Consider the following 144,179-nt stretch of genomic DNA (forward strand, 5'->3'; position numbering starts at 1 on the left):
CATAAACTCCAAAAACGTAACGTTGTTGAAGTTTGCTGAATACTCTGTGGGCACATAGGGGCAGTGTTTGGCCACATAGGGCCAGTGTTTGTAAATGTGTAACAGGTCCATATCATAAGTGACAAGCCCATAATAATGAAGTAAAATTGCTGTAAAGTGATATTTAGCTATTGTTAGATAACAAATGTCTGCCATGCAGAGATGAGCATGCAACCATGTACAGAGCACATCTTGCATGTTTTCACTGTTTGCATGCTATGTAACCAGGGAACAAACTGGGGCAAAAAATCACCCCAGCATTCATTCTATGCATGTGTACATGCATTAAAATAGTGGCATGGCCATGTGTCACAAAGGTGTGAATCACAGGGGCATGGCCATGTGTTATACTCAGTCTAATCTTGCCAGCAAAGCAGAACATCGAGGGCACAGCTGCTCTGCAGGTCTCCAGAAGGCCAGGCCTGCCCATCAGACCATTGGACCAGAAGGCCAGGCCTGCCCATCAGACCAGGGCCTTCTGGTATCTGCCAGAATTGGCAGATGGTCAGTCTGGTCATGTCTGGAACCAAGCATTTGCAAATATGGGTGATACTTATTTCAGTTATATCTCCACTAGTGACTGGCATGTACCGGGCATTCTTATGTTGGCACAGTTCAAAGAGGGTGTGATGACTGAATTGTAGGCAATGCAGGGTTGGGCTTAAGTGTAACTGTTCCTGTGTTTAGACAGATCATTTGTGCTAGTATGCTCCGATGAAGTTAATGATGGCCACTATCAAACCCAGCATATGGATATGTGGCAGGTGTATCCAAAAGAGGCATTCCATTCCACATATGGGCAAATATACACATTATTTCCATGCACACAATGCAGAATTATAAGCAGTCAATCTGTTACATCAGGCCATACATGTTTAATATATTGTTATTTAAAAAAAAGATGTGATTTTTAAGTTTAATAAATGCAATAAATAAATTGGTGAAAATTGCATTTGTTCATGTCTCCTGCTGAAAAATATTACAGAACTTTAGTAGTGTAGATATTGATACAGAAAAGGTGACGAACAATAACAAACCCGACAGAACATAGGGACAAAAACCAGCAAATTTATTGCTTTAATAGCAGAAAACAATGTGACTTTTCATATTTTATGTTTTTACATATAGTGTATGCAATGTAGATTGCTCTATAAAACATTAAAATTTATGTAGCAATATACAAAGTCAATATACTGCATGTGGCTGGTTTATGTCATCAGCATGTATTTCATCCTGCCCTTTAGCAGGTACAAAAGACGTGCCTCTTAACAGGCAATTATGAATATTTCTGCAGGTCTGCATAAGTCACATATGTGTTTAACGTACCCTTACCTCACTTAGCCTACATTAAAGAAAAAAGCACTGGAACATACTACTACAGGATCCAGATCTGAACAAGATCTTGGATGAAACACCTAATGTAGTGTTTAGGAAAGCTCTGGACATCAAGAGAAAAGTAGTTAAGAATCACATCAAGTCTACATGCATCCAAACCACGTTACTAGCTGACAAACATACCAAGGAATTCCACTATTGTGGAAATTGTGCAGGATGCAAGAATACGCATACTAATACTACAAAGAAAACAGATGAATTAGGCTCACCCACAACTGGCAAAACATACAAAAGTAGATAAAGCATGTGAGACCAAAGGGGATATTTACCTGGTGAGATGCAAATGTGTCTTGGAATACATAGGCAGAACAATTAGGCCCCTTAAAGTCAGAATATCTGAGCATCTAAGAAACATAAGAACTGGATACAAGAATCAAAGCATCTCTAGACACTACAAATAGGTACCGTATTTGCCGGCGTATAAGACGACTTTTTAGCCCTGCAAAACATGCCACCAAGTGGGGGGTCGTCTTATACGCCGGGGGTCGTCTTATACGCCGCAGTGCCTCCCGATGCACTGCGGCCGCGGCGGGTCATCAGCGTGGCTGCGGCGATACAGGGGTGCCAGCCTTTTCGGCGTGACCGGCCCGTTCTGCTCGGGAAGCAGCGTCGCTCCGGCCCGCCCCTTGCGGTCATAATATAGTAATGTCACTTGGTATTAATAGACTGCTGCTAGTGACAGGGAGACAGGGAGGGCAGACAGGGAGCAGGGACCAATCCAGTCAGGCTTTGTATACAGCCAACCACAGTACTGCACCATTGTACAGTACAATACAGTACAATACAGTACAATACAGCATAGAAAATGTCCAGCAGTCAAACCCCTATCAACCCTATCATGGCAACAGCAAAAAGAAAGAAATATGATGCAAGTTTTAAACTTAAAGTTGTAGTCTGATGTTCTTTTACGTTTTATTTGGTGTGTGGAAGGTGTGCGGAAGAGGGGGTAGTCTTATACGGTGAGTATATAACAAACTCTATATTTTGAGTGGAAATGTTGGGGGTCGTCTTATACGCCCAGTCGTCTTATACGCCGGCAAATACGGTACATAGATCAGATCCCACTGGACTATATTTTATTCCAATAGAACAACCTCAAAGAAATTGGAGAGGAGGTAACCACAGTTATGTGCTAGACAAAAAAGGGGGCTGATGTCTCACTGTGTTTCCGCAGTAATTTTTCTAAGCATTCTTATCACAATATATATTTTTTTGGTCCTACTGTATGTAACAAGCTGTTAATCAGATTTTTATCTAATTTTTTTGGGGAGACAAAAATCTGGTTTTCTCTTATTGCAAAAAGCATTCTAGACCAATTGGAGTCTGTTGAATGTGATATAAACTAAATGTATCAAATAATGCAGGTATATTTTTATTGGAAAAGTTGAAATATATTTAGCAGTAGTTGTAGAAGGCGTTAAATGCATTTGATGTAGTTAAATTTAATTATTCTTTAATTTTTGTAATCAATTGTCTATTGTATATGGCCCTTTTTTTAGCTGTGTTAAAAAAATGATATTTTTAAATTTTTGTTTATTTATTTTTCACACCCCTGCAGTGTCTTTCTCTTCTATAGTCACGACAAGAGCCAGGGCCGCACCTATGTCTACCACCCACCACACCAGCACTGCTTGTAGGCTGTAAATGAGTTGAGTGCGCATGCGCAGTACAAAAATGTGACAAAAAATTTCAAAAATTATTGCATTTTAAAATAAAAAATGCCTAACATCACATACACTATAAATATCGCATTTGATACATTTCATGCTAAAAATATGCCAAATGCGATATAAGATGGAAATTTTTTTGATGTGAATTGCGATGAATGATACATCAGTCCCAAGAAATGAAATGGATATTGAACCTAAAAACAATGACACCAAAGGGTCTAAACATAGACTTCAACAACAGTATAATGATCAGTTAGAGAGAAAAATATCCCAGAGTAAACAATATAGCAACATCGGCCCTCATTCCGAGTTGTTCGCTCGCTAGCTGCTTTTAGCAGCATTGCAAACGCTAGGCCGCCGCCCTCTGGGAGTGTATCTTAGCTTAGCAGAATAGCGAACGAAAGAGTAGCAAAACTGCTACTAAATATTTTCTTGCAGTTTCTGAGTAGCTCCAGACCTACTCCTAGATTGCGATCAGCGCGGTCTGTTTAGTTCCTGGTTTGACGTCACAAACACGCCCTGCGTTCGGCCAGCCACTACCTCGTTTCTCCAGACACTCCTGCGTTTTTCCCTGACACGCCTGTGTTTTTTAGCACACTCCCGGAAAACGCTCAGTTACCACCCAGAAACTCCCCTTTCCTGTCAATCACTCACCGATCAGCAGTGCGACTGAAAAGCGCCGCACAAACAGCAAAACAGCAAATCGCAGCATAGCGAAAATCGGCAACGAGCGAACAATTCGGAATGACCACCATCATAACTATAAATCAAACTTGACACACTAATATACACATAAGCAAATATAATCAGTGACAGTACTAGTTATACTGGAGACCTCTATACATGAACAATAAGAGAGATAGACAAAGCAGACCTGGTTACCAGACATCCCATTGGACACACTGGATTATGCATATCGGATACCTAATCACAGAGCACGGTATGGTGCAACAATATCATGATGACAAACAATGGCAACACGTGAAAGACATACATTATTGGGCAACCAGTGTAGCTTAAAAACAATTTTACAGTATGTACAGGATTATTGTCACACTGCAAAATGTATACTTTCATTACACACACATTACACACACAATATGCACACACATATTGTGCCATCATTCATCTATTCACTGTAATCCACATATGCACATCCATTTCCACAGTCAATATATAGGTACATTCAGTGCCAGATTAATGTGCACATGGGCCTGGAGCTGAAATATAGGAAAGGCCTATTGTGTACCGCTGCAGCAGATTGGATTAAGGAGAGGGGAGCAGGGGATATGCCTCAGCGTCCGTTAGTTACATTACACCGCACAGTAGTGTCCGAGACACGTTACACCGCATAGCAGTGTCCGATAGTTATATTACACCGCACAGTAGTGTCCGAGTCACATGACACCGCACAGCAGCATCTGATAGTTACATTACACCGCACGGTAGCGTCTGCTAGTTACATTACACCGCACGGTAGTGTCCGAGACACATTACACCGCACAGTAGTGTCCGAATCACATTACACGGCATAGTAGTGTCCAAGTTACAATACACCGCACAGCACCGTCCGATAGTTACATTACACCGCACAGCACCGTCCGATAGTTACAATACACCGCACGGCAGCGTCCAATAGTTACAATACACCGCACAGTAGTGTCCGAGTCACGTTACACCGCACGGCAGCATCCAATAATTACATTACACCGAACTGCAGCATCCGACAGTTACTGTACATTACACTGCTCAGTAGTGACCTAGTCACATTACACCGCATGGCAGCGTCCGATATTTACATTACACCGTACACTAGTGTCCGAGTCAGATTACACTGCACAGTAGTGTCCAAGTCACATTACACCGCAAGGCAGCGCTGATAGTTACATTACACTGCTCAGCAGCGTCTGATAGTTACATTACACCGCACGGCAGCATCCGATAGTTACAATACACTGACAGTAGTGTCCAAATCACATTACACCGCAAGTCAGCGTCCAATAGTTACATTACACCGCACAGCAGCGTCCGATAGTTACAATACACCACACGGCAGCGTCCGATAGTTACATTACACCACACGGCAGCGTCCTATAGTCACATTACACCGCACAGGAGCGTCCGATAGTCACATTACACCGCACGGCAGCGTCCGATAGTTACATTTACCACACAGCAGCGTCCAATAGTTAAATTACACCGCACGGCAGCGTCCGATAGTTACATTACACCGCACGGCAGCGTCCGATAGTCACATTACACCGCACAGGAGCGTCCGATAGTCACATTACACCGCACGGCAGCGTCCGATAGTTACATTTACCACACGGCAGCGTCCAATAGTTACAATACACCGCACGGCAGGGTCCGATAGTCACATTACACCTCACGGCAGCGTCCGATAGTTACATTACACCACACGGCAGCGTCCTATAGTCACATTACACCGCACAGGAGCGTCCGATAGTCGCATTACACCGCATGGCAGCGTCCGATAGTTACATTTACCACACGGCAGGGTCCAATAGTTACAATACACCGCACGGCAGCGTCCGATAGTCACATTACACCGCATGGCAGCGTCCGATAGTCACATTACACCGCACGGCAGCGTCCGATAGTCACATTACACCGCACGACAGCGTCCGATAGTCACATTACACCGCACGGCACCGTCTGATAGTTACATTACACCGCACGGCAGCGTCCGATAGTAACATTACACCGCACGGCAGCGTACAATAGTTGTATTACACCGCACGGCAGCGTCCGATAGTCACATTACACCGCACAGTAGCGTCCGATAGTCACATTACACCGCACGGCAGCGTCCGATAGTTACATTTAGCACACGGCAGCGTCCGATAGTCACATTACACCGCACAGTAGCGTCCGATAGTCACATTACACCGCACGGCAGCGTCCGATAGTTACATTTACCACACGGCAGCGTCCGATAGTCACATTACACCGCACGGCAGCGTCCGATAGTCACATTACACCGTATGGCAGCGTCTGATAGTCACATTACACTGCATGGTAGCGTCCGATAGTTACATTACACCACACGGCAGCGTCCGATAGTTACATTACACCACACGGCAGCGTCCGATAGTTACATTACACCGTACGGCAGTGTCTGATAGTTACATTACACTGCATGGCAGCGTCCGATAGTTACATTACACCACACGGCAGCGTCCGATAGTTACATTACACCACACGGCAGCGTACAATAGTTGCATTACACCGCACGGCAGCGTCCGATAGTCACATTACACCGCACGGCAGCGTCCGATAGTCACATTACACCGCACGGCAGCATCTGATAGTTACATTACACCGCACGGCAGCGTCCGATAGTCACATTACACTACACGGCAGCGTCCGATAGTTTCATTACACCGCACGGCAGCATCCGATAGTTACATTACACAGAGCGGCAGCGTCCATTAGTTACATTACACAGAGCGGCAGCGTCTGATAGTCACATTACACCGCAAGGTAGTGTCCTAGTCACATTACACTACACGGCAGCGTTCGATAGTTACATTACACCGCATGGCAGAGTCCGATAGTTACATTACACCGCACGGCAGCGTCCGATAGTTACATTACACCGAGCGGCAGCGTCTGATAGTCACATTACACCGCAAGGTAGTGTCCTAGTCACATTACACTACACGGCAGCGTCCGATAGTTACATTACACCACACGGTAGTGTCCGATAGTTACATTACACCGCACGGCAGCGTCCGATAGTTACATTACACCGAGCGGCAGCGTCTGATAGTCACAATACACCGCAAGGTAGTGTCCGTATACACACTGGCCGGAATTCAATTGATTATCATGCATGATGAATTAAAACAGTATGCCATTAAGGTCACAGAATATGCACACATAACTTTCAGTGTGAGAAAGTCCTGGACATAGGGCTACACAGCAAATACTCCTTTGTACCTCAAACCGCAGCTGCAGAACACCTCACAGATCACACAGGCGGGGAGCACTGCACTGCAGTGTACTGTCCAGTGGGCGGGGCTTAGAACGGCCTGGGAGTGTGGCTTCAGGCAACAGGGGCCAGGGGGCTCAGCAGTGGAAGAACCAGGGGGCTGAGTAAGTTTATAAAGGTCCCACAGAGACACAGCTTCAGATGGCATGTAAGAAGAACTTTGAGCAATCGTGGGCACAGCTGTAGATGCACCAGGAGGTGGAGCTTATCGCGATCTGGGGAGGAGCTTATTTCGATCATGGGTATGCACTTCATTGTGCAGTGACAGCTGTTGGCAGCTTCAGAGGGGAGAGGCAGAGCCTTGGCTCTCCGTGACAGGAGTCAAGTGAGGGAATGCTATTGGTGATGACAGGAGAAAAGTTTTTTTTTCCTGTCAACACTATCTGAACTACAGGGGATCTGTGGGCCTATTTCCAGTGGGGGGCCTGGAGCTGCAGCTCCATCCGCCCCATTGTTAATCCGGCCCTGGGTACATTTACCACCACTCTTCCCCAAGCCCTCCATTTACTTCTTCCTTCACCTACGAAACTTATCATGGCACACACAAGTGGACTAGCTTCCCATTCCTTTTTCTCATTCGCACATATAACAGCAATGGCTTATTTACTACATTGTACACACGGCGCAACACATAAATGAAACATTATATTTTCAAAACTTGTCAATTGTTTATCAGAAAGAAATCACTACAATTCAGATATAACCCACCACAGGTCAAAACCTACTAGAGTCACAGTCACCACACCTGCTAACTCTGCATTGGACAGTGATGACAGCTGCTCTTAAAGGAAAATGTATAGGGGCAGTGAAGCTGCATAGATGTGACCGACTCTGAATACATGCGCAACATCACAGCTATTTTTCTGCACACAATATGGCTAAATATGCGGTTAATCTGCACGCATGTCTGAATCAGGCTTTGTATTTATACATTTGCATTTTAGCGGAAAGAATAGAGTTTGGGCAACTGTCCACTGTGTTTTGGTTGGGATATTAGTGGGAACTCTTTAGGCCAAAATGTACTGGTGAAAAAATGTCATGGCCAAATGAGGCGAACAGTTTTGGAAATGTCTCCTACTGTAATATTTTTAAGACTGACAGGTTGAACTCGATGGACAATTTGTCTTTTTTTAACCTCAAAAACTATGTTACTATGTTACCCTCTCTACCGCCATCCATCTGCCTATACTACCTGCTCCTTTGCATGGGGAAATGCATTCTAATTACTATCGTCAAATTATATGCACACATCATTTGTTTGATATCGTTTTAGTGATATGTTTCTGAAATGTTGGGAAAGATTCCAGCAATCACAAAACCAATGTTCTCCCTAAGAGAAGCCACTGAAAGTTAAAAACTTATTCTAACTCCATTCAAAGGGATGCTTTGAGAATCTGTTCAGTGCAACCTTGTACAATGTATTTAAAATAATATTACTGGAGATTAACATTTTCTAGTAACTTCCTTTTTATCATGCTTTGTTAACTGATGGAGAAATGCTGTGTTAATACCACTAAAGTCTTGTGTCAGGAGAAATTAGGTTTCTACGAAACCCCAGTCTTACAGTTGCTATAATCATCTACTTGGAGACACATAATCTCTTGCAATCCTTAAGGGAAGAGCAGTGTCATAATGGCTTAACCTGCAGGGCATGACTTATAGCATGTGTTGTTTGTTAGTTGGACTGTGACAGATGATTTCGGATCTACCTTTACAAAAAGATTACTGCCAGGTTTCAGCCATGCAATTTCTCTATTTTCTGAAAGCTTGGAGATTTCACAGAGCAAAAAAGCAATTATGGTAATGAATATAAATCTGAAAAAAGAAACAGCTATTCTACCAAAGACATGAATTGAAACAGAAAAGTGATATCTTGCATCAAAGGTGATTAAAGTGGGAATATTGATGAAAATTAAAATTGCCAAAGTTTCAGTCTATATGTTTTGTGCTTTCACAATTTTCCAGTCAGGTAAAATATGTACATGAAGTTTGAAGTGTGATTCTAGACTCATTATGGACAGTTTACAGTCATGTGTAATTCAACTGAAAATGTTACTATATGTGCATTTGCTGGACCAACCATGACCCAGTAGCATATCCAGACATAATTCATAGCAGTGAACAGATAAGGCCAAGGAACAGAATTAAACAGAAGTTTAGTACTTTGCCTATTGTTTGTTGAACTAAATAGTAGTGATGAGCGGATTCGGTTTTACTCGGTTTTACTCGGTTCTCAAAACCGAATCTTATTGGCTATCCAAAACACGTGACATCAGTGAGCCAATAAGATTCGGTTTTGAGAACCGAGTAAAACCGAGTAAAACCGAATCCGCTCATCACTACTAAATAGGTTACAATGAATGGGGAACCTGATGCACCAATGTCTGAAAATCCACTAAATTTCTCAGTTTTTATGTGGAACAAACTGGTGTTTGGCAGCTTCATATTGCAAACTGTTATAGATACGCATTGTCACTTTGTGCTACATGCTCAGTATCCGTACTTCTTCCACCAATAATGCAATCCACTTCTCACACTATGTACTCTAACTACCAAGCATAGATCTAGTGCAATGCTCTGCACCTGAGCTCCCCTTTATCTGCACCTATCTAGCATGTTGGTGGGTCACAGTCAGAGGCAGTTGCAGTTTGGTTCTTGAGTCACTATGTTTTGAGAAGAAAGATACATGGTGCAGAAGTATTAAGCCTGGAGACGGCATAAGGAAGTGATAAACAAGTACTAAGTGCAATGTGATAAACGCTCAAGCCAGTCATCTCCTTACTGTCAATTTGCATATTGGAGTTGATTGGCTGGTGCGTTTATCACCTTGCACTTATCACTGGTTTATCACTTCCTTATGCCTTCTCCAGGTTAATACATATACCCCATATATGCTCTATAACCAAATTCGTAGCAGAACTCTACACCTCAGATGTCTCAGTTCACTCCCAAACCTGCTCCCTAAGAAGCTTGTTGTTTCCTAGCTGCCTATGTCACTCTCCTATCATGCCTGAGTTGGTAAAGGCATCCACATGCCACAAGTTGTGAATCCGTTTCCTCTATTATTCCCTGACAACAGTAATATTGACCTAATTTGGTGCATCTTCCTAAAAGAAGAGCAGTGACATATATCCATCTCTAGACATCAAGTGTTGATGTGCAGTGCTCAAAATGGTTTGCTTTGTCTCCTTTAGCATACAGTATTTCCAATGGATCAGGCAAATAGGCTGAACAAGTAGGATAGGTCTCAAATCCAATCCATATTAAATTCTGTCATTCCTATTCTTATATTTAACATTCTCTGTTAGAATATTGTTTATTTTTTTTAGCTTTCTTTTCAGAAACACCAGAGATAACTCCTATAGCCAGGGAAACTAAAAGCTATTTTTTTGCCCTTTTTTATTTCATGTTGTAAATAGCTATAAGGTGAGAATATATCTCTCTGGGATGGGAGCTGACAGCTCAGCCTTAAATCACACTCTCATATTTTCCCTATTTTGAAACTAAGTACATATGTCCCTTGATCCTGATGGGATGTGTCACATGTGACTACAAGGGCAGGACATATCCTTGGGAGCTCAGCTCCATGACTGTCAGTTTACAAACCGAGAGATGTAATTTTATATGACACAAGCTCAGCTCTGACTGTGAAGAAGATGAATGTGCATTTTTTTTTCTTATTTTATTTTGGGCACGGCATCCTCCATGTATCTTTAACTTTGTTATTCTGAAACAGATTATATACTTACCCCTAGCACCATGGAAATCTGCAGAGCTGGTCACTGTTAGTGCTACTTGTACTGTAGTTTGTCTCTGGAAGCAGAAGGCACCAAAGGCTGCAATTCAGTATCTTCATTCAAGCTTTATAATTACTACATAGTTCTGATGTTATATTTCCACATCCACTTACAGTATGCATTATTATTATTATCTTTATGTTTGATTCACCAATTACTGTACATTACAGTTTTAAAATGTGGGTAAAGAAGGAAAATAAATTATTATCATGACCAGTGGCAAATTTCCCATTAGGCACGCTCCTAGGGGCAACACTTGTTTGGTGGCGGCACTTGGATGCTTGTATTGATACAGTCAGCCCAAAAAGTATCTGTAACGGCTAAATATTTCCACTGTACTGTACCATATGCCAGCCTGAATGGAGTGTAAAAGGGTAGGGCATGCACATACTGCCCCTGTAAGCTGTCCTACAGTACTTAGTAAATATGTATACATAATTAAAAAAAAAATGTCATACAGTAGTTAGAGGATTTCTTTATTCTATTAAATTGGCTGTCATCAAATGAGTGCTTATAACCAAACAATAAAAATGATAAAATTATGCAGGCGGGGGTGGCTGTTACAGTTGTGCCTAAGGGCACCCTTACCTCTAAATCTGCCCCTGATCATGACTTAAACACTGATCTAGAAGAATTTAGCAGATTATTTTGGTGTGGTAATAGAGAAAACGAAATCCAAGTATTTATGGAGTCTATGTACAAAAAATCCACTTATTGTGGAGATAATGCCGCACTGGGTGTAGATTATTAGATCTACAGTCAATAGGTCTACCGCTAATGGTAGACATACATTAGGTCGACAGAATCAAAAGGTCGACAGGGTCAAAAGGTCAACATAGCATAGCTAGACAGTAGGAATGGGCGACAGGTCAAAAAGGTCGACATAGAAATAGTCGGCACAAAAAATGTAGACACACTTTTTTGTTTTTTTGGGCTGTTTTGTCGCTTTTCTGCCACAAAGAAGCCACATTAGAGTAATGTGCCCCCTCGTAAGGCTTGCTTCACTCGCCATGCTTCAGGCAGGTTACTATTCCCAATCGCAGTCCACGAGGATAGTAAAGTATGAAAAAGTTGAAAAAAAACAAAAAACTTGTGTCTACCATATGTGTGTTGACCATTGTCATGTCGACCTTTTGACCCTGTCGACCTGTTGAACTGTCTGCCTTTTCCATGTCTACCTTTTGACCCTGTCGACCTAATGCATGTCTACCATTAGTGGTAGACCTATTGACTGTAGACCTTTTTAGTGCAGATTTATAGTCTGGACACCTGCCAGTCCTGCTTCACCTGTTATAGTTGCAAAGCAGCAGGCAGCTAATGTGATAATGTATGTAATAACATTATCTCTGCCATGGAGACTGTACGTTATCAAAAGAGATGCCTTGTGTGCCCTGACTGCACTGTAGATTCTCACCTTTCATCTATGGTCTCCTCTTCCGTCCCAAGGGACATCATGCCACTATAACACCTCCTGCTTCACCTCACTACAGAGGCAAATCAGGAAGGGACATCGACAAGATGTAAAAACATATTGTCTGCCGAAGCGGGCTAGCGAAAGCTCCCCCCTCCGGCGATGTCCCCTTGAGCACACAGCACATCAGCTTAGTGCTGATGCGCTGTCTCCCTGCACGGCCGACACCTCTGAGCATGCGTGGGATCTTGCTACACATGCAAGAACCCCTGCGCACTCCGGAGCCAGCACTAGCCACAGAGAGGGACAGCTCTGTCCCTGCTGTGGTCTATGGGCATCGCCACCTGCAGCTGTCAAAAGGTGTTCATACATTGCCCCCTCATTATCAGTGTGCAATCTGTTAGATAGCAGCGGCAATATGGACAAGGGCGCATTGCGCCCCTGTCAGTGTGCACACTCCGCCAGTGTCTTACATGGGGGAGAAGCGGTATTGATACTGCTTCTCCCCCATATGAGTGGGGTATTACATTTACACCCAAGTACCTTGCAGCTTCAGCAGTGAGCTTCTTCTTTTTCAACAAACTTTATAAACAAATGGACAAATGTTACATAACAATAAGGAATAAACAAAACAGCTGACTTTCACAACAGATAAAATTAGTCCTAAAAATAATACAGCATAGGAGACCACAAATATGTTGAACTCGATGGACAAACTTTCTTTTTCAAACTCAGAAACTATGTAACTACATAGTTTCTGAGTTTGAAAAAGAAAGTTTGTCCATCGAGTTCAACATATTTGTGGTCTCCTATGCTGTATTATTTTTAGGACTAATTTTATCTGTTGTGAAAGTCGGCTGTTTTGTTTATTCCTTTTTTTTTTTTTTTTTACTATAGTGCATGATCTACCCACCATAACCCTGTATATCTTTATCCATTAGGAATTCATCTAGCCCATTCTTAAAAGTATTGACCAAGTCCACCATTACTAGTCTATCTGGCAAGGAATTCCAAACACGTATTGTCCTTACTGTGAAGAAACCTTTTCGCCTCTGTGTGCAAAATCTCCTCTCTTCTAACCTAAGTGGATGACCACATGTCCTCTGAGTTGATCTTACCAAAAACAGATCCCCCACAAGCTCTATGTATTGTCCCCTTATATATGTGATTCACTTCAGTTCCTGCTGCTTGTTTCTCATGGTTGTGACTATCTCCCCTTCAGTGAATGTTACCTTAGACCAGGCCTGGCCAACCTGTGGCTCTCCGGCTGTTGTGAAACTACACATCCAGGCATTCCCTAATAGCAAAACTGTGGCAGGTCATGCTGGGACTTGTAGTTTCACAACAGCTGGAGAACCACAGATTGGCCAGGCCTGCCTTAAATGGAATCAGACCATGTGGACCAGGAGACATACCATGTAAACCACATAGGCAGGGGAAAGAGAAAGCTTCAGAACATGAGACCCAAAGTGTAACATGGTGACCCAAAGTATACCCTTGTGGGCTTGCATCGTTCGGCACACTTCGGGCTCGTTGACTCGCTTTGCTCACCATAGGATACTAAAGAGAATAGTTTTGAACATGGATAGTGGAACTGGTAGCACACTGACCTTGCATTTCCCCTACCATCATGGTTCACATGGTATGTTCACGTGGTCTCATGACGTCAGAGGCTAAACTGTTCAAAGGACGTCTAGCTGCTATCGTTTCTCATTGGTCTTCATGTAAGGAGAGGCAGATAACAGCAGCTAAAGGTGATGAATCCAGAGCTGGAGAAGACAGCTGATTGTAAGTGACCTCTCTCATTAGTAATACAGTTGCTGGGTCACTGAGTGCTGCCATAGGTGCCTTTGGCGGTGTGATATTTTAGCCTGCTATTAGCACTAGCAGGAGAAGACAAAGAAACCCCTTTAGTACATTTGGAGAAGCGGTATGTATAAAGATTTTCTCTGTCTTTTTTGTTTGTCCCCCTTATATATTATCATTATCTATATGTATGACACCATAATACATTACACCATTGGTACACAAACTTTCTAGTATCGTGGTGCCCTAGTGTATAAGCATTTTTTTCACAGCACCCCTAGGATAAAAAATTTCTATTGATACATTTGCAAAACATCATTAAATTAGGCAAACTGTGCTTACCTGTCACCCTTAGGCTTAGTTATGTTGTGGTGTTCCATTGTGCTTCTGGTTGTACACATTGGCAGCCACTAGCAATGGTTTTGACTATCACTTTGACCATAATTTTTTTTATTTGGTCCTGAACCACCCAAGACACCCATACAAGTGTCACAGAGGCACCCCAGGGTGCCTAGGCACACAGTTTGGGAACCAATGTACTACACTGTACTGAGAAAATGTGTCATTCACTTCAGTCTCTGCCTCATTGTTTTGGACTATCAAGAAAATACAGTATAACTACAAAACACTTTTCTCAGGTACATTATAGCTCTTTGCCTATATTGTAGCAAAGCAGTAAGCTATAGAGCTGGATTGTATTAATATGTCAATCACTGTAGTGCGGGAGAAAAATCTTACCCCTCTGGAGATCATAGCACATACTGTATAGCATTAGCATACTGTTGATTCGATATATCATGGCTCCTGGTGGATCTCTTGTGCATGTGAGCAATTAGAGATAACACTTGAGATGTCAATTGGCATGTGCAAGGACATCTTATGGCGGTGGGACATGCAAGTAACTATAGTACCCATATATTCTTGTTACTGTATGTGTCATTTGACAAGTGATGAAAATATTATTTGTTCGGCACTTGGTAAGATTCAGGAATGCTTTGCAGCCATAGTCATCTATGGAGGTGGCGTTATTGTACAATCAAATAGGTGCACTGAGAGATTGGTTATTTCTCCATAGAATGCTTTTTCTTACATATCAAGAAGTGAAAACAATATTTTTTCATCAAAAATGCTGAAAACATGGGATAGATAGATTATTAATTATGATGTCGCAACTCAAGGATTTTAACATTTTATGTAGTAAATTTATATGTATATGTGTATATATATATATATATATATATATATATATTGTCTTATTTGTATTATTAAAATATAAATGATGTGCCAGCCATTCCCAAACTAACACTTACACTGTTAACTCTGTCCAATTAGATTGATTGTAGTTGTGATAATGCAATACTTATTTTACCTGTAGATAATTAAATCAAAATATATTGCCTAGGGGGAAATTATATTATCATTGCATTAACAAATCCAGCCATGACTTGTATTATCTGACAAAGGTTGTATAAATTCATCCCATGTGAGACCAGTGAGAGGAAATTGAATTGTTCCCTATGGATTGTTAACAGAAATGAGCAATGGAGGCAGAAGTTCACAGCTGACCCTGAGTAATTCATTCTTGTACTAGTCAACAATAGACTTTTCATTTGACAGGATTTTGAATGAAGAAGTGCATTTCATGCCTAAGTCTTTTGCCATGGCTTCCTGCTGTCTCCAACCCACCCACATTATCATACTCTCCCTGTCACATTCAGCTCTGACCTAACATATAATTTATCTTCTTATATACTCTGTGCTGCTGATAGACTCTACTCCTTCTAATATAGGTGGTTACCTACTGATAGTCTCCTTCCTCACATCATGGGGTCTATTCATAAAGCAGTGAAAAGAGTGAAGACGTGAGCCAGAGGAAAAGTTGCCCATAATATTAAATACTGCACCAAATTTGTTTTGGATTTTTAATTATTGTCACTTAAAGTCCTGCAGAGAGATCCAACAAATGGCAGCATTGAAAAGCTGCCGCTTAGTAAATTTAGACCTTGGGTATCTTCACTTTGCTTTTTACAATACAAAGAATACATCCTATGGTCCTTATGTACTGTACCGTTGTCATGTTTAGTTTTGTACAAAGAGCTAGACCAGCAGATAAATGCAGGGAATGGTAATGTTTTTAGTGCATACCCTCAAGAGTGGTATATTCTTATCTTCCTGCCATTTAAAGGCTATGGGTCCAAATTCAGGTCGCATTGCAAACACATGTGCAGGTCCTGCCTGCGCATTCACCTGCAGTTAATGCGGTCGGGCCACATTAACTGTGAATGCCTCTGCCTAATTAACAGACAGAGACATCCACAGGGCGAGCAGGGGGCGGCAACCAAGTGTTTTTGGGGCATCGTGGAGGAAATGGGGGCATGCTGGCGGCATTTTTGGGTGGCTGTGTGTCGTCACACGCCGGCACACCGATGGAAAAAATGGCGGTGGGACTCGTGTCATCACAGTCAGGCTGCATCAGCAGGAGGCTTCATTAGTTTCTGTGACCACACTCTAATTGCATTTTGATCGCAATTAGAGTGTGATCGCAGTACATGGGTGGTGGGTAGTATGCTGGAGATGCGGGATGCCGACCGTTCTTGGATTTTATATTAAAGAGGCAAACACTTATAAGGTAAAACTATGTCTTGTAAATGATTACCCCCTTTAAAAAACATCCGCAATCCACCAGCATCTCCGGCGATCTCTGACTGCATTTACATCCCCCCGTATGCGTAATGCTAACATGAGTCCTCCTGTAGAAAATGTTCATAAAGAAATATTGACTCTCCCTATTGCACCATTCTCTGATCTCAGATCTGCTGAATGGGAAGATTCAACACTTTGTAGAGCTTTTGAAAATATTGTAGCTGTGGGTAGTCAAACTTTGGAAAATATGATGGAATTATTTTAAATAGTTCCCATCTCTTTCCACAAGCATGTGTTGTCATTAGACCATGCCATTAATTTAGGTATATATTTGGGGTGAGATAGAACAATAGAGAGAATTACATTTTTGGGGGTCAGATTGTATATACTGAGGTAGTTACATATTGTGCTGCTGGTCCACAGTGTCACCTTTTCTACTGAAAGGTAACTTACAGTACTGTAGTTCCTTTGCCAATTGTAAAAAATGTGCCCTTTGAGAAGATTGGGGTTGATTTGGCAGGTCCCCTCAAATCACCTTTAGAGGGTGCTAGTTTACATTGGTGGTAGTTGATTATGCTATCCATTATACAAAGACTTTTCTCTTACGTACTGTGTCAGCTAATCTATGAAGTTAGCAATAAAGTTAATAGAGTTACTCTCTACAGTTAGTCGTCAAAAGGTTATCCTTTCAGATCAAGTAACCAATATCATGTCCCATTCAATTAAGGGAGTGTTAAAACTTCTAAAGTTTACATTTGTCAGGACACCAGTTTATCGAGATGATATATCAAATCCAAGAGACACCGGTAAAAACTTTTTCCCTACTTTCTATTTGCTGTATGAGAGTTACTCCAAGCTTCTATGAGGTTTTCACTTTTTGAGCTTCTTTATGGGAGAAAACCTTAGGTGTTCTCAATTTGTGGTGAGAATCTTTAGATGCGCAACCAGTAGAAGAACAAAATGTCCTACTACAGGTATATGTAATGCACATGCCAAATCATTTAGATTTGGTTGGTCAATTAGCTAAACTCCCAACAAGCACAATAACGGTTATATAATCAGAATTCAATTTGTTAAAGAAGTACAAGAAATGTTAAAATTAGGAGTACAAGAAAAGTCTAATAGTGAGAGTAGAAGCCACATTGTGTTAGTTCCTAGGGTTTTTGAAATCAGAGAGAAGGTTGTGCTGACTACTACAGGCAGAAAATTACTAGCAAAATAGCAAAGTCCTTTTCTAGTAAATAGTAGAGTAGGAAATTATTAAATTTCCCAGCCAGGTACTCAAAAGGGAAAACAGAATTAAGATGTGAATCTATTGAAAGAACAGACTCTGGGTCCTCAAATATCCATGAATGCTTTGGAAAAGGCTCAGGTTGTGAGTGATTCTTCATTAACTTAGAACAGAAATATTTTCTAAAATTCCTGGTGGCAGACTTTCAGACGTATTTTTGGATACCCTAAAGAGAACAAATTTAATATAAAATAGCATAATTTCCTGGAGTAGTTATTCACCAAAGGCCTTATAGGTTACCAATTGGTCAGTGTAAGCAAGTTGTTAAAGAAGTACAATAAATGTGTAAAATAAAAGTCTAATACTAAGTAGTGTTAGTCCCTAAAGCTGAATACAGTATTCATTTCTGCATATATTATAAAAGGTGAATGAAGTCTGAAAGTTTGATGCATATACTATGTCCAGAGAGGAGAATCTCATCAGTCAGTTAGGTCAACAAAGTACTATATTTCAACCCTTAATCTCACAAATGGTTATTGACAGCTCAAACTGACTGAGGAGTGTAGGATAAAATCAGCCTTTTTTAGTACCTTGGGTTTGAACTAATTGGTTATTATGCCTTTTGGAACCCCTGTCTCCTTTTAGTGACTAATGGATGGACGAGGTTCTACACCCCCATGAAAATTAAAGTGCCACCTAATTTAGTAATTCACAGTACTCATTAGAGGCATAGTTAAACCATATTTGGGTTGTTTTTCCACTATTATGGAATTCAGGCCCAAGAGCTAACTTTAAAAAGTAAAACACAGACCAAATACTCGGGTTACATGGTACTGTAGGCAATGGATGTCTTAAACCACTGATAAATAAAGTGTAGGCTTTAAGGAATATTGTAGTACTACCCACCACACAGAAGTAGTTGCATTGTTTTCTGGGATTGGCAGTATTTTACATAAGATATTTTCCTTAATTTTACATTTTGACAGCACCCTTGACAGATTTATTACAGAAATCTGCTGCAAATAATCTGAGTGGTCTCTTAAATGTGACTTAGCTCTTGATTCTGTCAAACAGATATTGTAGAATGTCTTTCTATAAAATTGGCATTGGAGACACTTTGGTATTATTTTTTAGAAGGGTCTTTTGTAGCGGTCTCGGATCATGCTCTATGGAAATGGTTAAATTTTATGAAAAATGGGAATCTTAGGCTCATGAGATGGTACCTGCCTCTCCATCTATTTATTTTTTGTAAGTTTGTCATTGGGTGGGACATTTTCATTTAAATTAAGATTTCTTATTATCCTGATTTAAACTGGATTGCTAGGCTTCCACATCAGGTAGTCAGCATATATTGTAAGGTAAGGGAGATGGGGGTGTGTGTCAGAATGATAGAATGTATTTATGTTAGGAATAGTTTAACCTCTTAAGATTCAAAGGGCGGTATTCAAATGATCAATCTCCTTTCTAAAGTGATCCCCATTATCGTGCATATCGTGCCCATAGTAATCAGGTTTATCTGCGTAAAGATACAAAATTATTAGCACCCCCAGAAATTGAGCCCAAAGGCAGCAGAAAAAAGGACACCCCAGAGGGTGTTATCCTCACCTAACACAGAAGATGAAAGAAAAATAACAGATTGATTGTCCCTCTTTCTGCGCATTCTAGTATAATAAGTTATAACCATATAGAAGCATGTCTCACCTAACTTTTAGATGATGAAACTCTCCAATTGTGAATGAGTCTTCACAATTACTTGAAAAAAAAAATTTCACCATCTAAAAGTTAAGTGATACTTGTTTCCTTATGGTTAATATACTAGAAGGTGCAGAAAGAGGGACAGTCAATCCACAATTTTTCTTTTATTGGCTGCATAAAGGGTTGGGCATCTCGCTAGCCTGGGGGTAGCAAGCTGAAATGATGGCACCAAACCTGTCAGCAGAAACAGAACTGGTGTTGACAGCGGTGGCAATAGAAATGTTGGGGCCCGATACACTGACATCTCTGCCTCCCCAAACACACACAACCCCAACTATATATATATAAATATATATATATATATGAGATACAGTCAATTTACCTACAATCAAAATCCCGACGGTCAAAATTCCCACAACCATTGACCAACGGTCAAAATACTGACAAGATCAAAATCCCGACATTGTCAAAATACCGACATTTACATCACCGAAATCGGTCAAAATACAGACATTTAAAATAATGACAGGTCGAAAAGTCAACATGAGTTTTTCATGATTTTTTTATCATTAAAACTGACTTGTTCATACTTTCCCATCCCAGTGGACCTGGAGGGGGAATATAATAGTGTGCTGACCGCAGCAAGGCACTGTGCCAAAAGCATGGAGTGCGCAGCGCACCATGCGAGAGGACGCGGTACATTTATACGGTGTCCATGTCAACCTATGTACAAACAATGAAAAACTTCTGTCGACTTTTTGACCTGTCAACATTTTAAATGTCGGTATTTTGACCTTGTGAGTATTTTAAATGTTGGTATTTTGACTTTGTCAGTATTTTAACCTTGTCAGGATTTTGACCGTCAGTCAATTGTTATAGGTATTTCATACTGATCCCATATATATAACTATATATACTGTATATATATGTATATATATATTGTAACACTGTAGGGGAACAGGGTGCTATCTCCTGGGGTAGATGGCGGCAAACAGCAGCTGAGAAATCATACAAGTCCAGTTTTGTGGTGCAACTGGCCGCAACCAGTTTTATTAAGCAGAAAATAAAATAAACATCAAAAGAAAATACCTTGCATGTCCGGCGCTAACTATACACAAGACATTCCTGACTGTCTCTAAACAAAAGACAGAGTTTTCCAGTAAATACTGTATGGCTCACTTGTATAAGGAGGCATGTTTCTCCCACAAAGGTTCTGCAGTTTCTCCCCAGGCAGTCTGCAGACACTGATCAGGCTAGCACCCCTATAACACTCTTACACAGCTGAAATCCCTGATTAGCCCTCTGTGAGGCCAAAGACCCAAACTGGACCCAATGTCTGGAACTTGCCCTCTCTCTCTCAGGGCCCTTATCCAGCTTTTCCAACAGACTGAAAAGGTTCTAACAAAACAAAACATTTAAACATTTTCCTGGAAGTTTTCCTTTTTCTACAACATGTATGACAAGAACCTGGGATAAACACACCTGCCCTCAAACACTATTCCAGTGTTCTTGTCACAATATATATATATATATATATATATATATATATATAGTGAGTGCAGCGGCACTCTCAGAGCAGGAACAAATGAGGCAGACACAAGGTCTGTGTGAACAACTTTTCAATGTTCTTTAAAACATTTTCGTCAGGATAAACAAAAGCAATAATCTACTCACTGAAATACCTCCGTCCTGTGGTCCATGGCGCTGGAGCCCATCGCATTCCGTTCAGTGCTGAATGATGTAATTGTGGTGCTCCGGCTGCGGCATCATGGAATACAAGGACCGGAGCACCTACAAATTACAAAAAAAAAGTGAAATAAACCATAAAAGTGCATGTGCATAAAAGCTGCTGCTATAGTGATGTATATAACTTGTCAATAGACATATAGTAAATGTAGCACAAAAATATTTGATGGAGGGCGCTGTCAATAGCCGCTGGTGCTGGAGGTGGTATAACCCCAAAGAAGTATGAATACAAAGAAAAACAAGAATCACCTGCGCTCTGTTGCTAATAAGGGTATATCACCCAACTTAATTAAATAAATATACTGTAATTAATAATATAAAATATAAAAAGGACGGTAGGTTTAAGTTGAATTAATGTATATAATCTATTTAATCAAAACAATATCTAAAAACATAGATGTCTTTCAAACATATAAAAACATATCTATAAAATAAATTCATGGGTCATGACACATTCACAAGTCCCCTCAGGAGAAGTATATCATACCCCAGGCTAGGACTCTCTCCAGAATTAAGTCCACACTGACAAGTAAAGGAATTGTTGGATGATGAAGTTCGGTAAGTCCCTTTTAAGCACAGCAGTGCAAGCTTTTTCATGCACGTAGGGATATCTCCAATTTCACCGCAGGTGGTAATGTCCAAGGGAAAAGGTCCAATTGATGCCATCTCTGCTTAGTTCATACTTTGATTGTGGACATTACCTTTAGACTAATATTACAGACAGGATATAGGAGTGCCATAGACTGCTTGCTGTATATATATATATATATATATATATATATATATATATATATACATATTACTTGGCACTCCTTAAAAACCATCACAACTTGCTCCAGTGCCCGTCCAATAAATGTAATATGGTCGCAAAATCAGGCGTCACTCAGAGTCTCACAGATCAAAAATGAAATGCAGACACGCTGTCCATTAGCAGGCAACGTCTCTGGGACTAAGGGGTCTACAGTATTTACTTAGCCTTTGATGGAGATAAAGTGCACAGAGATAAAGTACCAGCCAATCAACTCCTGTCATTTTTCAAACCCAGCTTGTGACATGGCAGTTAGGAGGTGATTGGTTGGTACTTTATCTCTGTCCACTTTATCCCCATCCAAGGCTTAGGAAATAGACCCCCTAGTCTCTTTTATCAATACACACATATACATAGTTCAAGTTATTTACATATTTAAATAAAAACATCACAGACTGTTAGAACGTGGTCAGAGTGAAAGGACCCAGGAGGGACTTAATTCCGCCCAGGTGTCCCTCCTGTCTGTATGGGTAGTGGTAGACTTGTAGGTGGCTGCTGCTGTCTGCGCATGAAATACCCCATCTGAACGACAAGTCTCTGTGATCTGCAGGAGACTGGGCAGTGGGCACACTCAGAGGCTGTGCTGCTCCTAGGCGGCGGCGCCATGATGTAATTAATAGGTGCTGCTGCCCCTTTTTTTGTGTGTCCCGGATCCTTGGGGCCCCTCTAACTCTTGGGGCCTGTTACAGATGTCCCCTTTGTCCACCCCTGTCACCGGACCTGGGTGTGAAAGGAGGGCGGAAAGAATTGAATACCGCCCAAAGTGTTTATTTATGACTGTGTCAAGACTCTACTTGAAAATACCCTGCTTCACTATATTTAAATTAATTGGTCAACTATAATCAGGTGTTTCCCTAGATAAACTTCACTGGTGCCCAAAAACTTAGATTTTAAAGTCTAATCTGTAATCTTGAGAGAGAGCAAGACAGCAGTCCATTATTTGTAAAATGTATGTTTCAAGCTGTTCTCGTCATAGCAATATGTCAGTTGTCCTATTACACAAGTCAATAAACAATCAGCAGCATATAATACAAATTAGTCCTGCTCAGATATATATATATATATATATATATATATATATCAAGATTCTTTATTTAAATAAATTGTGTGCAATTTAGTATTAATACACAGAGCAAAAAAAAAAAAAGATTGGTAGGTATCTGCTGCCTCAAATTCTCAGATAAATATCAGGGCTGCTATTCTCTGTGGAGATCACTCCAACTGTAATTAAAACCCTTGGGGGATACTTGGCCTCCTCCCCCAATTTTGCACCACTAGTACAATGCAGTGCTTCCTTCTGCTAATACACATGTTCTTTGTGTCTGTGTCTTTTTTTATTTGACACAGTAAATTCAGATAATAGCAGATTATAGAGCAATCTGTACTGAAACAAGTATCTAATGCTTTTGAAAAAAATTAATAGATTTTAGAGATGCAACATCGATGATGTAGCAATAGTGAAATGATGGGCACATGACCATTTACTGTATGTCATAAAACCAGCAGCTGCTAAACATAAATGTAGATTAAAACATCAATGTTTTTGGATGAAAACTTTGGCTTCTGTTATGTTATTTGTTGTTTTGGGACAGTATCGGGTCTGTCTTGGAGTTGGAATTTTGGGGTGAGAGAGCATCAATGGAAAACATTGATGGCAGAATCTTACTATTTATAAAAGAAACATACAGTATGTATTGATTTCAGATCATTAATTTTTGTATAACATTGATTATTTTATGCCCATCCATTAATTAGCTTTCTTTGATGCATTCCTCCAAAATGGGTTCACTACGATCTGCCAGCGGCCGGCCTCCCGGCGACCAGCATACCGGCGCCGGGAGGCCGGCCGCCGGCTTACCAACAGTGTGGCGAGCGCAAATGAGCCCCTTGCGGGCTCGCTGCGCTCGCCACGCTACGGGCGCGGTGGCGCGCTACGCGCGCCACACTATTTTATTCTCCCTCCAGGGGGGTCGTGGACCCCCACGAGGGAGAATAAGTGTCGGTATGCCGGCAGTCGGGCTCCCGGCGCCGGTATGCTGGTCGCCGGGAGCCCGACCGCCGGCATACTGAAGACCACCCCTCCAAAATATAGGTTGGTTTCTTCAGAAGTATTTTCTTCATGTTTAATGCAGGTATACAAAGTGTATATTTGACCAACAATTTCTATGTAACATACATATTAAACAACTTTTTAACTTTAAAATATCTTTTAAAAACCTTTTTAAGTTTAAACCATGAATAAAAAAATTTTAATAAATTAGCAAATCTATAAATCAAGTATACTGTTGGTAAATTCACCTCTAGCTATGCTTCCCTGAGTGAGCAGAGGCCATATTAACTTCATCAACACAACTGTTACAAAACATGTAATCGCCCTAATGGTTAATGATTCCTGCTGACCCATTTTTTAAAGCCTTGACTTAATTAACTTTAACATTTTAAACCATTAACAACAACAGACAACAGAGGTTAGTGTGAAAAAAGAGTTACATTTATTGACAAATTAAATTAAGTGTGGTGGCATTGTAAACAACTGTCCTTTAAAACTTGAAATAATTTTCAAACCCTGTCAGGTGGTGTCTCCAGTTCCTGGTAGGGTAATATTAGCATCAACAAAACTTTTATTAGCATTAACAAAACTATGAAAAACATTAAAACAGCAAAACTGCCAACAAACTAGATATCAGAGTAAATAAGTCCTCAACAAACAGAAGCATTCACTCTGAATTCTGATGGACCCTGTCTGGTCTGTCCAACTGGGCATCCCAGGTACAAATCTAGCCATGATCTACAATAACACCACTACTGGCTAACTCAAAACATTCCACTGTACAATATACTGTACTTTCATCATAATCCTTCTCTTTCTATATTGCTAGAAATGCCTATGGTACAATAACATACCAAATCAGTCTGCCGAAAGGCTAAACTCCAAGACTGTGCAAGATGTCCATTTCTTGAGGCCATTATCTACAGTGTGAATAAGGAGAACTGTAGAGACCACAAACAATCACAGGCTCAGCAGTGTGTAAGGTGAAGTGGACAAAATTGTCCAATGTCAGTGCCAGGGTCAGAACACACGCTGCGCTGGAAGGACAGGATGGGAACACAAGGTATTTATAGGCCATGGGGCACATATTGTATAGATGGGTTTGCATTATTTCCACTCTGATTGTGCTGTCTTGACAAAAGGCCCTGTGACTCCACTGGTTGCCATGTCATTGTAAGTAATAAAGAGAGTTATACTGACCACATTATGAAGACACCTGGCGAGTGCCCTATATATATATATATATATATATATATATATATATATAAAATGTCCAAAGCGGCACTACCAACATACAAGACATACAAACACTCACCTTTTGTCATGCATGTAACCCGTTGTCGTCTCCTGACTTTTTCCCCAGAATATGGATGGGAAAAAAAAATTCGGGTAGCATAAAACTGCATGTTGTACAGTTTATACTGTACATCTGAAACACCCTGGCTGGAGATGAAGAAGTATGAGCCACTTTACTCAATATAGAAACATCATGTTTAACAAGATAGTCCTTTAAATTCCTTCCTCTTTGATATGCTAACATTGTTTGCTTTTAAAGGAATGAATTAATTATCAGATTTAATTATTGACAATTGTTTTTTAGAAATTTTATTAATTTCTGTGCTTAGATCATTGTAAGAGTTTACCCAAACAAATAGCTTTTCTGCAATTTTCCCTTATTCAACTTGGAAAGGGAATCGCGTTGCAAAGACTGTAATGCTTCTGTTTTTTTGCTGATAAAAATAATGGTTTTTGATAGCCTCTCTCCAGGAAATTTTCCATCATCTTAGTGAGTGCTTTTTCCAACGCTTGGGTATTGCTGGTTATTCTGCATACCCTAAGCATCTGGGAATATGGAAGTCCTCTTTTAAGGGGTACCGGATGATGACTTGCGCAAACAATAAATTGTTGCGATCTGTTGGTTTCACAAAAGTTAGGTGACAATCTTCCCATCATTTATTCCAATGGATACATCCAAATAGTTAGTTGTTTTGACATCCATGGCAATGGTCAGTTTCAAAGGTGAAGCAGATTGATTTTGTTCTTCTATCAAAGAGACTAAGGAATTGGTCTCACCTCTCCATACCAATAAAAGGATGTCTATACTGTATATCTTCTATAGATTTTCAAATTGGTGTTATCTGTTAGGTGATGACGAAGAAATTCCTTCTCAGCTATAAACATGAAACTATTCACAAACAATGGGGCCACACAGGACCCCATTGCACACCCACATAGTTGCAAGAAAAACTTATTGTTAAACCTGAAGTCATTTCTCTTCAATGTAAGCTCAAGGAGGGTGAGAAAAAATTCAATGTCTGGGCCATAGTAAAGCTGATTTTAATCAGATCCTGTGCGTGTGGTATACATGTGTATACATTTTTTACATCTATAGTACATAAAGTACAATCAGCAGGTAAAGTACCAAGGTGACTCAATTTTTCTTACAACATGTTAGTGTCCCTCAAATAGGATTGTTTAGCCTGTACACAAGGTTGCAAAATGTTATCAAGAAATATGGCTACTGCTTTGTATAGGGATCCCCTGGCTGAGATAATCAGCCTACCTGGTGGATTTATAGTGTCTTTGTGAATTTTAGGGATACTGTATATGATGGGTTTGATAGGAAATGTCATTGTTAATGCTTCTTTGACTTGAGGACTTATTGTCCCATACTTGACTGCCTCACAAAGCGAATTCTCCAATTCTTTTTTATACATATCCGTGGGGTCCCTGTAAAAACATTGATATGTAGCACTGTCACTGAGTTGGTTTTCTATTTCAGCAATGTATTTGTCTGCATCTTAAACCACCAATTCCCCGCCCTTGTCCGCAGGTCGAATGGTGATGTCAGTATAAGAACTCAAAGATTTAAGAGCCTGACACTCTTTGTGTGATAAATTAGAGTGTGAGATGTTTTTCTTTAGAACAACCTCCAGAGATAGTTTATCAATCAACCTAGTAAAGGTCTTGATTGACGGATTCAGGGATGGCGGGTCGAATGAAGACTTTTTCCGAAGTGCTTGTGTAAAAGCAACCGTGTCCATAGTAGAAGCTGGATGGTCATCTGCTGTTGGCCTATTTTGATAGGCTATTTTTTTGGCCTATTAACTCCTTTAATCATAATTGTCGGTTCAATTTGAACTGTTCTACCCTCCATTTAAAAGCATCAAAATGTGCCATGGGTACAAAATTGAGACCTTTAAATAGAACTTGTATTTCCGATGTGAGAATGTCCTTGAAGATAAATTGAAGCTTATTATTATTACATTTTATTTATAATGTGCTAAAAGTGTTTTGCAGTGCCGTACAAAGGCCAGTACAGGGAGACAAAACTTAACATTACAGTAAATAATTAATAAAAATAGAGTACAGGTAACAAAGAGCACCACAATTGTCAAAACATAATACAGCTTAAATGTAAGTAGCGAGTGAGTGATCAGCGCACTACTAGGAGCCGGTGGCCATAGCTAGAGATGAGCCTTTGCCAGCAGGAGAAAAAGCGGTTAAAGATGGTTGCTGAGTAGGAGAGGGCTGTTAGTGAAATGTGTCATGAAGAAGGTTTTGACAACAAGAGGAAAGAGGGCACTGCTCTGGGGATCTAACAATCTAGTAGGAAGGGGCGACAGACAGATGACATGAGGTGCAAGCAGGTGGGAGGTAGCCTGATGGCAGGGTATAAGCAAAGCAGAGTTGGTCAAGGCATGAGGCAGGGGGATGCAGGAGCAGCCTCAAGACTAGGTTATGCATCGGAAGGGTAATCTTTGATGAATAGGTGGGATTTCAGTGCCCATTTGAAGCTTTTCAAGGTCAGGAAGAGTCTAATGGAGCGGGGGAGCGCATTCCTCTGAAGAGGTTCAGCACGGGCAAAATCTTTAACTCGAGCATGGGAAGCAGTGAACAGGGTATAGGAGAGGCACCAGTCATTAGCCAACCTTAGGGGTTGGGAATGAGTATGAAAGGAGAGGAGGTTGGAGATGTAGGGAGCAGTGGAATTAAAGATGGCCCTGTATGTGAGGTTGTGGAGTTTGAAGAGGATTCTGTCGGGGAATTGGAGCCAGTGCAGATTTTGTCAAATGGGAGTGGCAGATGTGGAGCAGTGGGTGAAGAAAGATAAGTCTAGCTGCAGAGTTCAGGACAGATTGGAGGGGTCAAGATGGGAGCAAGTGAGGCTAGTGAGAACATTGCAGTAGTTGAGCCGTGAGATGACCAGTGAGTGGGTGATAAGTTTAGTTGCACTCTGTGAGAGAAATGGCCTGATGCAAGCAATGTTGCATAGCTGGAACTGACAGGATTGTGCCAGAGCTTGAAGGTGGGGTGCAAAGGAGAGGGAGGATTCAAGAGTGATGTCCAAGCAGTGGAGTTGGGGAACAGTGGAGATGATGGTGTTGTCAACAGTGATAGAGATATTGGTAGGGGGTGTTACTCTGGTTGGAGGAAAGATAATGAGTTCAGTTTTGTCCATGTTGAGCTTTAGAGAGCGCTCAGCCATCCAGGAGGAGATGGCAGAGAGGCAGCCGGAAACCTGGGAGAGGACAGAGGGGAACAGATCAGGAGAGGAGAGATAGAGTTGTGTGTCATCAGCATAGAGGTGGTATTGAAAGCCAAAGGAGTTAATGAGCACACCCAGGAAAGAGGTGTACAGGGAGAACAGAAGGGGACAGAGGACAGAACCCTGAGGGACACCAACAGGAAGGATGGAAGGGTGTGAGGTGGCGCCAGAGGCAGACACAGAAAAGGAGCGGTTAGTGAGGCAAGAGGTAAACCAGTCATGGACAGTGCTAGTTAGGCCAATGTTTTGGAGTGTGCAGAGGAGGAGAGGATGATCCACAGTGTCAAAGGCAGCAGAGAGGTCCAGAAGGATTAGCAGAGAGAAGTGGCCCGTGGATTTGTCCGAAAGCAGGTAATAGGTGACTTTCACAAGGGCAGTCTCAGTGTAGTTGAGTGGGCAAAAGCCAGATTGTAGTGGATCAAGAATGGAGTTGTCAGAGAGGTATCTTGTGAGATGGCTGTTGACAGTTCAAGTAGTTTGGAGGCAAATGGGAGAAGAGAGATGGGGCGGTAGCTAGTGGGTGATGAAAGATCGAGGTTGGGTTTTTTGAGAAGATGGTATTATCAAGTGATGTATTGGCATCAGTTATTTCCGTGGAGGTAGCGGAGGTCATTTGCCACCCGACCTCTTATTTTGGACGACCCTCCTCCTGTATCTCCTTCAGTGTAAGCCAATTGAGCTGTGGTGCATACCCCTAAAGGGACTTGACCGTGGGGGTGATGTATGTTATCAAGGTCACTGGCTGAAGAGGAATCTTCCCCGGATGTCTCAGTGCCCAAGCCTTGCCTATTGAAGCGTGAAAACGGGAAATTTCTAAACCCTTGTTGGAAAGTATCACCTCCTGTCAACCAAGGGTAAACATGATGACATTCATAGTCCTGATTGACTTTGCCCATATTTTTCCTTTTGTAAATAATTAGTTCTTTCTTATATTTATCTATCTGTAATGATAAGTTTTCATTCCAATTGATAGTAGTATCAGTTGTCAATTTCACTTGATGGCTTTGTTCAAAAGTGGCAATTTTAGTACGAATAGATGTCAATTCCCTGGTTACGTCCTCGATTACTGCTAACATCAAATCGAAACAGTATTTGTTCAAAATTGATGTCCAGAATTTGCAGAATGGTGTATTGTAGGTATGTTCTTTACACGGAATCCGCTAGGGATTTTTTACTCCCAGATGTAATCTGAAAGGGTGACACCGTGGTAATAGTAATTGACTTCTCATCATTTAAGTTTTAAAATCTCATGATACAGATGCAGATTATCCGGGACGCCTCCAGTAGCCATTACATTTTATTTCAATAGAATATTTGCATAATCAAAATCAGAGAAGCTATGTACTTCTCCCAGTGTTAATTCAACTCTGGTCTGCAGCTCACCACTGGCATCCAAAGTATCATCCACCATATTTATACTTGCTCAGATATCCAGAAAAGTGCAAAAAAAGTGCAAAGGTGCAAAAATACTAAGTGCTTAAAATGCAATGTTCAAGGTACTAAATGAGAAAAAGATTCAGAGTCCTGACCAGAAATTTCCAAAAAATAAGTGTAGGAGGGTGCCCGCTACTGTTTAAAGCACATTGCTGTGTCTTAAAGATATGTATATAATGTCCAAAGCGGCACTCCTCAGAATAGTTACGGTATAACAAACTTGTCAAGTAACGGTGCCCTCCAAAATAGGCTGCACAGACTTATGCAGTGTAATTTACCATTACCAAATGGGTCCAGAGGGGACCTACATCGCACACACTGAACTCATTTCTTCTATACTCACCTTTCCGGTGTCCATCGGTGACTGTGTGTGGACCCCCTCCTCTCCCATAGCCATCACCACCGCTGCTAGTGCACTGAGCGTTATAGACTCTGGCACAGTGCCAGAATCAACAGTGCATGCACAGGACTCCATAAAAATGGTGCAGCGAACATTTTTTCAGAGTCCTGTGCATGCACTGTAGATTCTGGCATTGTGCTAGAGTCTCGGTGCTGAGAGCACTGACAGCAGCGGTGACGGCTACAGGAAAGGAGGGGACACACACACGGAGACTGCACATGGGTTCCTTCTCTCTAGAAACCCCTCTGCTCCATCTGGTTGGATGGGAAGCGTCGGTGCACAGCCATTTTCAGATTTCTCCAGAGATGTTCAATCGGATTCAAGTCTGGGCTCACAGAGTTGTCCTGCAACCAGTCCTTTGATATCTGGGCTGTGTGCTTTGGGTCGTTGTTCTGCTGAAAGACTAACCGTCGCCCCAGGAGTGCTCTGGAGCAGGTTTTCATCCAGTATGTCTCTGTACATTGTGGCATTCATCTTACCCTCTATCCTGACTAGTTTCCCAGTTCCTGCTGCTGAAAAACATCCCTACAGCATGAGTCTGCCACCACCATGCTTCACTGTAGTGATGGTATTGGCCTGTTGATGACTGGTGCCTGGTTTCCTCTAAACATGACGCCTGGCATTCATGCCAAAGAGTTAAATCTTTGTTTAATCAGACCAGAGTATTTTGTTTCTCATGGTCTGAGAGTCTTTCAGGTGCAATTTGGCAAACTCCAGGCGGGCTGCCATGTGCTTTTTACTAAGGAGTGGTTTCTGTCTGGCCAGTCTACCATGAGGCCTAATTGGTGGATTGCTGAAGAGATAGTTGTCCTTCTGGAAGGTTCTCCTCTCTCTACAGAGGAATGCTGTAGCTCTGACAGAGTGACCATCTGGTTCTTGGTCAACTCCCTGACTTGGGCCCTTTCCCCCCGATCGCTCAGTTTAGAAGGTCAGCCAGTTCTAGGAAGAGTCCTGGTGGTTCCAAACTTCTTCCATTTATGTATGATGGCGGTCACTGTGCTCATTGGGACCTTCAAAGCAGCAGATATTTTTCGGTACCCTTTCCTAGATTTGTTCCTCGAGACAAAAATCCTGTCTCGGAGGTCTACAGACAATTCCTTTGACTTCATGTTTGGTTTGTGCTCAGGCATGAACTGTTAAGTGTGGGACCTTATATAGACAGGTGTGTGCCTTTCCAAATCATGTCCAATCAACTGAATTTACTACAGGTGGACAACAATTAAGCTGTAGGAGCATCTCAAGGAGGACCAGTGGAAACTGGATGCACCTGAGCTCAATTTTGAGCTTCATGGTAAAGGCTTTGAATACTTATGTACATGTGATATATTAGCTTTTTATTTTTAATAAATTTGCAAAAAACACCACATTGTCATTATGGGGTATTGTGTATAGAATTTTGAGGGGAAAAAATGAATTTATTCCATTTTGGAATAAAGCTGTAACATAACAAAATGTGGAAAAAGGGAAGCGCTGTGAATACTTTCTAGATGCACTACATACATACATACATACATACATACATACATACATATATATATATATATATATATATACAGAAGAAGGTGCGGCACTTGGTTCAAGAAAAAGTATAACACAGTCAATGTATTTCTAACAACGTTTCATCGCCTCCGCACTGTCGTCAGGTTTATTAAGATTAAAAATAATCACATACCTTTATACCACAAGCACACCCAGGTGAAGGACGACATTCACTGAATAGTCTTCACTACCGCATGATTGATCATGTCCCATATTCCAAGAGGGGTGGGGATAGAGCCCGTAAATTGCTTCAATGTGAGACGCGCTGGATAATGAGTCTTGATGTAATTATGCCTAAAGGTCTAAATGAAGCCGTGAATTATGCTTGTTTTTTATAATCCTGATATACTCTACGGTCTATGCATTCTATACTCTAGTGATTATTAGCTCTGCTATTTACATATTCTGCCTGTCTAGAGTCTGTCATATTGGAAAAGACATTGCTTTTTGTGTCTCTATGTATTCAACACTCTAGTCAGCAGTAGCGCCGCTATTTATTTATATACTATATTTTGATCATTAAGACTCTGTAATGTCAGAATAGATATAAGTTTTTGTGTCTTTACATTTGTTTAATAACAATTCATATCTGTGGTTTCCCTAGTTGCCATGGCAATGTGACACAGTGATGGGTGTGTGTATGCACGGACTATGTCTGATGATGTCATCAGCAGCAGCCGCCGGACGGGTGCGTTGTCTCGCTTCCAGAGCTGGCGTCCTTCACCTGGGTGTGCTTGTGGTATAAAGGTATGTGATTTATTTTTAATCTTAATAAACCTGACAGTGCGGAGGCACTGAAACATTGTTTGAAATACACTGACTGTTATATTTTTTCTTGAACTGAGTGCCGCACCTTCTTCCTTTTGTCACATTGCTTATGTGAGGGCACCGGCCACAGTTATTTGAGAAATCTGGGATTGCCAGACTTACCCTTGCTTATAAATATATATATATATATATATATATATATATATATACACATATATTTAAATTGACCAGCACTCTATTTCCCAATTGTGTTGTTATGACTGCTGTGCACTACCCAAATCAGTAATATACACACAAATACAGAGGCACTCCAGCTGACTATTCTTCCAAGAAAGACACAATGCAAACGTCAAGACCAGTGATTTTCAACCTTTTTTTTACTCGCGGCACACCGAACAATATTTTAAAATTGCCAAGGCACACCATCAGTTCACCCACAGGAGAAAAAAAAACCCACACATTGGTCCTCACAGTAAAAAAAAAAATCCACACATGCATTGGCCTACACAGAAAAACAATCACATTGCTCCCCACATAAATCATGTTGCTCCCTCCATAAATCCTATAGCTTCCCACATGAATGATTCACATTTTCCCCCCATAAATCCTATTGCTCTCCACAGAAGAAATAACATAACAAGTATTAGCCCCTACCGGTCAGCTGTCCTCCTCCCTGTCCCTCAGTGGCGGGGGTTGTTCATAGTGGAGTGCTGCAAATACTGAGCAGCAGGCGGTCGGGCAGGTGTGGATGTGGGTGGGCAAGGACAGCTGTGGATGCAGGCGGGAACTGGAAGATGTGTATGCAGGTGGGTGGGCTGGCTGAGTGATGAGACGCGGTGGCCGTGACCTATAATATCACACCGCCGCATCACCAAGGCATAGGTCATGGCAGGAGCATGACTGATCCTCTAAGAAGAGCCCGGGCCAACAGTTCACTCTGAAGGTGCAGGAAGCTGCTCTGGCTCCGTGGCACACCTTGCAACTGGTCGCGGCACACTAGTGTGTCACGGCACACTGGTTGAAAAAGACTAGTCTAGACGATATATACTGTATATATTTTACATTTTGAGAAAATGTATCTCAAAGTTGAAGAAGTGCAATTAATTAACCACTGACTTTTAATTGTTTTTACTGCTAGTATGATAGTAAACTCTCATTTTCTCTGTACATTCTTGACAATGGAGATAATTATGTTTGCATGCCATCACAACCTTTCTCTCATTTGCGGTTTCCTGCACTTTTGACAAACCTACATTATAATTATTTAGTACATATCATTGATAAACATTGATTATCAGATTTTATTCTATTGGATTTGCTTGTCAGTGTTGACACACTTAAGGACATATTTATTAACGGCGTTTTTTCTAAAATAATGTGCAAAATTACACATTTTGGGGGTCATTCCGAGTTGTTCGCTCGGTAAAAATCTTCGCATCGCAGCGATTTTCCGCTTAATGCGCATGCGCAATGTCTGCACTGCGACTGCGCCAAGTAAATTTGCTATGCACTTAGGAATTTTACTCACGGCATTTTCATCGTTCTGGCGATCGTAATGTGATTGACAGGAAATGGGTGTTACTGGGCGGAAACAGGCCGTTTTATGGGCGTGTGGGAAAAAACGCTACCGTTTCAGGAAAAAACGCAGGAGTGGCTGGAGAAACGGGGGAGTGTCTGGGCGAATGCTGGGTGTGTTTGTGACGTCAAACCAGGAACGACAAGCAGTGAAATGATCGCAGATGCCGAGTAAGTCTGAAGCAACTCTGAAACTGCTACGAGGTGTGTAATCGCAATATTGCGAATACATCGTTCGCAATTTTAAGATGCTAAGATTCACTCCCAGTAGGCGGCGGCTTAGCATGAGCAAATCTGCTAAAATTCACTTGCGAGCGAACAACTCGGAATGACCCCCTTTATTATCACCTGAATGTATTAAAGGGCTTTTGGAGCAGTTTTCCTGAATAACAGCTCCAACCCCTTTAATTCTCATTTTTACTGTACTTAGAATAGGACATTTTTGCATTTACTGTACTTATAATGGGAAATGCAATATGGCCAAAGTTACTTTAAAAAATTGTCAAAAAACACTGCAGTGAGCCCTGTGATAATTATGCCAGATTCAGTTTGTGTAGTCACAGGGCTCACTGCAATATGCAGCTTTCTCTGCCCCTAGGCAGAGAAAGCTGTGCTGGAACCTGGCTCTGGTGATCAGCTATGTGTGTCCAATGGACACACAAGCTGATTACTGTGTTATAAACAATATTCAGTATATATAGTTATGTATATATTTTAAATATACTTACATTTCCCGGTGATCGGTGCTCTCCTTCGGCTCTGCTCATGTGATCTCTGGCTCCTACACTGTGACCCTGATCATCTGACGCTATAAATTGGCATTTGCAAAAGTTTGCAGTGTCAGATGACCAGGTCACAGTGCAGGAGTCGGAGATCACATTACTGGAGCCGGAGAAGCACACAGGAGCACCGATCACCGTGTAAGTATGCAGGGAAGTGGTGTAGTGGCGTGCAGTGGTGGGTTATCGCGATGGGGTCTGTCGACCCAGCACTGGCATTTGCAGCAATTCCAGTAAGGTGCATGAGCATCACACACTTGGGGTATTTTTCACGAAAAATAATCCGATAGTGCTGCAGAGCGACAATGCAAAGACAGAGCTTTCTCGCAAGCTGTTTCCCTGCATGCGATTATTGATACATCCATGTGATGTAATCAATAATCGCATTGTGGATTGGGCCAATTTTGTCACCGGACATTCTTATCCTCAGATGCAGATGGTGATAAATCTTCCCTTTAGTAATTTATCGTAATAAATACCATTCACAAGCATGCTGTAACAATAATGGAACTCTGATGCTCTGTCCTGGATGCTGTAAAAATAATGGAAAATAATGGAAGCCAAGGCTCTGTCCTGTATGCTGTCAAAATACAGGTGTGCTATAAAAATAAATAAACACTGTGGCCCTGTCCTGTATGCTGTAAAAATACAGGGGTGCTAAAAAAATAAAGGAACTCTGTGGTGCTGTTGGGTGCTTTAAAATAAAAGGAAAACTGTAGCCATGTCCTGTATGTAGTAAAAATACAGGGGTGCTTTAAAAAAAGAAACACTGTGGCCCTGTGCTGTATGCTGTAAAAATACAGGGCTGCTGTAAAAATAAAGGATTGCTTTGGCCCTGTCCTGTATGCTGTAAAAATACAGGGGTGCTATAAAAATAAAGGAACACTGTGGCCCTGTCCTGTATGCTGTAAAAATACAGGGGTGCTGTAAAAATCAAGGAACACTGTGGCCCTGTCCTGTATGCTGTAAAAATACAGGGATGCTGTAAAAAATAAAGGAACACTGTGGCCCTGTTGGGTGCTGTAAAATGAAAGAAACACTGTGACCATGTCCTGTATGCAGTAAAAATACAGGGGTGCTGTAAAAATAAAAGAAACACTGTGACCCTGTCCTGTATGCTGTAAAAATACAGGGGTGCTGTAAAAATAATGGAACTCTGAGGCTCTGTCCTGTATGCTGTAAAAATACATGGGTGGTGTAAAAATAAAGCAACGCTGTGGCCCTGTCTTGCAGTGCCGTAACTAGGTGTGTGCTGAGGGGGCATTGCACACAGCGCAATCGCGCTGTGGGCGCACCATCAGCATCCACACTGATTAGCTGCTGCGCTGCCCGCTGTAGTGTACAGTATATTAGTAGCGCTGCGCCCGGCTCCTTCCCCGCCGGAGGCAGCGCTGCTAATATAGATCACAGGCAGAGCAGGCAGCGCTGGGCAATCTGTGTGTGAGAGTCTCTCCGTCCTCCGTGTGCTGCTGGGCTCTGCTCCGCCCCTCCCTCCTCCTGCTCTCCTGCACTGTACACTGACTTCCGGCCGGGTACAGGAGAGACGACGGCTGCAGCTGCTGCTTATCACAGCAAGTGAAGTCTCTCCCTCCATTCCCTCCCACCCCTCGTGCAAGTGCTCCTTATATTGTAGGTATGTGCTGCTAGTTACTACTTATTCCAGTAAAACAACATAAATACAACAACAAACTACTTTTCTTGTGTTTGGAAATTCTGGACTTTCAGTGACTTATTAGATAAACTACTGTGTAGTTTATCTATAATAAAGAAAAAAAGATAAACTGCATATACATTTATGTAATGTCCCCTGTAAATTGAATACATAAGATTGTGTGTAAATATTTTTCTGCTATGGTATAAAACTATATATATATATTTGGAGTATTACTGTCTGGTGTAATGTGACTAATGAACGCTGCCGTGCAGTGTAATGTAACTAATGGACGCTAATGTGCGTTGTAATGTGACTGCAGGTGCTACCGTGCTGTGTAATGTAACTGGCGGACGCTACCGTGCGGTGTAATGTAACTAATGGACGCTAATGTGCGGTGTAATGTGACTGCAGGTGCTACCGTGCTTTGTAATGTAACTGGCGGACGCTACCGTGCGGTGTAATGTAACTAATGGACGCTAATGTGCGGTGTAATGTGACTGCAGGCGCTACCGTGCGGTGTAATGTAACTGGCGGACGCTACCGTGCGGTGTAATGTGACTGCAGGCGCTACCGTGCGGTGTAATGTAACTGGCGGACGCTACCGTGCGGTGTAATGTAACTGGTGGACGCTACCGTGCTGTGTAATGTAACTGGCGGACGCAACCGTGCTGTGTAATGTAACTGGCGGACGCTACCGTGCTGTGTAATGTGACCATGCAGTGTAATGTGGCTAACGGAGGGGGGGCAATTCTCTTTCTGGCAGAGGGCACCAAAATGTCTAGTAGCCGCTCTGGCAGTGGCGTAACTAGCGGTGTGTGAATTATAGGAAGGGATGGGGAGGGGGGAGAGGTAGCATTCATTTCAAAACATGACAGGGGGGGGGCGCAGTTGCGGTTACTTGCACACAGCGCTAAAAAGTCTAGTTACGGCACTGCTGTCTTGTATGCTGTACTAAAACAGGGGTGTTGTAGAAATAAAGGAATGTTGTGACCCTGTCCTGTATGCTGTAAAAATACAGGGGTGCTGTAAAAATAAAGGAACACTGCTGCCCTGTGCTGTAAACTGTAAAAATACAGGGGTGCTGTAAAAATAAAGCAATGCTGTGGCCCTGTCCTGTATGCTGTAAAAATACAGGGGCGCTGTAAAAATAAAGGAACGCTGTTCTGTTTGCTGTAAAAATAAATGGACACTATTTTGTTTGCTGCTATAATAAAGAGGTACTGTCCTGTGAAATGGAGAACAAAAATTTGGAGCATAATAGTGAAAGGTCAGGAACCACTTCCTAGTACTAGTGCTGAAGCTGCTGCCACCAGTCATGACATTGACGATGCAATTCCATCATCGTCGTCTACTAAGACCATTACCTAATGTCATAGAGGGCATGTAAAATCCGAGAAGCAAAAATGAATATCCAAAAAAAAAGAAATTATCTGATGAGAAAAGTAAAATTGGCAATCTGCCATTCACGTCACAAAGTGGTAAGGAAAGGCTAAGGCCCTGGCCTATGTTCATGACTGGTGGTTCAGCGTCTCATGAAGATGGAAGCCCTGACCCCTCTCGAAAAATTACAAAAATAAAGCTTGTTAAAGCACAAGAAACAACTGTGCTTTCAGAGATATCCCAAATCCCCAAGGAGAGTCCAAGTGTGTCTGCAGTTGCAATGTCTAGGCCTGAACTTCCCATCTCTGTATGGGAGGAGGAGGCTCCTACCACCATTTGCACACCCTCTGTAAGTGCCGGGAGGAGCACCGCCAGTCCAGTTTCTGATATTGAGATTGAGGATGTGACTGTATAAGTACACCAGGATGAGGAGGATATTGGTGTAACTGGCGCTGAGAAGGAAGTGGACGATGAGGATTCCGATGGTAATGTTGTTTGTTTGAATAAGGCATCAGTGGAGACAGTTGTTGGGCATGGGATGAAAAGGCCCATGGTCATGCCTGGGTAAAATAGCAAAAAATCCACCTCTTCGTGTGGAATTATTTCTCCACAAATCCAGACGACACGTGTCAATCCATAATATGTAAGGGTAATGACGTTAACCACCTATTAACATCCTCCCTTTTACAGTATGTCACCTGCAGCTCATTTATCATAAGTCATTGTCAAGTTCATAAACTTTGGGTTAGAGTGTAAGCAGTCCAGTGACACCTAAATCCCCTTTCCCTGTTGTATTTAAGCTCCTGCAATCCACACCACCAAATCTCTCATCGTCAATTTCCTCCTCAGTCAGGATCGGAAGTAGTCCTGCAGGCCATGTCACTGGCATGACTGCAGAGTCCTCTCCTATCAGGGATTCCTCCAGAGGATCCTTGAGTGCTACACCTACTGCTGCCACTGCTGTTGTTGCTGCTGGGAGTCGATTGTCATCCCAGAAAGCAAGTCGGAAGACCATTTGTGCTGCTTTAACTAAGCAATTGACTGTACAACAGTCCTTTACAAGGAAGATGAAATATGACAGCAGTCACCCTTTTGCAAAGCGGATTACTGAGGCCTTAACAACTGTGCTGGTGTTAGATGTGCGTCCGGTTTCCGCCATTAATGCTGTGGGATTAAAACAGTTGATGGACGTACTGTGATCCCGGTACCAAATCCCATCTAGATTCTACTTCACTAGGCACATTAAGATAAGTGTCCTCAGTGTCCTCAAAAATGCAAGAACTGCATGCCAAAGACTGGTGCACCAGGAAACACTCTCGAACATGCCCTGCCAACACCTGAAACAAGTGGTAGTAATGAGGCGGAATTCACTCCTCTATATGCTTCAGATGATGGAGGAGCAGCAAAAGGAAATTCAAGCCTATACATCCACCTATGACATAGGCAAAGGAGGGGGAATGCACCTGACTCAAGCGCAGTGGAGAATGATTTCCATGTTGTACGAGGTTCTCCAACCCTTCGAACTTGCCACACGTGAAGTCTGTTCAGACACTGCCAGCTTGAGTCAGGTCATTCCCCTCATCAGGTTGGACTTGTGGATGGAGCCCTTCATTCGCTTTGCCAAGATTCAAGGGGTGGTCAGTCTGTTGAAATCAGATCACTACATTTTGGCCACCATGTGCGATCCTAGGTTTAAAGCCTAGAGTACATTGTGTCTCTCTTTCCGGCAGACACAAATCTGCAGACATGGAAAGACCTGCTGGTGAGAAAATTGTCAGCTCAAGCAGAACATGATACGTTAACAGCTCCTCCTTCATTTTCTCCCTCGACTGGGTCTGCGAGGAAAAAAAAACATTTCCTAGATGACCTGCTGGCGGTGCTGCAGGGCAGTCAAGAGGAAGTTATGACATCTGGTCCAAACTGAAGGAGCTGCCAACAATTACTGACATGTATACTGTCATTGCATATGATATTATCACAGTTGAAAGAATGGTGTAGAATTATATCGGTGACAGCATCCAAGTAGGCATGTGAGACAGTTCGTATGTATACTGGCAGGAAAAAAAGGCAATTTGGAGGCCCTTGCACAAACTGGCTTTATTTTACCTAAGTTGACCCTCTTCCATCCAGTGTGTACTCCGAAAGAGTTTTTAGTGTAGTTGGTAACCTTGTCAGCGATCAGTGTAGGAAGTTACTTCCACAAAATGTTCATCAAAATTAATTATAAATTCTTCCAGGAAGACCTTTACCAGCAATTGCCTCCAGAAAGTACACAGGGACCTGTGATGGTGGATTCCAGCGAGGACAAATTAATACTCTGTGAGGATGAGGATGTAAACACTGAAGAGGGTGAGGAATTGGAGGATGAGGATGACATCTTGCCTCTGTAGAGCCAGTTAGTGCAAGGACAGATTAATTGCTTCTTTTTTGGTGGGGGCCCAAACAAAGCAATAATTTCAGCCACAGTCGTGTGGCAGACCCTGTCGCTAAAATGATTGGTTTGTTAAAGTGGGCATGTTCTGTTTATACAACATAATGGGGATAATTCCAAGTTGATCGCAGCAGGAATTTTGTTAGCAGTTTGCCAAAACCATGTGCACTGCAGGGAAGGCAGATTTAACATGTGCAGAGAGAGTTAGATTTGGGTGTGGTGTGTTCAATCTGCAATCTAATTTGCAGTGTAAAAATAAAGCAGCCAGTATTTACCCTGCACAGAAACAAAAGAACCCACTCAAATCTAACTCTTTCTGCACATGTTATATCTGCCTTCCCTGCATTGCACATGGTTTTGCCCAACTGCTAACAAAATTCCTGCTGCGATCAACTTGGAATTACCCCCCTAGGCCCCATAGACAATTCCATCTTGCACCTCTTTTTTTTTATTTGCATTATGTGCTCGTTGGGGCCTAGTTTTTAAAACTGCCATCCTGTTTGCCACAGCAGTGTCACTCCTAGTTGAACCACGTGTTTGTGCCTCCCACTTTTGTTGCTTAGCTTAGTCATCCAGCTACCTCGGTGCAAACTTTTGGCCTAAAAACAATATTGTGAGGTGCGAGGTGTTCAGAATAGACTGAAAACGAGTGGAAATGAATATTATTGAGGTTAATAATACTGTAGGAACAATAACAACAAAAAATTCTGTGATTTTAGCTTTTTTTTTTAAATCCAGATCCAAAATCAGAACCAAAACCCGAAAGGGTGTTTTTGGCAAAACCAATCCAGGTCCAAAACCAAAACGCAAAACTCAAAAAGTGTCCAGTGTACATCTCTAGTTTATTTCCTTCCTTCTCTATACTCCACACTTTGGGGCTAACGTTGAGTTGACTGTACACCCATTTGTGTAATGTGTCTTATGTATAGTCGCACTATCATGCTTAAAAAATAGGCATGCATAAGTACAAGAATACAGTGTCATACACATTCTGATCGCATCTACACTGATGACTGTAGAGGTGGTAATGGTATGGGATGGTTATTCTCACAGGAAAAGTTCAAGAAGAGTGTGTGTGCGAAAATAAGTCATTTCTATATGCTTTGTTCTTTTTAGTGGGTGTGGTTCATTAGGTCAACATGAGTTAAGACAACATACATTGGGTCGACATGCATTAGGTTGACATGATCACTAGGTCGACATGGTCATTAGGTCGATATGTGCTAGGTCGACATGGGAAAAGCTCAACATGAGTTTTTTTTACTTTTTTTTATGTAGTTTTCTTCGAAAAGTGATGGGGAACTCCAATTAGTGCACCGTGACCCCTCACATGGCTCACTTTGCTCGCCATGCTGCGGGCACGGTGCCTCGCTTCACTACCGCTGTGCTCGTCATAGGTTACTGTTTCCAACTGTAGTCCACGTGGATCATTAAATATGAAAAAGGTAAAAAAGTGAAAAAAATTGTGGAAAACTCATGTTGACCTTTTTTCCATGTCGACCTAGTACATGTCGACCTAATGACCATGTCGACCTAGTGCATGTCAACCAAGCGTGGTCAACCCAATGTAAGTCGACCTGACTCATGTCGACCTAATGACCGCCCTCCCTTTAATGTACTGTATGTTCTACTATATTCTATATCTGACCCTAATTCTTTTTTTCCATCAGTCTTTCTATGTGTCCTCATCCTTCAGCCGAAATATCTGTGTAAGGCAAAGCTATGCCACCGCACACATTACCTGACATCAATTTGAATACTTTCAGTTTGACACAGCCAGTTACAGATGTTGTAAACTCTTGGGTTGTACAGTAAGAAATCTGGAATTACATGTGCTATTTCCTATATAAAAGATCAGGACACTGTGATCTTTGAAACTGATAGCTACGGAATAAAAAATAAAATGATACCGCTAGCAGAGTCTAACAACTACTGTATATAAAAATAGAATAGTTACTGTGGTTTGGCAGATTCTGTGTTTGGAACTAGCACATTTAAAGCGTTGTATTGGAATTCATTGCTTTCATCAGCTCGGCATGCACTGAATCAGGCATGATTTCTATGAATACACCACATTAAGCAAACTTTTCACATACTGTATACCAATGTTTTTCAGCTACTGTGTCATGTCACACTAGTGTGCCCTGGGCAGTCTCCTGATGTGCCGCCAGAGAAGCATAGCCAGGCCTGTCAGTGTTTTGCCACTGCTGAGGCCATGGAACGATCAATACTGGTGGGTTTAGTGGTTGCAGAGCCAGTTCTAATTTTGGGCCCGGGCAGTGTTGGGCTCTTCTGGCTTTCTCAGACGTGACTCAGGCGTTACCTATGGAGAAGCTGCGACATGACATCCTAGGACACGAAACTGCACCATGCACCAGGCATCACTATTATATTTGAATTTGCCTTGGCAATATTTAAATCTTGTTCAGAGTGCCACAAATTGTAAAAGAATGTAAATCTCTGCTGTATAATGTAAATTAAGTTGAAATATTGTAATGAGACAAGACATGCTACATTGCAGATGTTATTGTGACATCAACGTAAGTGACTAATACCTGGACAAGTCATGCAGCACAGAATGTTTGTTCAGAGCTGTGTTTTTATGGAATGAGATTTATTTTCTAATATGCATCACTAACAATTATGCAATTAATGACAATTATGATAATAGTGACATCAATGAAACCAGTTCATGGGTTTTTAATGTTTCTATACTATCATAATGATTATACCACTTTAGCACACCGATATAAAACAAATCAACATCAAAATAACCTCCTATCCACATGCAGCTGTGACTAAGGCAGTAGTAGTTTCTTATCTACGCTGTACTTTTGGGAAGGCTGCAGAAAACGGCAAACTTATTGACAAATATTACGCTATGTGTGTATCTAGGTACAAAATATGGTGAAATATACTGTTTATTATAGGATCAGATTTCATGAGAGGAGATTGCAGAAAATCCTACTGTACCTTGACAAACCCAACTGTTATATGACCTGGTCCCCAGAACCTCAGGCTGGACTAATGGAGTGGAGGCCAAATACAATCCCATATATTGTGAATCCAGGGACCCTGTGCCAAGGTCGACCTCAGTCATATTTGCATGAACATACTGTGCAAGGCCAGCACATGTGCCTATTCCATTTCAGTAGGTAGTGTAGGTACTGTAGTTTTAACTGTAAGACAATTGAAAGGTGCAAAATGCATCCAGTTAATGGTTTAGGGCAGAAATATCCCAAATTTTTTGAATCACAGCACCCTAGTGTATAAGAAGTTTTTTTCACGACGCCCCTTGTATGGGGTGATATTTTTAACTACTTTCTAGACACCATTTTGTCCAGGGTGCCACAGCAATCAGTTTAGGAACCCTGGTTTAGGACAAGTACACAAGCTCCAAGCAGAAAGCTGTTCAAAATCAAGTAATTTTCTTTATTGGAAATAGCTCTGCCCTTTCTGCATAACAAAGATCATTCTGTGTTAGACAAGTAAAATGTAATGGTTTGTACAAGCTATTTCTACACAGCCTGCTTCCTGCCATTATCTCCTTTGTGAATACAAATGAAGAAAAACATTTAAAATATCAGCTTTTTTGATGCTAGAGTATCCAGGTATGGATCTACCTATTTGTTTCCCTTAAGGTTATGATCTACAATGATCTAAAATTCCCCCCTTTCATTTTTCTTTCAAGTTCAACATGTTAACGGACAAATGTTTCCCTTCAAACCTGTATATATATATATATATATATATATATATATATATATATATAATGTATTTATTTAATATAGTTTAAAAAGTATTTTTTTCAAATATTTAAGTAATATATTATGCACATCTGCCAAAAATATCTTTTTATCAAAAACTGGAGGACACAGTTGGGAAGCACGGTCACATGTGATCTGACCATGCCAGTTTTTAAGGTCCATGTTAAGTCCACTTTCACAATTTACAAATGTAACTTTTTTCAAACTCTGTGATGTTTAACCTTTACTGCTAATATATTCATTTGGGCAGTATGGATGGTGTAATGGTTAGCATTACTGCCTCACAGCACTGAGGTCATGGGTGGAGTTTGGATATTCTCCCCGTACTTGCCTTTGTTTCCTTCGGGTACTCCGGTTTCCTTCCACAATCCAAAAATATACTGGTAGGTCAATTTGATCCCAACACAAAATTAACCCTAGTAGGAATGTGTGTGCATGTACATGTGGTAGAGAATAGAGATTGTAAGATCCACTGGGGCAGGGACCGATGTGAATAGCCAAATATTCTCTGTAAAGCGCTGCGGAATATGTGTGCGCTATATAAATAACTGGTAATAAATAAAAATAATTTGGAAGTGTAATACTATAATTGGAAACAGGTTTCATACTCATAATGCTCCATTTGCTTACTTAACTAAAAAGAAAATTATGTACAACACTTACTCATAAAACATACCTGAAAACAGCAAAATATATTAACAGTTATATTTGTTACTAGGACCCAAGCAAAGTTATAAACTGAATTGTAAAAGAAACCTATAAAGTCTGTATTTTTCTATATACAGTTCTTATATATACAAAACATTCTTGTTTTACAAACACAGTATCCCATTGAGCAATATACAGTATATACAGTATTATAGGTATGTGCACCGACAAAAATTATGGGTGTTTGGTTTTGGATCTTTATCTCCTTCATGTTTTGAATCTGTATTGGTTTTGCCCCAACCACTCTTGTTGGTTTTAGATCTGTTTTTTATTTAGAAAAAAATCATAAAAACAGCTAAAATCACAGAATTTGGGCTTGTTTTTGTTCCTACAGTATTATTAACCTCAATGACATTCATTTCCACTCATTTACAGTAAATTTTGACCACCTTACAGCTCACAATATTGTTTTAATCTGTTTTAGGCCAAAGGCTGCAGTGAACTGGCTGGTTACTAACCAACAAAGCAGCAGCAGCACAAACATACTGCAGTTTATAGCATATTTATGAAACACTGCCACACAGCAGAACAGAAATGAAAAGTGGTGCAAGATGGAATTGTCCTTGTGCCCTTCCTCCCACCCTTATGTTGGATATGAAAAGGAGATGCACAGTGTAACAAACCAAGCACATCAGTAACAGGTACTGACACTATTGTGGCTGAAATGCTTGCTTTGTTTGTACCCCCACAAAACAATATTTTGGAAGGACTACTGCTAATCACTAATGAAGAGGTTGATGATGAGGGTCTTAATTACATTATATTAATGTAAAATAAATTTCATGAATTTGCCGCAAATGACGTAACATGGAGAAGGTGCCTAGATGGCTAACATCCCTACCTCTACTAACTTTGGTCTTACAAATGGAGCAGATGCCTTTACAAACATTGTCAGGATTTGTGGAAAATAATTCCACTCCCAAGAGGTGGCTTTTTTGGTCTTATGCCCAAGCATCACAATGACTTTCTTTTTATCACAGGCAAGAACTGCAGCTGCTGGTGGCTGACTTACACACACAACATCATCAACATCCACAGTGTCAGTGTAGTAATCTTTCGTTAGCAATTCTGCTATGCTAAGATACACTCCCAGAGGGCGGCGGCTTTGCGTTTGCATTTCTGCTAAAATTAGCTAGTGAGCGAACAGCTCGGAATGAGGGCCCAAATAAGATGCCTCACTGACAGTTGCAGAACTACCACTTATAAATAAAGGCCAAGGCCGGAGTCTTTCCTTGCCACTTTGTGTGATGAATGGCATATTGCCAACTTTATGTTTCTCTGCAGCTAACTTTCCAATTGATGTTTGTTTTTTAGCACTGTAAAATGATATTGCTTCTTTGATCTTACATGCCCTGACCTCAGTAGCAGATCTTGCCACGGGCAAGCAGGACTTTTGCCCGGGGCGCCACCTTCCAGAGGGCGTCGGCGCCATCCGGAGGGCACCGCACCAGGGCATGATCCGCTGCTGCTGTGCCCCCCGCTAGCCGCTGCCCCCCGCTGCCGCTGGGCGCTGTGAAGGGAAACTAGAGTTTCCCTTCGTGGAGAGGTCCTTTACTGTGCGGTGCGCGATGACGTCATCGCGCACCGCACATTAAAGGACCTCTCCACGAAGGGCTTCACAGTGGCCAGCGGCAGCGGGGGGGACACATTTCAGAGCGCTACAGTAGTCTGTACAGGGGGCGTAAATGACCATGCCCCCTGTATGAAGCCATGCCCCCCATTGCCGCATGGGGCGCGCAAAGCCCCAGAACCGGCCCTGCCTGACCTAAGCCCTCTATGCTCTTGGGCATCGTCCTTAGTTGATGATGTTGACGAACTTGTATTGGCAACACTAGTAAGTGCTTCCTGCTCTCCTCTCAGTTGTTTGTACTATCAAGTATCTACAAACATGAACGAAGTGGAGTATAGCACACACAACAATTTGTATAAAAAAATTACCACCTACAGTGTCACAATACATGTACTGTATGAGTAGGAAGTAAATATATTACTGTGGTACCACCTTCACCAACAGTGTCACATAATATGTGTACGAGTCAGAAATAGTAATTGAACACTGCGGTTTAATTTCACCAACAGTGTTGCACAATACGTGTATGAGTACAAAATAATAATATACTGTGGTCTAACCGGCAGTGTCACTGTGCTTATGAAAATAAAATATAAATTGTATGGTATACTGGGGTACAGCACAAAAAATAAATATATATTATATGATTATATTTTAGGCTTTTATTATTTCAATTTTACACTGGGGCAGAGCCCATGGATGGACGGACAGAGCCCCTGTGTACAGACACAACAGCCCCTGGATGTATACTGGGGTACAGCCAAAAAAATATTTTTTACTTTTAATTAATGAAATATTAGTTTTATTTTTTAACACTGTTGCAGAGCCCCTGAATGTATGGACAGAGCCCCGCTGGAAGATACAGCAGTCCCTTGTCAAATACAACATACAAAAGACAAAGAACCCCTGGACTGATGCACCAAACTCACAGCAGTAAACTCTCCACAGCTGGAGTGAAAATGGTGCCGATCACAGGGACCAAATAAGAATCCAACAGCGGGAAGATGAACTTTGCATCATTTGGGCTCTGAGTCTGGTGTGAAACTCAGATCCCAGACTCTGATCCCAAAATTCTCGCAGCACCGCACCCACTCATCTCTAATATACTATTATTATTATTTTTATTAACAGTTTCTTATATAGCGCAGCATATTCTATTGCACTTTACAATTAGAACAACATTAAAAGAACAAAACTGGGTAAAAGCAGACAGACATAGGAAGGCCCTGCTCCCAAGCTTACAACCTATAGGATAAGGAGCAAACACCAAACATGTCTTGTAGAACTGATTCTGTAACTATATTAGTTACAATAATTTATTCTTGTTAGAGGAACTGTATAAAGCAAATTTACTTCTCTATTACAAATCTGAACTGTGCCTTTTAAGTACAAGTATTCATCAGTTATGAAAATTGGCACCCTCCAGTGAATGCATTTATTACACATGTAATCAATTTGCTGGCTGTCGGGATGCCTGCGATCAGGATACCAATGCCAGAATCCCGATAGCCGACAATGCCAACAGCCAGAATCCCAGTGCACATCTGCTTTTCACCCATAGAGTGACAATAAAACCTGTGGCAAGCGCAGTGAGCCACTGAGCCTGCAAGGGGACTCTTAGTGCTTAGCCCGCTGCCGGCATTCTGGCGGGCGGGATGCCGCTGTTGGAATCTTGACAGCCGGCATCCCTCTCGCTGGTCAATAGTATGTAACCCAATAAAACATTTGTCCTCAATCAAAAATTCACATTCATGCATATACTTAAAGCTAATAAGCTTCAGAGTAAAAACAATTGCACCCCTCTTCTAAATAAAATTTTGCCTATCAGTAATAATATGAAATCTAGAATATATATATATATATATATATATGTGTGTATATATATATATATATATATATATTAGAGATGAGCGGGTTCGGTTCCTCGGAATCCGAACCCGCCCGAACTTCAGGTTTTTTTACACGGGTCCGAGCGACTCGGATCTTCCCGCCGCACTCGGGTTAACCCGAGCGCGCCCGAACGTCATCATCCCGCTGTCGGATTCTCGCGAGGCTCGGATTCTATCGCGAGACTCGGATTCTATATAAGGAGCCGCGCGTCGCCGCCATTTTCACACGTGCATTGAGATTGATAGGGAGAGGACGTGGCTGGCGTCCTCTCCGTTTATAGAGAAGAGAGTGAGACTAGAGTAGAGAGAGACACAGTATTTACTTTAGTAATTTTGGGGAGCATTAGGAGGAGTACTACTACTTGCTGAAGTGATAGTGTGACTGTATATCTGACTTGTGGGGGAGACAATGGGGAGCAGTTAGAGTCTGAGAGCAGGAGTACATATTTTAACGTACAGTGCACACTTTTGCTGCCAGAGTGCCACACTGCCATTGTGACCACACTGACCACCAGTATATATTGTGATTGTCTGCTTAGGAGTACTACTTGCAAGTTGCTGATAGTGTGACCAGTGACCTGACCACCAGTTTAATTAATCACCACCAGTTTAATATATATATATTGTGACAAGAACACTGGGATAGTGTTTGAGGGCAGGTATATTTGTCCCAGGTTCTTGTCTTACATGTTTTAGAAAATGTTAACTTCTAGGAAAAATGCTTTTTGTTTTGTCTGAACCTTTCAGTTTGCTGTAAAAGCTGGGAAAAGGCTCTGAGAGAGAGATAAGGCGAGTTCTAGACATTGGGCCCAGTTCGGGTCTTTGGCCTCACAGAGGGCTAATCAGGGTTTCAGCTGTGTAAGAGTGATATAGTGCTTCTAACCTGATTAGTATGGGCAGACTGCCTGGGAAGGCTGCAGGATCTGTGTGTGAGAGACACGCTTTCTGATGCAAGTAAGCTATACAGTATGTACTGAAGAACTCTGTGTTTTGTTTAGTGACAGTTAGGAACATCTTATGTTTAGTTAGTGCCGGACAGGCAAGGTATTTTTATTTTGGGGTTTGTTTTATTTTCTGTTTCAATAAAACTGGCCGGGGTCGGTTGTACCAGAAACTGGACTTGTGTTGTTCCTCAGCTGCTGCGGGCTGCCATATTCCCCAGGAAAAGGCACCTTGCACCCCTACAGTGTTACAACTTGGTGGAGAATGCGGGCAGGCCGTTCTGCGCATAAGTGAAAGCAGCAGCTTTGTGAGGCCTGCAGAAAACGGTGGTTTATGCAGATACAGCCCAGTGTGAAGTTACTGAGACTCACCCCTGAGGGTTTGATATATGTCCTGGGTGAAAGCAGCTGCAAAGCCGCCTGAAAAATCTGTTGACATGGAGGATCTGCTTAAAGCCTTGCTGCAAGCTACAGCGGCTCAGCAGGAGGCCAACCGACAGCAGCAGGTGGCAATGGAGGAAAATTGGAGACTACAGCAGGTGGCAATGGAGGAAAATAAGAGACAACAGCAGGCAGTTGTTGATGAACTTTACAGGCAACAGCGTCAGGATAGAGAGGCCTTAACAGAAGTGGTGCAGAGACTTGCAGCTCGGGTTGGAGATGTGGCCGTCAGTGCTCCAACCAGCTCTAGTTCTATACGAGCCAGTCACTTCCTGCAGAAAATGACAGAGGCTGATGATGTGGAGGCCTATCTGACCACGTTTGAAAGGACTGCCGAGCGTGAGAACTGGCCGAAAGCACAGTGGGCCAGTCTGCTGGCACCTTTCCTGTCAGGTGAGCCCCAAAAAGCTTACTTTGATTTAAGCCCTGCTGAGGCTCGGGACTATGATAAACTAAAGACTGAGATCCTGACCCGCCTGGGAGTCACGCTGTCAGTACGAGCGCAACGGGTGCACCGTTGGCTGTACGCCATGGAGAAGCCTCCGCGCTCCCAGATGCACGACCTTATTCAGCTAACAAAAAAATGGCTGCAGCCAGAGACATTAACTGGTCCCCAGATGGTGGAAAGAGTCGTCATGGACCGCTACTTGAGATCTTTGCCCATGGTCCTGCGCAAGTGGGTGAGCCATGGAAACCCGGGTACTGCTGACCAGTTAGTGGACATGGTAGAGAGGTATTTGGCAGCAGAGGAACTACTGATGACCACCCAGCAACCCATAGGTCCTCGACAGCGCCCTTCAGTAAAGACTGGTAAGACTGTTCCGTGGGAAAACGTTGCTGGGCGGTTAAGAGAACGCAAGGCTGGAGAGACTGTAAACACTGGCCCTGTAAACAGGCCAATGGGGCTAGAACGGTCTATGCTGCCCAAATGGGTTGATAATCGTGTGGTTAAATGTTTTAGGTGTGGTATGCCAGGTCATGTTATTGCCAATGGCCCAGTCACGCAAGAACCCATGCAATGTGATGCTGCCTTTGAATGTCGCAGAATGTCTTTCTTTGCTAGGTTAGCTTGTACTGTGGTACCTTCACCTGAGCTGGAAAAACAAATGTGTGATGTGTTCTTAGAAGGTAACCGGGTAGAGGCCTTGCTAGATTCAGGAAGTTTAGTTACCCTCGTGAAAGCTGGGTTAGTGAACCCCTTAAAGGTCCAGCAAATACCTATTGGGGTAACTTGCATACATGGGGATACCCAACATTATGCCACTGCTGAGGTGAATATAGAAACTTGTTGTGGGTCAGCAATGGTTAAAGTGGGACTGGTCCCTACCTTGGTGCATGAGGCCATAATAGGGAGGGATTTTCCTCATTTTTGGAAACTGTGGGAATCACGGTTATCAACAGATGTGAGAAGTAAAAAGCCAGTTGATAATACCGGTGATTTTATGGATGTACGTGGGTCTTCGGAACTTTCTGGCCCTTTGCCTTTTGCTAGTTTGGCTGGGGAAGTGACAGATGGGGAGTCCAGTGAGGACCCTCTTGCCGGGAACAGAGACATAGTAGTTAGAACTGAAAGCGTGCCTGACCTGGAGGTAAAGAAGGATCTGTTTGCGTCTGAACAGTTAAAGGATCCTACCTTAATAAAGGCTAGAGAGAATGTTAAGATTGTTAATGGGGAACCTGTGGTACCAGGTGACAGGGTTACGTATCCCCACATGGCCATCTGTAATGAGCTCTTGTACCACATTGTCAAAAGGGGTGAGGATGTGGTGGAACAGCTGGTAGTTCCCCAGCCTTATCGGAGAACGGTACTAGATTTAGCTCATAGTCACGTTACCGCAGGACATTTAGGGGCAGAAAAAACCACTGAAAGAGTTTTACAAAGGTTCTTTTGGCCAGGGGTTTATAAAGAAGTGTCTGAATATTGTTCTTCCTGTCCTGAATGCCAGTATCATGCCCCTAGACCCCATTTCAGGAGCCCACTAGTTCCCATGCCTATTATAGAGGTCCCGTTTGACAGAATAGCCATGGATCTCGTGGGGCCCTTGTTAAAGTCTGCTCGGGGCCATCAGTATATCCTGGTAATTATGGACTATGCCACTCGATATCCTGAGGCTGTCCCTTTACGCACTATCACAACCAAGGCGATAGCTAGGGAGCTGGTGCAGGTATTTAGTAGAGTGGGAATACCAAAAGAAATTTTGACTGACCAAGGTACTCCATTTATGTCAAGGATCATGAAAGAATTGTGCAAGTTATTTAAGGTCACTCACCTCAGGACGTCCATCTACCATCCCCAAACTGACGGGTTGGTGGAAAGGTTTAATAAAACATTAAAAAGTATGTTAAAAAAGGTTGTTGAGAGAGATGGGAAAAACTGGGATTGTTTGTTGCCCTACTTGTTAATGGCCATCAGAGAAGTACCTCAGTCCTCTACGGGGTTTTCTCCATTTGATTTGTTGTATGGTAGACACCCCAGAGGGCTGTTGGATATTGCCAAAGAGACGTGGGAAGGACAGCCCACTCCTTATAGAAGCGTTATTGAGCATGTAACACAAATGCAGGATAGGATTGCAGCCGTGGTACCTGTTGTCAGAGAGCACATGGAACAGGCCCAAAGTGCTCAACAGAGGGTCTATAACCGGAGTGCCAAGATACGGGAATTTGCTCCTGGAGATAGAGTTCTTGTTTTGGTACCCACTGTGGAAAGCAAATTCCTAGCTAAATGGCAGGGTCCATTTGAGATTAGGGAAAAAGTGAATGAGGTTAATTACAAAGTATACCAGCCGGGAAAGAGAAAACCCGAACAGATCTACCATGTTAACTTAATCAAACCCTGGAAAGATAGGTTGTCTCTGTCAGCGGAGCCTTGCCCTTCGGTGTCTTCACCCCGGTTGCTTCCCGCAGTGAAGGTGTCAGAGACATTATCAGCTGATCAGAACAATCAGGTTAAAGAATTTCTCATCCAAAATAGGGAGGTATTTTCAGAGCTGCCTGGCCGAACGACCATAATAAAACATGACATTGTCACAGAACCAGGGGTCAGGGTTCATTTAAAGCCATATAGGATTCCTGAAGCTCAGCGAGAAGCTATTTCTAAGGAAGTTATAACCATGTTAGAACTTGGAGTCATAGAGGAGTCTAACAGTGAGTGGTCCAGTCCCATAGTGCTCATCCCGAAGCCCGACGGTAGCATACGCTTCTGTACTGACTTTCGTAAGTTAAATGAGGTGTCCAAGTTTGACGCATACCCCATGCCCCGTGTGGATGAGCTTGTAGAAAGGCTGGGAACAGACAGGTTTCTCACCACATTGGACCTGACCAAAGGTTACTGGCAAATACCTTTATCTGATAGCGCCAAAGAAAAAACAGCCTTTTCGGTTCCGGAGGGGCTGTACCAGTATAAGATGTTACCCTTTGGGTTGCATGGGGCTCCAGCAACCTTTCAACGGGCGATGGATAAAATTTTGAGGCCCCATAGAAAATATGCAGCTGCCTATTTGGATGATGTGGTAATTCACAGTACAGACTGGGGGTCCCATTTGGTTAAAGTACAAGCAGTACTGGACTCAATCAGAGAGGCAGGGTTAACTGCTAACCCAAAGAAGTGCTGCCTCGCAATGGAGGAGGTCAAATACTTGGGCTTCACCATAGGCAGAGGTCTGATTAGGCCCCAATTGAATAAAGTTGATGCTATTCAAAACTGGCCTCGTCCAGTGAATAAAAAACAGGTAAGGGCTTTTTTGGGAATTACTGGGTACTATAGACGGTTTATTCCTAATTTTGCGACCACAGCGGTGCCGTTGTCAGACCTTACCAAAGGGAAGCAGTCAAATGTGGTGAAATGGAACCCTGATGCAGAAAAGGCGTTCCAAGCATTAAAAGTGGCTTTGTGTTCACAACCGGTGTTGATAACACCAGATTTTTCAAAAGAATTTGTGGTACAGACAGATGCCTCAGAGGTAGGGATAGGTGCCGTGCTGTCCCAAACCAGAGATGGGGACGAACACCCTATCATTTATTTGAGTAGGAAACTCAATGAGCATGAAAAAAGGTATGCCATTGTGGAAAAGGAGGCTTTGGCCATTAAGTGGGCACTAGATACCTTGAGATATTACCTCTTGGGTAGACAATTCAGACTAGTGACAGACCATGCCCCTTTAAAATGGATGTATGTAAATAGAGGCAAGAATGCTCGTGTAACTAGATGGTTTCTAGCGTTGCAGGACTTTAAGTTTACTGTCGAACATAGACCGGGAACACAATTGGCCAACGCAGATGCATTGTCTCGCATCTTCTGTTTGGGGGCTACAAGTGTTCCGGCCCCTAGGTCGAAACAGGGGAGGGGGATATGTGACAAGAACACTGGGATAGTGTTTGAGGGCAGGTATATTTGTCCCAGGTTCTTGTCTTACATGTTTTAGAAAATGTTAACTTCTAGGAAAAATGCTTTTTGTTTTGTCTGAACCTTTTCAGTTTGCTATAAAAGCTGGGAAAAGGCTCTGAGAGAGAGATAAGGCGAGTTCTAGACATTGGGCCCAGTTCGGGTCTTTGGCCTCACAGAGGGCTAATCAGGGTTTCAGCTGTGTAAGAGTGATATAGTGCTTCTAACCTGATTAGTATGGGCAGACTGCCTGGGAAGGCTGCAGGATCTGTGTGTGAGAGACACGCTTTCTGATGCAAGTAAGCTATACAGTATGTACTGAAGAACTCTGTGTTTTGTTTAGTGACAGTTAGGAACATCTTATGTTTAGTTAGTGCCGGACAGGCAAGGTATTTTTATTTTGGGGTTTGTTTTATTTTCTGTTTCAATAAAACTGTCCGGGGTCGGTTGTACCAGAAACTGGACTTGTGTTGTTCCTCAGCTGCTGCGGGCTGCCATATTCCCCAGGAAAAGGCACCTTGCACCCCTACAGTGTTACAATATATATATATAATTGTATATAATATATATATAATTGTATACCACCTACCCGTGTTTTTTTTTTCTTTCTTCTTGAGACATACTACTATAGTAGCTTACTGTAGCAGTCTGCGGTGCTGCTGAGCTGACAGTGTCCAGCAGGTCCGTCATCAGTCATTACATAATAAATATATATACCTGTCCGGCTGCAGTACTAGTGATATTATATATATATATATATATTAATTTCATCTCATTATCATCCAGTCTATATTAGCAGCAGACACAGTACGGTAGTCCACGGCTGTAGCTACCTCTGTGTCGGCAGTCGCTCGTCCATCCATAATTGTATACCACCTACCCGTTGTTTTTTTTTTTTTCTTTCTTCTTGATACATACTACTATAGTAGCTTACTGTAGCAGTCTGCGGTGCTGCTGAGCTGACAGTGTCCAACAGGTCCCTCATCAGTCATTACATAATAAATATATATACCTGTCCGGCTGCAGTACTAGTGATATTATATATATATATATATATTAATTTCATCTCATTATCATCCAGTCTATATTAGCAGCAGACACAGTACGGTAGTCCACGGCTGTAGCTACCTCTGTGTCGGCAGTCGCTCGTCCATCCATAATTGTATACCACCTACCCGTGTTTTTTTTTTTTCTTTCTTCTTGATACATACTACTATAGTAGCTTACTGTAGCAGTCTGCGGTGCTGCTGAGCTGACAGTGTCCAGCAGGTCCGTCATCAGTCATTACATAATAAATATATATACCTGTCCGGCTGCAGTACTAGTGATATTATATATATAAATATTAATTTCATCTCATTATCATCCAGTCTATATTAGCAGCAGACACAGTACGGTAGTCCACGGCTGTAGCTACCTATGTGTCGGCAGTCGCTCGTCCATCCATAATTGTATACCACCTACCCGTGTTTTTTTCTTTCTTTCTTCTTGATACATACTACTATAGTAGCTTACTGTAGCAGTCTGCGGTGCTGCTGAGCTGACAGTGTCCAGCAGGTCCGTCATCAGTCATTACATAATAAATATATATACCTGTCCGGCTGCAGTACTAGTGATATTATATATATATATATTAATTTCATCTCATTATCATCCAGTCTATATTAGCAGCAGACACAGTATGGTAGTCCACGGCTGTAGCTACCTCTGTGTCGGCAGTCGCTCGTCCATCCATAATTGTATACCACCTACCCGTGGTTTTTTTTTTTTCTTTCTTCTTGATACATACTACTATAGTAGTTTACTGTAGCAGTCTGCGGTGCTGCTGAGGTGACAGTGTCCAGCAGGTCCGTCATCAGTCATTACATAATAGATATATATACCTGTCCGGCTGCAGTACTAGTGATATTATATATATATATATTAATTTCATCTCATTATCATCCAGTCTATATTAGCAGCAGACACAGTACAGTAGTCCACGGCTGTAGCTACCTCTGTGTCGGCAGTCGCTCGTCCATCCATAATTGTATACCACCTACCCGTGGTTTTTTTTCTTTCTTTCTTTTTGATACATGCTACTATAGTAGCTTACTGTAGCAGTCTGCGGTGCTGCTGAGCTGACAGTGTCCAGCAGGTCCGTCATCAGTCATTACATAATAAATATATATACCTGTCCGGCTGCAGTACTAGTGATATTATATATATATATATATATTAATTTCATCTCATTATCATCCAGTCTATATTAGCAGCAGACACAGTACGGTAGTCCACGGCTGTAGCTACCTCTGTGTCGGCAGTCGCTCGTCCATCCATAATTGTATACCACCTACCCGTGGTTTTTTTTTTCTTTCTTCTTGATACATACTACTATAGTAGCTTACTGTAGCAGTCTGCGGTGCTGCTGAGCTGACAGTGTCCAGCAGGTCCGTCATCAGTCATTACATAATAAATATATATACCTGTCCGGCTGCAGTACTAGTGATATTATATATATATATATATATTAATTTCATCTCATTATCATCCAGTCTATATTAGCAGCAGACACAGTACGGTAGTCCACGGCTGTAGCTACCTCTGTGTCGGCAGTCGCTCGTCCATCCATAATTGTATACCACCTACCCGTGGTTTTTTTTTTTCTTTCTTCTTGATACATACTACTATAGTAGCTTACTGTAGCAGTCTGCGGTGCTGCTGAGCTGACAGTGTCCAGCAGGTCCGTCATCAGTCATTACATAATAAATATATATACCTGTCCGGCTGCAGTACTAGTGATATTATATATATATATATTAATTTCATCTCATTATCATCCAGTCTATATTAGCAGCAGACACAGTACGGTAGTCCACGGCTGTAGCTACCTCTGTGTCGGCAGTCGCTCGTCCATCCATAAGTATACTAGTATCCATCCATCTCCATTGTTTACCTGAGGTGCCTTTTAGTTGTGCCTATTAAAATATGGAAAACAAAAATGTTGAGGTTCCAAAATTAGGGAAAGATCAAGATCCACTTCCACCTCGTGCTGAAGCTGCTGCCACTAGTCATGGCCGAGATGATGAAATGCCAGCAACGTCGTCTGCCAAGGCCGATGCCCAATGTCATAGTACAGAGCATGTAAAATCCAAAACACCAAATATCAGTAAAAAAAGGACTCCAAAATCTAAAATAAAATTGTCGGAGGAGAAGCGTAAACTTGCCAATATGCCATTTACCACATGGAGTGGCAAGGAACGTCTGAGGCCCTGGCCTATGTTCATGGCTAGTGGTTCAGCTTCACATGAGGATGGAAGCACTCAGCCTCTCGCTAGAAAAATGAAAAGACTCAACCTGGCAAAAGCACCGCAAAGAACTGTGCGTTCTTCCAAATCCCAAATCCACAAGGAGAGTCCAATTGTGTCGGTTGCGATGCCTGACCTTCCCAACACTGGACGTGAAGAGCATGCGCCTTCCACCATTTGCACGCCCCCTGCAAGTGCTGGAAGGAGCACCCGCAGTCCAGTTCCTGATAGTCAGACTGAAGATGTCAGTGTTGAAGTACACCAGGATGAGGAGGATATGGGTGTTGCTGGCGCTGGGGAGGAAATTGACAAGGAGGATTCTGATGGTGAGGTGGTTTGTTTAAGTCAGGCACCCGGGGAGACACCTGTTGTCCGTGGGAGGAATAGGGCCGTTGACATGCCTGGTGAAAATACCAAAAAAATCAGCTCTTCGGTGTGGAAGTATTTCAACAGAAATGCGGACAACATTTGTCAAGCCGTGTGTTGCCTTTGTCAAGCTGTAATAAGTAGGGGTAAGGACGTTAACCACCTCGGAACATCCTCCCTTATACGTCACCTGCAGCGCATTCATAATAAGTCAGTGACAAGTTCAAAAACTTTGGGCGACAGCGGAAGCAGTCCACTGACCAGTAAATCCCTTCCTCTTGTAACCAAGCTCACGCAAACCACCCCACCAACTCCCTCAGTGTCAATTTCCTCCTTCCCCAGGAATGCCAATAGTCCTGCAGGCCATGTCACTGGCAATTCTGACGAGTCCTCTCCTGCCTGGGATTCCTCCGATGCATCCTTGCGTGTAACGCCTACTGCTGCTGGCGCTGCTGTTGTTGCTGCTGGGAGTCGATGGTCATCCCAGAGGGGAAGTCGTAAGCCCACTTTTACTACTTCCACCAAGCAATTGACTGTCCAACAGTCCTTTGCGAGGAAGATGAAATATCACAGCAGTCATCCTGTTGCAAAGCGGATAACTGAGGCCTTGACAACTATGTTGGTGTTAGACATGCGTCCGGTATCCGCCGTTAGTTCACAGGGAACTAGACAATTTCTTGAGGTAGTGTGCCCCCGTTACCAAATACCATCTAGGTTCCACTTCTCTAGGCAGGCGATACCGAGAATGTACACGGACGTCAGAAAAAGACTCACCAGTGTCCTAAAAAATGCAGTTGTACCCAATGTCCACTTAACCACGGACATGTGGACAAGTGGAGCAGGGCAGGGTCAGGACTATATGACTGTGACAGCCCACTGGGTAGATGTATGGACTCCCGCCGCAAGAACAGCAGCGGCGGCACCAGTAGCAGCATCTCGCAAACGCCAACTCTTTCCTAGGCAGGCTACGCTTTGTATCACCGGTTTCCAGAATACGCACACAGCTGAAAACCTCTTACGGCAACTGAGGAAGATCATCGCGGAATGGCTTACCCCAATTGGACTCTCCTGTGGATTTGTGGCATCGGACAACGCCAGCAATATTGTGTGTGCATTAAATATGGGCAAATTCCAGCACGTCCCATGTTTTGCACATACCTTGAATTTGGTGGTGCAGAATTTTTTAAAAAACGACAGGGGCGTGCAAGAGATGCTGTCGGTGGCCAGAAGAATTGCGGGACACTTTCGGCGTACAGGCACCACGTACAGAAGACTGGAGCACCACCAAAAACGCCTGAACCTGCCCTGCCATCATCTGAAGCAAGAAGTGGTAACGAGGTGGAATTCAACCCTCTATATGCTTCAGAGGTTGGAGGAGCAGCAAAAGGCCATTCAAGCCTATACAATTGAGCACGATATAGGAGGTGGAATGTACCTGTCTCAAGCGCAGTGGAGAATGATTTCAACGTTGTGCAAGGTTCTGCAACCTTTTGAACTTGCCACACGTGAAGTCAGTTCAGACACTGCCAGCCTGAGTCAGGTCATTCCCCTCATCAGGCTTTTGCAGAAGAAGCTGGAGGCATTAAAGGAGGAGCTAAAAGGGAGCGATTCCGCTAGGCATGTGGGACTTGTGGATGGAGCCCTTAATTCGCTTAACAAGGATTCACGGGTGGTCAATCTGTTGAAATCAGAGCACTACATTTTGGCCACCGTGCTCGATCCTAGATTTAAAACCTACCTTGGATCTCTCTTTCCGGCAGACACAAGTCTGCTGGGGTTCAAAGACCTGCTGGTGACAAAATTGTCAAGTCAAGCGGAACGCGACCTGTCAACATCTCCTCCTTCACATTCTCCCGCAACTGGGGGTGCGAGGAAAAGGCTCAGAATTCCGAGCCCACCCGCTGGCGGTGATGCAGGGCAGTCTGGAGCGACTGCTGATGCTGACATCTGGTCCGGACTGAAGGACCTGCCAACGATTACGGACATGTTGTCTACTGTCACTGCATATGATTCTCTCCCCATTGAAAGAATGGTGGAGGATTATATGAGTGACCGCATCCAAGTAGGCACGTCAGACAGTCCGTACTTATACTGGCAGGAAAAAGAGGCAATTTGGAGGCCCTTGCACAAACTGGCTTTATTCTACCTAAGTTGCCCTCCCACAAGTGTGTACTCCGAAAGAGTGTTTAGTGCCGCCACTCACCTTGTCAGCAATCGGCGTACGAGGTTACTTCCAGAAAATGTGGAGAAGATGATGTTCATTAAAATGAATTATAATCAATTCCTCCGTGGAGACATTGACCAGCAGCAATTGCCTCCACAAAGTACACAGGGAGCTGAGATGGTGGATTCCAGTGGGGACGAATTGATAATCTGTGAGGAGCGGGATGTACACGGTGATATATCGGAGGATGATGATGAGGTGGACATCTTGCCTCTGTAGAGCCAGTTTGTGCAAGGAGAGATTAATTGCTTATTTTTCGGTGGGGGTCCAAACCAACCCGTCATTTCAGTCACAGTCGTGTGGCAGACCCTGTCACTGAAATGATGGGTTGGTTAAAGTGTGCATGTCCTGTTTATATAACATAAGGGTGAGTGGGAGGGCCCAAGGACAATTCCATCTTGCACCTCTTTTTTCTTTCATTTTTATTTGCGTCATGTGCTGTTTGGGGAGTGTTTTTTGGAAGGGCCATCCTGCGTGACACTGCAGTGCCACTCCTAGATGGGCCAGGTGTTTGTGTCGGCCACTAGGGTCGCTTAGCTTACTCACACAGCTACCTCATTGCGCCTCTTTTTTTCTTCTTTGCGTCATGTGCTGTTTGGGGAGTGTTTTTTGGAAGGGCCATCCTGCGTGACACTGCAGTGCCACTCCTAGATGGGCCAGATGTTTGTGTCGGCCACTAGGGTCGCTTATCTTACTCACACAGCTACCTCATTGCGCCTCTTTTTTTCTTTGCGTCATGTGCTGTTTGGGGAGTGTTTTTTGGAAGGGCCATCCTGCGTGACACTGCAGTGCCACTCCTAGATGGGCCAGGTGTTTGTGTCGGCCACTAGGGTCGCTTATCTTACTCACACAGCTACCTCATTGCGCCTCTTTTTTTCTTCATTGCGTCATGTGCTGTTTGGGGAGTGTTTTTTGGAAGGGCCATCTTGCGTGACACTGCAGTGCCACTCCTAGATGGGCCAGGTGTTTGTGTCGGCCACTAGGGTCGCTTATCTTACTTACACAGCTACCTCATTGCGCCTCTTTTTTTCTTTGCGTCATGTGCTGTTTGGGGAGTGTTTTTTGGAAGGGCCATCCTGCGTGACACTGCAGTGCCACTCCTAGATGGGCCAGGTGTTTGTGTCGGCCACTAGGGTCGCTTAGCTTACTCACACAGCTACCTCATTGCGCCTCTTTTTTTCTTCTTTGCGTCATGTGCTGTTTGGGGAGTGTTTTTTGGAAGGGCCATCTTGCGTGACACTGCAGTGCCACTCCTAGATGGGCCAGGTGTTTGTGTCGGCCACTAGGGTCGCTTATCTTACTTACACAGCTGCCTCATTGCGCCTCTTTTTTTCTTTGCGTCATGTGCTGTTTGGGGAGTGTTTTTTGGAAGGGCCGTCCTGCGTGACACTGCAGTGCCACTCCTAGATGGGCCAGGTGTTTGTGTCGGCCACTAGGGTCGCTTATCTTACTCACACAGCTACCTCATTGCGCCTCTTTTTTTCTTCTTTGCGTCATGTGCTGTTTGGGGAGTGTTTTTTGGAAGGGCCATCTTGCGTGACACTGCAGTGCCACTCCTAGATGGGCCAGGTGTTTGTGTCGGCCACTAGGGTCGCTTATCTTACTTACACAGCTGCCTCATTGCGCCTCTTTTTTTCTTTGCGTCATGTGCTGTTTGGGGAGTGTTTTTTGGAAGGGCCGTCCTGCGTGACACTGCAGTGCCACTCCTAGATGGGCCAGGTGTTTGTGTCGGCCACTAGGGTCGCTTATCTTACTCACACAGCTACCTCATTGCGCCTCTTTTTTTCTTTGCGACATGTGCTGTTTGGGGAGTGTTTTTTGGAAGGGCAATCCTGCGTGACACTGCAGTGCCACTCCTAGATGGGCCAAGTGTTTGTGTCGGCCACTAGGGTCGCTTATCTTACTCACACAGCTACCTCATTGTGCCTCTTTTTTTCTTTGCGTCATGTGCTGTTTGGGGAGTGTTTTTTGGAAGGGCCATTCTGCGTGACACTGCAGTGCCACTCCTAGATGGGCCAGGTGTTTGTGTCGGCCACTAGGGTCGCTTATCTTACTCACACAGCTACCTCATTGCGCCTCTTTTTTTCTTTGCGTCATGTGCTGTTTGGGGAGTGTTTTTTGGAAGGGCCATCCTGCGTGACACTGCAGTGCCACTCCTAGATGGGCCAGGTGTTTGTGTCGGCCACTAGGGTCGCTTAGCTTACTCACACAGCTACCTCATTGCGCCTCTTTTTTTCTTTGCGTCATGTGCTGTTTGGGGAGTGTTTTTTGGAAGGGCCATCCTGCGTGACACTGCAGTGCCACTCCTAGATGGGCCAGGTGTTTGTGTCGGCCACTAGGGTCGCTTAGCTTACTCACACAGCTACCTCATTGCGCCTCTTTTTTTCTTCTTTGCGTCATGTGCTGTTTGGGGAGTGTTTTTTGGAAGGGCCATCCTGTGTGACACTGCAGTGCCACTCCTAGATGGGCCAGGTGTTTGTGTCGGCCACTAGGGTCGCTTAGCTTAGTCATCCAGCGACCTCGGTGCAAATTTTAGGACTAAAAATAATATTGTGAGGTGTGAGGTATTCAGAATAGACTGAAAATGAGTGGAAATTATGGTTTTTGAGGTTAATAATACTTTGGGATCAAAATGACCCCCAAATTCTATGATTTAAGCTGTTTTTTAGTGTTTTTTGAAAAAAACACCCGAATCCAAAACACACCCGAATCCGACAAAAAAATTCGGTGAGGTTTTGCCAAAACGCGGTCGAACCCAAAACACGGCCGCGGAACCGAACCCAAAACCAAAACACAAAACCCGAAAAATTTCAAGTGCACATCTCTAATATATATATATATATATATATATATATATAAATGCATATATGTATATATATATATAGAGAGAGAGAGAGTATACGTATATAATAGACAGATAGATAAGATACGTATGCACGCACAAACCACACAAACAGTCTAGAAATTAGATAAGAAATGGAACCACCTGTATAGTGACATAACATGGACCTATGTACAGCTAGAAAAGTATGTATTGTCTTTGGCAATGCATATATCTGGAATTATGCAGGACTGAAGGACTATCTTCCACAATAAATTTACTAAACTGGTTGTACAAGGTTAAAAATGTGGTCTTTGGCATTGTTCCAGAAAATACCATATATTCTCAACTGGGTTCAAATCTGTTGGCTAAGGGGCTATGTGAAATAGATAACATCAGTGTTACACTCATCAAACCGTTGAATGACCATACGGGATCAGTGGAAGGGGCAATCTTATTCTGGAATACACTCCTCCCATTAAGAAAGAACTGCTGCAACACATAATAAGGATGCTCGCACTGTACTTTTCACAGTGCTCCGTAGCCCGGTTTCTACTTACCGGGTCAAGCAGTGCTTGTTTACCATAGTCCCTCTCCTAGTCTGCTGCAAGGTTCACCTGCAGCTCTCCCCTCTTCCTGTCTGCTGGTGTGTCTTCTAGTGATGAGCGGGTTCGGTTCCTCGGAATACGAACCCGCCCGAACTTCAGGTTTTTTTACACGGGGCCGAGCGACTCAGATCTTCCCGCCTTGCTCGGTTAACCCGAGCGCACCCGAACGTCATCATCCCGCTGTCGGATTCTCGCGAGGCTCGGATTCTATCGCGAGACTCGGATTCTATATAAGGAGCCGCGCGTCGCCGCCATTTTCACACGTGCATTGAGATTGATAGGGAGAGGACGTGGCTGGCGTCCTCTCCGTTTAGACTAGAGTACTAGAGAGAGACACAAATTTTGGGGAGCATATTATTAGGAGGAGTACTACTTGCTGCTGATAGTGTGACCAGTGACCACCAGTTTAATTAATCCGTTCTCTGCCTGAAAAAAACCGATACACAGTGTGACACAGTCACATACCATATCTGTGCTCAGCCCAGTGTGCTGCATCATATGTAATACTGTATATCATTATCTGACTGTGCTGAGTGCTCACTGCTCACACAGCTTAATTGTGGGGGAGACTAGGGAGCAGTTATAGCAGGAGTACATATTTTAAGTACAGTGCACACTTTTGCTGCCAGAGTGCCACTGCCAGTGTGACTGACCAGTGACCACTGACCACCAGTATTGTGATTGTCTGCTGACCACCAGTATATTGTGATTGTCTGCCTGAAAAAGTTAACCACTCGTCGTGTGGTGTTTTTATAAACGCATTCTGCAGACAGTGTCCAGCAGGTCCGTCATTACATAATATATACCTGTCCGGCTGCAGTACTAGTGTGATATATATATATTTTTTTAATTTTATCTCATTATCATCCAGTCTATATTAGCAGCATACACAGTACGGTAGTCCACGGCTGTAGCTACCTCTGTGTCGGCAGTCGCTCGTCCATCCATAATTGTATACCACCTACCCGTGGTTTTTTTTTTCTCTATCTTCTTGATACTAGTAGCTTACTTTAGGAGTCTGCAGTGCTGAGTCTGACAGACAGTGTCCAGCAGGTCCGTCATTACATAATATATACCTGTCCGGCTGCAGTACTAGTGTGATATATATATATATTTTAATTTTATCTCATTATCATCCAGTCTATATTATCAGCAGACACAGTACGGTAGTCCACGGCTGTAGCTACCTCTGTGTCGGCAGTCGCTCGTCCATCCATAATTGTATACCACCTACCCGTGGTTTTTTTTTTTTCTATCTTCTTGATACTAGTAGCTTACTTTAGGAGTCTGCAGTGCTGAGTCTGACAGACAGTGTCCAGCAGGTCCGTCATTACATAATATATACCTGTCCGGCTGCAGTACTAGTGTGATATATATATATATTTTAATTTTATCTCATTATCATCCAGTGTATATTAGCAGCAGACACAGTACGGTAGTCCACGGCTGTAGCTACCTCTGTGTCGGCAGTCGCTCGTCCATCCATAATTGTATACCACCTACCCGTGGTTTTTTTTTTCTATCTTCTTGATACTAGTAGCTTACTTTAGGAGTCTGCAGTGCTGAGTCTGACAGACAGTGTCCAGCAGGTCCGTCATTACATAATATATACCTGTCCGGCTGCAGTACTAGTGTGATATATATATATATATATATATATATATATATTAATTTTATCTCATTATCATCCAGTCTATATTAGCAGCAGACACAGTACGGTAGTCCACGGCTGTAGCTATCTCTGTGTCGGCAGTCGCTCGTCCATCCATAATTGTATACCACCTACCCGTGGTTTTTTTTCTTTTCTATCTTCTTGATACTAGTAGCTTACTTTAGGAGTCTGCAGTGCTGAGTCTGACAGACAGTGTCCAGCAGGTCCGTCATTACATAATATATACCTGTCCGGCTGCAGTACTAGTGTGATATATATATATATATTTTAATTTTATCTCATTATCATCCAGTCTATATTAGCAGCAGACACAGTACGGTAGTCCACGGCTGTAGCTACCTCTGTGTCGGCAGTCGCTCCTCATCCATAAGTATACTAGTATCCATCCATCTCCATTGTTTACCTGAGGTGCCTTTTAGTTGTGCCTATTAAAATATGGAGAACAAAAATGTTGAGGTTCCAAAAATAGGGAAAGATCAAGATCGACTTCCACCTCGTGCTGAAGCTGCTGCCACTAGTCATGGCCGAGACGATGAAATGCCAGCAACGTCGTCTGCCAAGGCCGATGCCCAATGTCATAGTACAGAGCACGTAAAATCCAAAACACCAAATATCAGTAAAAAAAGGACTCAAAAATCTAAAATAAAATTGTCGGAGGAGAAGCGTAAACTTGCCAATATGCCATTTACCACACGGAGTGGCAAGGAACGGCTGAGGCCCTGGCCTATGTTCATGGCTAGTGGTTCAGGTTCACATGAGGATGGAAGCACTCAGCCTCTCGCTAGAAAAATGAAAAGACTCAAGCTGGCAAAAGCACAGCAAAGAACTATGCGTTCTTCGAAATCCCAAATCCACAAGGAGAGTCCAATTGTGTCGGTTGCGATGCCTGACCTTCCCATCACTGGACATGAAGAGCATGCGCCTTCCACCATTTGCACACCCCCTGCAAGTGCTGGAAGGAGCACCCGCAGTCCAGTTCCTGATAGTCAGATTGAAGATGTCAGTGTTGAAGTACACCAGGATGAGGAGGATATGGGTGTTGCTGGCGCTGGGGAGGAAATTGACAAGGAGGATTCTGATGGTGAGGTGGTTTGTTTAAGTCAGGCACCCGGGGAGACACCTGTTGTCCGTGGGAGGAATATGGCCATTGACATGCCTGGTGAAAATACCAAAAAAATCAGCTCTTCGGTGTGGAAGTATTTCAACAGAAATGCGGACAACATTTGTCAAGCCGTGTGTTGCCTTTGTCAAGCTGTAATAAGTAGGGGTAAGGACGTTAACCACCTCGGAACATCCTCCCTTATACGTCACCTGCAGCGCATCATAATAAGTCAGTGACAAGTTCAAAAACTTTGGGCGACAGCGGAAGCAGTCCACTGACCAGTAAATCCCTTCCTCTTGTAACCAAGCTCATGCAAACCACCCCACCAACTCCCTCAGTGTCAATTTCCTCCTTCCCCAGGAATGCCAATAGTCCTGCAGGCCATGTCACTGGCAATTCTGACGAGTCCTCTCCTGCCTGGGATTCCTCCGATGCATCCTTGCGTGTAACGCCTACTGCTGCTGGCGCTGCTGTTGTTGCTGCTGGGAGTCGATGGTCATCCCAGAGGGGAAGTCGTAAGCCCACTTTTACTACTTCCACCAAGCAATTGACTGTCCAACAGTCCTTTGCGAGGAAGATGAAATATCACAGCAGTCATCCTGCTGCAAAGTGGATAACTGAGGCCTTGGCATCCTGGGTGGTGAGAAACGTGGTTCCGGTATCCATCATTACTGCAGAGGCAACTAGAGACTTGTTGGAGGTACTGTGTCCCCGGTACCAAATACCATCTAGGTTCCATTTCTCTAGGCAGGCGATACCGAAAATGTACACAGACCTCAGAAAAAGAGTCACCAGTGTCCTAAAAAATGCAGCTGTACCCAATGTCCACTTAACCACGGACATGTGGACAAGTGGAGCAGGGCAGGGTCAGGACTATATGACTGTGACAGCCCACTGGGTAGATGTATGGACTCCCGCCGCAAGAACAGCAGCGGCGGCACCAGTAGCAGCATCTCGCAAACGCCAACTCTTTCCTAGGCAGGCTACGCTTTGTATCACCGGTTTCCAGAATACGCACACAGCTGAAAACCTCTTACGGCAACTGAGGAAGATCATCGCGGAATGGCTTACCCCAATTGGACTCTCCTGTGGATTTGTGGCATCGGACAACGCCAGCAATATTGTGTGTGCATTAAATATGGGCAAATTCCAGCACGTCCCATGTTTTGCACATACCTTGAATTTGGTGGTGCAGAATTATTTAAAAAACGAGAGGGGCATGCAAGAGATGCTGTCGGTGGCCAGAAGAATTGCGGGACACTTTCGGCGTACAGGCACCACGTACAGAAGACTGGAGCACCACCAAAAACGCCTGAACCTGCCCTGCCATCATCTGAAGCAAGAAGTGGTAACGAGGTGGAATTCAACCCTATATATGCTTCAGAGGTTGGAGGAGCAGCAAAAGGCCATTCAAGCCTATACAATTGAGCACGATATAGGAGGTGGAATGCACCTGTCTCAAGCGCAGTGGAGAATGATTTCAACGTTGTGCAAGGTTCTGCTGCCCTTTGAACTTGCCACACGTGAAGTCAGTTCAGACACTGCCAGCCTGAGTCAGGTCATTCCCCTCATCAGGCTTTTGCAGAAGAAGCTGGAGACATTGAAGGAGGAGCTAACACAGAGCGATTCCGCTAGGCATGTGGGACTTGTGGATGGAGCCCTTAATTCGCTTAACAAGGATTCACGGGTGGTCAATCTGTTGAAATCAGAGCACTACATTTTGCCCACCGTGCTCGATCCTAGATTTAAAACCTACCTTGGATCTCTCTTTCTGGCAGACACAAGTCTGCTGGGGTTCAAAGACCTGCTGGTGAGAAAATTGTCAAGTCAAGCGGAACGCGACCTGTCAACATCTCCTCCTTCACATTCTCCCGCAACTGGGGGTGCGAGGAAAAGGCTCAGAATTCTGAGCCCACCCGCTGGCGGTGATGCAGGGCAGTCTGGAGCGACTGCTGATGCTGACATCTGGTCCGGACTGAAGGACCTGCCAACGATTACGGACATGTCGTCTACTGGCACTGCATATGATTCTCTCCCCATTGAAAGAATGGTGGAGGATTATATGAGTGACCGCATCCAAGTAGGCACGTCAGACAGTCCGTACTTATACTGGCAGGAAAAAGAGGCAATTTGGAGGCCCTTGCACAAACTGGCTTTATTCTACCTAAGTTGCCCTCCCACAAGTGTGTACTCCGAAAGAGTGTTTAGTGCCGCCGCTCACCTTGTCAGCAATCGGCGTACGAGGTTACTTCCAGAAAATGTGGAGAAGATGATGTTCATTAAAATGAATTATAATCAATTCCTCCGTGGAGACATTGACCAGCAGCAATTGCCTCCACAAAGTTCACAGGGAGCTGAGATGGTGGATTCCAGTGGGGACGAATTGATAATCTGTGAGGAGGGGGATGTACATGGTGATATATCGGAGGATGATGATGAGGTGGACATCTTGCCTCTGTAGAGCCAGTTTGTGCAAGGAGAGATTAATTGCTTCTTTTTTGGTGGGGGTCCAAACCAACCCGTCATTTCAGTCACAGTCGTGTGGCAGACCCTGTCACTGAAATGATGGGTTGGTTAAAGTGTGCATGTCCTGTTTATACAACATAAGGGTGGGTGGGAGGGCCCAAGGACAATTCCATCTTGCACCTCTTTTTTCTTTAATTTTTCTTTGCGTCATGTGCTGTTTGGGGAGTATTTTTTTGAAGGGCCATCCTGCGTGACACTGCAGTGCCACTCCTAGATGGGCCAGGTGTTTGTGTCGGCCACTAGGGTCACTTATCTTACTCACACAGCTACCTCATTGCGCCTCTTTTTTTCTTTGCGTCATGTGCTGTTTGGGGAGTGTTTTTTGGAAGGGCCATCCTGCGTGACACTGCAGTGCCACTCCTAGATGGGCCAGGTGTTTGTGTCGGCCACTAGGGTCGCTTAGCTTACTCACACAGCTACCTCATTGCGCCTCTTTTTTTCTTTGCGTCATGTGCTGTTTGGGGAGTGTTTTTGGAAGGGCCATCCTGCGTGACACTGCAGTGCCACTCCTAGATGGGCCAGGTGTTTGTGTCGGCCACTAGGGTCGCTTAGCTTACTCACACAGCTACCTCATTGCGCCTCTTTTTTTCTTTGCGTCATGTGCTGTTTGGGGAGTGTTTTTTGGAAGGGCCATCCTGCGTGACACTGCAGTGCCACTCCTAGATGGGCCAGGTGTTTGTGTCGGCCACTAGGGTCGCTTAGCTTACTCACACAGCTACCTCATTTCGCCTCTTTTTTTCTTCTTTGCGTCATGTGCTGTTTGGGGAGTGTTTTTTGGAAGGGCCATCCTGCGTGACACTGCAGTGCCACTCCTAGATGGGCCAGATGTTTGTGTCGGCCACTAGGGTCGCTTAGCTTAGTCATCCAGCGACCTCGGTGCAAATTTTAGGACTAAAAATAATATTGTGAGGTGTGAGGTGTTCAGAATAGACTGAAAATGAGTGGAAATTATGGTTTTTGAGGTTAATAATACTTTGGGATCAAAATGACCCCCAAATTCTATGATTTAAGCTGTTTTTTAGGGTTTTTTGAAAAAAACACCCGAATCCAAAACACACCCGAATCCGACAAAAAAAATTCGGTGAGGTTTTGCCAAAACGCGGTCGAACCCAAAACACGGCCGCGGAACCGAACCCAAAACCAAAACACAAAACCCGAAAAATTTCAAGTGCACATCTCTAGTGTCTTCTATACTATCCGCTGTGCAGTCAACATTGGCAGCAGGAGCTCCTATAGGGACGTGCACTCCGATTAGTGTAAGATTTTTTGGGACTAACTTGCTAAAACTTTGACATCATGTTTGCAGTATCTTATCTATGTATATATTTTATGTGCATTATCAAGTATGAGGTACAGTAGTGTATCTTTAAAAATCCATCGCCATGGGAGGACATATTACCAGAAAGAAGAGACAGAAGGGGAACAGCTATGCAGAGATGATATCTGTGTCTTCCTGTAATGATGCGAGAATACCACCAACATATTGGATGCTTCATTGCTGTAATGAATGGTAATATTAGAACATAACAAAGGGGGTAATTCAGACCTGATCGTTGCTGTGCGTTTTTACACAGCAGATGACCAGTTTCAAACTGCACGTGCGTATGCACCGCAATGCGCAGGTGCGTCACATGGGTACAAAGCGGATCGCCGCTCAGCGATGGGTTTGTGCGACGGATCCGTTTGCACCGGTGATCGCAAGGAGACTGACAGGAAGAAGGCGTTTGTGGGTGTCAACATAGGCGTGCGCAGAACATTTTATTAGGGGGTGCATGATTGGAGTGGCATGCCTAGCACCACCCGCTGGGCATGTCTTGCACCGTATATTAGCAAGATGAGGGAGACAAGTATGTAACCTGCATACGGATTACAAGTCCATATATATATATATATATATACACACACACACACACACACACACACACACACACACACACACACATATACTATGTATAACTGGTGTCCCTTTCACATTATAGCACACAGTATGAGCCAAAATTCACATTACAGCACACGGTATGAGCCAAAATTCACATTATAGCACACGGTATGAGCCGAAATTCACATTATAGCAAACGGTATGAGCCGAAATTCACGTTATAGCACACGGTATGAGCCGAAATTCACATTAAAGTACATAGAATGAGCCGAAATTCACATTATAACACACAGAATAAGCCGAAATACATATTATAGCCCACGGAATAAGCCAAAATTCACATTATAGCACACGGAATGAGCCGAAATTCACATTATAGTACATAGAATGAGCCGAAATTCACATTATTGCACACAGAATGAGCTGAAATTCAAATTATGACACATGGAATAAGACGAAATTCATGGAGCGTGACAGCAGGGACATAGGGACAGCGAGAGTGACAGAAGGGACAGGGAGAGTGACACAGACAGGGAGAGTGACAGCAGGGACAGGGAGAGTGACAGAAGGGACAAGGAGAGTGACAGAGAGAGGGACAGCAAGGGCATACAGTAGGGACTAGGGAGAGAGTAAAGCGGCAGGGCAAGATTACCTATTTAACAGTGGCAGTGCTGAGGATGCTGTGATCTGTGGTGGATGAGGAGGCTGTCTGCATGGTGCAGAGAAGGACTAAGGGCAGTGTCGGTGTACTGAAGGAGACAGAGGGCGGCGGTGCATGGAGGAGGAGGCTGTGGTTGGCGGCACTGCGGCTCCTATGAGCGCTGCGCAACTATATCAAATCTGCCGCTGACGGCAGTCAATCAGGAGCGGCATATCAGGAGCCGGCCTAGGACTATTATTCATAATGTGAGTGTTCAGACTTGATGACCACTCACTCACTGTGTGCACCAGGGAAAAGAGAGGGATTCAGGCCAGCCAAGGGGTGGGGGGATAAAATTCTGTATAAAAAGATAAAGGGTTATTACCTTATGCTAATTTTATATATATATATATATATATATATCTAGATAGATAGATAGATCTATAATTAGCATAAGGTAATAACCCTTTATCTTTTTATACAGAATTTTATCCCCCCACCCCTTGGCTGGCCTGAATCCCTCTCTTTTTCCCTGGTGCACACAGTGAGTGAGTGGTCATACAGTCTGAACACTCACATTATGAATAATAGTCCTAGGCCGGCTCCAGTCTACGCCTGTGTTTTGCTGTTGAAAATGGCAGAGCCGGGCACACATGAGTGACTGGAGAGACTGACTGAGCACGGGCGTAAAGTACTACAGCGCAGGGAGGCCGGGGAGGGCGCGCGGTGTGACGTTAGTATGTCACATCGTGAGGCAGACAGTCGGATCATGACGGCGGGTGGGCTGGGCTGTGCGGCCAGCCACCCACCCACAACGTAGCTGACAGCTGTGAGTCTAAGCGGTGGAGTGGGAGGAGGTGACCGTGTGACAGCCCAGGCAGCGATGCAGGTGATCCGATCATCGCTATCAGTGTGCTGCTGTAGTAGCACTGCTACAACAGCAGCACACAGACAGCGATGATCGGATCGCAGGCATGATGTGCGGGGGGTGCCGGACATTATGGGGTGCCTGTGCGCACCAGGCACCCCCCGTGCGCACGCCTATGGGTGTCAACTGACCATTTTCAGGGAGTGTCTGGAAAAATGCAGGCGTGTCCATGCGTTTGCAGGGAGGGTTCTGGACATCAATTCCAGTCCCGGACAGGCTGGTATGTTCACAGCAGTTGAGTAAGTACTGGGCTGTGTAGAACCTGCACAAAATCTGTTTGTACAGCACTGCTACACATGCGTTTGCACACTTGCACAGCTAAAATACACTCCCCTGTAGTCGGTGACTATCTGATCGCTGCAGTGCAAAAATCTCTTGCTAGCGATAAGGTCTGAACTACCCCCAAAGTTGCCACCAAGTTTTAAACATTTTGTATTTAAAGAAATCTCTGGGCAGTACCAGGCTCCATATCTTTACTACAGCTTCTGTTCTCTGTGAACTTCCAGTGTGTTAAATGTATCTGTGTTCTGATCCCATAAGTCTGATGGTTCTCTTTGATTACTCCCCTGGTACTGTTACTAGAGACTTCCTGGTTCTTACCGGCTCTTCTGCTCACCTGATTCTGCTCGTCCCCTAGTACTGTATTACCCTTTACCCACCTGGTACTGACCCATTCCTTATAACAATGCTACTCTTGGTGACCAGTCTCACTGCCCGACATCAGTTCCTTTATACCCACCAGTCAGTGGCTGTAGCCAGTCACAGGGTCACAACCTACGTACTGGTTGCACTGGAGTCCAAACCCTGATAAATGTAGCCAATACATTAGACTATGTGCCTCTTTTCTGGGGCTATGCCAACCCCAAGCATACGGTCAGCATCTACACCATCGTCCGAGAGTTAAAAGAGTACCATTAAGTAGCAATTAGCACTGGACTTTTTATTAACGTGCATTTATATAGCACAAGCACACAAGCAGTGCTTTATAGTTTGGGTTTAATGTATGAGGGAAGAAATTCCCAAAACATGGTGCTCCTGAAAATGTACTGTAACCAGGAAATGGAGAAACCTTCTGCTCATTGTTGCCTTTTAATGATTACGTATTTATTCTTCTAGTTTATGTAACTAATTACCAAACCAGTGTAAATACTAGAGATGTGCGGCTGGCACTTTTCGTGTTTTGTGTTTTGGCTTTGGTTCTAATTCCACTTTTGTGTTTTGGTTTTGGCTTAGTTTTGCCAAAACCACCCTTTCATGTTTTGGTTTTGGTTTTGGATCTGGATGATTTTAGGGAAAAAAAACATAAAAACAGCTAAAATCACAGAATTTGGGTGTAATTTTGCTCCTACTGTATTATTAACCTCAATAACAATCATTTCCACTCATTTCCAGTCTATTCTGAACACCTCACACCTCACAATATTGTTTTTAGGCCAAAAGGTTGCCCCGAGGTTGCTGGATGACTAAGCTAAGCGACACAGGTGAACAACACAAACACCTGGCCCATATAGGAGTGGCACTGCAGTGTCAGACAGGAGGGCAGATATAAAAAAAAGGCCCCAAACAGCACATCATGCAAAGAAGAAAAAGAATTGCATTGAGGTAGTTGTATGACTAAGCCAAGCGGCACCAACAATTGGCCCATCTAGGCGTGGCACTGCAGTGGCAGACAGGAGGGTACATATAAAAAAAGGCCCCAAACAGCACATCATGCAAAGAAGAAAAAGAATTGCAATGAGGTAGTTGTATGACTAAGCCAAGTGACACAAACAATTGGCCCATCTAGACGTGGCACTGCAGTGGCAGACAGGAGGGTAGATATAAAAAAAGGCCCATAACAGCACATGATGCAAAGAAAAAAAAGAATTGCAATGAGGTAGTTGTATGTCTAAGCCAAGCGACACAAACAATTGGCCCATCGAGGCGTGGCACTGCAGTGGCAGACAGGAGGGCAGATAAAAAAAAAAGCCCCTAACAGCACATGATGCAAAGAAGAAAGAAAGGTGCACTGAGGTTGCTGTATGACTAAGCTAAGCGACACAACCACCTGGCCCATCTAGTAGTGTCACGCAGTGGCTGAATGTCGAGAGCGGGCCGCAATTGTTCGATCCACTGACAGCATCTCCAGCATGCTCCAGTCACTTTAAAAAAAATCTGCAATTGGTGGACTTACACGGCAGTACCCCAGGACTAATACAGCAGTACCCCTGGAGTCATACAGCAGTGTCACACAGGATGGCACTTTTCAAAAACTAGGCCCCAAACACAGGGCCGGCGCTACCACTAGGCAGCTTTAGGCAGCTGCCTATGAGCGCCGGCCACTGGAGGGCGGTACTGCACGCTGCCGATGATGTTCCTACATTACTGTCTTAGCTCAGCTCCTCCTCTTCTTTAAGAGATGAGGAGCGGAGCTGGGATGCCATAGCCGAGCCGCCCCCTGTTATCAGCTGGCACACACAGCAGCACTGACACAATGTAAGTGCATATTACCTGGCAGCTGCCTCTTCTTATGTAACTGTCTGCTCCTCTCTGCAGTCCTCGCCCCCCTCCCGAACACGAATGGTAAATAAACAGTAACTGACGGGAGGGGGGATCTGAGGGAGCGCAGGCAGGGTCGATTGGAGCGTTCGACCCCTCTACTTCCTCCCTAGCAAAGTCCGTCCTTGATCCTCTCACAGTGATTGCAGTCCAGCACTAAGCATGTGAAGATGCCACTGTACACACCTCCTCCCCAGTGATCTACGGAGATCAGCGGCAGCCCCTATCTGCATGATTTATTAGGCTGTGCTGTGAGTGTGAACGGAGGTCGTAGACTCGTAGGTGGTGGGGGAGGAATGCAGTGCAAACAGTGTCTACAAAGTTATTACTGTGTGCAGCCAGCTCCCAGCATGGTACTGGGCTAAGCATAAGGAGGCACAAGCCAGACCAAGCCAGGGGTGAGAGGGGTGCTGAACATTCATGTAGTAATGACTAGCAGCAACATGTGATTCTGTTCCCTCTCTCTCCCTGGCCACATTACACTTACTGTAGTCTACACATCCAGCAGTATGTACTCCCTGCCCTGCTTCACGTAGGTAAGTTTTCCAAATGCTCAAAGCTCTGGAAAGGTGACTGATAGGCACAGCCAAGGATGTGATGCTGACATGACGGAGAGGGCCCTCCTGTCTTTAGTGCTCTATGGCCTCCCAAAGGCTTAATCCAGCCCTGGGTTAGCGGTTCTTGCACACCCTGGGTACACCTGCAGCATTACAGCAGCAACCTGTTCTGTCCTGGAGTTCCCACTAAGAGTCAGTCCACTGGGTGGGATGGGGATGTAGCTGGGATCCCAGCATTCAGCATCCTGGCGGACCAAATGCCATCTGCGGAATCCTGACAGTGGTCAAAATGCCAACAGCAGTATCCCAACAGCTGGGATCCCGAACGAAAGTTTGGTTACAGTTAGGCTGCAGGGGGTGGGGGGATCAGAGGCGGAACTACCGGCAGTGCAAGCAGTGCGTTCAACTGGTCCGCCTCTGTCCAGGGGCCCAAGCATGTCATGAGTCAAACTGACTCATTACATGCCGCTGTGCGCTGCGGGCAACCGCTGCCCACAGCGCACAGCCGCCCGGAGCGGACAGGAGCAGCGGCACGGACGTGGGAAGGTGGAGGAGGACGGTGAAGGAGGGAGCCGCAGCAGCGCTTTGTTACTGGTGGAGGCGCTGCTGCTGCTGCTGCCCCTCTGCTTCACTATAGGCTGCCTTCCGAGAACAGCCTATAGTGAAGCAGAGGGGCAGCAGCAGCAGCGCCTCCACCAATAACACAGCGCTGCTGCGGCTCCCTTCTTCACCTCCCTCCTCCTCCTTCTCTACTGCCCGGGAATCGTCTGACGCTGCACCAAAGAGCCTGACCAGCGGAGAGGGTAAGTATGATTCTTCTTTCTTTCTTTCTTTCTTTCTTTCTTTCTTTCTTTCTTTCTTTCTTTCTTTCTTTCTTTCTTTCTTTCTTTCTTTCTTTCTTTCTTTCTTGGGACTGCCTGCCGCTATGTGTAAAAATGGGGGACTGCCTGCCACTATGTGTAAAAATGGGGGACTGCCTGCCGCTATGTATAAAAAGGGGGAATCTGCCTGTCGCAATGTGTAAAAAGGGGTAATCTGCCTGCCGCAATGTGTAAAACTGGGGAATCTGCCTGCCGCACTGTGTAAAACTGGGGAATCTGCCTGCCGCAATGTGTTAAAATGGGGAATCTGCCTGCCGTAATGTGTAAAAAGGGGGAACTGCCTGCCGCAATGTGTAAAACTGGGGAATCTGCCTGCCGCTATGTGTAAAAAGGGGGAATCTGCCTTCCGCAATGTGTAAAAAGGGGGGACTGCCTGCCGCTATGTGTAAAAATGGGGAATCTGCCTGTCGCTATGTGTAAAAAGGGGGACGCTGTCTGCGGTAATGTGTAACAAGGGCACGCAGTCTGCCGTAATGTGTAAAACGTGTACGCTGTCTGCCGTAATGTGTAAAAAGGGGACGCTGTCTGCAGCTATGTTTAACAAGGGCACGCTGTCTGCCGTTATGTGTAAAAAGTGTACCCTGTCTGCCGCTATGTGTAACAAGGGCACGCTGTCTGCCGTTATATGTAAAAAGGGGACGCTGTCTGCCGTAATGTGTAAAAAGTGTACGCTGTCTGCCGTTATGTGTAAAACGTGTACACTGTCTGCCGTAATGTGTAAAAAGGGGACGCTGTCTGCAGCTATGTTTAACAAGGGCACGCTGTCTGCCGTTATGTGTAAAAAGTGTACCCTGTCTGCCGCTATGTGTAACAAGGGCACGCTGTCTGCCGTTATATGTAAAAAGGGGACGCTGTCTGCCGTTATGTGTAAAAAGGGGACGCTGTCTGCCGTTATGTGTAAAAAGGGGACGCTGTCTGCCGTTATGTGTAAAAAGTGCACGCTGTCTGCCGTTATGTGTAAAAAGAGGAATCTGTCCGCTGTAAGGTGTAAAAGGGGCTCTACCTGATGTAGTGGTGCTACTGTGCAGTGTAATTTGAATAATGGAGACTACTGTGCACCGTTTTATGAATTGGTATTATTTTGTGGCCACACTGCCCCTGTTTTGCATGCAGGGGTGGGGCTCCGATGCCGTTTCTTGCACACAGTGCTAAAATGTCTAGTTACGGCACTGTTGCTAGTAATCCATTTCTCTGGCCCTGAGCAGGTCCCCCTCACCAGATCTTCTCCAGGGGTGAGGGGGTGGACTTGGATGGGATGTGTGTGTGTGGGGGGGGGCCCAAAGCATTTTGTCGCACCTCGGCCCACCGCTCGCTAGTTCCGCCACTGGGGTGGATTAAGGTTAGGCTGCAGGAGGGGGAGGTGAGGGTTAGGCTGTCTGACCAGCGGAGAGGGTAAGTATAATTCTTCTTTCTTTCTTTCTTTCTTTCTTTCTTTCTTTCTTTCTTTCTTTCTTTCTTTCTTTCTTGGGACTGCCTGCCGCTATGTGTAAAAATGGGGGACTGCCTGCCACTATGTGTAAAAATGGGGGACTGCCTGCCGCTATGTATAAAAAGGGGGAATCTGCCTGTCGCAATGTGTAAAAAGGGGTAATCTGCCTGCCGCAATGTGTAAAACTGGGGAATCTGCCTGCCGCACTGTGTAAAACTGGGGAATCTGCCTGCCGCAATGTGTTAAAATTGGGAATCTGCCTGCCGTAATGTGTAAAAAGGGGGAACTGCCTGCCGCAATGTGTAAAACTGGGGAATCTGCCTGCCGCTATGTGTAAAAAGGGGGAATCTGCCTTCCGCAATGTGTAAAAAGGGGGGACGGCCTGCCGCTATGTGTAAAAATGGGGAATCTGCCTGCCGCTATGTGTAAAAAGGGGGACGCTGTCTGCGGTAATGTGTAACAAGGGCACGCAGTCTGCCGTAATGTGTAAAACGTGTACGCTGTCTGCCGTAATGTGTAAAAAGGGGACGCTGTCTGCAGCTATGTTTAACAAGGGCACGCTGTCTGCCGTTATGTGTAAAAAGTGTACCCTGTCTGCCGCTATGTGTAACAAGGGCACGCTGTCTGCCGTTATATGTAAAAAGGGGACGCTGTCTGCCGTAATGTGTAAAAAGTGTACGCTGTCTGCCGTTATGTGTAAAACGTGTACACTGTCTGCCGTAATGTGTAAAAAGGGGACGCTGTCTGCAGCTATGTTTAACAAGGGCACGCTGTCTGCCGTTATGTGTAAAAAGTGTACCCTGTCTGCCGCTATGTGTAACAAGGGCACGCTGTCTGCCGTTATATGTAAAAAGGGGACGCTGTCTGCCGTTATGTGTAAAAAGGGGACGCTGTCTGCCGTTATGTGTAAAAAGTGCACGCTGTCTGCCGTTATGTGTAAAAAGAGGAATCTGTCCGCTGTAAGGTGTAAAAGGGGCTCTACCTGATGTAGTGGTGCTACTGTGCAGTGTAATTTGAATAATGGAGACTACTGTGCACCGTTTTATGAATTGGTATTATTTTGTGGCCACACTGCCCCTGTTTTGCATGCAGGGGTGGGGCTCCGATGCCGTTTCTTGCACACAGTGCTAAAATGTCTAGTTACGGCACTGTTGCTAGTAATCCATTTCTCTGGCCCTGAGCAGGTCCCCCTCACCAGATCTCTCCAGGGGTGAGGGGGTGGACTTGGATGGGATGTGTGTGTGTGGGGGGGGGGCCCAAAGCATTTTGTCGCACCTCGGCCCACCGCTCGCTAGTTCCGCCACTGGGGTGGATTAAGGTTAGGCTGCAGGAGGGGGAGGTGAGGGTTAGGCTGTGGGAATGGAGGGATAGGGTTAGGATGCTGGTGGAGAGATTAGGGTCAGGCTTAGGCTGCAGGGAGAGAAAGTTATGGGGAGGATTAGGGTTCTCTTACCTAAACTCCCCTGTCAGGTTTTAGCCCGTCTAAATGCTGGGATCGGTATTCTGACCAACGTCATCCTTACAGCCAGTATACCATACCCAACCTGCGGGATGTACTAATGGGAAAATGTGGTAAAAACCTAATTTTGGAGGTTTTATCCACATTTCCCGTATGTACTAAGACCCGCACGCTGGGTTTCCAAAAGGGGGGAGGGGGCTGGGGCGGTATTGTGTAGCTTTGCCTAGGGCGCCTAGAAACCTTGCACCGGCCCTGCCCAAACAGCACCTCATGCAAAGATGTCGAAGAGGTGCAATGAGGTAGCTGTATGACTAAGCCAAGCGACACAAACAATTCCAACTGGAATTATACGTCCAAATCACAGTAATTATACGTCAAAATCACTGAAGTTAATTGGCAAGATCACTGTAATTATACATCCAAATCACTGGAATTAATTGACAAGATTACTGTAATTAATAATTATACGTCCAAATCACTGGAATTACATGGCAAAATCTCGCTTTCTATCGCCTGCCTAGTGAAGTGGAATCTAGATGGGATTTGGTACCGGCGACACAATACCTCCATCAATTGTCTAAATCCCACTGCACTAGTGGCGGATACTGGACGCACATCTAACACCAACATAAGTGTCAAGGCCTCAGTTATGAAGGCTTCCATCATCATGTGAAGCTGAACCACTAGTCATGAACAATACATAGGCCAGGGCATCAGCTGTTCTTTGCCACTCCGTGTCGTAAATGGCATATTGGCAAGTTTACGTTTCTCCTCAGACCATTTAAATTTCTTTTTAAGGTCTTTTTACAGAATTTTGGCTTTTGGGATTTTACATGCCCTCTACTATCACAATAGGCATTGGCCTTGGCAGACGATGTTGTTGGCATTTCATCGCCTATGTCATGGCTAGTGGCAGCAGCTTCAGCACTAGGAGGAAGTGGTTCTTGATCTTTCCCTATTTTATCCTCCAAATGTTTGTTCTCCATTATTTTTCTGAAGTTATATAACACAATATGAGGCACAGGAATGACTGATGGCTGATGGCCAGGACACTACCACTGGTCTGATGCAGCACAACACAGCAACCGAGTGAGGTACTTGTTGTTGTTGTTGTTGTTATTATTATTATTATACATTAGCAGTGGACATATAGCAGCAGCGTATACCACTGTGACTGCCTGGTCACTGGAATGACTGATGGCCAGGACACTGGTCTGATGCAGCACAACACAACAACACTGTGAGGAACTTATACAGCTACACTTGATATATGGCAGCAGAGGACACCACCACTGTGACTGGTCACTGGACTGATGCACAAGAGACTTCCCCTGATCTAATGCAGGACAACACAGCACCACTGAAAGGGTCTAATACAGCTACACTGGATATATGACAGCAGAGAACACCACCACTGTGTCTGGTCACTGGACTGATGCTGCACAAGAGAGACACTACCCCTGGTCTGATGCAAGACAACACAGCAAAAATGCAATTGACTTATACAGCAGCCAGCAGCACTGGGGACATATAGCAGCAGAGGATACCAACACTGTGACTGGCTGGACTGATGCAGCACAATACACTGACTACACTGGACTGGACTGAGCAGCACAACACAGCACAAGACTCGCCACCCCACTTTCCCACCCACACAGACACTGAGGACACATCCTCTCAATACACTCTCCGAGACAGGAGTGAAAATGGCCGCGACGCACGGCTCCTTATATGGAATCCAAAACCCTCGAGAGTCCAACAGCGGGATGATGATGTTTTGCCTCGTTCTGGTTTCCGAATCAGGTGAGAAAACCTGAGCCGGGCTCGGAACCGGGATCAGAGTGTGAAGTTCGGTACAGATCGGTTCTCTGAGAACCGATCCCGCTCATCTCTAGTAAATACATGTAAAAAAAACCATGAGGTTAATCAAGAGCATTACAAAAATCCACATTAAAAACGTTTGTAGAGTCCACTCATTGGGGGTAATTCCAAGTTGATCGCAGCAGGAATTTTTTTAGCAGTTGGGCAAAACCATGGGGAGGCAGATTTGACATGTGCAGAGAGAGCTAGATTTGGGTGTGGTGTGTTCAATCTGCAATCTAATTTGCAGTGTAAAAATAAAGCAGCCAGTATTTACCCTGCACAGAAATAAAATAACCCACCCAAATCCTACTCTTTCTGCACATGTTATATCTGCCTCCCCTGCAGTGCACATGGTTTTGCCCAACTGCTAAAAAAAATTCCTGCTGCAATCAACTTGGAATTACCCCCTTTGTGCAATACCTAAGCACTGTCATCTTGGTACTTTAAAAATAAAGTTGTACTGCTCAGTTGTAAAAGCCAGGAAGCCAAGAGGTAGAAAAAATTCCTTGTGCACTGTTTTTGACCAGCGGGATTGCATTTAAAAGGCCTTGTCCTATTCATAATATTAATTTGCCTCGCCATCACTGAGCTGTCAGCCTGTCCTTGGTGTTACTAATCAAGTAACGTTAACCTTGAAACACAACTCTCGATTCCAAATGAATTTAAGATAACTTTCCAGACAAAGGCTCATCATTCCACATCTGAAATCTGCGATGAAGCAGGATATTTAAATGAAAAAATAGATGCATGCTTGAGAGACCAAAACATAAGATAGGCATTTTGTGATTTTCAGAAGTTTGTCAAATGTTCTCAATCGGTACTTGTCTATTTTAAGATAAATTATATTCTTGACTATTTCTTTCTATGTGTGTTATCTCAGTGTGTGGTAGACACTGTTTTCTTGATGCAGGAAACATATTTGGCTGGAAGTTATGATCAAAGTAGAGATTTTTTCCTTTCTTCCTGGATGCTAAACTAATACAATCTGTATTGAGATTTTCTGTAAGTGTCGGAAATGTCAGCAGCCGCAATGTCTTTGAGATAGTAAATAGTTAGGCTTCCAGCATACCTATGCATATATGGGGGGTCATTCCGAGTTGTTCGCTCGGTAAAAATCTTCGCATCGCAGCGATTTTCCGCTTAATGCGCATGCGCAATGTCCGCACTGCGACTGCGCCAAGTAAATTTGCTATGCACTTAGGAATTTTACTCACGGCATTTTCATCGTTCTGGCGATCGTAATGTGATTGACAGGAAATGGGTGTTACTGGGCGGAAACAGGCCGTTTTATGGGCGTGTGGGAAAAAACGCTACCGTTTCCGGAAAAAACGCAGGAGTGGCTGGAGAAACGGGGGAGTGTCTGGGCGAACGCTGGGTGTGTTTGTGACGTCAAACCAGGAACGACAAGCAGTGAAATGATCGCAGATGCCGAGTAAGTCTGAAGCTACTCAGAAACTGCTACGAGGTGTGTAATCGCAATATTGCGAATACATCGTTCGCAATTTTAAGATGCTAAGATTCACTCCCAGTAGGCGGCGGCTTAGCATGAGCAAATCTGCTAAAATTCACTTGCGAGCGAACAACTCGGAATGACCCCCATGATGCATTTCTAGTTTGCTTACAATATTTTTTTTTACTTTTTTCCCAGGTGTTTGACTTGTTGAGTTTGCAGGTACAGTTTCATCCCATAGGCCAGTGGTTCTCAAACTCGGTCCTCAGGACCCCACACAGTGCATGTTTTGCAGGTAACCCAGCAGGTTAAAAAAAGAACTCAGATGCGCAATGAAATTGGAAACATGAACAAAAGCTGACGTATGCTGAGATAAATTATAAAGAAAATTTAATATGACAATAAAAGAAATTTCATACAATAAAACATATAGTCCGGACTTAAACCTTATAGGGAAAATAGTAAAATACCCTGTACTGGATATCAGATAAAACAAGCACTTGTGGTGTGAGCAGTAACAATATGCAACATTTGTATCCAACAAGTACAAACAGTATCGTATCCTGGATATGCATGAATTGTTAGAATGTGGAGTAATTCATAAGTTTTAAACTGGTAACTGCAGTCCCTTGAATGTATTAATGGAGCTCCTTTATGTAGAAATGCTCCGATGTCAGATAGAGTCAAAATTACCTCTCCCGTGGGCTGGTTTCTAACCGAGCGTCCTCGGTTAGATTATCCTGCGTTGCCCACCACATAGCTGTCACTGGGAGGGAGATTGCAAAGCTTGCACTGGGCGGAGTCCTACACGGAGACGCTGCTGGAGGTATGAAGGAGCCGCTATGGAGACTGAGTTGCCAATGCTGCTCGGCAGGCCTCGATGTCAGCTGCGGCATGCAGAGAATAATATGCCACTGCAGGGGCTGCAAGGCCAATATCAGTCTCTTAGTATAGATGAAAGTGCTTGTCATGCAAAATGCTTGTTAGGCAGAGTGTAGAAGTCCAGTAGGTAAAAAAGAATTGAGGAGTCCTAGGACTTAAGGTCATGGGACTGCAGTTACCAGTTTAAAACGTATGAATTACTCCACATTCTAACAATTCATTCATATCCAGGATACAATACTGTTTCTACTTGTTGGATACAAATGTTGCATATTGTTACTGCTCACACCACAAGTGCTTGTTTTATCTGATATCCAGTACAGGGTATTTTACTATTTTCCCTATAAGGTTTAAGTCCAGACTATTGGGTAAATTTACTAAGATGGGAGTTCTATTTAAGATGGGATGTTGCCCATAGCAACCAATCAGATTCTACTTCTCATTTATCTAGAACCTTTCAGAAGATAATACCTGGAATCTGATTGGTTGCTATGGGCAACATCCCATCTTAATTAGAACTCCCATCTTAGTAAATTTACCCCCATATGTTTTATTGTATGAAATTTATTTTATTGTCATTTAATTTTCTTTATAATTTATCTCAGCATACGTCAGCTTTTGTTCATGTTTCCAATTTCATTGCGCAGCTGAGTTCTTTTTTCAATCTAGTTTCCTTCAATTAGGCAAAGATGTAAAAGGACACATCTTTAAAGTACAAGACAATGCAGAATAAGTACAGTACTTATAAACATTGCTGCATCAGCTGCCGTAGCACTGAAATAAGTATCAGGGTTCAGAAATAAAGGGTTAGGTGCCGTTGTAGGGAGTATGGAGTATTAGTCTGATACCCCTTTCACACCAGAAATTCAGGGGCAAAACCCGGGAATTCTGCCACGGGCTCATGCAGGGACATTCCCGGGTTTGCACCTTTCATACCAGCATTCGGAGCCGAGACATCCCAGGTCTGCACCTTTCATACTGAACCCGGGATGGCCCTGCATTTTCTGAAAATGGGCGTCTCAGAAAAGACACAAGACCAGGAAGTGCCCTGAATAGCCAATCAGCATCAGTATAGGCGACCCGGGAAGGTGGGACATGTCCCTGCACCAATCACACTGTCCGGGTTCCAGGGAACATCCCGGGATCAACCGTGGTCGATTGCAGGGTTGAAATGCAGGGACAGAAATCCCGGGTTTTTGTCCCTGTACCCTTTCACACCGAGAAATTTCCCGGGTTGATGCGCGTTCATGTGTTTTAACCCGGGAAATTTTGGGCTGTGTGAAAGGGGTATGAGTAAGAGGAGGAAAAGCACATGAGGGGAGAGCACCCTGCTCATGATAGCTTTCATTCGAAAGGGGAAGAACAGGCAGCCAAGAGTGACACATATGGGGCAAACAGCGAGTATGGAACATAGATTTAGGATGAAATGGCTGGGTTTGATGAAGAAATGGGTCTTGAGAGCCTGTTTGAAATTTTGTTGAGAGGTGGAGAGTCTGATAGGGAAAGATAGAAAATTCCAGAAATAGCATGAAGTACATGCAAAATTTTGGAGGTGGAAGTAGGAGGAAGTAATCAGTAGATAGGAGACACGGCATGCATTTGTGAAGCAAAGAGGGTGGGCTGGAGTGTGAAATGAGATAAGTTCAGAGACAGTGGCAGATTTTACCTATGGGCTGCAGGGACGAAACCCCCCAGTAAATTTTGCCATCTTTGTAAGCCAGTTGCAGTCCAGTGACAGTGCCATCTGCCAATCCATACATACAGGACAGGCAGTCCCAGGGGGAGGCGTTTTTTCCCTATTGGACTGCCAGGCCAGATTGTGCTTAGCAGATCGAGTGCTTCCAGTGCAAAGTCACTACTTGCCTATCATGCAGCCCTATACGGATTCTATGGGGTTTTGCACATGTGCGGTCCCACCACTGCCAGTGTGCATGCATAGGTCCTGGTGTCTACCAGATCCATTGCACAGGTGCTAGAAACCATCTGGCCAGGAATGTACCATCTCCTCTCCTTCTCTCCGGCATAGGTAGTGGCAGCCCCCCTCCTACAAGCAGGTAGGAACTGCTCCTGGTTGGAGATGTAAATGGGAGAGGAATAGGGGAGGGCTTTGTTAGTGTGAGAAGCTTAAATTGTATTTTGATGGGGAAGGGAAGCCAGTGTAGAGCTTGGAAGATAGGGTACAAATGTAGTGTGTTTGGAGAGAAAAATGAGCTGGGCAGCAGCAATGAGCTTAGATTGGAGTGGAGAGGGGTAGGAGCCATGGAGGCCAGCTAGGAGGAGGTTACAGTATGCCTAATCTTGAGATGACCAGTGAGTAGATAAGGATCTTAGTAGCATCCAGGGTGAGAAAGGGTCTGATCCTGGAAATATTTCTGAGATTGAAATGGCAGGATTGCGAAAGGTACTGAATGTGTTGTTTGAAGGAGAGAGAGAAGTCAAGGATAACTCCAAGACAGTGCACTTGTGACTAGAGGAGATAGTTGTGCCGTCAATAGATAATGAAATAGTTGAAGTTGAGGTTATGCACGGATAGTGGGATGATCATCTTAGTCTTAGATATGTTAAGTTTAAGGGAAGAGCTGGGACATCCATTAAAAGATAGCAGAGAGAAAGTGAAGATACGTGTGAGGAGAGAGGGGGAAAGGTAAGGGGAGGAAATGTAGATCTGAGCATTATCAGCATAGAGATTAAACTGGAGGTTGAAAAAGCTAATCAGCTCATATAAACTGGATGATGACTTATGGTACGCAAGGTGCGTTTGTTGCCAATGCAAAGGCATATGCATCTCGGATTGAATAAAGCTTTTTACAAGGATGTATGTCATCATGATCTGTACTTCTCTTTATATGCTACTTTATGCCCTGGTATTCGTGGCTCGTGAAAAGTCTATTTTATGTGACTCCCCATTAACTTGACTGAGCCCTGCAGAAGTGGTTGCCTGAAAAATATATGTATAATACATGGGCCATCACTGTGTACATATATATAAATAAATAAATAAATAAATATATATATATATATATAGATATATATATATTAAAGACAGTTGAGACACTAAAGTTCATGGATATACACAGGTATCCCTGGTAAAGTGATACAGACCAGTGTGTGATCTGTCTCTGAGGAGAGGGGTGGAGCGATATAGCTCCTGCGGTAATGTAGGAGTGAGGGGAGGAGTCTATAAAAGGGGACTCAGTGACCATTGAGGGGATCCTGTGTAGGCAATGCTAAGGAGAGGGGCTATGCTGACTGACAGGCTCCATTGGCACTGTAAGGGAGAGAGTCGGTACTTCCTCCTTTGGACTGAGGGGCGGCTCTTCTGGAGGTATGTGTCAGAACCACCCTCAAATCTTCCCTCTTCAAGTTTACAGCAGCCGAGAGGTAAAGAGCCAGAGGCCGGCCTGAGGGAGATGGCAGAGCCAGTGGGCATTCTAAGAGGTAGAGAGCAGCCATTGTTCCAACCCCTTCTGAATATAGAGAGCCACAACACAGAGAGCCAAGCTGTGCTGATTGGGGCTCCTGAAAGAAAGGTCTTCTGAGGTAGCACTGATATAGGGGAAGGCTGCACTGATAGGTAGAGGCAGCTGAGGTAACCCCATGGAGTGACAGCAGCTGGACAGCTCTTGTTCCCAGTAATCATACATACAGTAAGCAGAGCTGAAGTTACAGTAGGATAGGGATGGAGCCTATTCAAAGTTAATCTATTGCTCCCTAGCAGCCCTACCTGTACTCACATTTCTAAAAGTAAAGCTCATTGCACAGTGACTAAAGGTTTACCTAATCACTGCCCAGTTTAATACACTGCAATAATAGTTACCCTGTTAACTACAGTACATACTTTTAATCGGATTCATTACCCTTTGAAGAAACATCTGTGAGCTGAGAAAAGTTTTAGGGAAATCACTTTTGAGAGTCTGTTTGCACCCGAGTTAGAGACTGCTGGTCACATCCTCAAAATTACCCTCAACATTGCTGGATCTTTTCATCATCATTACCCATACGGCATCAATTGGACAGCATTTACCTGGACATTTCCATCTGCGGAGAAATTGGAGTTTTCCCTATCTGCTTGAAACGCTTGCATTGGTATGCTTAAAAGGGACATTCTTTACTCCATTGCTTTCATCAACTCTCCAATAAGTTTATGGACATAATTCCAGAGGAAGTCCTAGCCGGGGTATGAATTAACATGTGTTGAGGAAATATGTGGATGTGCCATTCTATATGATCATTTAAACTCCTAATTATGCTATATAGGCATCTGTGATTTTATGATATTATTTTTATTAAATTTATTACATACCTTTTTCAACATAACCTACCGTCCTGAATTTGTTTTAAATTAGATTATTACTTTTAATTTTTTACAACTTAGCGCTGGTGACTACTATTTATATTGCATATATATTTCTTTGGGGAATTACCACCCCCTACACCAGCAGCTTCTTGACAGCGCACTCTATTTCTTTTATACATACCTGTTTGCACCTTTGGTTGCCTCCAACTAAAAGCACTGATTTTGGCAGCATACCTCCCAACTGTCCCAATTTTGGCAGGACAGTCCCATTTTTCTGGGACTGTCCTGCTTCCCACCCGCGGGTCACTGGGTGGGGGGAGGCAGTTGGGAGACTATCTCTCACTCACTGCTCTGCTTAGCAGAGCAGCTGTGAATAGACGCTGTGCTCTGTTCTCTGGGAGAGAGTGACAGGGGCATGCCAGCTGCACACAGAGCGCTGGACAGGACCTCACAGCTGTGAAAATGGGGCGTGGCCTGCGATTGCGGCACCCCCATGAGGCAACGCCCCATACCCATGAAGCCACGCCCACTAATTTTGGACGCGCCTCTGGCGCCCGTTTGTGTCCCTTGTTCCATCTTTCTAAAGTTGGGAGGTATGCAGCAGTGCTTATTCACCTGTTTGATGCCATTAACTACTAGCAGTTCAGTGTCTACATGCCAGCACTCCTGTGGAGCAGCACAGACCTGTCCGGCTGAAGCTGCTTATAAAGTGTAGTACTCTGCTGTTGTCTGCCACAAGCTGCACAGAATTGGTTTACCAGCACTCCATTGAGGAGTACAGTTCTGACTAGTCCAAGGGATTGCTCCTGGCATAGGGGCTGATTCAGGCTAGATCGCAATAAGCAATCAGGCAGAGTCATTCGCGGGGCGGGTTGGCTGCAATGCTCCATGTTGGAGACAGAGTGTTGCGGAGGCAGGGAAACTGGGACGGCATTATTAAAATGGGGGGTGTGGTGTGGCCACGATTGTGGCAGCTGTGTGTCACACGCAGCCGCCACGATCAGAAAGATGGCGGCAGGCCTCCTAATTTCTGTGATCAAGCAGAAATTGTGCTGTGTGGTCGCAATTTCTGCTTGATTGGGGGGGAGGGTCATCATTCTGGGCGGCCTTGCCCTGTGACAGGTGGCCCCCAGCATGCGAACACAAGGATTGCAAATTCTGCTACTTTGCAGAATTTGCAGCCTCTACTGAATCAGGCCCATAAGCTCCGGCTCATGACTGGTAATACAGCTAGCAAGGACAGTTTTCCTATATCTGGCTTATTGGACCTCCACTACATAATGAAGAGATTACACTGAGATACCATCTCAGCATTTCAGTGCTTGCACTGATGTATATCGGATAATTAAAATAGTAATTATGCCATTCTACAAGCATGTGCCAGTCTACCATATAATATCCTCATTGCTATATGTTCACTAGTTAGTAATATCCATACGTGCATTGACTATATGCTGTATGTAAGTTAACTTTTTTCATTGTATATACATTTTTTATATGTGTTCATTATATGTGCATTTTATTAAATATACAGTTTATAATTTAGAATCACAGATTATTTCTTGTGTAAAATATAATTCAAGCTCTGTTTATCATACAGTACCATTTATTCTGTGGTTTGCTACCCACACACAGCTGGGTAATTTCCTCCCACACATAAGATTACCATCTCAGGACCAAGGTATAATTTGTTCATTGACGTCCACATGGTTAAAAAATGTTTTGTAGAGATCCATTTTTTTATTTATGTGTATATTCAGATCCAGAAACTGTATAGCATTGTTACTAAATATGAAGATAAGGCTTCTTGATTTAGGATGAACCTGGTAACATGGAGAAAATTCCTAGATGACAATTAGTTTTTCTGGGAAGGATCAGGGCAGTACCTACAAAAGTTGATTGTGTAGAGAACATCAACAACAACAATAAAACCTCATCTTCACATCCGAGTCATTAAGTAAAAATGCAGCACAGTTTTTGGCCAGCCACAACAGACATATCTAGAGGCTGATAGATTACCCTCCTAACGAACGTATCCAATTCTCACTTTTTTCTTCTCTAAAGATGCAAAGCTCAATACATACTCTAAATTTGGATGAAAAAAGAAAGATCTGATAGTTACAAACCTTTAAATTCAAAGTGCCATTACATTGTATTACATAGCACATACATGCCAATAAACAGATTGTAGTTTTTATGACTCATTTTCTCTGCATTCATAATTTCTGGCTATCCCATACAACAAGTTTATTTCATTTGTAAATCTACAAGTGCGTCATTATGTACAAAATTGTAGGTTTTGCTCAACTATATTTTCCAATAATACAACAATCTGCAAAAAAAAGGTGTGGAGAAGGGGGCATATTAGAGCTTCAAGTTGTCTCAGCCTGGACAGGGTGATCACAAAACTATAAGACTGATTCTAAATGCAACTTCCATTTTTGTGCCTTTTGAGGGTTGCTGTTTGCCACTTTATGCAAATGCCACTACAAAGTCCAGGCATAACCGTGAGATATGATATTTCATAATGTGTGTGTGTTTGTCCAGTGTGTAACATTGCCCCAGGTACAGGATGTGCCTGTATTAAAGCCCTGACAATGATGTGATGCTCACAAAAAGGGGGCATTGTCACAGCTACAATCCCAATAAAAAATAGACCTCCTGGGTCAGAAAATAGATAAATCCTGACAGGTTATCTAATTGGTTATGAAGATGTCACAGAGTACATTGGTTCATTTCTACTGAATCCTGTATCAATCTGTGCTATTATAACTATAACACCCCCCCCCCCCCACCACCACCACCACCACCACCACCATCTTCATGGAATTGACTCATCAATTAAGTTTGTCACTTATACCCCTTTTCCACTAGCTTTTAAAACTAAAAATTTGCAGGGTGACATTTTTCCCTAGTGGAAAAATGTCCCCCTGCAAATTCCCGGATCGAGTGATCCAGGAATCCTACCCGGGTAGCTTGCCGGGTTGAACACGCCAACTGTTGAGGAGATGGCACAGTCCCTGGAGTCCTTTTACCAAATCCAGGTGAACTATATGTACACACAAATACTGCAGAAAAAGACCATCAGCGGTCAGCTGAAGAAAATAAGCAATGTCAACAGAGTGGCATAGGGCACCAGAATGACAATGGCCCAAAACATAGATATGCACCTGCTAGAGATTAGCCAGGCTATAAGGGGGGCAAACAGGGGCACTTATACCGACAGGCCTACTTCCATAATATTCCCATAAGATGGCCCTTCTCCATGTGTACCACAAGCCACCTCCCTGTCACCACTACATTTTTAACCCATTATTGGTACCATGCGTTTCCTGTGTGCCTCAAATCGGACTCTGTGCACACGATATCTGGAAACATGAGCAGTGCAACATATTCGCATACACAGAAGAAGAAAATGAGCACTACTGCATCTGACATCGGCAGTGCGTGAGATTCAGAACCAGCCCTATATGGTTGGAGTTGGGTCACACATCCTACATGCATGACTGATCTGAAATGCATCCTAGGAGGCATGATCATCTCCGTCACCATTGGCCAGCTGCGTGACCCATGGTGCTGTGCAAGCCAGCCACCACATTTGCTACATCAAGACCAGGAAATCTCTGTCCTGCGACGGAGATTCTGGTCTCATGCCGACGACATGTCTCCATCTTAAGAAACTGAGGCCATTGGTGCCCCTTCCCTGCCCAAAAACTACATCTGACTGTCAGTCACGAAAATCTGATGCCGTCCTGCGTCTGCCAGACCCGTGCACATACGCAGTATGGGTCTGGTGCATGCGCAAAGTTCCAAATATCAGTACTTTGTGGCATGTGTCATATATACTTCAGGATCCGAGTGAGGGTCAATGTCTTTTACACACCTTCCTCTGTTCCAGGTACAATTTAGGAAATGCATTTTTGAGGGATATATTCTTTTGGAGCAACATTTGTAAAAGTAAGAAAAAAATTAATCTGTAAACACACTTCTCTTGTAAACGACAAAGTATACTGGGAGAAGAAAACAAGATATTATATGTCTTATTAATATTATACACATTGCTTCCACCCCTTTCATTTACACATTGATGGAGCTCTGTGGGTTTTAACATCTTCAAGGACAGAAAGATAATGAGTCCTCCTACAGGAAAGAGATTAGACTTCTGGCAACAGCAGGTAGTGAGAGCGTTTAAAGGATTCAGATATTATTTTGAAAATCATTTGCTCACCTGGAAGCATGTATAAGGCGATGTGCAGCACCAGGAAGAAACTGTACTCAGAATTCTAAAGATCCTCTAAATTTAGAATTCAAGCTGGCATCTATAAAAGCACATAATATCATTCACAATTATGATTCAGTAACTTATCAGAACTGTACATATTAGAGATGAGAGGTTGCAACTTTTCTGGACAATTAGGGTGTAGTTGACACAATTACAGTATGAGATTGGCTATAATCATTCCATATTCAGCTGACATACCGATTGGCTATAATCATTCCACATTCAGCTGACATACAGTACCTTTAGTTGCATGATGTGATTTGGAAAAAAATTGGTGTAAGTTACTACAAAAAAATATACATGCAAAATAACACACATCATAAATGCATCTTCAGCAGCATATGAATTTACTTTATACCAAATCATAATGAATGTGCACCTGCCATTTGATAGGTTAAAAATATACATCTCCTAGCTATCATCAGGGCCAGATTAACAATGGGGCGGATGGAGCTACAGCTCCGGGCCTCCACATAAACTAAAAGGCCCATCATGCTGGCAGCAGGATGATGACCAGGCGCACAGCGGGTATCCTCAGGTTACTTAGAAGGACCACCACATTTCTGCTCTGAGAACACAGTACCCAGAAGTCACTCTGAACAGAGTGACTCGATGGCTGCACACTGTGAAAAAAAGACCCGGCAAGGATCGGGTACAAATTGCAGTTTTGCATGGCCTGTAGATGGCAGCATAAACCTCAGGTACAGTACCTGGGAAGGCACCCAGGATCCAGCAGCCACATCCTTGCAACAATATGCTCATATCTAGTACACCAGGCTAATGTTTAATTTGGACTTGGAGAGGTGGTGGAACTAATTTCCCCTGCCAGCTACCCCACCTCTCATTAGCCGGAAACATGACTAGTGCTAGGGTTTTCAGGGCACCCTGCAAACTAAATTTGCGCATACTTCCCAGGCTTTACAAAGGGACAGTGCATATCAAAGGCGTGTGCTGCAAAAAAAGCGGTCACACAATAGTACTCCCAATTGAAATTACGCCACACAATAGCACAATCTTATTTACATTACTCCACGTTTCATTCCCCTGGTTCATATTACTCCACATATTAGTACCCCTTATTGACATTTTGACACTCAATAGTGCCCCTTTTTCACATTGCACTACCCAGTAGTGCCCCTTATTCACATTATGCTACCCAGTGGTGCCCCTTATACACATTATTCCACACAGTAGTGCTCCTTTTATACAATTCCCACAGTAGTGCCCCTTATACAAAATGCTCACAGTAGTAGTGGAACTTATACACATAATGCTCATAGTAGTAGTGCCCTTTACACATAATGTCCACAGTAGTGCTTCTTATATACATAATGCCCACAGTAGTGTCCCTTGCACACATAATGCCTGCAGTAGTAGTGATCCTTATACACATAATGCCCACAGTAGTGCCTCTTTTCCAAATCTCTGCCACTGTCTCTCCAGCAGTTCCCTGCCTTGTATCTCCCCAGCAGCTCCATGCTGTGTCCCTCCAGCAGCTTACATGCCCTTCTATGTCTCTCCAGCTACTCTCACCTTGTCTTCAGCATGCACAGAGCCTGCTCCTTTTTGTGGCTATTCTTTACTTCAGCAGAGGTGATGGCATAACATCAAAAACATCATTCAGGTAAAGGAAGACACTAGGAGGGGACGAACACTAATTGACAGACACAGCGTGTGAGTACCAGAAGGGACGGAGACAGATGGAGGACTATGGAGCAGCCAGAACCTGAGGAAGGGGGAGGTGGTCACAGCACATCAGTCAGAAACAAGGAGAGGAGAGGGTTGCTTCTCTTTGCCACTCCATATAAGGACATTAACATTTTTGTGACTTTGAATGCCCACTGCCAAATGGAGCATGTAACATCTACCATTTACCACTGATGCAGACTCCAAGAGGTAAACAAGACTTTCACCAAGTCTGGCACTGAAATTCTTCATCACACAAAGGGTCAGATTCATGTTTGTAAGTAAAGCAAAAAAAGCAAGCATCTGAGCAAAACCACGTTGCACGGCAGGTGGGGAAGATGTAATATGTGCAGAGAGATTTTATTTTGGTGGGGTGTGATCAAACTGAAATCTAAATTGCAGTGTAAAAATAAAGTTGTCTAACATTTGTGGGCTACAGGCAAAACCGGCCAGTATTTACCCTGCACAGAAAAAATATAAATGTATTTGCTCCCCTAGCATGGCCACATGGTTTGTTTCAGACACAAAGGTTGAACCAGAAGGGAGGGCGGCCCAAACCAAGTTTGTTTCCTAGGGCCACATGGGGTCTTAGGGGTCTATTCATGAAGCTGTGAAAAGAGTGGAGAAGTGAGGAAGGGGAGAAGTTGCCCATGGCAACCAATCAGTTTTGAAGTAACATTTATCAAGTGCATTCTATAAAATGATATGAAAGTTCTCCACTGTCTCTCTTCTCCACTCTTTTCACTGCTTCGTGAATAGACCCCTAAGACCTGGGGCAGTACTGGGGCAGTACTGAGGGTGTAATGGTTAGCATTACTGCCTCACAGCACTGAGGCCATGGGTTCGTTCCCACCATGGCTCTAGCTGGTGTGGAGTTTGTATATTCTCCCCGTACTTGCGTGGGTTTACTCCAGGTACTCCGGTTTCCTCCCACAATCCAAAAATATACTGGTAGGTTAATTGGATCCCAACAAAATTTACCCTAGTGTGAATGCGTGTGTGTGTACATGTGGTAGGGAATATAGATTCAGAGCCGGCCATAGGCATAGACAAACTAGGCTATTGCCTAGGGCATTTGATATGCCTGGGGGCATCAGCAGCTTCTGCTGATTAAAATGATATGCGGCATGCCTATATTCTGTGTGTAGCATTTCACATGCAGATACAGCCACAGTCTCACACAGTATATAGGCATGCTGCATATCATTTTCATCAGCAGAAGCTGCTTGTGCATTCTAGCCACATTTCAATGCAAATAAGATGCATTTTCATAAAAAAGGTGCCCGACGTTACAGCATTGAGACAAGATTTACGAGGACACATCTGTATCATAGCAGAGGCAGAGGTCACAGTGTTACTGGCAGTGTGAGTGCTGTGTGCATGTGAGTGGGTTGGTTGTGCAGTAGTGTTTGGAATATGTGTAAGGAGCATTATGTGTGTCATGTAAAAATGCATTAATAAAGTGCAACATATGTGTAAGGGGCACTATGTGTGTCATTATGTGTATAAGGGCATTAATAATGTGTGGCATATGTGTAACAGGGTACTACTGTGTGTGTAATTATGTGTATAGGGACACTAATAATGTGCAGCAAATGTGTATGGGGCACTATGTGTCATTATGTGTACAAGGGCATTAATAATGTGCGGCATATGCGTAAGGGACATTATGTGTAAAAGGGCATTAATAAAGGTTGTCATAATGTGTAAGGCGCATTATGTTTATAAGGACATTAATAATGTGTCATATATGTGTAAGGGGCATTACTGTGTGGAATTATGTGTATAAATGCATTACTAATGTGTGGCATTATGTGTATAAGGTGCTCTACTATGTGGCATTGTGTATAGAAAGGGCACTACAGTGTCATGTAATGTGAATAAGGAGCAGTAGGGTGTGGTGTAATGTGAATAAGGAGCAATTCAGTGTGATGTAATGTGAATAAGGTGCTCTACCGTGAGGAGTAACATTTAAAAGGTAAAGTGATACTACTGTGGGATGTAGTATGAATTATGGACACAATCGCATGATCAAATGTCAATAAAGTTGCAGTACTGTGTGGCGTAATTGGAATTGGGGTTACTATTGTGTGGCCATGCCCCTTGTCAGCAAAAACAAACCCATTTTTGGGCTGTGCGCAAATGTGCGAACTGTTGGTATTTAAAATATAGGGGGTACAAACACCAAAATAAGGACTGCTATGAGTGAGGGGGGATGGTGCTGGGAAAGAGGTGCAAGGTCAGAGGCGGTACCAACGGTGGTGCTAGGGGGCACCAGCCAAAATCTTGCCTAGGGCATCATATTGGTTAGGGACGGCTCTGTATAGATTGTAAGCTCCACTGGGACAGGGACTGATGTGAATGGCCAAGTATTCTCTGTAAAGCGCTGCGGAATATGTGTGCACTATATAAATAACTGGTAATAATAATAAATAGCATGTCAGTTTGTGGTATAGTGTGGGCAAGGTTATTCTGTGGTCAATTATAGTGAGCAAAGGGTCAGTCTGTGGTGTAATACAGTGTGTGCATTATTAGTTTATGATGCAGTGCAGTATGTACAGGGTCAGTCTATGATATAGTGTATACAGGGTCGATCTGTTGTGTAGTACAGTCTGTGCATGGTCAGTATGTGATGTAGTGCAGTATACACAGGATCAGTCTTGATGCATACCTCCCAACTGCCCCGATTTTTGCAGGACAGTCCCGTTTTTTTGGGACTGACCCGCTGTCCCACTCACAGGCCGCAGTGTCCCAAGGTGGAGGGAGGGAGGGGGGGGGCAGTTGGGAGGCTCCTGTAACCCACCATGTGACAGAGGGACTGGGGGCATGCCAACAGCTCAGAGAGCGCTGGCCATGCCACCACTGTGACAAAAATGGGAGGCATGGCAGGCAGTTGTCACATTACTGCAAAGCCACGCCTCTTTTAAAGAGGACACGGCCCTTCTGGGTGGACGCAGCTTTGCTGCGCAATAGAGTCCCGAATTTGAACTAATAAAAGTTGGGAGGTATGTAGATATAGTGCACAGTACACATTTTCAATCTGTTATATGGTTTGGGTAAGGTCAATTAGTAGTGTAATGGTGAGCTCAGGGCAAGTCTTCTGTACAGTGAGCAGTATCCCTCCCCAAAGCATGCTTAGACTACATACTGTTGTTAGTCATGCACTGCTTCTTTTTTTACAGTGCACTCAGTGCCAGCGTGCAGAGGCTGCACCAGCCATCCCTGGACAATCAAAACTCCACAGGCGGAGCTAGCACTCTCAGTGACAGCTACAGGATGGAGCAAACTGGAGGTGGATCCAGAAGAGGGATCACAAAGGAGGTGGAGTATAGTCCTTTGATCAGACCCATTTCAATGATCTGCCAGGCAGCCAGCCATTAGAAAGAGGGGGAGACTATTATATGTACAGGTGGAGCCAGACAACAAGTATGAGCGTGAATGTGCCTGTGTTCTCCTCTGGCTGTGCACACATGGCCACAGACAACTGACAGACCCTGCGTGAGGGAGGGAGCGTGGGTAACGACAGAGTCTGTAACATAAAGAAATAGGTGGCCGCATGCACTGCCTTGTATGAATAACAGTCTGCCCACAGTGCGACCGTGGCCCGCTAAGCCTCACCCACCTCGCTTATAGGTAAGGAATTACTAAGCTCCCCTTTGGACCAGTCTGATCATGGCACCACCGGCTCTATTAAATGGAGACAGCGTAGCAGTGTTGCTGCTGATCTCCGGTAGAAAAAAAGTGTCAGAAATCACATGGGAGGGGGGTTACGGGCCCTCGTGCACCCCCCCCCCCCCCTGGATCTGCCACAGCATGAAAGGTACAAGATAAGGCACCATTTTGGGCATGCTATATACTGTAGGTTACCCTGGGTGGAATATGCAATCCCTAGACGATATTACACAAAATGGGGAAGTTGCAGTATACTATAACATTCAGTTCCTACTATTTTTCATCCCACCCATGGGTGTACTAAGTGAGGCAGCTAACTTGAGTGCAATACAAATGTTACAATGTGTGAGATAAGCCATACAAGGAAATAAAACTTATATGGGTGACTGAAACATTTGCAATATGATATGCACTACATGAATATATCCACATGTTGTTCACCCCACCCAAGAATTAACCATCCAAGGCAGCCAAGACCAGCATCTTGTTATCATCTCCAGAGTGTTTGCAATTTTGACAGCCAAGCCAACCAGTATGTTTCAAAGGGTCATAACTATGTCCACGCACATAGTGGCACACAGCATATGGTGCCTGCAGGTCTGTAAATGGGGAGAGCGAGTAGTGCTGTCCACAGAGTGCAGGGCTCTGGGGGCTGCATCATTGCTGACTCTTGGCAAACCTGTAGCCAGTGCTTAAAGTGGTCCTAGAGAGGTGGTGGAACCCCCCTTACCCCTGGCTCCCATGTAATCAAAGTATTGCACGCCCCCAAAAAGGGACGTGGTCTCAAAAAGAAAAGGGCGTGGTCACACAATAGTAATAATGCCCACAGTAGTAGCACCCCTAATACACATAATGCCCACAGTAGTGGCACCCCGTAATACACAATGTCCACAGCAGTAATGCCCCTTTTACAATGACCACAGTAGTAGTGCTCGTTATGCAATGTCCACTGTACTGGTAGTGCCCCTTATATAGAGCCCATAGTAGTGGTACCCCTTATGCAATGCCCCCAGTAGTAGTGCCCCTTATGTCCCCAGGAGTGTTGCCCCTTATGAAGTGCCCCCTTTACAATGCCCTCATTAGTAATACCCTTAATGGTAATGCCCCTGTGTAGTATTGCCCACAGTAGTAATGTTGCCTGTAGTAATGCCCCCAGTCATTTAGCCCCCTGTAGTTTAGCCTCCAGTAGTTTAGCCCCCAGTAATAATACCTCTGCAGTTATGCCCCCTGTAGTTTGCCCCCTTGTAGTTTTACCCCACTGTAGCTATGCCCCCAGTAGTAATGTGCCCCTGTAGTTATGCTACTAGTAGTAATGCGACACTATAGTTTGCCCCCAGTTGTTAGCCCCATGTAACTTGCCCCCAGTAGTTAGCCCCCTGTAGCTTGCTCCAAGTAGTAATGCCCCCAGTAGTAATGCCCCCTTGTAGTTTAAACCCGCATTAGTAATGCCCCTCTAGTTTGCCCCAATAGTAATGCCCCCAGTAGTAATGCACCCCTGTAGTTTGTCCCCAGTAGCTTACTCCCAGTAGTTAGCCCCATGTAGCTTGCTCCCAGTAGTTAGCCCCATGTAGCTTGCCCCCAGTAGTTAGCCCCATGTAGCTTGCCCCAAGTAGTAATGCCCCCAGTAGTAATGCCCTCTGTAGTTTGCCCCCTTGTAGTTTAGTCAGCCTGTAGTATTGCCCCTTGTAGTTTAGCCCCCTGTAGTTTAGCCCCCTGTAGTAATGCCCCCAGTAGTAATGCCCCCAGTAGTGTGCCCCAACTAGTAATGCCCCCAGTAGTAATGCGCCCCTGTAGCTTGCCCCCAGAAGTTTACCCCTTGTAGCTTTCCCCCAGTAGACATGCCTTAAAAAAAAAGCCACCATACTTACCAAGCCCCATTCCCGCGTCCGACCGCTGTGATCCTCCTGGCGTCCGGCTCCATGCACTATGAGAGAGACGTCATGACGTCTCTCTCATAGCGCGCACTGAGCCGGGATCCAGAAGCAGGAGCTCAGTAGTGAGCTCCTGCCGCCGGGCTTCCACTGTGCGGGGAGAGCTGGGCACCGCTGATAACAGCGGTCGCCCCGCATCTCCCTGCGGTGGCGGTGGCACACATCGGGTGAGGTGAGCCGGAGGAGGAGGAACTGCGTTCCATCTCCAAGTGGAACTGACGGAACGCAGTTCCGTCCCATTCCAGCTCACTTTAACCCCTGCCTGTAGCACTCTGTACAGTCACTCATAGTGTCCCCAGGCAGCGTTGCATGCAGAGCCGGATAAAGGGGGGGTTTCTGGGGGTAAGTACCCCGGGCCCCCTGTCAGAAAAGGGCCCCCCGCCACGTGTCAGAGCTCAGATCTCTAATTCGATCTGCTCCGCGGCACTGCACTTCCGTGCAGTTGCGCTCCCCTCCCCACTGACAGGTGACAGTGAGCCCATCCGCTGGCGCTGAAGAGCTAATTGAGCAACGGCTCCGCCGCCCAATAGGAGGAAGTAAAGCTGCAGCCTGCTGCTCAGTGACTGGCTGAGCACACAGGCTGGGAAGAGGAAGTTCCCACCTCGGCAGCGTGTGGGGATTTGTACAGAGAAGGAGAGGAACATTCAAGCTACCACTCTCCTGTTTGTAAGTCAGGCTTTTTTTTCTTTTTAAGGCAGTGATTTTCAACCTTTTTTTACTCGCGGCACACCGAACAATATTTTAAAATTGCCAAGGCACACCATCAGTTCCCCACAGAAAAAAACAAAACACACACATTGGCCCTCACAGTAAAAAAAAGAAATCCACACACACATTGGCTTACACAGAAAAAACAAATCACATTGCTCCCCACATAAATCATGTTGCTTCCTACATAAATCCTATTGCTCCCCACATGAATTATTCACATTGTTCCCCACATAAATCCATAAATTCTTATTCTCCCCACATAAATCCTATTGAAATCCTATTGTTCCCCACAGGAGAAATAAAATAACAAATATTATCAGCTGTACTCCTCCCTGGGATTGTTCATAGTGGAGTTCTGTGAATACTGAGCAGCGGGCGGTCGGGCAGGTGTGGATGTGGGTGGGCAAGGAAAGCTGTGTATGCAGGCAGAAACTGGAAGATGTGTAAGCAGGCGGGTGGGCAGGCTGGGTGGTGAGACGCGGCGGCCGTGACCTACTATATCACACCGTTTTCAAGGCATAAGTCACGGCCGGAGCACGACTGATCCTCTAAGAAGAGCCTGTGCCAACAGTTCACTCTGAAGGTGCAGGAAGCTGCTCTAGCTCCGCGGCACACCTTGCAACTGGTCGCGGCACACTAGTGTGCCACGGCACACTGGTTGAAAAAGCTTGTTTTAAGGTATGCAGCTGAAGTTAGGCTCTGAGTTATGTGTTTATAATATATATATATATATATATATATATTACTGTATATGCAAATATATATATATATATATATATATATACACACACACACACACAGTATATGGGTGTGTATATATATATATAATATATGTGTATGTATGTGTATATATATATATATATTAAAATGGATTGTCGTACTCAGTAGCGGCTCTTGCTCTTTTTGCCCGGAGCGCCGGTGTCCCGAGGGCGCCGTTGTCGTGGCAAGAGCCGCATCCTGATCTCCGTTCCACAGCTGCACCTCTAGTGTCTGTGTGGCGCTGCTTTGGGAGAGACGACGGGACGTTTCTCCCATAGAGAGGAGCCGGCGGCCAGAGACGGAGGGCAGTGCAGCAGCGGACGGGAAGCAGGAGCAGGGCTGGTAAGTATTGTGTTGTCTTTTTGTTTTTTTTTGTGTGTGTTTGTAAGTGGCGCTACTGGGGGCACAGCTACTGGGGACAAATCTATTGGGGACAAATCTACTGGGGACAAATCTGCTGGGGGCACAGCTGCTGGGGGCAAATCTACTGGGGGCACAACGACTGGGGGCACAGCTACAGGGGTCAGAACTACTGGGGGCACAAGTACAGGGGGATAACTGTGGCCATGCCCCTTCCCTCTATTTTGCCTGGGGGGGCGCCACAGGAAACTTTCGCCCTGGGCGCCGGAAGGTCTAGATCCGACCCTGGTCGTACTGATGAAAATATTGAAATATATATATATATATTTGTGTGCGTGTGTATGTATATATATATATATATATATATATAGAATGGGGTGTGATGGATGGCACTCCAGCATGTAGGTAAATCAAACAAAAGACCAGAATGGTAGCCATTCTGGTCTTTTGTTTGATTTACCTACATGCTGGAGTGCCATCCATCACACCCCATTCCATATTACTTCTTGGAGGGGCACCAGACGAGCTGATTAGAGGTTGATTGGAGTGCCGGACATCATTCTTGTCTATATATATATATATATATATGTGTGTGTATATATATATATATATATATATATGTGTGTGTGTGTATTGGATCAGGTCAGGATCCCGGCAGTCGGGATTCCAGCAGTCGCAATACTGACGCTGGAATCCCGACACTGCTTGGAACCCGCCGGCATATCAGACCCAACTTATATGTTTGTATATAGGTGTGTATGTGTGCATATATATATATATATATATATATATATACATATAATTATAAATCACTCAAAGACGGGTGGCACTCACGAGGACTTGTCACAGCAGAAAGAAAAAACGAGAGAGACTGAGCTCTGGTAACGTTTCAGCTATATTCTAGCTTTCGTCAGACCAAACATATACATACAAAATGCAAACATTTATACCTTACCCCACACCTAATGACCCTCCTCCCTGGTCCGGTGCGCTGGCGAGGGGAGATGACGCTGTACACCCCAATCGCGTGTGTTTGTCTCACCTGCTGCCTCGCGCCATGTACCTCCGTCCTGCTCGTTGGCAGCGGCTAATTGACGTCACCACGCTCTGACTGCGGGACGCGTTCACTCCTCCTGCCCGGCGCCGGTTACCTAGGGAACCAGTAAACAAAATATACAACGTGTTACATAGACAAACCATAAGCATAATCCCACATGCATGACACCAATATACTAACTATTTCAGACTATAATAGTAACAAAGATGCTAGTTCTGGTACTAACCAGCAATGTGTCTACTAATCTGTTACTTTTGTATCCTACAAATAGCATTGACTTTACTATATCCTTATATGTCTTATAGTAGACGAATAACCTACAACTCACTATATAGCTCATCTAATCTCATTATATTATAGTCACTACACATATGAGGTATAGAACCTCGTTAATCTAACGAGCTAGACAAATAGACATACTTTGACTATAGAAAACAATTCAAAGGCATTTGTTCATTCAACCCACCGGGTGATAGCGTTTTAAGAAAATGAATCCATCTCGCCTCACGTTGTAATAACAATTTCTCTCTATTACCACCTCTTACTCTCTCAGGTTCCTGATCTATGATCTTATATTTCAGGCATGATAAATTATGTTTAAACCTGGCAAAATGCCTCGCTACTGGTTGTGTCTGACTTTCGCCACCCAAGGCCGCTCTTATCGCTGACCTATGCATGGCCATTCTCTCACGAAATTGTCTCACTGTCTTCCCCACGTAGAATAATCCGCAGGGGCAGCGGATGAAATATATCACAAACGAATCTGTACAAGTCAAGATCTTATTAATTTTAATGAATCTGCCTGTCTGGGGATACGAGAAACCTGGACCTGTCTCCATATAGCTGCACGTGGTGCAACCGATGCAACGATAGCAACCAGGCTTCTTGCTGAGGAATGTCTTAGGGGGGGTAACCTTATAATTCGAAATATCGTTGTGTACTAATAAATCTCTCAAATTTTTATTTCTCGTGTAACTCTGCAGTAATGATTTATCGTTCAAAGAGCATAGCTCTTTCTCTGTTGTAATGACAGGCCAGCTGTCTTTCACGTGTTGTTTTACATTCTTACTAACCGTGGACCACTTCTGCACAAATGGTATTTTCTTCTGCATTGGAGTGGGTGCTAAATCTTTAGGTTTTAATAACTGGTCTCTATCCATCCCCAGGACTTTAGCCTTGGTGCGCATAAGCTCTGTCCACTCATACCCCCTTGCTTTAAACCGCCGGGCCATTTCATTTATCTCTGCCTCTGTGTTAACAATATTATCTGAGATCCTATGAACCCTCAGAAATTGGGAATAAGGGAGGCTATACTTCATGGAGGGCGGATGAAAACTTGCAGCGTGCAGAAGTGTGTTTCTGTCCGCCGGCTTTTTAAAAAGATTAGTGTGTACCCGACCATCTTTAATTGAAATGGTAACGTCTAAATAGTTAACCTCTTGAACACTACTAGTAGCTGTAAATTTAATGTTAGGATCCATTTGATTGATCCGTGCTAGAGACATCTCAAATTCCTCCTGCGTACCTGACCAAATCAAAAACAGATCATCTATGTATCGGACAAAAAATAATATCTTGCCCGAAACATAGGGATCCGTGAAAAAAATATCTCTTTCCACTTCGAACATGAAGCAGTTCGCAAAGGCAGGAGATGCACAACTACCCATCGCGCATCCCTGCCTCTGTTCGAACCACTTTCCGTCGAACAAAAAATAATTATGATTAAGGGTCAATTTGAGTAATTCTAGAAAAAAAGTTAAGTTCGGCCCACAATAAGCTGAACTAGTGGACAACAAATGTCTGGCAGCCTCTACACCTCTATCATGCGGGATGTTGGTGTAGAGACTTACCACATCTAGAGTACAAAGTAAACTATTAGTGGGTAATAAAGGTAGTTCAGCCAACCTGTTAATGAATGTTGTCGTGTCTTTTAAATATGTCGGTTGTGTTTGCACCACTGGTTGAAAGTAGTAATCAATATATTGTGACACCTTATAATATATTGAATCTCTAGCGGAAATAATAGGACGACCCGGTGGCACCTGTGCATTCTTGTGGATTTTCGGAATCGTGTAGAATACTGGTGCCACCGGGTGGTCCTGAATCAACGCATTCGCCACAGTCTTTGGGATAATATTATCCTCAACTGCTTGAGTCAATATAAAGCGAAGCTCATCATTATAGGAAGTAGTGGGGTCCCTACCCAATTGCTTATACACTGCTACCTCGCTGAGTTGCCTATAAGCCTCCTTCCTATATTGTTGCACATCCTGAACCACAATTCCCCCTCCCTTATCCGCCGAGCGGATGACAATTTGTTGATCTCTACTGAGGGTATGTAACGCTTCCCTCTCTCCCTTGGTAAGATTGTCATGTATATGCTTCTGCTTCTTTACTGATTCCTTGACTTTAGAGTCCAAGACCCTAGCAAAACATTTCAAAGAAGCATTGTTACTCTGTGGATCAAAACATGACTTAGGTTTCAATTTATCGGGGATAAGCTCCTCCCGTTCAGTACTAGTGCTATGCGCAAAATACTCCTGTAATCGAAGACGTCTGTTAACTTTATATGAGTCCACCTTCCACTGGAACTCGTCGAATTTGGAAACTGGGATAAATGATAGTCCTTTATTTAAAACCGCAAATTCCTCTGATGTTAAATCCCTTTGTGATAAATTAAATACTAAGTTGTCTTCTTCTTTGCTTTTGGACCTTTTTTGGTGGAGCCTTTCGCACTGTTTGCCTCGCCTTGTGCAGTGTCTTTTTTGGGGCCTAACATTGCCCTGGTGTTCATCCCTAAAGGGGGCTTTCCTCCTCGTTTGTTGGAGGTCTCACTTTCACTTTGTGAAGTTCCTTCCCCACTAGAGGTGTCAAACTGATGATTGCGGCGTGCTCTGAATTTGTTGAATCTTCTGGGGTGCATTCCGCCATCCGGGTTATTCACCCAACTATACACACGACCCTCTTGGTAGTCCTTCTGGACCGTACTCAATTTTTGTCGCTTAAATTTCACCAGGTCCTGTTTATAGGCGTCTACCTGGCTGGTCAATTTGTCCATCCATTTAGTTTCTATGTCAGCTTTAAGCACCGGAACAAATTTCGCCTCAAATGTGGCCGTCATCTCTTTTAACAAATTTAGCTCCCTCGTCGCCTCCTCTATGACCAAGAGGATGAGATCTAAGCTGCATTTGTTTAAAATGCTAATCCACTTGCGACAAAACTCTACGTTATGTCTACCTATAGTGGGAGTATTCCGTACTCTGAAACCACGTGGTATCTGGCGATTCCTGTGATAGTCTGATAGAGTGACGCCATGCATGAAAAAATCCACCTGCTTCTTATGTAGACGTAATAATTTCACATACAGTAAGTCGTTGCTATCCGTGCCACCAGCTGTGGCTAAATCCTCTTTGAATCTAATGCTCTCCGCATCTGCATCAGAAAAGGACCACGTCTCACATGCTGTGGTGTCCACATGACGAAATCCGCTTGTGTCTGTCGTGTCTCCCGACCAAGACATCTCCTCCACCGACACCATTCAAACCGTGATATTAAAAGACAAAGGTTCTGGACTGTAAGTATAAATCAATAAGTCCTTGGACGGTGCCCTGTCTGTACCAAAACTCACATAGGCTTGCACTGGTTCTGTGTGGGCCTAAGGAGCATGGACAAACACATACCAAAATGACCGGCACTCTGTCTCTATTATCAGCTGCCCCGGTGCCTTCCCTGGCTAGCTGCCAATGTAAATCACTCAAAGACGGGTGGCACTCACGAGGACTTGTCACAGCAGAAAGAAAAAACGAGAGAGACTGAGCTCTGGTAACGTTTCAGCTATATTCTAGCTTTCGTCAGACCAAACATATACATACAAAATGCAAACATTTATACCTTACCCCACACCTAATGACCCTCCTCCCTGGTCCGGTGCGCTGGCAAGGGGAGATGACGCTGTACACCCCAATCACGTGTGTTTGTCTCACCTGCTGCCTCGCGCCATGTACCTCCGTCCTGCTCGTTAGTTAGTATATTGGTGTCATGCATGTGGGATTATGCTTATGGTTTGTCTATGTAACACGTTGTATATTTTGTTTACTGGTTCCCTAGGTAACCGGCGCCGGGCAGGAGGAGTGAACGCGTCCCGCAGTCAGAGCGTGGTGTTGTCAATTAGCCGCTGCCAACGAGCAGGACGGAGGTACATGGCGCGAGGCAGCAGGTGAGACAAACACACGCGATTGGGGTGTACAGCGTCATCTCCCCTCGCCAGCGCACCGGACCAGGGAGGAGGGTCATTAGGTGTGGGGTAAGGTATAAATGTTTGCATTTTGTATGTATATGTTTGGTCTGACGAAAGCTAGAATATAGCTGAAACGTTACCAGAGCTCAGTCTCTCTCGTTTTTTCTTTCTGCTGTGACAAGTCCTCGTGAGTGCCACCCGTCTTTGAGTGATTTACATTGGCAGCTAGCCAGGGAAGGCACCGGGGCAGCTGATAATAGAGACAGAGTGCCGGTCATTTTGGTATGTGTTTGTCCATGCTCCTTAGGCCCACACAGAACCAGTGCAAGCCTATGTGAGTTTTGGTACAGACAGGGCACCGTCCAAGGACTTATTGATTTATACTTGCAGTCCAGAACCTTTGTCTTTTAATATCACGGTTTGAATGGTGTCGGTGGAGGAGATGTCTTGGTCGGGAGACACGACAGACACAAGCGGATTTCGTCATGTGGACACCACAGCTTGTGAGACGTGGTCCTTTTCTGACGCAGATGCGGAGAGCATTAGATTCAAAGAGGATTTAGCCACAGCTGGTGGCACGGATAGCAACGATTTACTGTATGTGAAATTATTACGTCTACATAAGAAGCAGGTGGATTTTTTCATGCATGGCGTCACTCTATCAGACTATCACAGGAATCGCCAGATACCACGTGGTTTCAGAGTACGGAATACTCCCACTATAGGTAGACATAACGTAGAGTTTTGTCGCAAGTGGATTAGCATTTTAAACAAATGCAGCTTAGATCTCATCCTCTTGGTCATAGAGGAGGCGACGAGGGAGCTAAATTTGTTAAAAGAGATGACGGCCACATTTGAGGCGAAATTTGTTCCGGTGCTTAAAGCTGACATAGAAACTAAATGGATGGACAAATTGACCAGCCAGGTAGACGCCTATAAACAGGACCTGGTGAAATTTAAGCGACAAAAATTGAGTACGGTCCAGAAGGACTACCAAGAGGGTCGTGTGTATAGTTGGGTGAATAACCCGGATGGCGGAATGCACCCCAGAAGATTCAACAAATTCAGAGCACGCCGCAATCATCAGTTTGACACCTCTAGTGGGGAAGGAACTTCACAAAGTGAAAGTGAGACCTCCAACAAACGAGGAGGAAAGCCCCCTTTAGGGATGAACACCAGGGCAATTTTAGGCCCCAAAAAAGACACTGCACAAGGCGAGGCAAACAGTGCGAAAGGCTCCACCAAAAAAGGTCCAAAAGCAAAGAAGAAGACAACTTAGTATTTAATTTATCACAAAGGGATTTAACATCAGAGGAATTTGCGGTTTTAAATAAAGGACTATCATTTATCCCAGTTTCCAAATTCGACGAGTTCCAGTGGAAGGTGGACTCATATAAAGTTAACAGACGTCTTCGATTACAGGAGTATTTTGCGCATAGCACTAGTACTGAACGGGAAGAGCTTATCCCCGATAAATTGAAACCTAAGTCATGTTTTGATCCACAGAGTAACAATGCTTCTTTGAAATGTTTTGCTAGGGTCTTGGACTCTAAAGTCAAGGAATCAGTAAAGAAGCAGAAGCATATACATGACAATCTTACCAAGGGAGAGAGGGAAGCGTTACATACCCTCAGTAGAGATCAACAAATTGTCATCCGCTCGGCGGATAAGGGAGGGGGAATTGTGGTTCAGGATGTGCAACAATATAGGAAGGAGGCTTATAGGCAACTCAGCGAGGTAGCAGTGTATAAGCAATTGGGTAGGGACCCCACTACTTCCTATAATGATGAGCTTCGCTTTATATTGACTCAAGCAGTTGAGGATAATATTATCCCAAAGACTGTGGCGAATGCGTTGATTCAGGACCACCCGGTGGCACCAGTATTCTACACGATTCCGAAAATCCACAAGAATGCACAGGTGCCACCGGGTTGTCCTATTATTTCCGCTAGAGATTCAATATATTATAAGGTGTCACAATATATTGATTACTACTTTCAACCGGTGGTGCAAACACAACCGACATATTTAAAAGACACGACAACATTCATTAACAGGTTGGCTGAACTACCTTTATTACCCACTAATAGTTTACTTTGTACTCTAGATGTGGTAAGTCTCTACACCAACATCCCGCATGATAGAGGTGTAGAGGCTGCCAGACGTTTGTTGTCCACTAGTTCAGCTTATTGTGGGCCGGACTTAACTTTTTTTCTAGAATTACTCAAATTGACCCTTAATCATAATTATTTTTTGTTCGACGGAAAGTGGTTCGAACAGAGGCAGGGATGCGCGATGGGTAGTTGTGCATCTCCTGCCTTTGCGAACTGCTTCATGTTCGAAGTGGAAAGAGATATTTTTTTCACGGATCCCTATGTTTCGGGCAAGATATTATTTTTTGTCCGATACATAGATGATCTGTTTTTGATTTGGTCAGGTACGCAGGAGGAATTTGAGATGTCTCTAGAACGGATCAATCAAATGGATCCTAACATTAAATTTACAGCTACTAGTAGTGTTCAAGAGGTTAACTATTTAGACGTTACCATTTCAATTAAAGATGGTCGGGTACACACTAATCTTTTTAAAAAGCCGACGGACAGAAACACACTTCTGCACGCTGCAAGTTTTCATCCGCCCTCCATGAAGTATAGCCTCCCTTATTCCCAATTTCTGAGGGTTCATAGGATCTCAGATAATATTGTTAACACAGAGGCAGAGATAAATGAAATGGCCCGGCGGTTTAAAGCAAGGGGGTATGAGTGGACAGAGCTTATGCGCACCAAGGCTAAAGTCCTGGGGATGGATAGAGGCCAGTTATTAAAACCTAAAGATTTAGCACCCACTCCAATGCAGAAGAAAATACCATTTGTGCAGAAGTGGTCCACGGTTAGTAAGAATGTAAATCAACACGTGAAAGACAGCTGGCCTGTCATTACAACAGAGAAAGAGCTATGCTCTTTGAACGATAAATCATTACTGCAGAGTTACACGAGAAATAAAAATTTGAGAGATTTATTAGTACACAACGATATTTCGAATTATAAGGTTACCCCCCCTAAGACATTCCTCAGCAAGAAGCCTGGTTGCTATCGTTGCATCGGTTGCACCACGTGCAGCTATATGGAGACAGGTCCAGGTTTCTCGTATCCCCAGACAGGCAGATTCATTAAAATTAATAAGATCTTGACTTGTACAGATTCGTTTGGGATATATTTCATCCGCTGCCCCTGCGGATTATTCTACGTGGGGAAGACAGTGAGACAATTTCGTGAGAGAATGGCCATGCATAGGTCAGCGATAAGAGCGGCCTTGGGTGGCGAAAGTCAGACACAACCAGTAGCGAGGCATTTTGCCAGGTTTAAACATAATTTATCATGCCTGAAATATAAGATCATAGATCAGGAACCTGAGAGAGTAAGAGGTGGTAATAGAGAGAAATTGTTATTACAACGTGAGGCGAGATGGATTCATTTTCTTAAAACGCTATCACCCGGTGGGTTGAATATACAAATGCCTTTGAATTGTTTTCTATAGTCAAAGTATGTCTATTTGTCTAGCTCGTTAGATTAACGAGGTTCTATACCTCATATGTGTAGTGACTATAATATAATGAGATTAGATGAGCTATATAGTGAGTTGTAGGTTATTCGTCTACTATAAGACATATAAGGATATAGTAAAGTCAATGCTATTTGTAGGATACAAAAGTAACAGATTAGTAGACACATTGCTGGTTAGTACCAGAACTAGCATCTTTGTTACTATTATAGTCTGAAATAGTTAGTATATTGGTGTCATGCATGTGGGATTATGCTTATGGTTTGTCTATGTAACACGTTGTATATTTTGTTTACTGGTTCCCTAGGTAACCGGCGCCGGGCAGGAGGAGTGAACGCGTCCCGCAGTCAGAGCGTGGTGACGTCAATTAGCCGCTGCCAACGAGCAGGACGGAGGTACATGGCGCGAGGCAGCAGGTGAGACAAACACACGCGATTGGGGTGTACAGCGTCATCTCCCCTCGCCAGCGCACCGGACCAGGGAGGAGGGTCATTAGGTGTGGGGTAAGGTATAAATGTTTGCATTTTGTATGTATATGTTTGGTCTGACGAAAGCTAGAATATAGCTGAAACGTTACCAGAGCTCAGTCTCTCTCGTTTTTTCTTTCTGCTGTGACAAGTCCTCGTGAGTGCCACCCGTCTTTGAGTGATTTACATTGGCAGTTAGCCAGGGAAGGCACCGGGGCAGCTGATAATAGAGACAGAGTGCCGGTCATTTTGGTATATATATATATATATATATATATATATATATATATGTATGTGTGTGTGGTATGTATGTGTATATATATATATATATATATAATTTATCCAAACTACCCGATACTCCCCTACTTCAAATGATACAGCGTGTATCATATATATATATATATATATATATTAAATTTACACCTTAGGGCCCCCCTGTCTTAAGTACCCCGGGCCCCCCGATGCCTTAATCCTGTTCTGGTTGCATGTGCTAACGGACCTGCCACCATGGGCACAGCATCACGTATTGATGTACCCAGGGTGTGGGGCCAGCACATGGTGCACTACCTACCTGTTACGTTGCTTGCTGCCTGTAGTGGGAGAGAAGGAGCAACACAGAGATTCAAAGGGATATGAGAAAATATGCATTTTCTCCACTACTAATGCACCGTCAAAATATGGCAAAAAGTTAAGCAATCAAATTAAAAAATAAAAATACTTTTCTGTGCTTGATACATTAGTCACTTGTATAAAAACTAGAGATGAGCGGGTTTGGTTCCCAGAGAACCTAACCCCTCCGAACTTCACTTTCCGAGCTGGGATCCGAGCCGTGAGAGTGAGGAAGACAGACCTCTGTCTCTCTGTGGGTGGTGGTGTCGGGTGGGGTCAGTGTGTGCTCTGTAGGGGTGCTGCTCCTGTCACTGTGGTGTATCTGTGCTGTTAGGGGTGCTGTCCTGGCTGTCCTGGCTGTCACTGGTGTTTCATGTGCTGTTAGAGGCGTACATGGGTGTTAAAGCTGTCCTAGCTGTCACTGTGTTGTACAGGGGGCAGGGCACTGTCCTCCTGTATGCTGTAAACATTCAGGGGTGCTGTTGTTAAAGTAAAAGCACACTGGTCCTGTATGCTGTAAGAATACAAGGCTGCTGTGAAAATAAAGGGAAACTGTTCTGTGTGCTGTAATAATAAAGGGGTGCTGTCCTGTGAAGTGGAGAACAACAATTTGAAGGAAAAAATAGTTGAAGATCAGGAACCACTTCCGGTTCCTAGTACTAGTGCTGAAGTGAAGCTGCTGCCACCAGTCATGACATTGACGATGCAATTCCATCAACGTCGTCTGCTAAAGCCGATGCCCAATGTCATAGAGGGCATGTAAAATCCAAGAAGCAAAAATTAATAATCAGAAAAAAAAGAAATTATCTGATGAGTAAACGTAAAATTGTCAATATGCCATTCACCACACGAAGTGGCAAGGATAGGCTAAGGCCTTGGTCTATGTTCATGACTGGTGTCTCAGCTTCTCATGAGGATGAAAGCCCTCCTCCCTCTCGAAAATTATAAAAAATTAAGCTTGTTGAGAAAACAACTGTGCATTCAGAGATATCACAAATCCTCAAGCAGAGTCCATGTGTGTTCGCGGTTGCGATGTCTAGGCCTGACCTTCCCAAGACTGTATGGAAAGAGGAGACTCCTACCACCATTTGCACGCCCCCTGAAAGTCCTGGGAGGAGCATTGCCAGTCCAGTTGCTGATATTGAGATTGAGGATGTCACTTTAGATGTACACCAGGATGAGGAGTATATTGGTGTAGCTGGCACTGAGGAGGAACTTGATGATGAGGATTCTGATAGTGATGTGGTTTGTTTGAATAAGGAACCAGTGGAGACAGTAGCTTAGTCATCCAGCGACCTCGGAGCAACCTTTTTGCCTAAAAACAATATTGTAAGGTGTGAAGTGTTCAGAATAGACTGGAAATGAGTGGAAATTAATGTTATTGAGGTTAATAGTACTGTAGGATTAAAATTATCCCCAAATTCTGTGATTTTAGCTGTTTGTATGTCTTTTTTTCAAAAATCATCCAGATTCAAAACCAAAACCCGAAAGGGTGGTTTTGGCAAAACCAATCCAGATCCAAAACATAAAAGAAATAAGAAATCACTTCTGCGCTCGTGAAACGACAAAACAATAGTGAAGTATAACAAAAATAAGTTCGTGATCAACAGTCTTTAGAGAAAAGTCTGTTCCCTTTCTCAGTTCTTTTTCGTGGAAGTAGTACAGGGTGCAGTATGACTTGATGCGTACCGTACTCACGTTAAAACGTGATATGTCCCTCATATAAAGGTATCTTTAGTACTCCATTCCCTTCTCTCCTCCTGCTTCTCCAGACGAGGCACTCAATTTGTTCTTATCCTCGAGGTTAGGAAAAAAAGGAACAGGAAAACGACTGATAGTGTAGTAAGTTCGTAATACTGGGTGACCACTTCTAGAGGGCGTAACTCCTATGTTCTTTTTCTTTTAATGAGGGGGTGCGTACCATACTCACATCCATAAAAAAGGGGTGAAAACACATAAAGGTATCTTTACTTCTATTGGTGGTTAATAAGCCTGATATTATCACTCGGAGTCACCCACAAGTCAGACAAATGATAAGGATAGTGGACGTACCCGACTCACACTTAGCAGTGCGAAGACCTGTACATAAAGGTATCTTCGGGGTGGTCCTAATAATTGACAATCTGAAATTCTACTCCTCTCCACGAGTGGCAGTGGGGGAGTGGGAGTAATAAGGGTGCGGGATGACTTGATGTGTACCATACTCACGTTAAAACATGATGTGACCCTCGTATAAAGGTATCTTTGATACTCCGTTCCTTTCTTTCCTCCTACTTCTCCAAATGAGGCACTCGATTGGTTCTTATCCTCGAGAATGGGGAAAAGGGACAGGAAAATGACTGATAGTGTAGTAGGTTCGAGATAGCGGGTAACTACTTTTGAAAAGCATAACCCCTATACCCTTATTCTTTTAATGAGAGGGTGCGTACCATACTCACATCCATGCAAAAGAGTGAAAACACATAAAGGTATCTTTACTTCTACTGGTGGTTCATAAGTCTTAAACCTATTATTACTTAGAGTCACCAACACAGGTGAGAGAGATGGTAAGGATAATGGGCTTACCCAACTCACACTCAGCAGTGCGAAGACCTGTGCATAAAGGTATCTTTGGAGTGGACCTAATAATTCTCAGTCTCGAATTTCATTCCTCTCACGAATGATAATGTGCGTGTAGAAAAAAAATGAGTATCAAAATATGAGGAGGTGGAATAGTATCACACAACAAAAATTTATTAATAAACCATATAAAAACAACATAAAAATGCTGGCAATGGACCCATGGTCATGACAATAGAGGGTATATAAAGATGAGTGTAAGATGTTGAAATCCGGATTTTCCTCACCTTTATTAATATCGTCCCAGTCAATCCCTAGTGGTCCTGGCCCTCACACCAACGCGTTTCAACAGAGAAGTCTTTTTGGACCTTGAAAAAGACTTCTCTGTCGAAACACGGTGTGAGGGCCAGGACCACTAGGGATTGACTGGGACGGTATTAATAAAGGTGAGGAAAATCCGGATTTCAACATCTTACACTCATTTTTATATACCCTCTATTGTCATGACCATGGGTCCTTTGCCAGCTTTTTTATGTTGTTTTTATATGGTTTATTTATACATTTTTGTTGTGTGATACTATTCCACCTCCTCATTTTTTGATACTCGGTTTTTTTCTACACGCACATTATCATTCGTGAGAGGAGTGGAATTCGAGACTGAGAATTATTAGGACCACTCCAAAGATACCTTTATGCACAGGTCTTCGCACTGCTGAGTGTGAGTTGGGTAAGCCCTTTATCCTTACCATCTCTCTCACCTGTGTTGGGGACTCTAAGTAATAATAGGTTTAAGACTTATGAACCACCAGTAGAAGTAAAGATACCTTTATGTGTTTTCACTCTTTTGCATGGATGTGAGTATGATACGCACCATCTCATTAAAAGAATAAGGGTATAGGGGTTACGCTTTTCAGAAGTAGTTACCCGCTATCTCGAACCTACTACACTATCAGTTGTTTTCCTGTCCCTTTTCCCCATTCTCGAGGATAAGAACCAATCGAGTGCCTCATTCGGAGAAGTAGGGGGAAAGAAAGGAACGGAGTATCAAAGATACCTTTATACGAGGGTCACATCATGTTTTAACGTGAGTATGGTACACATCAAGTCATCCCGCACCCTTATTACTCCCACTCCCCCACTGCCACTCGTGGAGAGGAGTAGAATTTCAGATTGTCAATTATTAGGACCACCCCAAAGATACCTTTATGTACAGGTCTTCGCACTGCTAAGTGTGAGTCGGGTACGCCCACTATCCTTATCATTTGTCTGACTTGTGGGTGACTCTGAGTGATAATATCAGGCTTCTTAACAACCAATAGAAGTAAAGATACCTTTATGGGTTTTCACCCCTTTTTTATGGATGTGAGTATGGTACGCACCCCCTCATTAAAAGAAAAATAACATAGGAGTTACGCCCTCTTGGAGTGGTCACCCAGTATTACGAACTTACTACACTACCAGTCGTTTTCCTGTTCCTTTTTTTCCTAACCTCGAGGATAAGAAGTAATTGAGTGCCTCGTCTGGAGAAGCAGGAGGAGAGAAGGGAAAGGAGTACTAAAGATACCTTTATATGAGGGACATATCACGTTTTAACATGAGTACGGTACTACTTCCACGAAAAAGAACTGAGAAAGGGAACAGACTTTTCTCTAAAGACTGTTGATCACAAACTTATTTTTGTTATACTTCACTATTGTTTTGTCGTTTGACGAGCGCAGAAGTGATTTCTTATTTATTTTGTATTTCATGCCCTAGGGGGATGAGTGACCTCCTGTAGACATCACCACTGCAGCTCTCTGAGGCGCAGCATCCCTCTATCATTATTTCAGATCCAAAACACGAGTGGGGATCCAGATCCAGAACCAAAACATCAAAACCCAAAAAGTGTCCGCCGCACATCTCTAATAAAACCATGTGTAAAATGCTGTTTTCTCAAATATAGCCTTGTGCACTATACAGTATACTGTATGTCATTTGCTGTGAGCTCTGCTCTCACTCTCTTCATTTATCTCTCACCTCCTGTTCTCTTCCTTTCTTTGTAAGCTCCTGCGTTCTCTTCAGTGGCTCATTCTCTATAGGGCATAAATGTATTAAGTAGTATTGCAAAACAAACTTGATTCTTCTCTTACACACTCTGATGACTAACATGTTAGTACCTAAAGCTACCTGCTTTGCAGCAATAAATGGTGTAAAAGTGCTGAGATAAGTATATTCTTTACATTTACATCTAAGTCTGTAATCGTTCCCACTGTCTTTGTCCACTGAAAGAAATATAAGGGCACATTAAACCCTTACACTACAATTATTGCTATAGACTACACACCTCTGAATACTTTGCTCTGACCTTTGTGTTGAGTGAATAATGAGTGGCAAAGGCAGAATCAGCAGAAAGAGTTTTGCTGAAACAAAATATCAATATGCTGCTATTGGTAATACAATATAAAGTAACTTGCAAACAGACTACCGTACGAGGGCCTGACTGATGTTTGTAAGTATTGCAAAAAAAGCAAGTAACTTTGGGGTCTATTCTTGAAGCAGTAAAAAGAGAAGAGAGGTGAGCCAGTGGATCAGTGTTGAGATAACATTTAAAAAGTGCATTCTATAAAATGATATGTAGCAGCACACTGCAGCCCTGTCTTGTCTCATGGCTGATCCTCCTCCCAGCTGTGGGACGTGTTGCCTCCTGCTGCCTGCGCAATGGCTGCAGCCGAAATATCCATCTGCAAGAGGTGAGCGTGGGTTGAGGAGGGAAGGGGTAGAATTTTGTTTTTATGCACACTGTATAGTGAGACCTACAGTATGTATTGAATAGATGTGTTCCTCTCCCAGTCACCATCTCCTTCTCCCAGTCACTGCCCGAAGACTCTCCCCTTATTGTGGTGCTCCCTCTGTCATTTTCTTAAGGGTCCACCATTGCTTTCATTGGTGGGTAAGGTAACCTATGGAACTTAATTAAAATGGCTGCACCAACCCTGCCTTGAGCTCACTGTATCAGTTATTGTGTGATCACTATGTTCACAGTTTGTCGGTTTGTTTTCTTCATGCTGCAATACGTACTAAACCTCTGTGCTATACTTTGATGCTTGTAAAGTGACTTTGAGTACTGCTGTAGAAAAATGCTATGTAAATATACATATATATACTGTACATATGCAGGCGTAACATTAATGACTATAATGAATAAGACTTTTGTTTGGCCCATATGTCAGTCCATTTTCATACAGTGTTTATTATTGGCCATAATTGGCGCTGTACAATAATAATCTACCATGTCCATAATTTATTTTTCAAAATTATAGTTTTTAAATATTTATAATATTTATAGTTTTGAAATATATATAAAAAAAACTTAGGGGGGTATCCAATTAGAAGCGATCCATTTTCAGATGATAAAAATGACCTTATATTGCAATTTTTTACCAATGGTCATTATTGCGGTATCCAGTTAGAGACTGTTTCTTTTGGCTTAAAATGGACCCGCAATTGTGCTATAACACATGGGATTCGGGATAAACTCTCTGTTATCACGGCTTTGGCGGCCATTTATCAGGTATTATGCATCGGGTGACTGAGGTACCCTGAGCATAATCCCTGATAAGTGCCGGCATCGGGGGAGGAGCACATTGCATCTAATTATATAGACCCTGGCGAACCTATTAGCAGCAGTCATTAACGCTGCTAATAGGATTCACTTTTTAATTTAAATCACATTTGCTATAGATGGTTTTCACAGTCTGTAGCTGATAACAGTTTTTTTACATTTCTACTTATCACAATTTCACTATTCTACTTATCACTTATAACTTTTCAAATTTGAATTCATCTTGATACATTCCGGTAAAAAGCTCTTAATTATCATGATTGTAATAAGTGATCATTTCCGTATGAAAAATGTGATTCATAATACATCTGTGCCAGAGAAAGAGAGATACTAAAATGTAATCAAAGACACAAGAACAACTCAGACATACTGTAGATAGGAAAAGAAATCAATAGTAAAAGAAAGTACTTCAATAAATTATGTAACTGTTAACGTATACATTAACAGAAAGCGAGATGCAAGAGGGAGGTGACAGACAGGATAGTGAAGAGAAGGTCCAGCACCAAGAGTGAAGTGCAGGTGGGAGATAATTAGAGTAGGGGACATAAGGAGCAGATGTAGCAACACCAGACACAACAGCCACCAGAACTACAAGAAGCAATCTGTTTACCTGGACCAGTTATGTCCTACTACTGTAAGTAACTCAAGGAATGTATTAAATGAGCTGTAGTTTTGAAGTGAATAGCTTTAAATAGAAAATATTTGAACCCTGATCAGAGGGACAGTGTCCAACATATGTTTCTTTAATTCAGACCTTATCTGATGCTTCTGTCAGATGTACAGTAAATATCTCTGTAATGAGATTTGCTCTATTTCCAAATTGTTTACATCATATAGTATGCGTTTTCATATAGTAAGTGTGTCTTTTTGGGTTCAGTATGAAATGCTGGTGTACGGGATCCCGGCTGTCATGATCCCGACAGCAGGATCCCATACGCCAGAATGCCGTCAGCGGGGTGAGCACTAGAAAGCCCCTTGCGGGCACGGAGGCTTGCTATACTTGCCACAGGTTATATTCTCCCTCGTGGACACCCACAGAGGGAGAATAGCCTGTGTCGCTGGTATTCCCGGAGGCGGCATGTCATCGCTAGCCAGGATTCTAACGTCAGCATTTTAACCGCTTCCTGTCTTTTCCTCAGGGTCAGCAACAGAAATCTTGGAGCCCAGTACAAGGATGTCTCTGCCAGCCCTCCACCCACCACCACCCTCAACTCTGTATCCACACATCCCTCTTCTGTATGAGTGATCTGTTCTAAAGTACATTATTATTTTTATTTAAAGATATGCTAGCCTATTTTTTATGTTTCATTTCATTAGATTGGAAATTAAAACAAAATGTAAAAGCACTGTGTGGCTTACTGTACTTCACACTGTCTCTGATTATGCAGGTGTGGGGAGAGAGGATATCTGCAGCAGATCGGACTGTGATGCTGCTTCTGCTGCCTCGAGGGTATGGTGGGAGGGTATCTGCAGTGGAGTTGACACTTGTGCTGCTTCTGCTGTCTCAGGGGTGGGGAGGGATGGCGTCTGCAGGCAACTTCTGTGCAGCACAGCAGACAGTGGTGCTTATAGCCCTGTATACCTCAAGTTTGCTCCCATCCAGCTCAAATCCTTCTGTAGCTGCTCCTCCGTCCCTACAGGCAAATTTAGGTGCCGCGGACATACTTTGTTCCTTTCTTAACCTTGGGGCCCCTCTTAACATTGGGGCCCAGTACATGTGTACCCTTAGTACACCCCCTGTTGCAGGGCCTACTTTTTCTAACTGCGCAGTTCTACATCAATGATAAAATGTCTAACTCACAATACTTAGATTTTTCTATAAATTAAACTCCTAATAAATATAAGAACAGATTCCTGCATTTTGTTTTACCTTATTTTGAAACCAAAAAGAAACAATATGAGTGGGAAGTTAATGCCCCAGACTTCAGAGTACTTAGTTTTATCAAATTTATTGGAGCACTAAGTCAATTGTTAAATGTAAGATACCGTACATGATGAGGAGGTCATACAGGGCGCAGCTAGCTTTGGAAGTCCTAAAATGTAGATGATGATGATGATGATGATGATGACGACGAAGCGAAACACTTTCTGGATTTTGCAATGATTTTATGGACATTTTTATTCTGCAAAGCATTTAGGTTATATGCGGAACATAGCCAGCAAGGCAATTCTTCTTTGTAATTAACATTCTGCTCTCAAGGACTAGTCAAATTTAATAAATTTATCTTCTGTGTTTTGTATCTTTTGTTTTACTTTGTGAAGTCTTGGGGATTTATCTTTTTTTCTACCTTTTAATTTTGCGTGTTCTCTTTAGCTTTTTTGACATGGATGCTGTGTCATTTTTTATGCAGTTTGTTGTTAAATCCATTTCCTTGTGCCTGAGTGATGCTCTACTCACTCAGTTCCACTGTGAAATATAAGTACATGTTATGCAAGCAATAACCCCCATATGAGTACAAGCTATCTGTTTAAATGCCATATTATGCCACAGTCTGGTACTCTATTAAATATAGATTACACACTGTTAAATGAATGAATATCAAGTATGCTGTCCCATCATTCTGCACGTATAAATGCAAATAATGACTCCTGGCATACAGAAGGAGCAGGTCGAGATATAATTACATATTTGTCTTGTTTTATGCCTCTCCAGCTCCGATCTCAAACATATATCACTGCTTCCAAGAACACAATTTGTACTTTCAGACTTAGTTAGTGATAAACATTTTGATAAAATTTCCAGTGCTGTGCTGGCTAGGGGATAAAATGTTTATAAGTTAGTAAAACAGAATGAAATAGAATACTTTTATTTTCTTGCTGAAAATAAATAAAAAAATCTTTTTATCTCTGTTATATTTTATTCCAAAAATGAGTCAAATTTATATTTGTCTAATTTATATTAACTACAGTATCTTATTACTATCTTCTTGGGTGAATTTTACTAAAGGTCGATTTTGGTTAATTTTAATCAATTCACGAGCTGAAGCACACATTTGCTATCAGGTGATTTTTTAATAAATTTTTTTAAATATTAATAAATGTGTGTTTTGGTCTAGAAGTACAACATTGATTTTGATCAATTTCCATATATTTTAAATCGATTAAAATTGACCTTTAGTAAATTTTCCTTCTTGAGTAATGATAAGTTTTGGTAATGTTATGTGGTAATGGTGTGTGGAATGTTAGTGTTATGTGGGACACTGTGGTAGCTGGCAGGGGCATAGGGAGGGTGGAACAAGTGGAGCTCGAGCTCCAGGCGCCGCTGGGGACAGAAGGCGCCGGCTCACTGCACAGCTGAGAGCCGGATCTCGGGCAGGGGTTGTAGGAAATGACTAGAAGAGAGGGAAGGGGTGGCCACCACACTGCCTGCATGTTGCAGATCACTGATTGCACACAGGGCCGGTTCTAGACCTTGTAGCACCCAGGATGAAAGTTTCCTTTGGCGCCTCCCCGCCCCCCCCTTCCCCCCGAGACGGCAAAATAGGGTTAGTGCGCGCTGAAGGCGCGTGGGAAAAAATAGGAAAGGGGCGTGGTCAGTTTTGCTCCCTGTAGTTTTGCCCCCTGTAGCGTTGTGCACCCTGTAGAGCTGTGCCCACAGTTGCTGTTGTGCCCCCTGCAGCTGTGCCCCCAGTAGCTGTTATGCCCCCTGCAGCTGTTGTGCCCACTGCAGCTGTGCCCACAGTAGCTGTTATGCCCCCTGAAGCTGTGCCCCCAGTAGCTGTTATGCCCCCCTGCAGCTGTGCCCCCATTAGTTGTGGTCCAAGTAGTTGTGCCCCCATTAGTTGTGGCCCCAGTAGTTGTGCCCCCCTTAGTGTGCCCCCTGCAACTGTGCCCCCATTAGTTGTGGCCCCAGTAGTTGTGCCCCACTTAGTGTGCCCCCTGCAGCTGTGCCCCCATTAGTTGTGGCCCCAGTAGTTGTGCCCCCATTAGTTGTGCCCCCCTTAGTGTGCCCCCTGCAGCTGTGCCCCCATTAGTTGTGGCCCCAGTAGTTGTGCTCCCATTTGTTGTGGCCCCAGTAGTTGTGCCCCCATTAGTTGTGCCCCCATTAGTTGTGGCCCCAGTAGTTGTGCCCCCCTTAGTATGCCCCCTGCAGCTGTGCCTCCATTAGTAGTGCCCAAGAGTAGCTGTGCACCTAGAAAAAAAATTAAAAATACTTACCAGCCCCGTTCCTGTTCCCGATCACTGCACTCAGTCTCCGGCTCCGCTCCTCTGCGCTATGGGAGAGACGTCATGAGGTCTCTCCCATAGCGCTGCACAGAAAGGTCCTCTCCACAAAGGGAAACTAGACGCTACCTGACTGCGCGTCTAGATTCCCTTCGCGGAGAGGACCTTTTCAAACTCATCGCCATCCTAGTTAGTAGCGGCTCTTGCCACGGCGGCGGCGCCCCGGGACAGCGGTGCCCCGGGCAAAAGTACTGCTTGCCCATGGCAAGAGCCGCTACTGATTGCACAGTGCAGAGAGTCCAGTGCAGTACAGTGCAGTGTGGTGTGTTGTTAGGGAAGAGTGGAGGTTTGAAGGCTTGTCAGAAGAACTTTCCTGGCTGTCAGGGATCTGCATTCAGTGATCTGGAACATGCAGGCAGTGTGGTGGTCACCCCTTCCCTTTCCTCAGTCCTTTCCTTCTACCCATGGAGGTCCAGCCTGTCAATCACATCGAAGCTCCACCCCTCCAGACTGGAACGAGGAGCTACTCTGCTGCTGGCCTCTTGGTGAGAAATACTGTGTGTATTATTAGAGATGTGCACCGGAAATTTTTCGGGTTTTGTGTTTTGGTTTTGGATTCGGTTCAGCGGCCGTGTTTTGGATTCGGACGTGTTTTGGCAAAACCTCCCTTAAATTTTTTTGTCGGATTCGGAAGTGTTTTGGATTCAGGTGTTTTTTTTCAAAAAACCCTCAAAAACAGCTTAAATCATAGAATTTTGGGGTAATTTTGATCCTATAGTATTATTAACCTCAATAACCATAATTTCCACTAATTTCCAGTCTATTCTGAACACCTCAAAATATTATTTTTAGTTCTAAAATTTGCACCGAGGTCGCTGGATGACTAAGCTAAGCGACCCAAGTGGCCAGCACAAACGCCTGGCCCATCTAGGAGTGGCACTGCAGTGTCAGACAGGATGGCACTTAAAAAAATTGGCCCCAAACAGCACTTGATGCAAAGAAAAGAGAAAAAGAGGTGCACTGTGGTCGCTGGATGGCTAGGCTAAGCGACACATACACCTCAATATCATAGGAATTATTCATTCTAATCAATGGTATTATTGGTCCAAATCACTGGAAGAAAATGACAAAATCACAGGAATTATTTGTTCTAATCAATGGTATTATTGGTCCAAATCACTGGAAGAAAATGACAAAATCACTGGAATTATTTGGCAGTAATGTCGGGAATTATATCAAATGGCAGTACCACTGGACGTATACGGAAGTGTCAGACAGGATGGTACTTAAAAAATAGGCCCCAAACAGCACATGATGCAAAGAAAAGAGAAAAAGAGGTGCACTGTGGTCGCTGGATAGCTAAGCTAAGCGACACAAACACCTCAATATCATAGGAATTATTCATTCTAATCAATGGTATTATTGGTCCAAATCACTGGAAGAAAATGAAAAAAATCACAGGAATTATTCGTTCTAATCAATGGTATTATTGGTCCAAATCACTGGAAGAAAATGACAAAATTACTGGAATTATTTGGCAAGATCACTGTAATTAATAATTATAAATCACTGATATTAATTGGTAAAATCTCGCTATCACCTGCCTAGTGAAGTGGAATCTAAATGGGATTTTGTACCGGGGACACAATAACTTCATCAATTGTCTAAATCCCAATGCACTAATGGCGGAAAACAGGTGCACGTCTAACAGCGCACTGATTATACTGAGAACTGATTATACTGATCAATCACTGATTATACTGAGCACTGATTTTACTGAGCACTGATGATACTACGGAGAACTGACACTGAGCAGCGAGAACAGCACTGGACTATTGTACTGTAGTATACTGGTCCCCACAATGCAGCAAAGATATTGAGCACTGATCCGGAGAATAGAACTGAGTCTGACACGGAGCTGCAAGATACAGCAATGGCCTACTGTACTGTACTACTATATATACTGGTGGTCACCAAAATGCTGCACTGTACTACTATATACTGCTCACAACAATGCAGCACAGATATGGATACTTGAAGTGACACGGAGTTGCAAGATACAGCAATGGCCTACTGTACTGTACTACTATATATACTGGTGGTCACCAAAATGCTGCACTGTACTACTATATACTGCTCACAACAATGCAGCACATATATGGATACTTGAAGTGACACGGAGTTGCAAGATACAGCAATGGCCTACTGTACTGTACTACTATATATACTGGTGGTCATCAAAATGCTGCACTGTACTACTATATACTGCTCACAACAATGCAGCACAGATATGGATACTTGAAGTGACACTGAGTTGCAAGATACAGCAATGGCCTACTGTACTGTACAACTATATATACTGGTGGTCACCAAAATGCTGCACTGTACTACTATATACTGCTCACAACAATACAGCACAGATATGGATACTTGAAGTGACACGGAGCTGCAAGATACAGCAATGGCCTACTGTATTGTACTACTATATATACTGGTGGTCACCAAAATGCTGCACTGTACTACTATATACTGCTCACAGCAATGCAGCACAGATATGGATACTTGAAGTGACACGGAGCTGCAAGATACAGCAATGGCCTACTGTACTGTACTACTATATATACAGGTGGTCATCAAAATGCTGCACTGTTCTACTATATACTGCTCACAACAATGCAGCACAGATATGGATACTTGAAGTGACACGGAGCTGCAAGATACAGCAATGGCCTACTGTACTGTACTACTATATACTGGTGGTCACAAAATGCTGCACTGTACTAATATATAGTATATACTGGTCACACAACAATGCAGCAGATATTGAGCACTGATCAGGATACTAGAACTAAGTCTTATAAGGAGCTGCAAGATACAGCAATGGCCTACTGTACTGTACTACTGTATAATATACTGGTGGTCACCACAATGCAGCACACTGAGCACAGATATTGAGCTTTTCAGGCAGAGAACGTAGCCACGTCCTCTCCGCTCAATGGCCCTCATTCCGAGTTGTTCGCTCGCAAGCTGCTTTTAGCAGATTTACACACGCTAAGCCGCCGCCTACTAGGAGTGAATCTTAGCTACTTAAAATTGCGAACGAAAGATTCGCAATATAGCGAAAAGACATCTCTGTGCAGTTTCTGAGTAGCTCGAGACTTACTCGGCATCTGCGATCAGTTCAGTGCTTGTCGTACCTGGTTTGACGTCATAAACACACCCAGCGTTCGCCCAGACACTCCTCCATTTCTCCAGCCACTCCCGCGTTTTTCCCAGAAACGGTAGCGTTTTTTCGCACACACCCATAAAACGGCCAGTTTCCGCCCAGAAACACCCACTTCCTGTCAATCACATTACGATCACCAGAACGAAGAAAAAACCGTGAGTAAAAAACCTAACTGCATAGCAAATTTACTTGGCGCAGTCGCACTGCGGACATTGCGCATGCGCACTAAGCGGAAAATCGCTGCGATGCGAAAAAATTTACCGAGCGAACAACTCGGAATGACCCCCAATCTACAATGCACAAGTGAAAATGGCGGTGACGCGCGGTTCTTTATATGGAATATGAATCTCGCGAGAATCCGACAGCGGGATGATGATGTTTGGCCTCGTTCGGGTTAACCGAGCAAGGCGGGAAGATCCAAGGCTGCCTCGGACCCGTGTAAAACATGTGAAGTTCGGGGGGGTTCGGATCTCGATGAACCGAACCCGTTCATCTCTAGTGTTTATGTCTGTGTATACTGTGTGTTTATGTGTATATGTCTGTGTTTGTGTGTAAATGCGTGTGTATATGTCTGCGTGCTAATGTGTATACATGTATGTGTGTGTTTGTGTATATATATCTTTGTATACAGTATGTGTGAGTATATGTGTATGTTTATGTATGTCTGTGTGTATATGTGTATGTCTGTGTATATCTGTGTGTGTATATGTGTGTGTTTATGTGTGTGTGTATATATATATATATCTGTGTATATTGTATTTGTGTGTTTATGTATGTCTGTGCCTAAATGTGTGTGTATCAATGTATGTACATATGTATATATGTGTGTGTGGTAGTGGGTGGGGGTGCCATGACATGACCCTGCTCCGGGTGTCATTTCTCCACGCTACGCCTCTGGTAGCTGGGTTAATTTTATGTAGAGGTATTAATGCTATATGGAGGCTATTAATATAATGTGGGGTTGGTGAAGGCTATTAACATATGTTTAGGGCAATTGTAATATTTTGGGCTGTTAATGCAAATTTGAGGTCTCTGGGGGGTTTCCAATTAGCCCTGGTGCATTTTCGGCTAATAAAAACAGGCGGATATCATGATTTATGACTGATGGGCATTATCATGGTACCAATTAGAGGCTGTTTCTAACAGCTGAAAATGGACCCACGATCACATGAAAAGACATTGGATCAGGGTTAGGTTCCTGATCCTATGTGTTATCACGACTCTGTCAGCTCTTTATCGGGGATTATTCCAAAGAATCTGATCTGCTCATCTCTAAATGTAATGTTTGGTCTTTCTATGAGTAGAAGTCTAATTATTACACATGGGTGCTGTTACTATTACTTTGGGGTTAACTTGAAGGAAATAGAGCCAATGCATGTGAATTAAATTAATGTTGGTTTCCTGGCCAGGCTTTGGGAGGAGCACTTTCTTTGAAGAAGAGTGCCCAGCATCGTATATCTGAGTATGGTATAGCAAACGTATTAGCTTAGGATAGATAGAATGGGTGTTCTTCAGTTTGCCGGCTGTTGGGATCCCGGCGCAGAGTATACCGGCGCCAGAATCACGACACCCGGCATACTGACAACTTTTCCCCCGTTTTGGGGGTCCACGAACCCCTGGAGGAAGAATAGATTGCGTGGCAAGTGCAGCAAGCCCGCAATGGGCTCATTTGCGCTCGCCCAGCTGTCGGTATGCTGGTGGTTGGGATTCCAGCGCCGGTATGCTGGCTATCAGGACCCCGCCCGCTGCCATACCATACTACACTCGATAGAATGTCTTTCAAGAGAAATTGTAGAGCGCAACTGAACAAAGCAGTAATATATACTTTGATAAGGTGATTACACACACTTTACAAAGGCTTGCCTTAAATAATTTTCTAAGAAGGTATTTTTGGAAAACAACCAATAGTCTCCACTGTAGTGATTCTACTTATAACTTAGACTTGGAGGAGCAAACTTGCTAATCAACAGTAAGTTCTAGCCTTAAGTAGTTGCAGGTTTTAACTAGCCTGAGTGCTGTGCAGCAGTCTAATTATAGTCAATAGCAGTTTGACCAGAAAAATATATAACAGCATAGTCAAAATTCAATGGAGTTCAATGGCTATAGTATATTATTATTATTATTATTATTATTATTATTATTAATTATTATCACCACCCTCCACCTCCCCACTTGACACTTTCCCCTCACGCCTCCTCCGCTACCTCTCTCTCTCTGCCTGTTCCCATCTTGCCCACCTCCTCAATCTCTCCCTCTCATCAGCTACTGTGCCCTCTTTCTTCAAGCATGCACTCATCTTCCCTATACTTAAAAAACCTACCCTTGATCCCCACACTCTCTCCAACTATCGACCCATCTCTCTCCTTCCTTTTGCCTCCAAACTCCTTGAGCGTATTGTCTATAACTGCCTGACTGCCTTTCTTTCCTCCCCCTCACTACTTGACCCATTCCAGTCTGGCTTCCATCCTCTCCACTCCACTGAAACTTCCCTCACAAAAGACTATAATGATCTCCTAACTGCTAGATCCAAGGGTCACTACTCTTTGCTTATTCTTCTTGACCTCTCTGCTGTTTTTGACTAGTGATGTGCACCGGACATTTTTCGGGTTTTGTGTTTTGGTTTTGGATTCGGTTCCACGGCCGTGTTTTGGATTTGGACGCGTTTTGGCAAAACCTCCCTGAAATTTTTTTGTCGGATTCGGTTGTGTTTTGGATTCGGGTGTTATTTTACAAAAACCCCTCAAAAACAGCTTAAATCAGAGAATTTGGGGGTCATTTTGATTCCATAGTATTATTAACCTCAATAACCATAATTTCCACTCATTTCCAGTCTATTCTGAACACCTCACACCTCACAATATTATTTTTAGTCCTAAAATTTGCACCGAGGTCGCAGGATGACTAAGCTAAGCGACCCAAGTGGCCGACACAAACACCTGGCCCATCTAGGAGTGGCACTGCAGTGTCAGACAGGATGGCAGATTTAAAAAATTGTCCCCAAACAGCACATGATGCAAAGAAAAAAAAGAGGCGCAATGAGGTAGCTGTGTGACTAAGCTAAGCGACCCAAGTGGCTGACACAAACACCTGGCCCATCCAGGAGTGGCACTGCAGTGTCAGACAGGATGGCAGATTAAAAAAATAGTCCCCACACAGCACATGATGCAAAGAAAAAAAGAGGCGCAATGAGGTAGCTGTGTGACTAAGCTAAGCGACCCAAGTGGCCGACACAAATACCTGGCCCATCTTGGAGTGGCACTGCAGTGACAGACAGGATGGTACTTCAAAAAATAGTCCCCAAACAGCACATGATGCAAAGAAAAAAAGAGGTGCAATGAGGTAGCTGTGTGACTAAGCTAAGCGACCCAAGTGGCCAACACAAACACCTGGCCCATCTAGGAGTGGCACTGCAGTGTCAGACAGGATGGCAGATTAAAAAATTGTCCCCAAACAGCACATGATGCAAAGAAAAAAAGAGGCGCAATGAGGTAGCTGTGTGACTAAGCTAAGCGACCCAAGTGGCCGAGACAAACACCTGGCCCATCTAGGAGTGGCACTGCAGTGTCAGACAGGATGGCACTTCAAAAAATAGTCCCCAAACAGCATATGATGCAAAGAAAAAAAGAGGCGCAATGAGGTAGCTGTGTTACGAAGCTAAGCAACCCAAGTGGCCGACACAAACACCTGGCCCATCTAGGAGTGGCACTGCAGTGTCAGACAGGATGGCACTTCAAAAAATAGTCCCCAAACAGCACATGATGCAAAGAAAAATGAAAGAAAAAAGAGTTGCAAGTTGGAATTGTCCTTGGGCCCACCCACCCACCCTTATGTTGTATAAACAGGACATGCACACTTTAACAAACCCATCATTTCAGCGACAGGGTCTGCCACACGACTGTGACTGAAATGACTGGTTGGTTTGGGCCCCCACCAAAAAAGAAGCAATCAATCTCTCCTTGCACAAACAGGCTCTACAGAGGCAAGATGTCCACCTCCCCCTAATCCTCCGATTCCTCACCCCTTTCACTGTGTAAATCCCCCTCCTCACAGATTATTAATTCGTCCCCACTGGAATCCACCATCTCAGGTCCCTTTGAACTTTCTGGAGGCAATTGCTGGTGAATGTCTCCACAGAGGAATTGATTATAATTCATTTTGATGAACATCATCTTTTCCACATTTCCTGGAAGTAACCTCGTACGCCGATTGCTGACGAGGTGAGCGGCTGCACTAAACACTCTTTCGGAGTACACACTGGAGGGGGGGCAACTTAGGTAAAATAAAGCCAGTTTGTGCAAGGGCCTCCAAATTGCCTCTTTTTCCTGCCAGTATACATACGGACTGTCTGACGTGCCTACTTTGATACGGTCACTCATATAATCCTCCACCATTCTTTCAATGGTGACAGAATCATATGCAGTGACAGTAGAAGACATGTCAGTTTTCGTTGGCAGGTCCTTCAGTCCGGACCAGATGTCAGCACTCGCTCCAGACTGCCCTGCATCACCGCCAGCGGGTGGGCTCGGAATTCTTAGCCTTTTCCTTGCAGCCCCAGTTGCGGGAGAATGTGAAGGAAGAGCTGTTGATGGGTCATGTTCCGCTTGACTTGACAATTTTCTCACCAGCAGGTCTTTGAACCTCTGCAGACTTGTGTCTGTCGGAAAGAGAGATACAACGTAGGTTTTAAATCTAGGATCGAGCACGGTGGCCAAAATGTAGTGCTCTGATTTCAACAGATTGACCACCCGTAAATCCTGGTTTAGCGAATTAAGGGCTCCATCCACAAGTCCCACATGCCTAGCGGAATCGCTCTGTATTAGCTCCTCCTTCAATCTCTCCAGCTTCTTCTGCAAAAGCCTGATGAGGGGAATGACCTGACTCAGGCTGGCAGTGTATGAACTGACTTAACGTGTGGCAAGTTCAAAGGGTTGCAGAACCTTGCACAACGTTTAAATCATTCTCCACTGCGCTTGAGTCAGGTGCATTCCCCCTCCTTTGCCTATATCGTAGGTAGCTGTATAGGCTTGAATGGCCTTTTGCTGCTCCTCCATCCTCTGAAGCATATAGAGGGTTGAATTCCACCTCGTTACCACCTCTTGCTTCAGATGATGGCAGGGCAGGTTCAGGAGTGTTTGCTGGTGCTCCAGTCTTCGGCACGTGGTGGCTGAATGCCGAAAGTGGCCCGCAATTCTTCGGGCCACCGACAGCATCTCTTGCACGCCCTGTCATTTTTCTAATAATTCTGCACCACCAAATTCACTGTATGTGCAAAACATGGGACGTGCTGGAATTTGCCCAGATGTAATGCCCGCACAATATTGTTGGTGTTGTCCGATGTCACAAATCCCCAGGAGAGTCCAATTGGGATAAGCCATTCTGCGATGATGTTCCTCAGTTTCCGTAAGAGGTTGTCAGCTGTGTGCCTCTTATGGAAAGCGGTGATACAAAGCGTAGCCTGCCTAGGAACGAGTTGGCGTTTGCGAGATGCTGCTACTGGTGCCGCCGCTTCTGTTCTTGCTGCGGGAGGCAATACATCTACCCAGTGGGCTGTCACAGTCATATATATATAGTCCTGAGTCTGCCCTGCTCCACTTGTCCACATGTCCATGGTTAAGTGGACATTGGGTACAACTGCATTTTTTAGGACACTGGTGACTCTTTTTCTGACGTCTGTGTACATTTTCGGTATCGCCTGCCTAGAGAAGTGGAACCTAGATGGTATTTGTTACCGGGGACACAGTACCTCAAGCAATTCTCTAGTTCCTTGTGAATTAACAGTGGATACCGGAAACACGTTTTTCACCGCCCAGGCTGCCAAGGCCTGAGTTATCCGCTTTGCAGCAGGATGACTGCTGTGATATTTCATCTTCCTTGCAAAGGACTGTTGGACAGTCGATTGCTTATTGGAAGAAGTACAAGTGGTCTTCCGACTTCCCCTCTGGGATGACGATCGACTCCCAGCAGCAGCAACAACAGCAGCACCAGCAGCAGTAGGCGTTACACTCAAGGATGCATCGGAGGAATCCCAGCCAGGAGAGGACTCGTCAGACTTGACAGTGACATGGCCTGCAGGACTATTGGCTTTCCTGTCTAAGGAGGAAATTGACACTGAGGGAGTTGGTGGTGTGGTTTGCAGGAGCTTTGTTACAAGAGGAAGGGATTTAGTTGGCAGTGGACTGCTTCCGCTGTCACCCAAAGTTTTTGAACTTGTCAATGACTTGTGATGAATGCGCTACAGGTGACGTATAAGGGAGGATGTTCCTAGGTGGTTAACGTCCTTACCCCTACTTATTACAGCTTGACAAAGGCAACACACGGCTTGACACCAGTTGTCCGCATTTCTGTTGAAATAATTCCACACCGAAGAGGTGTTATTTTTTGTAATTTGACCAGGCATGTCAATGGCCATATTCGTCCCACGGACAACAGGTGTCTCCCCGGGTGCCTGACTTAAACAAACCACCTCACCATCAGAATCCTCCTTGTCAATTTCCTCCCCAGCGCCAGCAACACCCATATCCTCATCCTGGTGTACTTCAACAGTGATATATTCAATTTGACTATCAGGAACTGGACTGCGGGTGCTCCTTCCAGCACTTACAGGGGGCGTGCAAATGGTGTAAGGCGCCACCTCTTCCCGTCCAGTGTTGGGAAGGTCAGGCATCGCAACCGACACAATTGGACTCTTCTTGGGGATTTGTGATTTAGAAGAACGCACAGTTCTTTGCTGTGCTTTTGCCATCTTAACTCTTTTAAGTTTTCTAGCAGGAGGATGAGTGCTTCCATCCTCATGTGAAGCTGAACCACTAGCCATGAACATAGGACAGGGCCTCAGCTGTTCCTTGCCACTCCGTGTCGTAAATGGCATATTGGCAAGTTTACGCTTCTCGTCAGACGCTTTTAATTTTGATTTGTGGGTCATTTTATTGAAATTTTGTTTTTTTTTGTATTTTACATGCTCTCTACTATGACATTGGGCATCGGCCTTGGCAGACGACGTTGATGGCATTTCATCGTCTCGGCCATGACTAGTGGCAGCAGCTTCAGCACGAGGTGGAAGTGGATCTTGATATTTCCCTATTTTACCCTCCACATTTTTGTTCTCTATTTTTTAATGTGTGGAATTATATGCCAGTAATATATCAATAGCAATGGCCTACTACTATATATACTGCGCACGACAACTAAAACGCACCACAGTTATGGATGGATAGCATACTTGACGACACAGAGGTAGGTAGAGCAGTGGCCTACTGTACCGTACTGCTATATATTATATACTGGCGGTCAGCAAAATTATGCACTGTCCTCCTACTATATATACACCGCACTACTTAAATGCACCACAGGGATGGATAGTATACTTGACACAGAGGTAGGTAGAGCAGTGGCCTACTGTACCATACTGCTATATATTATATACTGGTGGTCAGCAATATTATGCACTGTCCTCCTACTATATATACACTGCACCACTTAAATGCACCACAGGGATGGATGGATAGTATACTTGACGACACAGAGGTAGGTAGAGCAGTGGCCTACTGTACCATACTGCTATATATTATATACTGGTGGTCAGCAAAATTATGCACTGTCCTCCTACTATATATACACCGCACAACAACTAAAATGCACCACAGGTATGGATGGATAGTATACTTGACGACACAGAGGTAGGTAGAGCAGTGGCCTACTGTACCGTACTGCTATATATTATATACTGGTGGTCAGCAAAATTATGCACTGTCCTCCTACTATATGTACACCGCACAACAACTAAAATGCACCTCAGGGATGGATGTATAGTATACTTGACAACACAGAGGTAGGTAGAGCAGTGGCCTACTGTACCGTACTGCTATATATTATATACTGGCGGTCAGCAAAATTATGCACTGTCCTCCTACTATATATACACCGCACAACAACTAAAATGCACCACAGGGATGGATGGATAGTATACTTGACGACACAGAGGTAGGTAGAGCAGTGGCCTTCTGTACCGTACTGCTATATATTATATACTGGCGGTCAGCAAAATTATGCACTTTCCTCCTACTATATATACACCGCACAACAACTAAAATGCACCTCAGGGATGGATGGATAGTATACTTGACGACACAGAGGTAGGTAGAGCAGTGGCCTACTGTACCGTACTGCTATATATTATATACTGGTGGTCAGCAAAATTATGCACTGTCCTCATACTATATATACACTGCACCACTTAAATGCACCACAGGGATGGATGGATAGTATACTTGACGACACAGAGGTAGGTAGAGCAGTGGCCTACTGTACCGTACTGCTATATATTATATACTGGTGGTCAGCAAAATTATGCACTGTCCTCCTACTATATATACACCGCACAACAACTAAAATGCACCACAGGGATGGATGGATAGTATACTTGACGACACAGAGGTAGGTAGAGCAGTGGCCTACTGTACCGTACTGCTATATATTATATACTGGCGGTCAGCAAAATTATGCACTGTCCTCCTACTATATATACACTGCACCACTTAAATGCACCACAGGGATGGATGGATAGTATACTTGACGACACAGAGGTAGGTAGAGCAGTGGCCTACTGTACCATACTGCTATATATTATATACTGGTGGTCAGCAAAATTATGCACTGTCCTCCTACTATATATACACTGCATCACTTAAATGCACCACAGGGATGGATGGATGGATAGTATACTTGACGACACAGAGGTAGGTAGAGCAGTGGCCTACTGTACCGTACTGCTATATATTATATACTGGTGGTCAGCAAAATTATGCACTGTCCTCCTACTATATGTACACCGCACAACAACTAAAATGCACCTCAGGGATGGATGTATAGTATACTTGACAACACAGAGGTAGGTAGAGCAGTGGCCTACTGTACCGTACTGCTATATATTATATACTGGCGGTCAGCAAAATTATGCACTGTCCTCCTACTATATATACACCGCACAACAACTAAAATGCACCACAGGGATGGATGGATAGTTTACTTGACGACACAGAGGTAGGTAGAGCAGTGGCCTTCTGTACCGTACTGCTATATATTATATACTGGTGGTCAGCAAAATTATGCACTGTCCTCCTACTATATATACACCGCACAACAACTAAAATGCACCACAGGGATGGATAGTATACTTGATGACACAGAGGTTGGTAGAGCAGTGGCCTACTGTACCGTACTGCTATATATTATATACTGGCGGTCAGCAAAATTATGCACTGTCCTCCTACTATATATACACCGCACCACTTAAATGCACCACAGGGATGGATGGAGAGTATACTTGATGACACAGAAATAGGTAGAGCAGTGGCCTACAGTACCGTACTGCTATAAATTATATACTGGTGGTCAGCAAAATTATGCACTCTCCTCCTACTATATATACACTGCACCACTTAAATGCACCACAGGGATGGATGGATAGTATACTTGACGACACAGAGGTAGGTAGAGCAGTGGCCTACTGTACCGTACTGCTATATATTATATACTGGTGGTCAGCAAAATTATGCACTGTCCTCCTACTATATATGCACCGCACAACAACTAAAATGCACCACAGGGATGGATGGATAGTATACTTGACGACACAGAGGTAGGTAGAGCAGTGGACTATTGTACCATACTGCTATACTGGTGGTCACTGGTCAGCAAAATTCTGTAATGTCCTGTCCTCGTATACTACAATGCAGCACAAATATGGAGCGTTTTTCTGGCAGAGAACATAGATATTTTCAGCACACTCAGCACAGATATTTGCAAGCACACTGAGCACAGATACTTGCAGCACACTGAGCACAGATATTTGCAGCACACTGAACACAACTGAGAGGATGCTGCACGTCCTCTCCCTATCATCTCCAATGCACGAGTGAAAATGGTGGCGACGCGCGGCTCCTTATATAGGATACATAGGATACGAATCTCGAGAGAATACGACAGCAGGATGATGACGTTCCGGCGCGCTCGGGTTAACCGAGCAAGGCGGGAAGATTCGGGTCTGCCTTGGAACCGTGTAAAATGGGTGAAGTTCGGGGGGGGGGGGGTTCAGAGTCCGAGGAACCGAACCCGCTCATCACTACTTTTGACACTGTGGACCACCCTCTCCTTCTTCAAATCCTTCACTCCCTTGGTCTGCGTGATACTGACTGTTCCTTCTCTGTCTCCTCTCATGGTTCCACCTCCCCCGCACTTCCACTAACTGTAGGTGTCCCCCAAGGCTCTATTCTTGGTCCTCTCCTTTTCTCTCTCTATACATCCTCCTTAGGAGATCTCATTAGCTCTTTTGACTTACAATATCATCTCTATGCTGATGAGACTCAAATCTACCTTTGCTCCCCTGACCTCTCTCCTGCTCTCCTCACTCGTGTATCCAACTGTCTCTCTGCTATATCTTCCTGGATGTCTTAGCGCTTTCTTAAAATTAACATGTCTAAGATTGAGCTGATCATCTTCCCACCCTCCAGCACAACTTCACCTCCCACAATTTCACTATCTCTAGATGGCACTACTATCTCCTCTAGCCCCCAAGTGCAGGGTCTTGGAGTAATCCTTGACTCCTCCCTCTCCTTCAAACCACACATTCAGCACCTATCACAAAACTGTCCTTTTCATATCAAAAATATTTCCACTATTAGACCCTTTCTCACCCAGGATGCCACTAAGACCCTTATCCACTCACTGCTCATCTCCAGACTGGACTACTGTAATCTCCTCCTGACTGGCAACCCTAACACATACATCTCTCCACTCCAATCTATCCTCAGTGCTGCTGACAGGATCATCTTCCTCACCAAATGCACTATGTCCACCTCCCCTCTCCTACAAGCCCTTCACTGGCTTCTCTTCCCCTTCAGAATCCATCTCAAGCTTCTCACACTCACTTACAAAGCCCTCACTCACTCCTCTTCAAGTTAAATCTCTGACCTTTTCTCTCTTTACACTCCCACCCATCCTCTTCGCTCTGCTAATTCATGCACCTCTACTGCCCTCTGATTACCTCCTCCCACTCCTACTTCCAAGATTTTGCACATGCTGCTCCCTTTTTCTGGAATTATCTACCTCTCCCCCTGAGACTCTCCACCTCTCTACAAAACTTCAAGCGGGCTCTCAAGACACACTTTGTCACCAAACCCAGCTGTCTCTCATCCTAATCCTTCTGTGGCCCACGCTCACTTTCTACCCCATCTGTATCACCCCTGTCTGCGTGCCCCTCCCCTTTAGAATGTAAGCTCTCACAAGCAGGATCCTCTTCCTTCATGTGCTTTTACGTCTCTTACTTAACTTACTTTCTTTTCAATACTCCCTTTGATGGCACCAAATCTTTCGGTTTTCTGCCACCCTGATACTTATTTCAGTGCTTTTTACTGACGCAGCTATAGATAGATCCACGGTTATCTTGGCTTCTTTGCTGCGCCTAGGCACACCATGGTTTATTTACATAAACCCAGAATCTATTGTTCTCAGCTGCAATACAATACAGAGAACAATACAGCAGGGGATTAAGTCATTACAGCAGGGGATTAAGTCCGACTGTCCAGTCTCAATTAATCCTATTAAATAATGGACCCATCTGTATGTTTATATACCCTGTACTTGTCTTATATTGTATTGAACTGTAAGTCACTGTCTTCATGATATGCTTATTTGTTTACTCTGCCATTGGGCGCTGCGGATCCCATGTGGCGCCATATAAATACAGGATAATAATAATATATAGCACCAGTTTCTCTTCTTAACTATAGATTGAGCCTGTGCATTTTGGGACTTTTAATGCACCTTCTGTATATGACTCTTAGGTGACTAGTTCTCCAATACCATCTCTATATACTGTATGTATGGGACAAGAGTAGAATGTTAGTGGTCTGTCATATGGTATTCTGACCACTCTGCAACAGATAAACTTTTTTAATATCCTTATAATCCTGAGCCTCAGCATACTGACACCGAATGACACCTGTCATTTTAAGTGCCTCATGCTACTTCCCCGACAAGCTATATTGGAATATCCCAAAAATAAAATGGTTTAGATTATGCAGCAAAATGTCAGACATGCTGACAGACGTAGAGCAGTGCAAGTGTGCTCATGTGAGCAGAAACAAACAAAAAACAATACACCCCAAAAAGCAATATAAGCAAATCAAAGAAATGTAGTGGTTTGAGAAAGCAAATTGATGTACAGTATTTAATTAACAACAGGTTAAGCAGCAAAATTACTTGCATGCATAGGGGGTGAGATGCCTGAAGCGCTGCACGCATTTTTTTAACCGCTGTATTTTTTTACTGCTGTACCTTTTCGATTATTCCATATGCAGCAAGGGTATTAATGATGTTGCGTTCCTATTTCCTTTCGTATACTTGTCCGGCTCGGACCTCGGCGGCATCACGCACTTCCTCATAGAGATTAATGATGCGCATATATGTATATATATATATATATATATATATATATATATACATTTGCTTCCACTGCTCTGAAATAAGTCTCTCAGCTAGAGAAATCAGCACACCACCAGTATGAGTAACCATAAAGTGCATATATTCCAAAACTGATAACAGTAGCAGCATATGTCACAAAACATTACATATTCCGGCTGGGATTAGCATGTGTCTCATCTAGTACATTACATGTCCCTCCAGTTAAACGGATCATGTGTCCGACAGCCGTTTCAGTGACAGCACCTTCCTCTGGCACAACACCAAGAGCCTCCTGAATCACAACACCTGTGTACAAACACTGCTCACCTGTGTACGGTCATGCTCGCTCCCTGTTTCTGGAAGTCCCCTCTCTGGAACGCATCCAGCCCGCGGTGGAACGCACATCCGGGCCCAGCATGCCTCCCGAAAAACATCACTTCGGGCTGGCTAGCCGGGCCGCGTTTCCGATTTATCACATATTGAGATTTGTGGTTGCCATGGTGATAGAATCAAAACAGCTTCCACTATAGATCTACAGGCATATAGCAATAATCAAACTGTCCCCGCAAAAAATACTAAAGCATTGTGTCTGTGATTACTCGTCTGTCTAGCAGGGGCTCCCCACATAATAACAAAACCCATTAGTGCAAACAGATATTTGATCTGAAAACAGGACTTGAAAAAACAAACCATTAGTAAAACCTGTAATAACGTGAAAACAATCGCTACGTCAGAAATTGAATGCACCAAAAGTGCTATTTAATTAAACAGCAGCCCTCACAAGTCACCTCTCTGAAAATTAATGAAAACATCAATGATTATAGAAAGCAGTTAAGATTAAGGGGTACATGTACTAAGCAGTGATGAAAGTGGTGAAGTGAGCCAGTGGAGAAGTTGCCCATGGCAACCAATCAGCTGCTCTGTATACTTTTATAGTATGCAAATGATAACTGTTACGTCAATGCTGATTGGTTGCCATGGGCCACTTCTCCACTGGCTCACTTCTCCACTTTTATGACTGCTTAGTACAGGGGTGGCCAACCAGTCAGAGACAAAGAGACAAAAAACCTTGTTAAGTACGTCAAAGAGCCGACATTGAGCCGAAGGCATTCATGCAGAAATGGGATGTGGCCTTGTGCCTGCTAGACCACGCCCCTGGTATAAAATACATTGAAACAGCCAGTGCCAACATAAAACACGATGAAAAAGCTACTTTCACATAAAATAATAGAAAGAGACAGATTCACATAATACACTTCAGCTCCTCCATGTGTCACTCCAGCCAACGCATTCCTATGTCAATCCCGCTAGCACCCCTCTATGTCACTCCAGCCAGCTTCCCATGTGTCACTCCAGCCAACGCATTCCTGTGTCAATCCTGCTAGCACCCCTCTATGTCACTCCAGCCAGCTTCCCATGTGTCACTCCTGCCAGTACCCTCCTGTGTCTCTCCAGTCAGCTCTCCCATGTGTCACTACTGAAAGGACCCTACTGTGTCACTTCTGCTACCGCCCTCCTATGTCACACCAGCCAGCTCCCCACTAGTCACTCCTGTTGTGGTCACACGATTTAAAGTGTCGGGAGCCACATTTTAATAAAGAAAGAGCCGCATGCGGCTCAAGAGCCACTGGTTGGCCACCACTGGCTTAGTACATGTTACACTTTGTTCTTCATTGAGACCATCAGGAGATACAGTTTTAAAGTTGTAAATAAATTCACATTCCCGTTGTAGCAGTCTATTGTGGCGATTACCGCCCCTTTTCCAAGGTTTAATTTGATCCAATGCCATGAATTTAAAATCTCTTAATGTGTGGCCCGCGATCACTAAGTGTCTGGCCACTGGTGATGTGCTTTGCTCAAGCTTCTGCATAGCTTTTTTTATAGAAGAGCATTGCACAGCCAGAGGCGGAACTACCGTCAGTGCAACCAGTGCATTGCACTGGGGCACGCCACTGTCCACTCTTTCTTTCTTTCTTTCTTTCTTTCTTTCTTTCTTTCTTTCTTTCTTTCTGTAATGTGTAAAAAAAGGGGAATCTGTCTGCCGTGATGTGTAAAAAGGGGACGCTGTCTGCCGCAATGTGTAATAAGGGGGAATCTGCATGCCATAATGTGTAAAAAGGGGGGACGCTGTCTGCCGTAATGTGTAACAAGGGCACGCTGTCTGCCGTAATGTGTAAAAAGGGGACGCTGTCTGCCGTTATGTGTAAAAAGGGGACGCTGTCTGACGTTATGTGTAAAAAGGGCACGCTGTCTGCCGTTATGTGTAAAAAGGGCACGCTGTCTGCCGTTATGTGTAAAAAGGGCACGCTGTCTGCCGTTATGTGTAAAAAGTGCACGCTGTCTGCCGCTATGTGTAAAAAGGGGACGCTGTCTGCCGTTATGTGTAAAAAGGGGACGCTGTCTGCCGTTATGTGTAAAAAGGGACGCTGTCTGCCGTAATGTGTAAAAAGGGGAATCTGTCCGCCGTAAGGTATTAAAGGGTCTCTACCTGGTGTAGTGGTGCTACTGTGCGGCGTAATTTGAATAATGGAGACTACTGTGCACCGTTTTATGAATTGGTATTATTTTGTGGCCACACCCCTTCCCCACGAAGCCACACCCCTATACATTTTTGTGTGCGCCTACGGCACGCACTGCCCCTGTTTTGCATGGGCTCTGATGCCGTTTCTTGCACACAGTGCTAAAATGTCTAGTTACGGCACTGTTGCTAGGTATCCATTTCTCTGGCCCTGAGCAGCTCCCCCTCACCAGATCCTCTCCAAGGGTGAGGGGGTGGACTTGGATGGGATGGGGGGGCCCAGGGGGGGGCAAAGCATTTTGTTGCACCTGGGCCCACCGCTCGCTAGTACCGCCACTGTGCATAGCTATATGTTCTTTCAATCTTCTAATCGTTTTGCCAATATATATGAGTTGACATGGACAGAAGATAAGATACACCACGTATTTACTGTCACATGTCATGTTGTGCCTGAGGACATGTTTAAAGCCAGATTTTGGGTGTTGAAATGAGTCACCAACCAACATATGTTGGCAATTAACACAACCACTGCATCCATAGGCTCCATTTTTCAATGAAAGCCAATTCACTTTGGATGCTCCTGGAATTATGTCAGATGATGTAATCATGTCCTTCAGGTTACAACTCCTCTTATAGGCAAATAAAGTTTTGTCAGCACATGCATCCCCAATGACTGGTGATCTGTTTGCAGAATATGCCAATGTTTATGAATAGAGTTCCTTAACCAATTAGAGGAAATCTAAAAAGTGCTGGCAAACACCATACATTCTAAAGGTTCTTTATTTGTAGTTCTCGATCCAATGTTAAGCACCTCTGTATTGCATTGTGTATTTCAGCTCTATTATAACCCCGTTGTATAAAGGCTTCACCCATTTTATGGATCGCCTCAGGTAATGCGGATTTGTCAGAAGTGATTCATGCCACTCATACTAATTGTGAAAAAGGAAGTCGTTTTTTAAGTGGATTAGGGTAGAAACTATTCTCTAGAAGCACTGTATTCAAATCCGTGGTCTTTTTGAATTTTTTGAATCCAAATAGAGACATCTAAAAAGTTGATACTTTGAGGGCTGCTAGAATGTGTCAATCTGATGGTGCTTGTCAGTTAATTCAATAAGCACATAAAATTATCCAAGGAAGTACTGGCCCCCGTCCAAACCATAAAGATATCATCAATGAAATGTGTATAAAAATAAATAAATTGAGAAAAGTTAATATTGTCGAGTATGTTAACTTTTTCATATTCAAACATAAATAAATTGGTGTACGATGGGGCCTTGTTTGACCCCATCACTATACCCTGTAACTGAAGAAAAAATGTGTTTAAAAAAAAAAAAATATTTTTTGTGTAAAATCATATCAATCAGCAACAATAAAAATTCACAAGGAGGACCCTTGAAAGCAGGGTTAGCAATGATGGCTTTCCATATGGACCCCCTGCCACATGTTCTATGTTAGTATATAGGTTTGTTATATCACAAGTAACAAGAATACAGTCATGTGGTGGCGGACCAAATTATTGAGCCTCTTCAAGAAGTCAGTTGTGTCTTTTAAGACTGTCATTGCTTCTGACACCAGTGACTGAAGGAAAAAGTCAACATATTGAGAGAGACTCTGACACAACAAACCCCTACTGGAGATAATCGGTCTCCCAGGGGGATTTACAAGTGTCTTATGTACTTTGGGCAATATATACAACAACAGAAAAGCCGAATGTTCCTGCGTGAGAAACGTAACCGTAGGTTCATCTATCCATCCATTATGAAAACCCAAGGAAATGGCATCATCTATCTCTTTCTTGTACCCAAAGGTGGGGTCATATTGTAGTATTTTATAAGAGGAGTGAACCTCCAGCTGTCTTTTAATCTCAGCGGTATAATCCTGTGTATTCAAGACCACAACACCTCCACCTTTATTCGCTGCAGTGATATTCAGGCCCGCCATCAGGGGGGTGCTGTGGGTACAGCCGTCCCAGGCCCGGCCTCTCTGACAGAGAGGAGAGGGCCCGGGCCGTTCATGCCGCTGCCCGCCTGCTGCCGCCCGTCCGCCACCACCAGTGCTCACCCATCTCTCAGTAGTCTTCTGATCCGCCCACCTTCCCACACACACGCAAGGTCCCTGGCGGTGACTGATGTTAGGAGATTGACAGCTGCTGTGTCTGCGCTACAGCTGCTCTCCGGGAGCTGCTCGGCATTGCTCTGTGCTCTGAAGCTGCTAAAGGGCTGAGCCAACTGCTACTGATGAGAAGACAATGGGCAGCAGCAGCAGATGAGGGAGCGGACAGCCTGGGCTTAGTGACTGTAAGTAAGCCCCGCTCCTTCACTGAAATAATGCAGCGATTTGCAGGTAAATGGGGAAGGGGGAGGGGCCTAATGCCACAAAATGCCCACCCCTGTCACAGACCTGATCTTGTGGTATGGCCTGCTACAGGTAAACTAGTGCCTCACTCCTGTCTCTCCCCCTCCCCCTCTCTCCCCCCTCTCACTCTCCCTGACACTCTCTCCCCCCTCTCACTATCCCTGACACTCTCTCCCACCTCTTGCTCTCCATGACACTCTCTTCCCCCGACACTCTCTCCCCATCTCGCTCTCCCTGACACTCTCTCCCCCTCTCGCTCTCCCTGACATTCTCTCCCCCCTCTCGCTCTCCCTGACACTTTCTCCCCTCTCGTTCTCCCTGACACTCTCCCTCTCTCTTACTCCCCTCTCATACACACACACAGGGGGGGTTCCGAGCATCCCTCTCTCCATGCCTCTCGCTCTCTCCCTCCTCATACCCCCTTCTCTCCATGACAACGCTTGCTCCCCTCTCTACATGACAACCTCTCTCCTGCTCACTCCCCCTGCCTCCCTCTCTCTTGTTCCCCTCTCTTTCTCCCGCCCTGACACTCCCTCTCGCTCACTCTCCCTCCTTTCATTTCTCTCTCTCCCTCCCTGACACTCTCTCTCCAACTCACTCCCCCTCCACCCCTCTTTACCTCTCTCTTGCTCCCCTCTCTATCTTTATCCCTCACTGATATCCTCTGTCTCTTGCTCCCCTCTCTCTCCCTCCGACATCCTTTCTCCCTCTCTCTCTTGCTCCCCTCTCTCTCCCGTTTGCTCCCCCTCCCTCTCTCTCGCTGACACCCTCTCTCTCTTCCTCCCCTTTCTCTCCCTCTGTCTCTCCCTGACATGTTCTCTCTCATGCTCACTCCCCCTCCCTCCCTGACAAGCTCTCTCTTGTTCCCCTCTCTCTCTGTCTGTCTATGTACTACGGATAGTACTACGGCTGGTTTGAGGACGGGGGTCCTGAAATCGGTGTCTTGCTTAGGGTCCTATAAGGGATAAATCCGCTTCTGCTGCCTTTGTGTTCCCACCGCCCAGCGCAAGCAGGCTATTGAAAATGTCCCTTTTAAGATGGCTGCCACCTCAGAGGAGACAGTTATTAAAGATACTAGAGGAGGCTGTAGTTTCTTTAATAACTGTCTCCTCTGAGCCGGCGGCCATTTTGGGAGGGACATTTTCAATAGTTTTGCTAGAAGCAGGCTGCTGAACAGCCTGCTGCGGTGGCAGGGAAGGGAGGAGGATCAGCAGAGCCCCTGACAAAGATTACAACTCCATTGCAGGTACTGGGGCATTAATGTGTGTGGCATTGAATAATATGATGATGGGGCCATAGGAATTATTATTAATTATTTTTATTTATTTTTATAATATATATTTATTTTTAATTTTGTTTATTAATATATATATATATATATATATATATATATATATATTGTATAACAAGAAATGACACAGCGCCACTTGTGGGGTAGGGTCTCATTAAGGGAAGTGAATTAAAAATCACTTAAAATTCACTTAAATATTAAAAAACACACGTAACCTAATTATAGGTGTCTGCCAACCCTTAAGAGTGCAATGCTGGTACAGTACTGCTAAAAAGAGTATAGAATGGGGGGATAAGGGTACCGGCGACTTGTGTTGTTTAAAATAAGCACTAAAACTTAAAAATTATGAGGCAAAAAATATATAATAATACAAACAAGTTTTTAATAATACATAAAAGTGGAATAAAACATAAAACGTTTTTTAAACACTGGTAAAAGCATAAAGGTCTTTGTAAAAGGTAAGGAATTCTGACTTAACTTAGAAATAGGCAAGGGGGTCAATGCAGGGAACCCAACGCGTTTCTTCACACCAGACTTCTTCAAAGGGTAGGGACAGAGTGATATAACATGCCTATTTATACCCCTGGCATACTGGCTCAGGGGTTGTGATGTCATAATTGGTCATGTGTCTCATTAAAGACATTTATTCTAAGAGCAGTCAAGGGCACTAAATAAAACATGGCCTCAAGCAGTAAGAATCACTATGAATACATTTGCATTAAAAACGAGTGTTCCATATAGCGCAAACACTGT

General features: G+C 43.9%; 1 long non-coding RNA gene across 1 annotated transcript; it reads left to right on the forward strand.

The window, feature by feature from the left end:
- The first annotated feature begins 54,764 nt into the window (after positions 1–54,764).
- On the forward strand, positions 54,765–118,810 carry LOC134943539 (uncharacterized). Its single transcript, XR_010181599.1, has 3 exons — positions 54,765–54,811; positions 97,072–97,210; positions 118,553–118,810. It is a non-coding gene; the product is annotated as an uncharacterized LOC134943539 (long non-coding RNA).
- The last annotated feature ends 25,369 nt before the right edge of the window (positions 118,811–144,179 follow it).

This window comes from Pseudophryne corroboree, chromosome 7, assembly GCF_028390025.1.
Source record: "Pseudophryne corroboree isolate aPseCor3 chromosome 7, aPseCor3.hap2, whole genome shotgun sequence".
NCBI lineage: Eukaryota > Metazoa > Chordata > Amphibia > Anura > Myobatrachidae > Pseudophryne > Pseudophryne corroboree.